General features: G+C 40.9%; 2 protein-coding genes, 1 non-coding gene and 1 pseudogene across 12 annotated transcripts in view; 2 read left to right on the plus strand and 2 right to left on the minus strand.

The window, feature by feature from the left end:
- The first annotated feature begins 428 nt into the window (after positions 1–428).
- TAMM41 (TAM41 mitochondrial translocator assembly and maintenance homolog) lies at positions 429–82,714 on the plus strand. 7 transcript variants are annotated; one of them, XR_016021298.1, is made up of 12 exons: positions 432–782; positions 3,372–3,554; positions 5,942–6,034; positions 13,053–13,203; positions 22,984–23,129; positions 32,824–32,989; positions 34,315–34,377; positions 48,704–48,728; positions 69,702–69,977; positions 70,665–70,732; positions 78,090–78,195; positions 80,797–82,714. XR_016021298.1 is itself a non-coding variant. In XM_019732683.3 (8 exons), exons 1-8 carry the CDS (start codon positions 657–659, stop codon positions 44,834–44,836), a joined length of 1,005 nt encoding a protein of 334 aa, XP_019588242.2. In that variant the 5' UTR covers positions 432–656; the 3' UTR covers positions 44,837–44,895. The 7 variants fall into 7 exon arrangements, 3 of the variants coding, with proteins under 3 accessions (XP_088654527.1, XP_019588242.2, XP_074169082.1); XR_016021300.1 differs by having other exon boundaries at positions 433–782; positions 48,704–48,732; XR_016021299.1 differs by lacking the exon at positions 78,090–78,195.
- LOC141567191 (proteasome activator complex subunit 2 pseudogene) lies at positions 25,653–27,222 on the minus strand (annotated as a pseudogene).
- LOC141567396 (U6 spliceosomal RNA) lies at positions 78,531–78,637 on the minus strand. The gene has a single exon (XR_012489980.2). It is a non-coding gene; the product is annotated as a U6 spliceosomal RNA (small nuclear RNA).
- An 8,870-nt stretch (positions 82,715–91,584) lies between the features above and the next one.
- Positions 91,585–142,710, plus strand: part of VGLL4 (vestigial like family member 4) — a 144,064-nt gene continuing 92,938 nt past the window's right edge. Inside the window, exons 1-2 of one of the 4 annotated variants that reach the window (XM_019732657.3) lie at positions 91,585–91,874; positions 105,743–105,819. In XM_019732657.3, coding sequence (XP_019588216.2) covers positions 105,756–105,819 — 64 coding nt within the window. In that variant the 5' untranslated portion in view covers positions 91,585–91,874; positions 105,743–105,755. Of the gene's footprint in view, positions 91,875–92,712; positions 92,976–93,031; positions 93,050–105,742; positions 105,820–106,670; positions 106,762–142,710 lie in introns of those variants that run through there. The other 3 variants (XM_019732658.3, XM_074312984.2, XM_074312985.2) reach the window with 3 other exon arrangements.

Here is a 142,710-nt window from a genome sequence, read left to right on the forward strand (position 1 = left end):
AGATATAGATAATGGTTGCACAACATTGTGAATGTACTAAATGTCACTGAATTGTACGGAAAGTGTACAATTTTATGTTATGTGTATTTCAACTCATTAAAAAAATTCTGCAATACACACGCATGGTTTTATACTTTTATTAAAAAATTTTTATATTTTTAAATAATTTTTAATACTATATTTTTATAATAAATTAAATAAATTAAAAATTTTAATAATATATTTTATTAAAACGTGGTTTGAGGCGAGACCAAAAAAAGGATTCTTAAGGCTCAAAAGCCGTTCAATTAGCTGACACTCTTCCCTCCCCATATGCTGAAGTCACAGGCCTTGGCTGCAAGCCTGCAGCGCGCTCCTCCGACCACCAGAGGTCTCTGCGAACCGCTCGCGTCCTCACACGCGGGTGAGCGCCTTCTCTTGCGCTTTTGAAGAGGGTTGCGTGGAGAGGCGTGGCCGGGATTGGCGGCTCCTCGGCATGACTGTGTCCCTGGTCCTTGCCGGTCCCCACAGTTCCCACCCCCGGCCCCGGCCTTTTCCCGGTGGAGCCGGCCCCCGACTTTTTCATCTCCCCACCTTTAGCCGCTCGCCCTGGTATTCGTGCCCCGCTCCTCTGGCCTCGGCCCTGCCGAGGGTCCCTTTCTCTGAGCCTCGGCCCCATGGCGCTGCAGAGCTCGGGGGTGGCCTTCCGCAAGATCCTGTCTCACTTCCCCGAGGAGTTGAGCCTGGCTTTCGCCTACGGCTCCGGGGTGTACCGCCAGGCGGGGCCGAGTTCAGATCAGAAGGTGAGCCCGGCCCGCGGCCAGCCCCATGCCGAAAACCGGCCTGTTCTCCCCACTGCCCTTCTGCCTGGGATTCCTCCGGAGCCCTAGGTGCCTGTGTGCGCACTGCACGTGTCAGCTAGCAAAGTGCAAACCGTATGAGAGGGTTCCTCGTATAACGACAGCGTGAGCTGAGTTTCGAAGGATGAGTAGGAGTCCACTTCGGTCTAGCGTGGGAGATGCAATTAATTATGCGGAGACAAAAGCTGGTGCAGAGGCAAAAATGGAAGAAAGGAAAAGAAGCAATTGCCAGGGGCAGGTTCAGTGTTCCAAGCCTTGGCTAGACATGGGCGTTCTCTGGGAAGCTTTAAAAAAATACTGATGCCTGGGTTACACCTGTGGAGAGGCTGCTTTGTGAGGTTGGTGCAGAAGTAATTGCGGTTTAAAAGGTTAAAAATGTGCAAAAACCGCAGTTACTTTTGCACCAAACGAATACTGGGTCAGGGATGAGGCCTGGGCTTCAGGAATTTCAAAACCAGATGATTTTAGTGGTGAGCCTTACTTGAGAGTCACTGTCTGTTCTGTAGCTGTAGGAGAAAATACAAAATGTCTCTCCTGACTTCAGGAAGCTGACAGACTGGTTGTAGGGCCAGGGCAGGTGCAGTGAAGTTAGCTAAAAACAGTTAGTGGGTGACCAGTATATCTACCCATGCTCAGGTCATTTAACAAGAGTCTTTAGGATTAGGCATTGTTACTCTAAAGTTGGCTGAGCACAGCAGTAGCGAGGGTAGTTTTCCTTGTGATTGCAGACTTTTTGGGGGGAAGATAGTTTGCTTCCAAGGTAAAGACAAGATTGAAGACCGCAGAAGCGTGGCAGGCAAATACTTTCCATTTAAATGAAGCTGCTACTGACTTTTTTGCCAAGGTTTTAGAGTTTTTGCTGAAGTAATGTAAAAGCAAAAGTCTAAATAGAGGTGTTCTCTACGTGCGCAACGCAACTTGTGTTCTGAACTGGATTTCTACTTGCCGTAGTCCATGCGTAGCCGAACAGTTCATTGTCATCTTTAATACACTAAGGAAATGGAAGAGTGCGGGTGGCAATAGGGCCTCCTGGATTTGGATACCTGGCTCTAATCGGCGGCGATCTGTACTGTTGCTTGGATTTGCTGTTTCCCACTTATACTAGTATTTAAGTAATAATTCTCTTTACACTGACAGCATATGAGAAATTACAGATTACAGGTATATAAGAAATTATAGATTATAGTCTTGTTATTTTTCCTAAATGTGATAGTAACATAATTATAAATTTTTGAAAAACATTGTCCACCCCAAATCTTACGTGTCACCAGTGGTTTGTGGATCATATTGTGGGAAACCCAGAGCAGGCCTTTACTTCCTGATCCTATAGCCACCTCTTCATTTTTCCATGCAAGTTTTCCTTTGAGGAGATGCGGAATTCCCTCCAAGGAAAGGTCCTTCCTTCCCTCTCTCTCATCTTCATTCCCTTGAAGTTAACAAGTCTCGCAGATTCCTTCCAACACCTAAGTCTCTTTCAGCCCCACTTTTCGGTGCCTTTTCTTTTTTCATCTGGAATCTTGCAGTTAGCCTCCTTTGTGGTTTCCTGGCCTTTGTTCTCTCCTCCCTCCAGTGAGCTCTTCTGCAGGAAAATTTCTTAGCATGGCAGCCAGCATCCGTCTCTAATCTCGTCTCCCACCGCTCCCTTGCCTGCATTCTACTCCAGCCATACGAAACCAAATGTGGCACCCACAACATGCCAGCTGTCATCCACACCAGTGTTTTCCTCTAACAAGACTTTCTCCTTCCCAGTACTTCTCCTAATACTTCCACCACACCTGCTTAACTCGTTCACATTCTTCAAGTCTCAGATTTATGATGAGTCTTGGAGAATGTGATTTTATAGGAAAATTTCTCCTTCCTGTTCTGACCCAATTTTGAGTGAAATGAGTACGTTTTGCATTCCTCTATCAAGTCCATGCGGTGGTCATTTGTTCTCCCAGTAGACCACCCCAGGACCGATCAGAGCTCATTGTAGTTTCTCAGTGAGTGGTTGATGAGTAGGTGAGAGTTAAAGTAACATTTCCCTTTACATAATTCTTTGTAGAGCTTATCCATATGAGGCTATTTCATCTGGAAGACAAGTGGAAGAGTGTATTCGGCAACATTTAGGTGAAAGGCAGTGTAGTATAGTGGTCAGCACACAGAATTTGGAACCAGATTCTGTGTGCCACCCCCTAGCTATACATCCTTAGGCAAGGAACTTGCTCTTGGTTGCCTTTCCTATAAAATTGAGATAGTAACAGTACCTACCTTGTAGGATTGTTTTGAGGATAAAATGGGTTACTGTATGTATAATATATAAAGTGTTTAGTGCTAGCATCACAATACATGTTAAATAAGCGTTGCTGTTATTACGTGTATTGATGAAAACAAAGCTCAGGTTGATTCTAGAGACTTGCTTCCACTTCTATGACAACCCCAGGTCTTTTATTAATCATCATGGCATAGACTATTAGAGCTTTCCACTCTGTTTAGGTACCTTTCTAGGAATTAAAACTAAAACCATTCTCTCTCTCTCTCTCCACCTCCCAGAATGCCATGCTGGACTTTGTTTTCACAGTAGACGACCCTGTTGCATGGCATTCAAAGAACCTGAAGAAAAATTGGAACCATTACTCTTTCCTAAAAGTTTTGGGGTCCAAGTTTATCACCACTGTTCAGAATAACTATGGCGCTGGAGTTTACTACAATCCATTGATCCTGTGTGATGGTAGGGTAAGTGCCTTTGGTCCTTTGTCTTAACTCGGGTTGTCATTAACCTTCGTTATTAGAATACCAGCTAAATATGTATGTTCTTGCAGTCAGGAAATGTTCAAGCTCCTGCTGGATGCAGGTGGTCAAATGTGACTGTCTTTATTTTTTGCCTTTGGCCAAGTGATTCTCAAATTTTAGTGTGCATCAAAATCCCCTAGAGTGCCTGTTGGACTCACAGATTGCCGGGCCCCACCCTAGAGTTTCTGAATTCATAGGTCTCGGGTGGGGTGTGAGGATTTGCATTTTTTTAAACTGAGACATAATTGTCATGTAACATTGTATTAATTTTAGGTGTACAGTATAACTATATGTATATAGTATGAGATAAGTACCACAGTAAGTTTAGTTAATATCCATTGCCACACATAGTTAGAATTTTTTTTTTCTTGTGATAAGAACTTTTAAGGTTTATTCTCTCAGCAATGAGGATTTGCCTTTCTAACAAGCTTCTAAATGATATTGAGGCTGCAGATCTGAAAAACACACTTTGAGAACCAATGGTTTGGTCAGGGGAGAAATAGGCAAGCCTATTAAGGGTCAGGTTGGAAATTAGTCTTATCTATATGGAAGGTCCAACATTCCCAGGAAGAACTTGGAAGTGAAGAGGATATCCTAGTTGGGAGCACGTGGTGCCAGCAGGTGGGTGGAATTTGACAAGGGGGTGTTGAAGAGCAGGTAAGATGCACAGATTCCAGTAAAGGGTTGTCTGACAGCAGGAACCCTGCTGAACTGTCTTTCAGAGGAGGGGGCCCAATCTCTAAGAGGGCTGCCAGGACTAGGCAGGATTCCCGCCTAAGAGGACCAAAGGGGACTAAATCAGCTAGCTCCCACAGATAAGCTGGGCGAGGCGTGACATATCGGTTCCTCGAGCTGTGCCAACACTGCTGGATGCTGCTGATTGCTTAGAGCAGTCGTACTTTGATGGGCAGATGAATCCCCTGAGGATCTTGTTGAAATGCAGATTCTAATTCAGTTGGTCTGGAATGGAGCCTGAGATTCTGCATTTTTTACAAGCTCCCAGGTGATGCTGATGCTACTGGTCAGTGGACCACACTTTGAAGGGCAGGAGGTTGGAATACAGACTTGACAGAGATTTTGAAGACCTATCTGAACTTGGCAGGAATGAGTACTGTGATTGATTGGTAATGTCTGCATAGCCTTTGGGCCATATATTTACTTTTCTGGTTGAGGTCCAATCCTGCTCCACTTGCACTTTGCAGGTGAGAAAACCAAGGTTCAGAGAGAGGAAAAGACTTCAATAAGGTCATGCAGCTAGTTAGTGACAGACCCCTGACTTCCAGGCCAGCATGTTTCTTTTACCTCCCACCTGTTACATGCCTGCAGCAAGAAGAGCTTTCTGCAATGCTGTAGCCAGAGTGGAGGGAAGAAGGTATTCAGCACAGCCTTCTATGTCCACTTTAGTTATGCCTAGCACGTAGCTTTCTCCATAATTAATATTATGCTGAGCCTATCTCTAATTAGTAGTTTTCAACAATATTATAAGCCCCAGTAACTAAATATTTGGGCATAATTATATGCCAACGGGACTGTACTTTTTAATTAAAATTCTTTAGCTACTTTTTAGATATTTGCAGCCAGAGAAGTCTGTTGGGACACTGAAGCTCAGCAGAGTGAGTCCAAAGATATTTGCTGAAGCAAATGGGATTTTGTAACCTGGAACAACTGTATTCATTCAGTGTTTGTACAAATTACTATTGAATGAAGTTGACCATAATTCCATGTGTTTAGCACTGATAAAGAGATTTTATTTTTGGATGTTGCTTTTAATTATGAAAGTGAAATATACCACAGCAAAAGAGAAATTCACCATGTAAAGGATGTCAGTAAAAACTTTTAATTAAAATTTCTTGTACTTTGCGATGAAATGAACATTGGAAGCCCAAACTAAAATTCAGGGACCGGGTTTTCTCTCTGCTACTAATAGTGCCACTTCGGGCACATCATTTACTCTCTCTCAGCTTCAGGTTTCTGATTTCTCAGATGGGAAGCATGAATCACGCTATCACTTCTCAAACTGTCTGTGGTTATTTTTTTATTTCCAATCCGTTGAGGACCAATACTGGATAGCCTCTAAGAGCGATTAGGCCTTTCACATCACAAGAACGTGAGGTAAAATTGTGGTCACTTCAACTCATCTACCTGAGGGGACAAATCCTTCTTGGAAATTAATCCTTTGAGAAAAAATTTGGTGGAGATAATGTGTTTGTACAAAGTAGGTGTTTTGGATGGCTTTGGACTACTCTGGGCAGAAGTTTATTTCCTTATATTTTGCATTTGTATAATCAACAATATGGCATTTTGCTTTTTCATGTCCATTTCTTTTCCAGCTTATCAAGTATGGGGTTATTAGCACTCGTGTTTTGATTGAAGATCTCCTCAACTGGAGTAACTTATACATTGCTGGAAGACTTCAAAAACCGGTGAGTGTTTTGTTGGCTGCCACCAGTAGGAATCTCTCTCCTCTCTGAACCTGACCTGACTTTGATCTTTGATTCCGATGAGATGGAACTCCAGGAAATAGAAGTGAGTTTCAGACTCCTTTTACTCCCTACAGAATTCATCGCCAAACAATGTCTAGGTATTACCCACGCTACTCCTGCCCTGTCTCTAATGATTCTTCAATTCTGTGGATGGATCAGGCTCAGAGTTAGTACATTTGGGCTGGGAGGATTGCAAAAGAAGTGCCCAGTGTCTCAGTGGAGCCTCTGTCAGCTCTACCCGGATCACCTTCTCTTCTAGAAGGAAGTGCTGTGAGGCATTGTTTGCCACTGATGTGGCCCAGCAGTGCCTGGGGCAATGCCTGGCACATAGTAAGCATTCAGCATATATTTGGTGAAGAAACGGATGAACCAGGTAGTCATTCTGAGAGGGCTGGATTCTGATTCCTTTTATTATCCTCCTCAGACCAACAGTGAGATCCTATCACGGTGTCCTCCCCTCATTCGGATACTGCTAGAGGAGGCTCTAGGGGGTAGGTGTCTCCTTGGGCTTTCATAGAAACAGAAAACAAAACAGAAGAAAGTAGAGAAGAAGACTTGAACTTTTGACGTGTGTTCGCAAATATCACGTTTCTTCTGTTTTTGCAGATCTATAGTCTATTTTCTGAGAAGGGGTCTTTTCATACGAGTGTAAGAATTATGCAAAATAGTCACAGTTGCTAATCTCACAGCCAGGAAAAATTTTCTTTGTGCTGTCAGAGGGACTCAGGCCCCAAAAGAGGGTACATGGATTTTTCTTCAATATCTCCCATAAGAGTGACTGTGCTGCTTAATCTTAGCTCATGTGGTTGTGTCATAAAAATCTCTATTGATATACATAGGTGGTCAAGATTCTCTTGGCTTGCATCTGGACTTAAAACTTAATGGTGTAGCTCATTAAAACCTCCAGAAACATTTGATCAGGGCAATAGTTACATGGATATACCCATATGTAAAAATCTGTCATGCTGTTCCTGTTAGATTTGTGTACTTTATGTAATTTTTACTTCATTAAAAACATTCTTTTTATATAATGTCAAACAATAGGCTCACCGAAATAATATCATAGTATCTATGTAGAGGAATTTCTCATTTCTAGGCTGGATAACTAGTAAAACTCATAACTGAGCAAATGTCACTGAAAATTTTTAAATACTCATTTTCTTTCCAAGTGTTTTTTTTTTTTTTTTTTTTTCAATTTATAAAATGTGTAGCATGATGAGACAGGTAATGAACATAGAATAAGGAGCTTTGGGTCTTATTTATTCCTGCAACTTATTAGCCATTTATGTGAACTTGGGCAACTTATTTTGTCTTTCGGAACCTCAGGTAATTTATCTGCAGAGCAAGGACAATAATATTTGCCCTGCCTACTTCATGAAGATGTTGAAAAGTGGAAGCAGAATGGTAATGCTGGAAAGAACACAGGTGTTTTAGAATCAGACACTCCCAGCTATGTGACCTGCACCAGTGATTTAATCTCCCTGAGCCTTGGAAATCCTCATCTGTGGATAAGGCTGATGGCACTGACCTCAAAAGGCATTTAAGAAATACCTAGATCTAAAAGGCCTGGCACTTAGTAGACACTCAGGAAATGATCTTTTTTTTCTCTTTGTCATTGCCTATCTCGAGTTATTTTGAGATAAAATGATAGACTGAATATGAAAATGGTGTATTACCTCTGTATCATGCTTTATGCTTGGGATATTTCAAACTTCTTTAAAAATAGGCTTTATTAAACAGAAACAACATGAAATCTCAGAATGTAAGCACTAGAAATAACCTCAGATTTCATCTAAATGCCATATATCCTGATAAAATGAAAACAGCAATTCAAGAAAAGTAATGGCTACACTCACATCATGAAAAATTGCATTTCTCACTAACTAGGAAAGGAGAATGGTACTGGTGACAATGACAATCCCTCAGCCTTATTAAACATCTAGCACAAGAAAATGAGGCTATTTTAAAAATCCTTTGAAAATGTTGACCATAACACATGCTAAAAAAAATCAAAAATCAAATGGGTGACTTAAATCTTCCGCCTACTCCTGCCCTCTCCAATGGAAATCACTGTAACCAGAGAACTCTCAGCCATAACTATCTTTAAATAAACTTTTTACCTCTAGGTGGCAGCAAATATTAATCAAACTTGAAAAAAATCTGATGAAAAAGGGTTGGCAGCATTTTGGACAAAAAGAATGGGTGAATGTCTTAACACCCCAATAAACTTTAATTTTAAAAAAAAATGGGTGACTGTCTTAAGAAAGAATTGTGAGAATATAAGTGTGAATTCTTTGTTTTTATGTGTTTTAAAAGAAGGAATTACATTAAATTATATTGTCTAAATCTCTAAAATTATCTTACACATTGCAAACAGAATAGAATTTCTCAATCACTAGCAATTTAAGTCTTTAAAATATACAGGAGGTATGGGAACTCTCTGTACTTTCCATTAAGTGTTTGCTGTGAATCTAAAACTGCGCTAAAAAATAGTTTATTAATAAAAAGAAATATAAGGGAGTAGTACTTTGCTTTAAAAGATGGGCATTTCTGGAAAAAGTCGAATGTAAATTAAATTTCTATCATATTTTGCCATTAACTTACCTCATAATCGAGGAGATAACCCATTTTTATTTTTAGTGTAGCCTTAAGTTTCTGAGTCATTTTCCAAGTAAAGAACCATGACATTTAAAGTATTTAATAGACATTGTGCTATACACCTGAAACTAATATAAAATAATATTGGATGTCAACTGTAACTGAAAAAAAATAATTTAAAAAACAGTATTTAACAGAATCTTGTGGCCAATCCTTTTTTAAGTCAAAAGAACTCTAATGTAATATTAATAGTCATTTCCCTAATTTATTGAACATAAGTTTGGATTTTTTGTATTTCTTATTGTTTTCAATTTATAGATAATTTGGCTTGAATTTTTAAAGCATTCACATTGACATGCAATGGTATTTTGTGACCTTGTTTAGAGGATTTTAGTGTATTTTAATGTATTCATTGCAACGTGTTTTATTTGCTAGAAATACAGCTTTTTTTAAATAACAGCTTCATTGAGATATAATTCACGTACCATACAATTCAACCATTTAAAGTGTACAATTCAGTGTTTAGTATATTCACAGTTTTGCAACCATCACCATATTATGACTTTATTGAATTATTTTTTATGGATAGAAAAATCCCAGCAGTGTAAAAGATCCCTGACCAGGAGTTGGAAAACCTGGCTTACTGGCCCTTGGCTCTGCCCAGCTGTGAGCAAATCTTTGGGCCTCTAGCCTTTGAAATGCAACGGTTGAGCCATTCATTTACATGTTGAAAAGGCCACTAAGTTTCTTCTCTGTCTGTGCCAAAGGAATAAAAATACAACACTGCAATGCGCGTCCTGGAAGAGCCCACAGTGCAACAGGTAGATAATAAGGTTTCATCCAGCTCGAATGGTCACTGTCTTCTTGGTCCTCAAGCAATGACCATTTACAAAAATTTAGCCTTTCTGGTCTTTTGGAATGAAAAACTACAGGAAGTGTCATTTGGTTAATGGTTGAGTATTTGAACACTAGGTAGGGCTGTGTTCTTTGTGACTATAACTTCACTCTTTGCAATTCAAGTACTGTCTCCATGTGACTATTATAGAGGAGACTACATGTGACTTTCCCTTTTTTTCTATCTTGAAAGGTACTCACAAATCTCTCAAGTTGGGCTTTTTGAAAGTTCCTTCAAGCCTTGCCCCTTCCTCTTTCCAGTAAAGATTTTCTCCTTGGCAATAGTGCCAGTGCTATCTATGCAGTTCAGGTCGGGGCATTCCCAGTAAGATACAAACAGCTATTCACGAATCTTGAGGGCTTTCTTTTTTTTCCCAGGCCTCTCTGGCAGTGACCCAAGAGTTCACTGGCTTTTCACTCTGAACAACAAATAACAGTGCTGCTGAGACAAGCTCCTAGTTCACCTTACCCTGGAGAACCAGATCAGCACAGTAGCAGTCTTCTGAATTGACGTTTTTCCTTTGAGTAAGGATGCTTTTTATTTATACTCCCTTAACCTTAAATAGCAAACAGACTGCTTTTTTACAACCTAAGTGGAACAACTTTCTTGGAGAACAAGTGGTATTTCGTTGAATAGGAACATTTCCCCAAACTTACTCTTTTCTTTGCATCTTTGGTTTGTTAGCTTCTCAAAATAGCTTCTGTTTTCACGGAGTTTCTGTAAAAGTTACCAGAAAAAGAGAGGGCGAAGAATTATTGTGCAGGACCTGGTGAATGAGGATGAAGAATGAGAATTTGGCAGTGAAGAGCCTTCACAGGGTTGTGGAAAGATTTCTGGATGAATCGGGGACCCACATCCTTGTCCCATGTGCCACTACTCAGGAAATATTTTACTCCTCTGGGCCTCTCTTTCCCCATTAGTAGGATGAGGTTATCCTTCTAGAGCCATGATCCTATATGGAATACAAAGTTTGGAAAAGTTACTCAAGGAATCAACGAGTTATTATAGGACCTTAGCATTTGTTTTGATCATCTTTCAAGAAAAGCAGTTAACCAGAGCAGATCCCGGACTGAATGTATGAGAATAATTCAAAATATTTATAGCTGAATTTGCCAAGCATAAGGGTGTTACCTGATTTTGCCATCGACTCATTATGCAACCCTGGGCAAGTCATGTTACTGGGCTGCTCCTTGGTTTTACTTTCTGCAGATGATTGCAATAATACTAAACTCACCTAATTACTGAGAGCCTTAATTAAGGTCTGTTAAGTCCTTGTAATTACAAGGGAGGAGGTGGTAGTATTGAATAAAGTGGCTTACCTACCATATGAGAGGTTTTTATAAGTATTCCATTAGAAAAAAAGTAGGAACAGAAGGTAAAAGATAGAAGTTAGGTTCTAAAGCCTGATTTATAAAACAGCGATGTTTTATAATATTGCTTTTTACAATTAAAAAAGGAAACTGTACTTTGAGATATACATCATTCTCTTTCCTTGCTAATACAATTTTAATTTGGAGTTTCTTATAGTGTATGTGTCTTTCATGTGCCAGCTTAATTTTGTCAGAAATTATCTCTATTTGACAAATGAAAGGCAACGTAAGCCCTGTTTTCTAGACTAGGAGGAAAATTTGGTGACAGCACTAAGTGGTTTAGAAATGCTGGACACATTTCAGATATATGGAGTTCTTATTTGGCACTTCCAAGCCCTTCCCTTGTTTAGAAAATCAGTCAAAAGCTGCATGATGGTTTAAAAAGTTAAAAAAGTGTAAATTGGCATGACTACTCCGGAGAGTAATTTGGCAATTCTACTTCTAAGTATATTCCTTAGAACAGTGGTTCTCAAAATGGGATCCCTGGACCAGCAGCATCAACATTACCGGGAACTTGTTAGAAATGTGCATTTTCAGGGCTCAGTCAGGCCTACTGAATCAGAAATTCTGGGGGATGGCCCTAATAATGTGTTTTAACAAGGCCTCCAGGTGATTCTGATGGTTGCAAAAGGTGAGAACCTCTGGCCCAGAGAAACTTTTGTCAGTGTACACCAAGAAACACACACAAGGAAGTTTGCTTCAGCAAAAGGTTCATATGTAATATCTCATTTAATCTTCCCAGCAACCTTATGAGCTTGATTCTGTTATTAATCCCATTTTACTGATAAGGGATTATGCCCAGGGTCTCGGAGGTAGTAAGAGATGGAAGTGAGATTTGAACACATTCCCTGAACTATAGTGCAGTCTTTAAAACTGAAAATCTCAGAACAGACTAGAGCAATTTGTATTTTCATGAATTTGGGGAATGTCAAAGACAGCAGCTTCTGCTGTGTATTCAGGAGAAAAATTCTTTTTATTGATCAAGGCATTCTCTAGTACATTAGGTGCTTTACATTTATTATCTCACTCAATCTTTGTAACAGTTCCTTGATGTATATTACCCCAATTTTACAAATTTGGGGCCGGCCCAGTGACTCAGGTGGTTGGAGCTCCATGCTCCTAACTCCGAAGGCTGCCGGTTCGATTTCCACATGGGCCAGTGGGCTCTCAACCACAAGGTTGTTGGTCCAACTCCTCGAGTCCCGCAAGGGATGGTGGGCTCCGCCCCTGCAACTAAGATTGAACACTGCACCTTGAGCTGAGCTGCCTCTGGATGGCTCAGTTGGTTGGAGCGCGGGCTCTCAACCACAAGGTTGCCGGTTCGACTCCTGCAAGGGATGGTGGGCTGCGCCCCTTTCAACTAGAAAAGAGCAACTGGACCTGGAGCTGAGCTGCGCCCTCCACAACTAAGATTGAAAGGACAACAACTTGACTTGGAAAAAAGTCCTGGAAGTACTCACTGTTCCCCAATAAAGTCCTGTTCCCCTTCCCCAATAAAATCTTAAAAAAAAAAAAAAAAAAAGGGGGAAGTTAAGTAATTTGCCCAAATTCACACAGCTAGTAATTACCTAGACTTGAGCCCATACCTGTACCCAAAACCCATGCTCTTTCTACTGTAGCTATTAATAATTTTCTTTCCTTTTTCCTTAGTCAAGTTCAAAATCAATTCACAGTAGAGTGTGAACTACTCAGGTTATATATAGATAACAGAAAAGATGAGTTCTAAATAAAGAAGTGAAATGCTTTTGTCCACCATAAAATTAAGTAAAGAACAAGAAGATTATAAAATAAATATTTCCCAAAGGACATTTGTTCCATTTGTACTGACTTCTTTTTCAAAACCCATGGAGAGTTTCCTCACTTAAGAGAAATATTTATTTTGTTTTATTTCCTGTGTCATGATTTCTCTGATTTTGGCGTAAAACAGGAGATTCTGGGGTTGCTTAGTAGAATAATAATTATTTTGTGTCAGCCAGCCTAATAGATTCTAAGACCTTCAGGGCAAAGTTTGGGACAGTTCCTTTGCATGTGTAAACCCATAGCTTGAGCAATATACTTCTGGAATTTTTCTTCTGAATGTTCTGCTTTTTTTCAGGTGAAAATCGTAGCAATGAATGAGAATGTCGCTCTTAGGTCAGCCCTCGATAAAAATCTGAAGAGTGCTGTGACCGCTGCTTTCCTCATGCTCCCCGAAAGCTTTTCTGAAGAAGACCTCTTTATAGAGATTGCTGGACTCTCCTATTCAGGTTAGTAGGTTTGCTACCCACATTTTCTGCAAGGTTTGTTGTTTGAAGACCATACAAACACCTCACTCATTATACACTGGAGCTGCAGCAACCTTAGTTCCGAATCCCACTACTTCCTGTGTAGGTTACTGCAAGAAAGCCGGGGTTTGTTTCCTTGCCTCCAAGGTCTCGTGCTCTCCACATCTGTACATAGATTACCCCAGGGTACTCTTTTTGTTGTTATTGTTAATTTTTATTTTGAAACAATTTCAAACTTACAGAAAGTTTCAATAACAATACAAAAAACCCACTTTCTCTCTCCCCAGATTTACTAATTTTAACATTTCACCATATTTCTTTTATCATTCTCTCTGTATCAGCGGTGTTCAAATTTTAGTGTGCATCAGCATTCCCCAGAGGGCTTGTTAAAATAGAATACTGGGCCCACTCCCAGACAGCTGATTTTAGTAGGTCTGGGGTGGGGCCCAAGAATTTGCATTTCTAGCAAGTTCCATTTCTAGCAATGCTCCTTCAGAGATCCACTTTGAGAACAACTGCTCTCTCTGTATGTGTAAAGACACTGTATTATGTTGTTGTTTTTTTAACTATTTGAGAGTAGGTTACATATACCATGTCCCCTTCAGGCCAAATACTTCGTTTCCAACAAACAGGGACATCCTCTTACATAACCATAGTACAGTTATCAAATTCAGGAAATGTAACATTGATGTAGTACTTTTATGGAATTGACGATCCGTATTCTAAGTGTTAGTTGTCCCGATACTGTCCTTTATAGTACTTTTTTCTCTCCAGTACATGATCCAGTCAAGGATCGTTCATACATTGTATTGAGATGTCGTGTCTGTTTTATCTTTTAATCTGGAATGCTTCCTCAGCCTGTCTTTGTCTTACATGACATTCACATTTTTGAAGTCTACACACCAGTGAGGTTTATGCCCTGAGAAGCAGTGTTTTCTCCCTTCAGACAATCTATGGGGAAACTTTTGAAGATCATGCAAGTATTCTGCTTCTTACCAAGCTTTTCCTTCTATGTCGAGCATCCATTGATGATTCTTGCTCAAACCCATCTTTACCATGACAGTTATAAAGTGGTGACTTTCGAACTCTACCACTTCCGTCACGTTAAGAAAAAGCTTTCTTATTTATGTGTGTGTGTATGTGTATGTATGCATGCCTGTATGTATTTATCTAAATATTAACTTGCTTTCCCCTTAAACCAGTTGTGTTCCTTAGAGATGTCAAGGGCGTCTTTAGAGGGCCAGGGGAAAGCTAAGAGGATAGAGCCCTAGCCCCTCCACACTAGCTGCAACCAGAGGAGTGCCACACTTAATCTGTTTAATGTATTAAGGATCTATGTAAAATTTCATTTATAAAACCATAATCTACTACTTAAAAAATAGTTTGAAAACCACTATCTTAAGTAAATATCCTCTTTTCCAACTTTTAAGTATGAGTCAAAGAACTCTATACTCAAAAGATTGCAAAAGCAGTTTGCTCATTTTCTAAATCCCTGTACAAATAAGATTTCATGGAAATATAATGCTGAAAGAGACCTTAATGGTCTTGTTCTTCAGCGTTTTTTTCCCAAAACGTGCCTAACATGACCACAGCTGTAATTGCAACACGGGAGGGAGGAAGTGAAATAACCTCTGTGTTTGGTTATTTCCAGCTTCATCTGGCAGCATCCCTGCCATTCAACAAAAGATTGTTGGGGGGTGGAGAGGCAGAGAGTGGTGTGGCTGTGTACCTAGATGAACGGGCCTACATGCAGATGTGGGGAAAGGGTCACTTTGTTTGGGTGACTCCCTCCCCATGCTCCCTGTGAGAAAGACTGACTTTGTGGGAGAAAATGCAGAATTGTTCTCTACTTTGCCCACACCACAACCACTCCCTTTTTTCCAGGTAATCAACATCAGCGTAGTGTGGGGCAGCTTCTAGGAGTTCTCTATAAATTCTGAACATTGACTGAAGAAGTTTATCAAATGACATAACTGCTTTCATCTAGTATTGGCAGACTTTAAGTTAGCATTTAAGCTGCGGTCAACCTGATTTTTGCTTTACCTCTTGGAAGGACTCTGTTATACTCCCTGATTTCTGCTGTGCTCTGAGACATATACAAGTTGTTTAATGAATACTTGCTGACTCATAGCAGTATCATCCTGTTTACTTCTTTTGTAATATTTATTAAGGGCTGCTGTATAGCTGCTCTATACCAGACACAGGTAGGTAGGTAATTTATTTCACCATTAAAGCCTCATACAACAGCCTTATTTGTTTAACAAATAGTTATTGTGTACCTTCTAGTGCCACACAGTATGCTAGGCCCTACGTGCACACTAGTGAGCATGACATCATGAAACGTCTCACTGGAGTTTATGTCTTTTTAGGGAGAGACAGATAATAAGGGAGCAGTAAGTTGATTTCAGATAGTAGTTAAATGCTATGAAGAGAAGAAAATAAATCAGGAAGAGGGTAGGGTTGTCTTTGCAATGGATCGTCAGGGAAGGCTCTCTGAGCTGGTGACATCCGAGCTGAGATCTGAATAGCGATAAAGAGCAGCCCTGAGCTGTTTGGGGAAGGGCAGTCAGAGAGAGGGAGTTGCTTCCCAAGAGCCAGGTTTCAAACCTTGGTGTGTCTGAGTCCAGCCTTCTCAACCTGCAGTCGCTCCCATTTCTCAGCTAGTCTCCTCTTGTTTTCTTGCCATTACATTATTTATTGCTTAACCCAGATTTGGATCTGAGGATTTGGCTTCGCATCCTACATTACTCATTTCAGTGAGGTTGGCTTCTTCTTGCTGCAAAACTTAGGACACAATACTTGGCAAATCCTCTCCAGAGGGAACTGGTTACAACGCTATGCAGTCCCTAGCTTATGTATGAGACATTTTCCAAAAAGTCGTCCATAAGCCAACTGTTTAGTAATGGGAACATATTTTCCCATTGAAACAACATTAATGTGATGGTAGTTCTAAGTCAGGACACGGTATAATTAATGGTTACCTGGTCTACAATATGGTGGAATTAGATGAGAATAGTGAGCTTAGGGAAGGATCCAGGCCCTGCAGGTAGTATCTCTCATAGGTATGAGAATTGCCCCAGGCGATGTGTTGAAAGGCAAGCTTTCCTCCTGTCTTTCCTAGGCTGCCGAGAACCCTTTATCCTTGAACTAATTGGTTTCTATCCCTTTGGCAAACCACTCAACCTCCCAAGCCCTCAGAATATTCCAAACTTGAAACTACCCACCAGTCTCTATTTACAATTTTGATTCTTGTTTTCCACCTGTTTCTAGTTAGAGATAATACGTTGGCCCTACCCTATGAAGTTCAATGTTTCTCCCTGGAGGGGTTAGACAGAAAACAGTGTTTCTCCATGTTACTGGTCAAGTTCCCGCCAGTAATTGCTGACAGAGACAAGATGTGTTAGTATTACTAGTAGTAAGAATAGCCCTTACATTTAATATAGTATTTAAGGATCACTTTGACTGCCTTGGGGTCAGTATTTATGGCGTTACTGTGGTAAATGATGGTGAGAAAGGAGTAGGTGGAAGGTGAGCCTGTGAAATTGTGGAGGACAAAGCTTTCTAATTCTTCAGTCATTCTTAGAAGTCAGCATTTAAGTGAATAGAAAAGGAAAACCAAATAAACTTTAAAGGTTTCCCTTGAACTTTCTTATGTAAGTACAAACTATTAAAATGACTAATATTAGGTAATGATCCTGCCTTAACATTTATCAAGTGAATCAGCATTTCATACCTTATAAAGAATTGAAGATAAATTTTTGCTCGAAGGAACTTCACACTAATAATCATATGCAGTCATAGTGAGTCAGTTCTGGACTTACAAAGCAACACGTGTGAAAAAGGCATGGAGGGTGTGAAGGAACATGGCTCGTTCAGGGGAGAAGGAGTCGATTGATGTGACGGAAGTGCCAGGCTGTGCCAGGCGAAGATGGCATTTAGTATTCTGTGCCAGGAATGACTCTCAATACTTATTAGAATTTCTTTTTTAATTGGGTACCTCTTATGTGCCAGGCACTATTCTTTTTTTCTTTTTCTTTTTTACCTTTTATTTATTTTAAGTATGTTTTTCCAGGGCCCATCAGCTCCAAGTCAAGTAGTTGTTTCAATCTAGTTGTGGAGGGCACAGCTCACAGTGGCCCATGTGGGGATCGAACCGGCAACCTTGTTGTTAAGAGTACCGCGCTCTAACCAACTGAGCCAACCAACCACCCCTAGAACCCTCTCTCTTAACCTTTCACTGTTGTACAAAGGTTCTGTCATGGCGAGTATCATTACTTGTTCACACCTGGGACACTCTTCCCCCAGGGATCTGTGTGACTCACCCTCCACTCCCTGTCATCGTTCTCTGCTTGTGTTTTCTTCGTAGCACTTTTCTACCAACTGAAATACTGTTTATTTTATTTGTTTATAGATTTGTTTGTCTTTGGTCTGTGTTTCACCACTAGAATGCAGAAGGCAGAGATGTTTGTCTTGTTTTGCTCACTCTACCCAAGTGCTTACAATAATACCTGACCCTTACTAGGTACTCAGTAAATAATGAATGAATAAATGAATGAATGAATGAATGGACGGTTGTGATATTGGTTCCTCCCTGAACTGGTATCATAAACCTGATTCCTCCTCATCTCTCCCCACACCCATTCATTTTGTGTTCTATAAAGTGTGTAAAAGAAAAAGTGATTCAAATTTATATCACTAAGTACATCAGCTATTTATTCTTCTCTCATTCTCTTCTACATGTGAGTTAGGACAATATGGGGTCTTCTGCAGCCATGGAGATATTTTTGAGGATGCATTTTGAATGGTGCATTAAACTGCCTCGTAGAAATACTGCCTTAGTCATCTTTGTTTAAATAAGTATTATTTTGTCCACACACATACAAAAGAATGAGGTTGAACCCCTAACTTACACCACACACAAAATTAACTCAGAATGGATTATGTATGTAAGAGCTAAATAAATGTAAGAGCTAAAACTATAAAACTCTTAGAACTAAGAGTGACTTTGGGTTAAGCAGTGGTTTTATAGATACACGCTAAAAGCATAAACAACAAAAGAAGATATAGATACATGGGACTATATAAAAGTGAAGTTTTGTGCAGCAAACAATACCATCAAGAAAGTGAAAAGGCAACCAACAAAATGGATTTATAAAAGGCTTACAAATCATATATCTGATCCTAAGGAACTAATATCCAGAATATATAAAGAATTCTTAGAATGCAGTAAAAAGACAAATAACCCAGTATAGCACTAGGCAAAGGATTTAATAGACATTTTTCAAAGAGTATACAAATTGCACATAGCACATGAAAAGGTGCCCAATATCATAAGTCATTAGGAAAATGCCAATCAAAACCACAGAGACACCACTTCACACCCACTACAATGGCTATAATAAAAAAGACAGACGAGAACAAGTGTTGACGAGGATGTGGAGAAATTGAAACCCTCATACACTGCTGGTGGGATTGTAAAATGGTGCAGCTGCTTTGGAAAAACAGTCTGTCAGTTTCTCAGAATATTAAACACTGAGTTACCATATGGCCCAGCAGTATCTACCCAGGAGAAATGAGGACATATCCACACAAAAACTCGTGCACAAATGTTCATAGCAGCACTATTCATAATAGCCTAAAAGTAGAAACAACCCAAATGTCCATCAACTGAGGAATGGATAAATAAAATGTGGTACACCCATCCAGCGGAATATTATTTAGCCATAAACAGAAATAAGTACCAAGACATGCTACAGCATGATGATGTTTGAAAACATTTGCTGTCATAAAGACCATATGTTATACAATTTCAGTTATATAAAAAGTCCAGAGTAGGCAAATCTATAGACAGAAAGTAGGTTAGTCTTTGCCTTGGTGCTGGGAGTGAAAGGCTGGAGGGGATGGAGAGTGACTGCTCGTGGATACAGCGTTTCTTTTAGGGGGACCAAAGTTTTCTAAAGTTAGATGGGCGCATAACTCTAAACATACTAAAAAAAAAACATTGAATTGTATACTTTACGTGAGTGAATTGTATGGTATAGGAATTATATCTCAAATAAAGTTGTTAAGAATCAGTATTATTTTGCCGTTATCAACCTCCAGTTTGGGCTACTGTTCTTAACTATACATAAGAAATACTCCCTCTGTACTCTGCGCTGAAGGTCTGTTTTCATGTCACTTGCTGTCTGAGGTAGGGCATATCACATATCTTTATATCACCAATGTCTAGCACAGGTCCTGGTACTTAATAGCCACCCAAATATTCATTGAACTGAAATGACAGCAGCATTGCAATTAGTTTAAGAGGGGAAAGTTAGCCAGTCTTTATCTTCAAAGACTCGGGGCGAAGCATTGGTGGTTCAGTGGTAGAATTTTTGCCTGCCAAGAGTCGGGGCTTCCCCTACCCTCTGCCCTTTGGTATATATATCTCACAACAGCAATATCTGCTTTACTATTTAGGAAGCATTCTCAGATACATTCATCCATTTAAATGTAAAAGCAACCTGTAAGGGTAATAGGATTGTTACAGCCATTTTACAGAGAAGGAAACCGACTCAGAAAGGTTCACCTCCAGTCACCCTGGGACACTGCTGGCCTTGAAACTCACAGCCTTTCTTTCCACTGCGCTTCGCAGCCCCTCAGCTCCCGACATGCATAGTGAAGTCCCTGACCACTGGTGGCATGCCAGGATCACAGAGCAGGCCAGTACAGGTGGTTTATAAGCCTCTGAGTTTGTCTCATTTCAGAGTCAAAGAGAAATTAATCCTTTTGATTACCCATTATATTAGATTGGCAGTTTTCGGCTTGCGCAGTCGAGTTAAACCCATCATTCGAGGCATAAAATAAAAGTCAGCAGTTTTTCTCAATCCTTGTGTTTTGTTGCAAACATCTCTGGAGTAAGAAAAATTAATCCTTATGATCAGATGCTGATTCATTCATGCTGGGCCCACGATTTTATTTATTCTGTTCTGAAGGAATGGGTAATAAGCCCATTTGCTTGCTGTTTCCTGTGGCTAAGCTAGTTCTGCTACACAGCAGTTGGAGAAATTCAATTCAGCATATATTTACTTACACGTCTGGATGTGCCTTCTGTGTACCAGGCAGTACAGAGGAGCTAGGGAGACAGAGATGAGTAAGGCCCAGGCCTTGCTCTCAGAGGGTCCATGGTATTCTAGGTCCTACAATCATGGCGTGCAGTTATTCTTTGGGGAAGATTGGATTAGTTTGCTTTTACATTTTGGTAACATACAGTCCCTCTCTCAGAATGTTGCTATCTAAAGTATAAGAACTTTTTGTTTGTTGAATGCACAGAAAGAAGAAATGACGCAAATGTTTAGAACTCAACAGTGATACAAACTGATCTTTCATTCCAGGGCTGGCCATGTTAGAGTCAGAGTTTGATGACAGTTCATCCTTTTAAAGATTAATAAAATCCATTCATAGGCTCTAAATAAAAGCATAAGGATTTGCACAGTTTTAATCCAGCTGTCTCGCCACTTACGTTTGCCAAGTCATCACATCTCTGCGTCCTGTGAATGTATTTTAAAATGCTAGAAGTGATATGCCCACGTGACAGAAGTGAGGGAAATGGAGGAAAATCATAGAGTAAAACTAGTCACCACAAATGTCACTACCCTGACACTGAGAGGCTGCTGGACCTTGGGCAAGTTACCTTTGCACCTCAGTCTCCTTATATGTAAAATCGGGAATAATTAGTACCTTCTTCATGAGGCTTTGCCAGGAATAAATGAGATAGCAAATGTAAAGTACACACACACACACACACACACACACACACAGAAGATTGTTTTATTAGAGCAAAAACAACCATTTTCGTATAGTCCCTTTGTCTTGTTTTTCCTGTTGTTTTTTTAATAAAGTTGTTTTCTTGTACTTTTGTATCCCAGTTTCTTACTGCCCATTGTTATGTGATCATTTTCCATCCTGCTGTGTGTGATTACTGCACACTGTTCTGTGGTAGGGTGTGGGTGTACCATTAGAGCCTATCCATGCCCCTGGTGAACACTTGGATTGCTTCCAGTTCAGTGTTATAAATAGTACTTACGTGAAGAGTTGTTGTATGCAGGTTACTTCATCTCTGTGTCTTTGTTCCCCTGATGCTAAATGGGGTTAAAATAGTATCTATCTGAGAGGATGGCTGTGTGGGTTAAGTGAGGTAACCCAGCAAAGCACTTGGAACAGTGCCTTGCGGTACCAGATGCTCAGTAAACATGTCCGCTTAACCTCTGTTTGGATTTATTTCTTTAGGCTCACTCTCCAGAGATGGGGTTTCTTCATTCACTGTTTTCCAGAAGGATTTTAGCCGTTCATGATGTCAATAGCATTATGTGAAAAGACCGATTTCTGTATACCCTCACTAGCAGACATCCCAGAGTGTAACTCTCTTTCCCTTTAAATCAATAGTGAAAAATAAATTCATTCATATTTGGACAGCTTGGTATGACCTGAACTCATTTCTGCTCATTGCCCTAAACAGTCAGATCTCATGTCACAAAGGTTGAGTTCTAGAAGCTATTTGTAAGTGTCTTTCCCTGGAGCTTTCAGTCCCCAGCTGCTGTCCACCAAAGTGTAGCAAAAGGTGATCCTTGGAAGCTAAAAACCCAGCGTATTTTATTCCTTATTGAAGTACATACTCTTGGGTATCTTTTTATTTTTTTCTGAGACAAACTAACAGTTTGCGCCCCCACCCCCCATGAGAAAAGAAATCAAGGGTAACCACGTGTCCTGGTTTCCCTAGTTTGTACTTGTCCTGGTGTAATTATTCATAGTGCCCCCTCCACTCTCAAAAGTGACCTTGTTTGGCTGATAAATTATATTGTCACCTCGTCCCATCGGATTCCTCAGCAGCCAGGTTATCTTGCCTGCATGTGCCACCACACTGCTCCCCTAGACGATTTTCTGTCCAACAAAGGATTCAGCCACATTGCTTGCCCCAAGCTTGTCCTGGGAGGTGCTCACATGTGCCCAGCCCATTTTGAATTAACATTAACCCAATAGGCATTCACTCAAGTTTTCCCATTTTATCACTTTTTCCCCCATATCTTGCAGGTAGATAATTGTCAATGGCATAGGCAGGGCAGGGCATGTTAAATTTGTTTCAAAAGTTGCTCTTTGTCCTTCAGAATTATTTATTTTGCATCTCAACTCATCCCCATTTCTCACCACTTACAATTTTGAAAATTAGATCTGCTTTCAAGTTCATCTTAAATGTAAACAAGATATTAGGACTTTTAACACTCACTGCTCTTGCCCTTATCAGATATAATAAGGTTGTTTATATTCATAATGCACCTCAAACGCCCTCATGCAAACATGGCAGATAGGTCTAAGCTGAGTAGTAGCAGGAAGGACACAGCTAAGGTGACACACACAACTCCCATCTCCTTGCTTGGTCACAGGCAGAGTTTCATTCACAAGATGAAAGTTTGTAAGTACAGAAGATTCTGCATTGGGAAAGTGAAAACAAATTAGCTTCTCAATGATGATTACCTTTTGCACTTAGGTAGCTGTATTTTAACTGTCATAAAGGGCTTTATGATCTGAAAGGCTCTCTTTTTCCCCAAACAAGTGTCTGCCTTCCTTGGGTAATGTGTTCACAGTTTTGAGGAAGGAAAGAAAATGTTTTGAACGCGGGATGCTGCCATCTTGAACTAGTGCAGGATCCACGTGGGGCTGCAGCTCGCAGGACTTCAGATTGTGGATTATCAATGGAAAATTTGTGTTTCCGTTTGTTTTAACCAGGCGACTTTCGGATGGTGGTTGGAGAGGATAAGACAAAAGTGTTGAATATTGTAAAGCCCAACATAGTCCACTTTCGTGAGCTCTATGGCAACATACTACAGGAGAATCCCCAAGTGGTGTATAAAATCCAGCAAGGCAGACTGGAGGTAACTCTATGTGGAAAATAACTTCTGTTGTTTCTAAGGCAGGTGCTATTTTAAGGGTAAAAGTAAGGGTTAAATCAGTATGACTAGTGTGGTAACATTTATAATTTTAAAAGTAAGTTTTATATGTAACCATGTTCTTCTTTATAATTGGAATAATGCTAAAAGGTAACACAAGAGACTAGTAGTAAGAGGCCACCTTTGGAGGGGAACCAGGGGCTGACTGACGGGAGCCCGGCTGTCTTCACCATGTATATCTCTTTTGCCATTTGAAGTTCTTACTATGCATATTAATTACCAATCAAAAACAAGTGAAAATAAACTCTCAGATTACCTTCTCTCCACCCCCAATCCCATTTGCCTCCCCAGAGGGAACCTTTCTGACAGTTTGGCATTTATTCTTCCAGGTCCTTTTGCATGCACATGGATGAAGCACTTTGGTCTTTTTTTGTTTGCTTTTATTTTACATAAATGGACTCATATTATTCTGAAGCTTTCTCCCCCCACTTGTTATGTTTATTATGTCTTGGAACTCTCCTTTTGATGCGTCAAATAAAACCTTTCAAGGAACTTTTTAAAATAATATTAAGAATTTGAAAAGTAAGTATTAAAGAACTTTTCCTTGGAATAAAATAATTTGGATGTAATATTTTTTTAAGCTATAGAAACCACAGTTTTTTATCTTTAGTGTAAAGAATACTGTGTGTTACTTTTTTTTTCCTTTTTTTTATTGGGGAATATTGGGGAACAGTGTGTTTCTCCAGGGCCCATCAGCTCCAAGTCGTCGTCCTTCAGTCTAGTTGTGGAGGGTGCAGCTCAGCTCCAAGTCCAGTCGCCGTTTCCAATCTTTAGTTGCAGGGGGCACAGCCCACCATCCCATGTGGGAATTGAACTGGCAACCTTGTTGTTAAGAGCTCAGTCCTCTAACCAACTGAGCCATCTGGGCACCCCCATATGTTACTTTTTTTACGCTCTTCTTCTTCCAAATGATAGGGGAAAGTAATATATTGAATAAACATTAATGGAATTTGTAGAACTGAAAGGGAATTTTAAAAAATAGGAATTATTTTAAACATAGGAAAGAATGAAAAGTAATATGAAGTGCCCAGGATACCCACCACTCCATTGAGCAGATTTTGCCGGGTTTGCTTCAGATTGAGGTTTTTGTTTTTAATTTTCACTTTTCTGAAAGTAAGTCTGCACATGGTTTAAAAACCAAATGGTATCTCAAGGTTTGTAACAAAATGTAGCAGTTCCCTGCTATACACCTTCCTATAGCTCAGTGCGACTTCCTAGAGGCAACTGCTCTCATCTCATTAGCTGATTCTTCGGATGTTTGCCTCCATAATTCTAAATAATGTGACTTGACTGTCATTTCTTGATTTCTTTCAATTTCATACTTTATTTTTGTCATCTGCCTGTGAAAGATGATGAAGATATTTTACTTATGCCACCCTCATCAACACACACACACACACACACACACACACTCACTCACCCCTTCCACCTAACTCCTTCTTGCTCCACATACAGTATAGTTATTTCCTAATTTTTGGTTAAGTTAATATTCAGTATTTACTTTATTATGACAACTTACTTTTTCTTCATTGCTGAGATATACTACTATGAAATTTCTTTTCCTATACAATTTTGGTTTTCTTGGAGTTAATAATTGTCTCATTTTTTTTCACTTGCTGGGTTTTCTTCATACCTGTGTCACTAGTTCATCCTCATATTCTCTTAATAATTCTGTGAAACTTTTCCCATTATCGACAAACACATCAGGTATTTTCTGTTTCTTGTTTTTTTTGGAGACATTCTTCATGGAGCCCTGTGTCTCCCAGTCCTTTCTGGACTGGTTGTTTTGTAGGCTTGCTACACAGTCATTCTCCTTCTTTTCATTATCAGCCTGAGAATTTTTTTACCTCTCTCTTTCACTAGGTTTTATTTTCTGGATCTTTCACCTTCTTCTTTCATGGTTACACTTTAATTTCAATGAAGTATACCTTCCTAACGTAAGTTGTGAGGGAGGTAGATATTTTAAGACCATGTACACCTGAAAATTCTACCCTTGCACTAATTGATATTTTGGGCTAGATATCAAGTTCTAGGCTGGAAATAATTTTCTCTTAGAATTTTAAAGTCATAGCTTCATTTCTTCTAGTTTCTAGTGTTGCATTAAAAAGTCCAATGACATTCAGGTTCTTATCCTTTGGATGTGAACTTTTTATCTCTCTGACAGAGTTTAAGATCTTCTCCTTTTCCCAGAATCCTTACGTGATGATTTGCCTTTGTCATTGTATATGTTTATTTTTCGTTCATTATTCTGGCACTTCATGAGCCTTTTTGGTCTGGAAATTAATGACCTTCAATTCTAAGAAATTTTCTTTTATTATTTCTGCAATAATTTCTTCATATCCACTTTCTTAGTTTGTTCTTTCTGAAATCCCTGCTAGTTGGTTGTTGACCTCCTGGTTTGATCTTTTTTTTTTTTTTTTTTCTTGTTTTTTGGGGGTTTCTTTTTTTCTGCTTTCAAGAATAATTTTTAAAATTGACCTTCTGACACTTCCATTGATTAATTTTTTTCCATACATAGTATAGGTCATTTATTTCCCTTTTAGCCCTGGGCTCAGTACATAGATAGCTTCTCTTCACCCTTTGGGTTGACAGTTTTCTGCAGGTTGCTGCTGCTGATGATAGGATAAAGCTCAGCACAGAAGGCCCTCAGGTCCAACACCGTGGCCCTGAGCTGCCCAGGGGCCGCCTCATCTTGCTTGTGCACTCGGTAACCCATTACATGGGTCTCCTTAGAGGCTTGGCCACAGCCTCCCCGCGTTCTGACAAGTGCTTGGAAATGGTTGTCTGGACGGCTTCTCCTTTGGTTCTGACTGCCTTGAGTCTCTCCAGCACCGTCTCCTGGATTGCCACCCCAAAGTCACACCCACCCTCAATCGTGGGGATCAGGTGCTGGATCCCTGTCATCACCAGAATGCATTTTCCTTTGAGAATCCCGACTCTGGCTTACCTCGGGCAAGCAGGGCCAGGACCTTCTCATTCCGAGGAAGAAGGCTGTATTTAGGGACTTCTTCTCTTGCTTATCTGTTTCCATCTCATCATTCTTGGGTGGTGGTGGGTGGTGTCTGGAGTGGGGATGTCTGTCCAGTGGGGCCTGGGAGAGGTCAGGTCAGCCACGTTGAGGGAGTCCTCTCGTGAGAGCTGATTCAGGTGTATGACTCTCTGTGGCAAGACTCTGTGGAGGAATTCCTCAGCCTCCTGGAAGAGATTTTGCCAGGAGACGTCCACCTGTTTGCCGGCCTCCCTGTGACCCTGCAAGGCTTGGCCGTGCTGCACCAGTTGCTAGATATTCCGTCTCCTGGTTCGCCGCCTGGCTGGTATTTTAATTTTCTCTGAATTTTCTTTTTTATCACATTCTATTCTGTTTTATGAATACATTATCTTTTCTTATCTCTTCAAAGATTTTTACTATGATTTTTGAATTTTTTTCTTTCTCTTACATCGTCTGTTTCTCTTTGCTCCTTTTTCAGTTGATTCATTCTCATCTGTAATGTTAGAGGCTTTCCCCAAGTGCTTGGATGTTCTTCGTGGCCTGTTTTTAAAGAGCAGTACATTTTTTAAAACTGCAGACCAGAAGTTCTTTGTGAATGACAGGGCTTGTCAGCTGGTGAGGGTCACCATAGGATTAAGGGGCAAGGACTTAGCTATTTTATTGGAGGACCCCGACTGCCAGTATGTGTAGACTTTCTCCAGCGAGACATCGTCTACTCTCTGGTTAGAGGATAGAGAAGAAGAATGTGCCTAGCTGCCAACGTTCTAGAAACTGAGCAAGGGAAAAGGGCAAGACATTTCCTTTAACGATGAAGGTAAACTTATCCAAATTCCTCACTGTAGCCTGTGAAAGCCTGCATGGTGTGGGTTCTGAGTGGTTTCTCATCCTGGGGAAACTTACAAGGATAAGATTAGTAGGCCGAGCTGCAGTTCCAGCACACATCTGGTCTTGCGGCTGCAACTGATCCCCATCTAGTACTGATTCCTCCTCTAGTTCCCTTTCTAAAGTCCCCTCACCGTCACCCAGCATTGCTGCTGGTCTAGATGAGGTGGCTCAGACCCTCCTCCCAGAGGTCGGTGCCTCAGGTGTTCTTCAGTGTTCTGTCATAGGGTTTTTTAACAGTGACACTGTTGGCATCTTCAGCTGGATAATTCTTTGTTTTGGGGGCGCCCGTCTTGAGAACTGCTTCACCAGGCTGGCAGCTTTGGTGCAGTACGTGGTAGGAACAGTGGAGTCACGCTGTTGTGCCCATTTCTGCACGCCTGTGCCTCTTTTGCTCTAAAGTGGATTCCCTCAGTGAGGTTGCATGGTACAACCATATCACACAACAAAACATTCCATAAACCCTCAGCAGTGGTACTGGTGAGGTCCTGTGGGCAGGAAAGGCAGACTCATGCTCGGAACATGTGTCACTTCCAGTCAAGATGAATTGCTGCCCCTTCCCAGGTAGAAAGGGTCCAATGTAGTCAACTGCCCACCAAGTGGCTGGTGAGTCTCAAGAGATGATCCTGTGTCAGGATCGTAGCGCTGGCCTTGTTACTGTCAGGATAGACTCAGCAGCAGCAGTAGCGGAGTCAGCCGTGGTGAGTAGAGCCCATGATATTGGGCCTAAGCAGAGCCTCTGTCCACGCCACCAAGCCTGCCCCTTCTACGAGCCATTGTACCAACACTAAGATGACAGCGGCTGTTGAATCAACTGGCTAGATTGTTATTTTTGGTGGTTGTTGCTGCTTCTGTTGCTCTTATGGACTTACCATACAACACAAAGATCTTCATACTTCGTGCCTACTCCCATAGGTCCATCCAGAGGCCTCTTCCCCCAAATTCTTTGTCTTCAGTCTTCCAGCCTTTTTTCTTTCAGACTCCTAACTAACCAAAGAACCGTTCTTCACTCCCCTTGAGTCTTTGAATATTCTTACCTTGGGCCACTTTTCCTATGTAAAGTGGATGACCAGGTATATCGTCTGAAGCAGACTCATTGGGAGGATTTCCCCTCATTGATGTCTTTCAAGGCTATCCCCGAGTGAGGCTATAGTGCATCATTTTCAGGTTGTACGTACTGTACTAAGTCAAATCATCTATGAAGCAAGTCCGTCCTTTATCTTCTTCAAAAGCCAGTCACGAGGGAGCCTTCATGTGGCCATATGTGTGAGCCAATGGGGAAGCAGAACAGTATGCGATGCTGCAATAGCACAGTGGATGTTATGGGGTCTGGGTTTCCTGCTTGTGCAGCTTGCTTGTGCCCTCTGGCCTTGCCCCTTCTAATGCTAGTGTACCTCTTCCGTCTTACAGCGGATCACTGTTTAGCCTGCCTGCCTTTATGACTTGGGGAATCTGACAGATCCCAGCTCATGACGGGCAGTTGTTGATGCATGGTCGTTTGATGTCGCACTATTAGAAGCCCCATCTCTATCAGGGTCTGGTATCTGGGAGCTGATTTCACCTGGTGTGTGGTTCTTCCCTGTAGATGGCATGACCTTGCTCCAGAACCCTAGCAGTCAACCTTGTCAGTGTCCTACTCGGAGCCCACCATAAGCTTCCCATGGCTGCTTTTCACACTGAAGTTACCTTAGTACCGTGGAGTGTACAAGGCGTGTGGCCCACGTGGCAGAGCTGTTTACACTGCTGCTTGGGCTGTTGCAGAGCTCTTATCTGGTCTGGGCCCCTCGCAAACCTGGCATCTTTTTAAATCACGTGGTAAATGGGTCTGAGCATTATTCCCAAGTGGAATACGCTGCTTCCAGAACCTGAGGAGGCCTACCAGGCATTGTGCTTCTTTCTAAGTGGTGAGAGGTGCAAGATGCAATAAATTGACCTTTACTTTCGAGAGGACGTCCCAGCATGCTCCAGGCCACTTGACCCCTAAAAACGTCACTGCTGTAGTAGCCCTGAAACTTCATAGAGTTACTCTTCTACCCTCTGGAGTGCGCATAGCTACCAAGGCCTCCAATGTACTTGCCCCTATTGCTCAGCAGGTGACAGTAGCAACATATCACTGATGTAGTGGGCCAGCATGAGATTGTACAGAATGTCCAAGTAGTCTGGCTTCCTTTGCAAATCTTAAGACAGAGGATGAGAGAGTTAATATAGCCCTGAGGCAAACCATAGGTATACCTTTGTCTGTCCCATATGACTGTGAGCTGCTTCTGATTCTCTTTCTTAATGGGAATGGAAAATAATGCACTTGCCAGGTCTGTGGCCCTATCCAGATACCTGCAATTCTGTTGCTCTGCTCTAGCAGGTGTACCATCCCTGGCACAGCAGATGCAATAGGGGCTTCTACTTGGTTGAGTTTGTGGTGGTCTACTGCAGTCTGCAGTCTACTGTTGTCTACAGAATCCATTTGGGTGTTGTGAGGGCCCGGGAGCTATGATACAGACTCTCAACCTTTGTATTAGTCAGGGCTCTCCAGAGAAACAGACCCAATAGGAATGGGAGGGGGAGGGGGAGAGATTGATTGATTGATTGATTTTAAGGAATTAGCTCACAGGATTTTGGGGGTTGGCAAGTTTGAAATTTTCAGGGCAAACTGGTAAGCAGGAGACCCAGGGAGGAGTATGTTGTAGTCTTGAGTCTGAGGGCAATCTGGAGGCAGAATTCCTTCTTCCTCTGGAGACTTTAGTCTTTTTTCTTAAGACCTTCAACTGATTATATGAGGCCCACCCATACTATGGAGGGTAATCAGCTTTACTGACTTAAATGTTAATTACATCTAAAAAATACCTTCACAGTAATATCTAGGCTAATGTTTAATCAAGCAACAGGGCACTATAGCTTAGCCAGTTGATGCATTACTGGGCACGATAGCCTAGCCAAGTTGACACAGTAAATTAAACATCACACCCCTGCATCCCTTAGGTCTACAGGTGACACTAATCTCTGCCATTCCTCCCGAATGTATTTTTATTTTTTAATTAGTCTTTTAGCCAGGGGGTGAAAATGGCAACTTAAAAGGCTTCCACTTGGCCTACTACACTAAGATGGCTCCAAAATGACAACCCCATGTTAAAGTGTGCTTTGTAGGAACTTTCCTGGTACCAGTTGTGAAGGTCAGAATTGGGCAGATTTGAAACAAAGACCTCATCTCATCCCGTGGTGGTACCATGGAGCGAGATGGCCCTTCCTAGTTTTCCCATCGTGGAGCAGAGGCCAGGCAGGCCTTTGTATTCCTGCATTTTTCAGTCAGGGGTACAGGCAGCTCACTTCAGCTGAGGAGTTCTGGATGGGCCTCTGAGGCAGTCCCAGCAGCTAGGGAAATGAGCACCTTGGCCCCAAAGCCAGCACCTGGGAGGCACAGCACAGCACCCACTATCGTGTGACTGTACTTACTTCTTCAGAATCATCAGCTCTATTGACATATATTCACATACCATAAAATTCAGTGATTTTTAGTATAGTCGCAGAGTTGTGCAACCATCACCACAATCTAACTTTAGAAAATTCCTATCACTCCAAAAGGAAACCTCATCCCTATTAGCAGTCCCTACCTTCTCCTCCCCTCAGGCAACCACTAATTTACTTTCTGTCTCTACGGATTTGCCTATCCTGGACACTTCATATATTAGATTGGTGCAAAAGTAATTGTGGTTTTGGGCGGCTGGTTGGCTCAGTTGGTTAGAGTGCAGCGCTCGTAACACCCAGGTCACTGGTTCGATTCCCACATGGGCCAGTGAGCAGTGTCCTCTAAAACTAGATTGAAAACGACTTGACTTGGAGCTGAGCTACGCCCTCCACAATTAGACTGAAAACAACTTGACTTGGAGCTGATGGGTCCTGGAAAAACACACTGTGCCCCAATATTCCCCAATAAAAATTTTAAAAGAAAAGTAATTGTGGTTTAAAAGATTAAAAATAATTACAAAAACCGCAATTACTTGTGCACCAACCTAATAAATAGAATCATACAATATGTGGTCCTTTCCATATCTGCTTTTGAAATGCAGTGACTCTCACTATTTAACCGAATGCTTTCACTTTCATGTCATTAACACATGAGGATTTAAAGAGTAAGGAGGATTAGAATTAACAGTTTATTTGACCTGTCACCTAATATTTTGTCTTTAAACACATGCTTTCAAGCAAAAATTCCAGTGCATTCTTTTCCTCCAGAGAAAGCAGTGTCAAATACTATTTTTTAATTCCTCATAGTACTCAAGCCATTTTGACATCTCTAAAATTCCTGGAAATTTCATAGTTAAAGCCTTACAGTAATATGAGGTCCTTTTGACCAATCTCAATACTTGGCCCCAAAATATGAGTCCATAAATATCATTTCTAGCATATTTTGCAGAAATACCCACTTTTTCTTTGTCACTTATCTAGCCAAAGCTGAGTAGAGGTCGAAGCCTATGAATTTAGAACCATCTGAATAGCAAATATAAAATATTTAGGATAAAAAAACCCTTCACCATTACTGGAGCCACTGAATAATAGCATTTTCTTCTTCTTTGCATCGGTAATTCTTTGCATAGATTTTGTAGATAAAACTAGAAAATTCAGACATTGGCATATACTCCATAAATATTTGTTGAATGAAAAAAGGTAGTAGAATAAGTAAATTCTAATTATTAAGAAAGTTGGTCATATCTGGAAAATCTGAATCTAAAATTTAGTACATTTATTTGTGTGATATTTTTTTCAGTGTTCTGTTAAAGTTAAAACCTAAGCATTTGTTAAAAGAATGCAGAAAAGATTCTTACTTGGAAAATAATGTAATGAGCTGTTGAGAGCAGTGGTACTGGTTCTCAACTTGGCAGGCAGTCAGTGTTTACATGATTTTGTAAAAATTTAGATCCATGAAGTAAAGTATATTAGACTGGGAGTTAGGCAAGCTAGGTGTGGCCACAGCTCTGTGGCCAACTTTTGATTCAAAGGTTTCCAAGTAAAGTCTGATGCATAGTTTTATGTAATATTTCTATATTTATCTTTCAATTTCATGTATTTTAGAATACGTTGGAAACAAAAACCACTGGTGTAACTTCAACTCCTATTTAAGAAATAATGACAACTAAGTTTTATTGATGCTGTTATTCATTCCCTTATTTAACCCGTGTTTTTTGAGTACCTACTATGTGCCAGATTAAAAGTGAATAAGATTAGTTTTTGTCATCACTTTATTCCTACAGTTTATGAAATACAGCATGGTATGTAAAAAACCCTAAAGTCGGGAGACACAAATTTAGATCCCACTCTCTCTGGTTGGCTGCATGATCCTGGCTTTGTTACCCTGTGTCCCTGTGTTTAAAATGGAAGAGGTAATTTGAGAGCCTGAATTTGCTGGGGCTTCAATGGATGTTAGCTGCAGCCTCACTTCCTTTTAATTGCTGCATTTAAGACAAATAGACATTTTAAAACTGGGAGTCAGAAATTGATCCTTAAAAAAAAATTCTATGCTTTTCTCTTCTAGAAATGGAATATTATAGGCAAAGAATTGGCTGTTTTGAAGGAGCTTAAAATCTTGAACACTTATGCCTTCAGTTTCAGAAATGAGAATGTCTCCTTAACATGCTGCCTAGTCTAGGGTATGGGGTTCATATATGTTTGTGTGACTTTAAAAAGAAGCCATGTGTCTTTGAATATGTATAGAGGTCAAAGTACTTCCCATAAACATCATCTTTTTTTTTTCCTTAGATAGATAAAAGCCCAGAAGGACAATTTACTCAGCTGATGACATTGCCCAAAACCTTACAGCAACAAATAAATCATATTATGGACCCTCCTGGGAAAAACAGAGATGTGGAAGAAACTTTATTACAACTTGCTCATGACCCTGATTGTGCAGATGTGGTGCGACTAGGTATGTTTATGGATTTGATGACTAGGTATGTTTATGGATTTGACGTTGAGCAAGTGCTGGCCATGGGTAAAAACAAACTGTGTGACTGAGACACAGTCTTTATTCTTTCTTACCTAGAGAGATCAAGAGAGAGATTGCTTCTAGGAAGAAAAAAGCACTAACCATCTGGGGGTTTTCCAAATCTAAATTTTCATTTGTTTGAAGTAGAGAGGTTACAGTACTTCTATTTTCAGATTCCTGGGTCCTAAATCACTGTCAAGGGGGAGAAATAATGTTTCTTTTGGTCCCAAGTGCATGACTTCTAGAAGTTATTTCAAAGACATGTCTGTGTTCTTCATGGTGGTCTGAGAAGGAAGGAGACTGGTGACATTTTAATCCTTTTGTAACGCCAAGAACACAGCTTTCCTCAGCCAACTCCCATTCAGTGTGTCTCACTGTCTTCAGCAGGTTCCCTCTGACGTGGCCCATGTTCCCCACATTATCCCCAGGGCCTCCCTAGTGTTTACCAAAAACTCTGAACCTTATCTTCAGAGATAACATGTTAAAGGTAATTTATGAGGTCAGTCAGTAAAGAAAGAATTAGGAAATTGAAAATGACTCCCTCCCTCGGATGAGTGCATTCTCCTCTTTCACTGAGTAGGAACTTACTTCATGGTACAAACCACTGTGCTAGATGCGATTCACAGTGACAATATTGAACATTAGCTGCAGTCGGCGGGCTCCACGCACTCTCTCAGGGACCTGCGCCAGGTTGTCAGGGCATGTTTAAGATCACTGGGTACCTATTCGGAAGATAAATATGGAGGCATATCATTTGTTTGTTGTTTTTTCATTTTAACGTGATGCTGGTCATGCTGTGATCTCTGCTGAGCCCAAGGGACTGGACTGCTGCTTCTCACTGAGGAGGCATCTCTCTAGATGTGTTTTCATAATGAAAATTTTACCCCTGGGCAGAAACTTTTTTTTTTTTTAATCTTTTTACATCTTGGAATTGAGAGCTAGCAGCGTTCAGTAGATTTAAAGTACTAAAGTGACCTTTGAGGGTCACTTAACCCATCCCATTTTAAGGTGAGGAGACCCAGGCCCAGAGGGGTCAGTCATTTTGCCTGTGCTCACATAGCTGGTGGGTGACATGGCTGGCAGTTCCAGTCTCCTGGCCCTCAATCCTGATACCCTTTTCACTGTCACTCTATGACACCAGGACAGAAATAGATTTGCCGGTTTTATTGGATAACTAGAAAGAATATTTAGTTTCAGGTTTTAAAAAGTGTTGAGATGACTAACATCTGGCTTTTTTGGCATCCTTGTTGGTTTTTTTCTCACAGGGCTTTCAGCAATCGTGAGACCTTCTAGTATAAGACAGAGCACCAAAGGCATTTTCACTGCTGGTAAGAACTTTAGAAAATCCATACTTAATGAAGCTGCAGGATCGGGTGGCCTCAGTGCCCCTGGTTAAAATGTAAAGCTTTGTCTGTATCCTAAAAGTACTTGTGAAATGCTGAATTTTGATGGTCATAAACTAGGACACTGCAATAACATACAGACAGGCAGACAGCACTGAAATCTGGTCATCTAAAAAAGTCAGACTAGGTGAGGTACTGTTGGAAGGCTTTACTGTCCCTCTAAGGTTTCTGAGTAACTCCTTGTGTGCAGGTGTTTCCTTCATGTTTCTTATTAATGAAAGTTACACATGCATATCGTTGCAGAAACAGTAGTACCTTGCCTTTCTCCCAACTTTCCCTCTCCAGAGACAATTGCTTCCAACTTGCAGTGGGTTATTTTTGTTTTCACTGCCAGTTCTCTACATAACAAGCTTACATTGCTGCTGCTTTTTCAATTTTAGGCATTAGCTGTTGACTTCTCACTATGGTAGATTAGAATTGAACTCTTCCTCACACCCTCACCACGCACACTGAACCCTCTCTTCTCTCTGGCCTCATATAGTTGTACTGTAGCTTTGGTAAGGTCAGTCTCCAGAGTTTACATTCATTGTATGACCATGTTAATGAGATTCAGAGGTGAGCCACCTAATGTACTTTTCCTTCTCTGCACAACTTCCTTTCCCACGGTATTGTCTTCACCTGTCTGAGGAGTATGCGCGGGATCTGCTTTCCGGTATCTTGTGTCTTTTGTCTTCATGGTGCACGCTCTAGTTTTAGTGACGCACACCGTGCAGTAATTTTCTGAGAAAGAGTACATGGGAGGCAAATTTGGAGACTATGTATGTCTAAACATATCTTTAGTCTCCACTCACACATCATTGAGACTTAGGCTGGAGATACATTGGAAATGATTTTCCTTTAGAATTTTGATATCATGGCTCCAGCTATCGTCTCACTTCAAGGATTGCTATCAAAAATCCAAGGTCATTCTTAATTCTTAATCCTTTGTGTATGTTCTTTCTGGGAGCCTGTTAAATCTGAAATTTCTCAATGATGTGTTTTGATGTGAGTCTGTTTTTATCTGTTATACTGGGTACTCATTGCTCTTTCCATTTGGAAACTCAGAATATAAGAAATTTTTATTTTATTCTTTTTTTACTCTTCTGTTTTCTGTCTTCTCTTTCTGGAACACCTTTTATTCAAATATTGGACTTCCAAGGCTAGTCTTTTGGTTTTCTTTCTTCTCTCTCTTATTTTTGATCTCTCTGTCCTTTTGTTTTGCTTTCTGGGAGATTTTCGCAACTTTAGCTTCTAACCCTTCTATTGCGTTTTTTATTTCTTCTATTACATTTTTAACTTCCAGGAGCTCTTTTTGTTTTCTTTTTTTTGTTCTCTGAATATTCCTTTTTTTAAAATTTTAAAACATCCTGTTCTCGTTTCATGGGTTTAAGCATTTGAGCATATCTTTGGATATTGCCAGATATCCTAGCTGGTTATATCAATTTATAGTCCCCCTAGTAGTAAACGAGAGTTCTTGTTTCTCCCCATTCTTTCCAAAACTTGGTATTGTCAAATGATGGACTTTTCTAGTTCTGTCTTTCCTATGTAACCGTCCATGTAGTGAGTGTCTCTCATGTGCTAGCCACGCAGGATACAAAGTAAGCACAAGACACCATCCTGCCTTGAAAAAGTTAATCTAGAAAGGGAAACAGGTGTGTGAATAAAAATTGGAAGTACTAGGCATCAGTGGCTCAGAGGGAACACAACGAAGGGAGTGACCTTTTAGCCTGATTCTGATCCCTGGGTTGAGATTACCAGGGAGCTGGCCTGGTAACTAACTCCTCTTCACGTCTCAACCCAACTGCCTGGATACACAGCCAAGTATTTGGCCCCAAGGATGCTATGTGGCTCTCCTGGAAAGATTCAGCCAAAAATTCAAGAAAGAGTTAGTAACACATGTGCCAGATCGACTCAGCTAAAGATTTTCTTATCACTTGCGTACATAGCTTTGCATTTCCAATTAAGATATTTAATCGGTGTTCCTGCTGGTTTATCCCAGTAAAACTGAAGATGAGGTGCTTGTGTTTACTTGGGTGGTTCAGGCTATTAATCTGTGTTTTGCACAATTGCAGCTCCCTTGCTATAATCTTGGGTGAGGCTGAATGGAGTTTTGTTTGTTCTTTTTTGGGGGGGGGCTTCCTGTGCTGTAAGGAATGACTATATTTATTGGCGATTTTTTTTTTTTAGTTTTGAGAATGGTAATGTGATGGGGTTTTTTAAAGCTTCCTTTTCTTGTAGAAATACATACTAAAATACTTACAGATGAAACGACAGGATTCTGAGATTTGCTTCAAAACATGGTAGAGGGCAGTGAGTAAGGAGTAAATGACACAGGATTAGCCATGAGATGATACATTGTGGAAGCTAGATGAATATACATGGAGACATATTATACTATTCTTTCATAAGTTTGAATTTTTCTCTAATAAAAGGTTTTTCAAATGCCATCATCTCTTAACCTTTCAACCTGAATGAACCTTTGGTCCTTTTTCCACTCGTTCTTTCCAGTGGCCAGCAGAGGGCAGCGGGTAACACCTCAGAACTCAGCCCAGATTTCCTGTGGCCATGGAGTGCCCACAGCAGGCTCCCCTGAGTGTTTACTGCTTGCTTCCCTTTCCTCCTAAAGATGCCTCATTGGATTGAGGAAGTCAGAGTAACAGAATGTCTGTAACCTGCACCGAGGTTGCAGAAATTGTGGGAAGCGATGAGATCCCTTCAGATTCTATAGGTTTACTTGCCTTATGCTCTGGCTTCTCTGGTTTATGGTAGTTGTGGGCTATGGTAAAGGCAGCCCAGGCTAAGGGCAAGGATTTGTGAGCCACAGAGACTAGAGTTCAAATTTCAACTGATCTACTGTGACTTGGGCAAGTTACCTATTTTTTCTGAGTTTTAATTGCATAGGGCTAATTATACCTGCCTCACCAGGTTGTGAAAATTACATCTTAAATAGATACAAGCATCTAGCACTTGCCTAGTCTTTCTTCTTTTGGTATCATTACCTAAAAGTTTCCTCACCTCTCTTTAGAATGTGGCTCTTTGCACTGTCATATTCAAATAGTATTTGTCCCTTAGCCAGGTCTCTGCTGGCGTAAACTAGCGATGAAAGGAACTGAGTGGCCGGTTTGCCTGTGTCTCGCTCCTCTAACTGCACAGCAGCTGCAGAACCTCCATCCTCCTCCCATGCGTTGTTCTTTAGAAGTCTTCTTGTTGCAGTCATAGCTGTTGTTGTTCTGCCTTGGCTTTTGCTCAGTCCGTCTCCTCAAATCTCCAACGTTGTATCTGTTTAGTTTTTCAGCCAGGTTACGTATCATCTGCTGGGTGAAAAATCTCCAGTGTATTTGGTTGAGTTTTTATTCCTTTGTAGCCATTTCCTTCTGGTTCTCTGCAACCTCCTACTCAGAATGGGGATAAAAGAGAATGTTCAGTCTTCCCCTTAGCCAATGAATACCTTTTATATTCAAATACAATTCAATTCAGACAGGTAGCTAAGGAGAAGCTAAGCTTGGGGTCAGAAGACATTGGCTTGAACTTGTGGTTATTCATTTCCTGGCCCTGTAACCTTGGTATGTTAATTAGCCCTTTTTTGAAATGATGGGGCTACTAATAATACTCAATTCGCAAGGTGTTCTGAGAGTGTCCATTGTGATTCCCAAACTTGGGTGAGTCTAGGCTAAATCTCACTCTATTCCTAGACAAGATGGAAGCCGGGCATCTATAACCAGCTCAGAGGATTGCCCTTTCTCATCAACTGTGTTGGATAACACAGCAGTGTGTTCTCATGCAGTCTTTTCACTCTGTTTTTGTGAGTTCCCTTGAAATACCCTGACCATCAGATATACCCAGAGAAGTGAGTACAGAAATGCTTCCAAAACCAAACACTGTTTTTTTCACTTTAGCCTGAGACGTGATCATTTAAAAAATAATGTTGACTTCTCTTAGACTGTGCTGTTGATAGACAGAATATCAGAGTTCTCGTCAGGGAAGGGGATCAGCAGCTGGAGCCAGCCAGCTCAGGTGTAGCGAAGACTGTTCGGCTTCCTAACACCTGCCTGCTCCTCCTTTCATAGTAGCAGCAGATGGCATCACATCTCAAACTGGTAACAGAAGACCAGCTAAGCAAACTGTCATATTCTGAGCAGCAACAGTCTTTTATGTTTCTAATCTGATTGGAGAGAAGTGGACCTGTTTGAGTATTCTGGTGTGGGAACTAGGAGAGAAATGGGGGAAATGTAATGATTAGACTGAGAAGTAAGCAGCAGCCAGACAAGGGAAGGCCTTAAAAGCCATGAAAAGGAATTCAGAGTTTATCCTGAGGGCAGGGGGAAGCCACAGCAGGACTGTAGAAAGACTGCTATAGCTAGAGAATAGAGAACAGATTAAAAGGATATAAAGCTATTGCTTGGGAAACTGGTTAGATACGGTTGCAGCCAGCCGGGTGAGGAATTATGGCAGCCTGAACTCAGGCCATTGCAGTAGAGGCAGAGAGAAGAGATGAGAAACATATTTAGAAGGTAGGTTGCCAAGTCCTGGTGATTGGAGGGATATGGGAAGTAAAGGAAAAAGAAAAGTCATAGATAATTCCCAGGTTTCTGGCTTGGGAAGCAGTAGATGGCGGTGCCATTCCAGGAGGAAATGAAATTTGGGTGAGCATAATGACTTTAGTTTTTGAAATCTTGCTTTATTTTCCCCCACCTGACTTTCTGGTCAATCAGAATTAACTCTGGGGACAGATACATATTTACTTATCTAACTTCAAAAGATTCAACTGAATTAACAAGACAGGTTTAGTCTTGTTCCTAAAAAGATTTTGGCATGCCTCAGATGATTCTTACCAGCCCTTCTTGAAACACAATAGAATGGATCATTCATTGTCCTCTGCTTCTGATTTCTTTTTTTTTTTTTAAGATTTTTTTTGGGGAAGGGGAACAGGACTTTATTGGGGAACAGTGTGTACTTCCAGGACTTTTTTCCAAGTCAACTTGTTGTCCTTTCAGTCTTAGTTGTGGAGGGCGCAACTCAGCTCCAGGTCCAGTTGCTGTTGCTAGTTGCAGGGGGTGCAGCCCACCATCCCTTGCGGGAGTTGAACCGGCAACCTTGTGGTTGAGAGGACGCACTCCAACCAACTGAGCCATCTGGGAGCTCAGCGGCAGCTCAGCTCAAGGTGCCGTTTTCAATCTTAGTTGCATGGGGCGCTGCCCACCATCCCTTGCGGGACTCGAGGAATTGAACTGGCAACATTGTGGTTGAGAGCCCACTGGCCCATGTTGGAATCAAACCGGCAGCCCTGGGAGTTAGGAGCACGAGCTCTAACTGCCTGAGCCACTGGGCCAGCCCATGATTTCTTATATAACGAAAACATTTCTTCCATTTTTTGGTACCTACATACTGTGTTTCCCCGAAAATAAGACCGAGTCTTATATTAAGGTTTGTTCCAAAAGACGCATTAGGGCTTATGTTCAGGGGATGTCATCCTGAAAAATCACGCTAGGGCTTATTTTCCGGTTAGGTCTTATTTTCAGGGAAACACGGTATTTAAATAAGAACACATAATAACAGCTAAGACAAGACTTTTTTTTTCTCGTGACATGCTTATCATTTAAACCTGAAAAATTTTAAAGTAAGTTGTACTTCTGCCTCAGAAGAGATTTTCTTTGTAAATATATCTAACTGTGGTCAGAAATTAATTAGAAGAATATTGAGTACTTACTGATTTTCTCTCCTAAAGATCTGAAATACAGAATTATGGGAAGGTAGGAGACCTCTCACAACTAGTCATAGCTCTGCCTCACATTGTTTCCTGGAGACTTTTCCTGTCATTGGACCCATCAATTTAAGGTCACACAGGGAATTCATAGTCTTACACATGTAGTAGCTTTGCTGTAGGTCATGTGAAGCAAGCTGGAAATCAACAAGAAAAACCTTAGAAGCCATATATCGAAGTAGATTTCTGTATGCTTCCAAAACAAAATTCTGACTAGATACTAATCAGAATTCATGACTGCTTTCGGTAAGTAAAGATCTGTCTGAAGATGTATCTAAAGAGCTGTTGCATCTTTATTCATTAAGGAAGGAGCAAAAACAATGATGGCTCTTAAAGTTTCTCTCCCAGCAGTCTGTCTTCTCTCAAGTCACATTATAAATGCATGCTTCCTAAATCACCATCCTTTTTTTAGAAAGGAAAAAGAAACCAAAAGTAAACTTTTAATGTATGCCAAGTAGAATTCTGTGGATTATAAACTGTGGGAGGGCATAGACCCTAACTGTTGTTCATACCAGTATTCCCAACAACTCACTCAGTGTCTTATATACAGAGCGTGCCAAAAACATGTACAGTATATACATTTTAAGAAAGGAAAACACTATTAAAATTGTGATACTCAATATATACTGATAACAAAAGATGAATACAAGTCACGTTTGACTTCTGTAATTATAAGCGGTGCTCAAACTGGTTACCATCAGCATCCAGACACTTCGGATTATGGCAGACTACAGCTTGAGCAACGTTGACCAAAGTGTCCACTTGTGTGCATTTTTTTGGCACCCCTCGTACATACCGTGTTTCCCCGAAAATAAGACCTAGCCGGACAATCAGCTGTAATGCATCTTTTGGAGAAAAACTTAATATAAGACCTGGTATTCTATTCTATTCTATTCTATTCTATTCTATTCTATTCTATTCTATTCTATTCTATTCTATTCTATCCTATCCTATCCACGACGCAGTCTTATATTATAGTAAAATATGACCAGGTGTTATATTAATTTTTGCTCCAAAAGACGCGTTAGAGTTGATTGTCCGGCAAGGTCTTATTTTCGGAGAAACACGGTAGGTGCTCAATAAATACTCATTCAGTGTATGTCAGTGACTAAATAAATGTAAGATTCCAGATCTACTGGTAGTATGGAAAATCTCCATGTATACAGAAAACTGCACAAATCATACATTTGGTGAATTTTCACAAAATAAACACATTCATGAACCTAGTGGCCAGATGAGGAAATAGAATAGTACCCATCCTCCAGAACCCCCCCTCACTGTGCCTGGTCACAGCCACTACCCCTCCAAGAGTAACTACTATCCTAACTTCTAATGCTATGTTTCTATTTTGCCCATAATTTGAACTTTATATAAATATGTACTCTCTTGTGTCTTTCTTCATATCATCAGTAAGATTCGTCATGGTGTTGGGAGTAGTAGTAGCTCATTTATTCTCAGTCCAATGGATGAATATACACAGTTTATCCACTCTACTTTTGATGGTTTCTTGAGTTGTTTCCATGGGACTATTACAAGTAGGGCTCCCACGCATGTTTTTGTACCTGTCTTTTGGTGAGCATATGAATGCATTTCTGTTAGATACAAACTTAGGGGTAGAATTACTGGATCTAAAGTGTGTGAATGTTTGAGGTGGATACTGCCAAACAGTTGTCCAAATCACACTCCCACTTAGCAGAGTTCCTGTTCCAGCACTTCCTTGGCCAAAACTTGGTATGATGTGTCTTTCTCGTTTTAGGCACTTCGATAGCTGAGTAGGGGTATCACATTGGAGTTTTCATTTACGTTTTCCTGGTGACTAATAAAGTTGGGCATTTGTTCACGTGCTTGTTTGGATCTCCTCTTTGGTGAGGTGCCTATTCCAGTCTTTGCTTATTTTTCTGTTGAGCTGTTTGCCTTTTCTTACTGAATTCCCTGTAGAGTCTGGAATTAGGTTTTTTTGTGGGATGTATGTAATGCAAAAATCTGCCACCCTGGGGCTTGTTGTTTCACTCTCTTAATGATGTCTTGTGGTTAAAAGCAGTGCTTAATTTTACTGAGCCCAATTTATCCATTTTATCCTTTACGGTTAGTAGCTTGTTGTGTCCTGTTTGGGAAATTTGGCCTACTCCATGAAGTTGAAGGTTCATGAAGTTTAAGTCCGCCATCTTTGTTACAAGTAGAATATTAAGGCAGAAAGGACCCTTCATTCTGATCTTTTGGTTCTTAACCTTTTGCAAATCCTGGCTCCTGTGAAAATCTGGCTAAAACTCTGCACCCTCTGTACAGAAATGCACATGTGCACCTACCCAGCAAACTGCTACAGGTCCAGGGAACTCACAGACTGACACTGAAGCCTGTCTGTAGGCCCTTTGTTAGAAAACCCCTAACTTAGTCCAACCCAGTCATTGTGCAGATGAAGAAACTGAGGCACAGAGAGGGGGAGTCACACTGTAAGTTTGTGGCTCAGCTGGGACTGGGACCCAGGTCTCGTGACTCTTCTCCCAGTGCCCTTCGTGATGCTGTTTCCTGCAGCAGTCTTTCTGAGAGTATCTCGCTGGCAGAGCCATGGAGGGGAGAGACTGTTTTTAATTATGGGAGGTTTCTATCCACTACGGTAATAGCAGAAAATGGCTACATGGTGCCGCTCGTATACTTTATGTATTTACCTTAAATGTGAAGCTCCAAGGAGTCTGTGAGTAAGTTTTTGAAGTTGAGCTGGGACTTGCAATGGTTGATGCCTCTTCTTCCAGCTGTGACTCAGTGGCCTGGGGTTGCTGTGATGAACCTCATCGTATGCAACTACCTGTATTCTGCTTAGTGTCTTGATTGGTTCTGGCTGGAATTTTAAACAGCACCTTATGTAGTAAGTTTCCAGTCTCAATGCTCAAGTGGGTGAGCTGTACCGTACTGGTTGCTTCAGGGAGAAAATTCAAAGGGGTGGAGGCAGGGAAAGGAGCTCTGAGTTTCTTAACTAGGCTATGTCAATTTGCAAGTAGTCAGTCAGTCAGGAGACAAGTTAGGCCAGAGTTTCTAGACATATTCACTAATGATTTTACTTGTACCTTGCCTTTTAACCTGCCACTGCCTGCAGTAGCCTCTTAAAAGGTCCTAAGTGGACTAGGCAGCTTACAGGTAACATGGCCAGGTATTTTCAAGAGATCACGCAAACCCCAGTGCTAGGAGTCTCCAGAACTAATCCTATTACCCCGTCAGCAATGCTTACAAAGCTGGGATGTGCATTTCAGATTCAGCTCAGACCACGGTTTGTATCTCACGGTGGGTGAAAAAAACTATTCGGATCTTAGGGCCACACCCTGAAACACAGACTAAATGATCTCATCTTTAACACAAAGGAAGTCGAGCCCATAATACTGTCTGCAAATATGATCCTATTAGATCTAACAGACAAACAACATCTTACTTATTCTATCCCATTTTACTTCTTTCCTATAAGCCCCCCAGAGATCTGCTTCTCTGATGTCATCAAGTACTTGTGATTAAGTAGATAGAGGGTGCTGGAAGGTCAGATATCTGAATGAGGTGCGTCTTTTCTATAATTTCAAAAGTATTTACCTGAGCACCTACCATGTGCGGTGTACTGTACTGGGTGATAGGGATACAGGGATGAATAGGACAAAGTCTCTGTCCTCAAGGAACTCCCAGTCTAGCAGAGGGACAGGTAATACTACCTGTAAATTGACGAGCACTGTACAGTGGGGGGAGTGCTGTGCTGTGTCAGCACAGGGCTGTGGGAGTAGGAGGAGCCGTGTCTGAATCAGCCTGGGGAGTCAGGGCAGGCACTTGTAGAGAAGAAATCTGAAACGGGACTTGCTGTCTACCTGGCAGAAACTGATGGAAATAATATTCACTCAGGGGCAGCCCTGATGGCTCAGTTGGTTAGAGTGCGAGCTCTTAACAAGGTTGCCAGTTCAATTCCTGCATGGGATGGTGGGCTGTGCCCCGGCAACTAAGATTGAAAAGGGCGACTGGACTTGGAGCTGAGCTGAGCCCTCCACAGCTAGATTGAAGGACAACAACTTGATTTGGAGCTGATGGGCCCTGGAAAAACACACTGTTCCCCAACATTCCCCAATAAAAAATTAGAATAATAATAATAATATTCACTCTGGGAAAATCAGCTGCATACGCAGTGACAGAGGCAGTGAGCTGGGAGTGGCTGGGATGCAGGCTTTGGGAGTTAGAATGGGGCCAAGGATGCCCGCTTACATACAGACCTTGTCTGTGTTCTTCCTTTCTCCTCCGTTTAAAAAGAGCTACTAAATTCAAAGGCTGCCAGTATACACGTTACTCAAAAGATTCACTTACTCCAGAAATTCAGGTACTATGGATCACTGTTACAATAGATGCCTGAATCAGAATCTTTCTCCCCCGCACTTTGATCACAGTGACCTTTAATAACCTTCAGCTCCCAGGGTCTCCTAAACCCCTCAGTCAGCCCATCACTGCTCCACCTCAAAGACAAGTCTCTGTCCAAATATCACAGAACCTCTATCTGAGTATTCGCCCAATAAGCTTCAACTTTCTCACTGTCTCTTTTCTCTTTTAGGCATGAAGAAATCATTGATTTATAGTTCACTAAAACTGCATAAAATGTGGAAAGGATGGCTGAGGAAAACATCCTGATTTTTCTTGCTTTTATATATGTTATCTATAGATGAATAAAGTGTTCCTTTTTGACAAAATAGTGTTTGTTATTTTGACCCATTGCTTGACGATACCTTGATTTGCATAATACAGCAAGTCCTTGAACAACGTTTCTTTCAATGTCATTTCCCTATAACATTGATAACTGGAACCACTGTCTGTGTGGGGTTTGCATGGTCTCCCCATGTCTGCGTGGGTTTTCTCTGGGTCCCCTGGTTTCCTCCCACCTCCCAAAGCTGTGCACATGAGGTAAATCGTTAGGTCTAAGTTATCCCAACCCGGGTGTGGGTGGGTGTGTGTGAGTGCACCCAGATACGGAAGGGTGTCCTCTCCACGGTGGGGTCCCACCTCACGAGCACCCAGAGCTGCCAGGATAGGACCAGCCACTCAAGACCCCGAACTGGAATGTGTGGGTTGGAAAATAATGATCTTATTTGCTTTTATTAATCTTTCTTACATGTATGTATAGCTCACATTTATTTCAGTGTTTAATATTAGAAGTGTTTTCCATCTTTATTTAGAAGATTGATGATGTTTTTATGACCAGAAATAAAGCCATAGGAACTTAACTGTTGTTTATATCAACTAGCCTAGGGTAAAATTGGTTTTATTATATGTTGTTTTGCTTAAAGTCACAATTTCCAAGAACCTTCTGATGATGTTAAATGAGGACTTACTGTACTTGATGTTTTTAAATGTATGTTAGACACTTATGCAGGGGGGACCCAAATACCTTTGAGGACTTAGCATGAGAGGAGAAGAATCCGCTTTACATACAAAACCACCTGGGTCCTGCTTCCAATAAGACCTGTAGCTGTGTTCTGCATTTTTTGGTACATCAGAGTCAGAGATCTGAGAAACTCTGCATATGCTTGTTGACATGCGGTTCTGGGGGCTAGAGACAGGGAAAGTTTGGCTCTCTCTGCCTCGTCTCCATCCTTGTTCACTTGGTTTTTTTCCAGTGCGAGATCAGAAGTGTCACATCAACATTTTCCTGGGTCGAGGGGTTTTTTACGTTTCTCTTTGTTCTTCATGAAGATGTGTGGCAGTGACTTTTAGGTGAGGGGCCTGCAGCAATCCCCTTGCAGAGCCTACCCTATTGTAGCCGTTAGGAATGTTGGATAACAGGAAACCCGCTGCAGAGTGCCTTGAACAGCAGAAGGCTCATCATTCAGTTCCAAGAACGGAAAAGTTAGAGGTGTGGTGGGCTTCAACAGGTTCACAGAGTCATCCCGGATCCAGGTTTTCCATCTCTTCTGTCCCTGCCCTTTGCCATGTTGGAATTCTAACCACCTCCAAATGTGCCTTACTTAGGCTGGCTCCCTTCTGAACTGAGACTGCTGGCCACAACTTCAAGGGCTATATACTTTCCCATCTGCATTTGGGAAAACAGAGAGGGCTCCTTTCAGAAGCCCTCTTAGAAAAGCAAGAACATTTTCCAGCAGCTCCCAGCAAGCCTCTGCCTGGTTTCATGGGCCCTAGCTGGGTACTTGTCCATCCTCAAGCCAGTAAAAGGCCTGGCCGCTGGAGGAATGTTTGCTCCATTTCTGGAGGGAAATCTGGGTGGTGCTGATGTCAACAGGGCCTTCCAGACCGTTCTTAGCTGTAAAACCTCAGAGCCCCTATAATATAGGACAAATGTTCAAATATTAAACATTTCTATGTTAATACTTTTCTTTATCAATTCTCTCCGAAGGCCTCATTGATCTGTACTGCCCAATATGCTAGCCACTAGACACGTGGCCATAGAGCTCTTGAAATGTGACTGGTTCAAACTGAGGTATGATATAAGTGGAGACTGACAGATTGCAAAGACTTAGTATGAAAAAAAGAATGTAGAATCTCAATAATTTGTCATATGGATTGCATATTGAAATAATATGTGGATACATTGAATAAATGTATGATTGATGCTAATATTAATACCAATGTCAGCTATTCCTTTCTTCTTTTTTAATGTACTACTAAACAGTTTAGATTCCACAGGGCAGTGCTGTCATGGAGCTTTATTGACAGTCTATACACTGGTTTCTTCCTGACGTGGGAAGAAGGCTGTTTTCTCTCTTCGTTTGGTGACTGGTGAAAACTGTTTCTTTGAGTCAACTATGCCTGACCCAGAGTAAGCTCTCACAAAAGTTTTTGAGGGAAATAATGAAGCAAAAACATCCCAAATTGGTTTTACTTCCCTCTTTTAGATGCTGCTAAGCTATATTGTTGATCAGATTCTTAACTTTATCACAGATGGGAAGGAAGAAAGATTGTGGGTGTTTCACAGGTGTGTGAAAGAAAGGGTAGCTTATTAGGACGTTGTGATGTCATTCAAAAACAGCAGTTGGTGAATAACAATGGTTACTCTTTGTGGAGAGTCTTAACAGCTGTAAACATGTCTCTAAATGCTTTTTCCCAGGCATTGTCTAATCCTCATAACAGTATTGTGAGATAGATAGATAGATAGATAGATAGATATAGATAGATAGATATATAGATATAGATATAGATATAGATATATAGTTTGTTTGTTTGTTTTAATTTTTTATTGGGGAACAGTGTGTTTCTCCAGGGCCCATCAGCTCCAAGTCGTTGAACTTCAATCTAGTTGTGGAGGGCGTAGCTCAGCTCCAAGTCCAGTCATAGTTTTCAATCTTAGTTGCAGGGGGTGCAGCCCACCATCTCATGCGGGAATTGAACCAGCAACCTTGTTGTTGAGAGCTCGTGCTCTAACCAGCTGAGCCATCTGGCTGCCCCTGAGATGTATATTTTTATTATCCTCATTTTACAAGGAGGAAACTTTCTCATTTCTCCAAACTCTGGTTTACATTACCTGCCTGACCCTGTGGGATTTGAGGTTTGGACCCCTGTTCCTTGGCCAATTACATATTATTATATTGAAAAACTGATTGAAACCAAATGAGTAGGGTTCCAATCTATAACGTAGCTCAGAGACCTTGATTGAACATTTTAATCAGATGCATTAACATTGTGATTTAAATACTGATTTAGACCCCATTTGATCCCTAGCACAGGAGATCCCATTTAAGTTTTCTTTTGTAAGTACACTCTAGTTGTTTAACATTATTATATCTTTCTTAACTCAAAAATACTTTTAAGATTTCTTTTTGGGGAGGACCACATACTGCAAATAATTTGTTTTTCAAATTCTGGGGTTATTCCAGAATATGAAGCAAATTGAAACAGATAACTGTGAATTCCCTGGGAGGTGACCCATTTCCAATTCAGCAAGTCAGGAAAGAGATTGGGGTAATATTTTCACTATTTTAATTAGGAGTACAGCCACTTAGCACAAATGTAGAGACGTCAATGATATTTTTTAAATTGATGTATAATTGACATACAACATTATATTAGTTTCAGGTGTATAATATGATTCAATATTTGTATAAATTGCAAAATGATCACCACAGTAAGTCCAGTTAACATTTGTCACCATACATAGTTACAGAAATTTTTTTTCTTGTGATGAGAACTTTTAAGATTTACTCTTAACAACTTTCAAATATGCAGTACATATTATTACCTATAGTTGCCATGCTGTACATTACATCCCCATGACATTTCTTTTATAACTGGAACTTCATATCCTTTCACTCCCTTTACCCATTTTGCCCACCGCCAACCCCCTGCCACTGGCAACCGCCAATCTGTTCTCTGTGTCTATGAGCTCAGCATTTTTTAGGGGGGCGGGGGGTGGAGTGTTTGTTTTAGATTTCACATATAAGTGAGATCATATGGTATTTGTCTTTCTGTATCTGATTTATTTCACGTAACATAATGCCCTCAAGGTCCATCCATGTTTGCACAAATAACAAGATTTCATTCTTTTTTTAGGACTGAACGCTGTCCCATGGTATATGTGAGTATGTACCACATCTTTATCCATTAATCTGGTGACAGGCACTTAGATTGTTTCCATATCTTGGCTATTGTAAATAATGCTGCAATGAACATGGGGGTGTGTATATCTTTTTCAGTTAGTGTTTTCATTTTATTTGGATAAATACCCGAAGTAGAATTGCTAGATCATACGCTAGTTCTATTTTTAATTTTGTGAGGAACCTCCATACTGTTTTCCAAAGTGGCTACACCAAATTACATTCTCACCAACAGGGCACAAGTGTTCCCTTTTCTCCACGTCCTCACCAACACTTGTTATTTCTTGTCTTTTGATAACAGCCATTCTAACAGATGCGAGGTGATATCTCATTGTGTGGTTTTGATTTGCATTCCCCTGATGATTAGTGATATTGAGCATCTTTTGATATACCTGTTAGCCATCTGTATCTATTCTTTGGAAAAATGTCTATTCCAATCCCCTGCTCATTCTTTTTTTTTTTCCTCATGTCAACACTTAGAGGTTTGTTTGTTTTTTATTAGTTTCAGGTGTACAGAATAATGTAATAGTTAAACATTTATACCCCTCACAAAGTGATAACCCCTCTTCCCCAATCTACTACTCCTCTGACATCGTATATAGCTGTGACAATTCCATCGACTCTATTCCCTATGCTGTATTCCACATCCCGTGACTGTACACCAGGGATGCCAAAAAATGTATACACATGACTTGTATTCATTTTTTGTTATAGGTGTATATCGAGTATTACAATTTTAATATAGTTTTTTCCTTTATTAAAATGCGTATAGATTTTTTTTGTACCCTCTGTGTGTGTGTGTATATACATATATATTTAATTATAGTTGACATTCATTAATATTCAGCCTCAGCTTCAGGTATACAGCGCAGTGGTCAGACATCTACACAGTCCATGAAATGGTCTCCCTAATAAGACAAGTGCCCATCTAACCCCCTACAAAATCTTTACAACATTATTGATTATAGTCCCCAAACTGTATTTCATATCCCCGTGGCTATATTGTGATCACTAATTTGTACTTTCGAATCCCTTTATCTTCTTCCCCATTCCCACCCCCTCCCATCTAGCAATCCTCAGGTTTTTTTTCCTCCCTATATCTCTGAGTCTACTTATGTTTTATTTGTTTGTTTATTCTGTTCTTTAGATTCCACATATAAATGAGATCATATGGTATTTGTCTTGCTCCACCTGACGTATTTCACTTAACATAATATTCTCAAGGTCCATCCATGTTGGTGCAAATGGTAATATTTCATTCTTTATGGCTGAGTAATGCTCCATTGTATAAACATACCACAGTTTCTTTATTCAATCTGTTGATGGGCATTTCGGTTGTTTCTATATCTTGGCTATTGTGAATAGCATTGCAATAAACATAAGGGTGCATATATTTTTTCAAATTACTGTTTTGGATTTCTTTGGATAGATAGAAGTGGAATTGCTGGGTCATAGGTAGTCCATTTTCAATTTTTTGAGGTACCTCCATATAGTTTTCCATAGTGGCTGCACCAATCTACAGTCCCACCAACAGTGCACAAGGGTTCCCTTTTCTCCACATCCTTACCAGCACTTGTTGTTTGTTGACTTATTGACGATGGCCATTCAGACCAGAGTAAGGTGGTATCTCATTGTGGTTTTTATTTGCATTTCTCTGATGATTAGTGATGTTGAGCATCTTTTCATGTGTCTGTTGACCATCTGTATGTCCTCTTTAGAGAAATGTCTCATCATGTCCTCTGCCCATTTTTTAATTGGGTTGTTTGTTTTTTTGGTGTTGAGTTGTATGAGTTTTTTTTAATAAATATTGGATATTAACCCCTTCTCAAATGTATCTTTGGCAAATATCTTCTCCCATTCAGTAGGATGCCTTTTTGTTTTATTGATGGTTTCCTTTGCTGTGAAAAAACTTTTTAGTTTGATGTAATCCTACATGTTTATTTTTTCTTTTGCTTCCCTTGCCCTAGGGGATATATCAGTAAAAATATTACTAAGGGTAATGTCTGTACATGTATTTCCTATATTTTCTTCTAGGAGTTTTATGGCTTCGGGGCTTACATTTAAGTCTTTGACCCATTTTGGATTTATTCTTATGTATGGCCTAAGAAGGTGGTCCAGCTTCATTTTTTTTGCATGTGTCTGTCCAGTTTTCCCAGCACCATTTATTAAATAGGCTGTCTTTACCTCAATGTAAATTCCCTTTGCTCATTCTTTAATCAGACTGTTTTGTGTGTTTTGTTTGTCTGCTTTGTTATTGATTTGTATGAGTTCCCTATATATTTTGGATGTTAACCCCTATCAGACATGATTTGCAAGTATTTTCTCCCATTCAGTAGATTGCCCTTTTTTTTTGTTATGGTTTCCTTTGCTGTGCAGAAACTTTTTTGTTTGATATAGTCCTACTTGTTTAATTTTGATTTTGTTACTTTTGGTGTCAAATCCCCCCAAAAAAAGCATTGCCAAGACTGATGTTAGAAGCTTATTGCCTATGTTTTCTTCTAGGAGTTTTATGGTTTCAGGTCTTACATTGAAGCTTTTAATCCATTTTGAGTTCATTTTTGTGTATGGTGTCAAATAATGGTCCAGTTTCATTCTTGTGTGTTGTTCTCCAGTTTTCCAGCACCATTTATTGAAGAGACTGTCCTTTCTCCATTGTATGTTCTTGGTTCCTTCGTCGTAAATTAATTGACCATATATGCTAGGTTTATTTATGAGCTCTCTATTCTGTTCCATTAACCCATGTGTCTTTTTTTTTTTTAATGCCAATACCATTGTTGGTGGTTTTATTTGACTAGAACAACAACATACGTTTTCCAGATATTTTTATTCAAGACAAAAATGCAATTTTTTTCCAATAAAAAGGAGAATTTTAGAAATGTTTGTTACTTATACATTTAAAATACATTTATTTTAAAAACGTACTAAGCAGGTTGTTTCCATCAGGTTGGCATGTGAACTTAAATCTCTATGATTATTTTGCACTTGATGATGTAGCCAACACTCTTCTCAATTTCTCCTTCCTTTTTATGCACAAGACAAAATGGAAAGCATTCCCACTTTCCAGTTGCCAAATAATATTTCCACATACAAGGTATGATCAAACAATATGGTGAATGTTTAAATTAAAAAAAATTTATTACAGTAAAAGACACATTGTCATTGATCCCCTTCAAAATACCCCCCCTCGCTTCAAATATACTTATCCCATCGTTCTTGCCATTTTCTGAAGCAGTTCTGGACGTCGTCTTTCATGAGGGTCTTTAGTTGTGTTGTGGCGGCTGCCTTGATGTCCTGAATTAGTTTTACTTTGGAGAAGAGCCGGAAGTCACATGGTGCCAGATCCGGTGAATAAGGCGGATGAGGACACTGCAATGTTTTTGTTTGACGGAAATTGGCATACCAGAAGCGATGTGTGACACGGAGCGTTGTCATGATGGAGCGTGATTTATGGCACACTTTACAGCACACCTTTTCTCAACCATAGCTCACACCTGACTGACTGCACCGAATTAGTTGAAACTTGTCACACACTGTTACTAAGGTTCAATGCGCCACTTCCTGTATTGAAGATTCCTGCCTTTTCGTTGGATGACACTCGGCGGCAGCATTTACCGTATTTTGTGATCACAATGGAAAGGCTCCATATCACACATCGCTTCTAATAAGGCAATTTCTGCAAATAAAAACATTACAGTGTGTCCTCATCCACCTTATTCACCGGATCTAGCACCGTGCAACTTCTAGCTCTTCCCCTAAGTCAAAATGACCGTGAAAGGAAAGCATTTTGAATCGATTCAGGACATCAAAACAGCTGTGACAGTGCAACTCGTGACAGACACTCATGAAAGAGGACTCCAGAACTGCTTCAGAAAGTGGCGAGAACCATGCGGTAAATGTGTTCGAAGGAAGAGGGAGTATTTTTTTTTTTAAGATTTTTTTATTGGGGAAGGGGAACAGGACTTTATTGGGGAACAGTGTATACTTCCAGGACTTTTTTCCAAGTCAAGTTGTTGTCCTTTCAATCTTAGTTGTGGAGGGTGCCGTTCAGCTTCAAGTCGTTGTCCTTTCAGTCTTAGTTGTGGAGGGCGCAGCTCAGCTCCAGGTCCAGTTGCCATTGCTAGTTGCAGGGGGCACAACCCACCATCCCTTGCGAGAGTCGAACCGGCAACCTTGTGATTGAGAGGACTCGCTCCAACCAACTGAGCCATCCAGGAGCTCAGCGGCAGCTCAGCTCAAGGTGCCGTGTTCAATCTTAGTTGCAGGGGGCCGAGCCCACCATCCCTTGTGGGACTCGAGGAATTGAACTGGCAACCTTGTGGTTGAGAGCCCACTGGCCCATGTGGGAATCGAACCGGCAGCCTTCGGAGTTAGGAACATGGCGCTCTAACTGCCTGAGCCACCGGGCCGGCCAAGAGGGAGTATTTTAAGGGGGACTAATGGCAATGTGTCTTTTTACTGTAATAATTTTTTTATTTAAACATTCACCATATATGTTGATTACACCTCATATCCTCTTTATAGAAGCTTATTTAGCAAGTCAGAAAGTGAGTACATGGTTTAACAGGAAAGGCGTGGCCTCTGGGATAGTGACACCTGGATTCAAATGCCAGCCTTACTGCTTATCAACCAAGTGATCCTGGGAAATCATTTATCCTCTGAGAATTTGGGTTTCCTCTTCTGGAAAATGAAGATAATACCTACCTTGCAAAGGTTGGCATGAGGTTCAAATTAAATGACTGTGGTCGTATTTTATCCATCATAAAACTTACATATGTAATATCCTTTCTGATGAGTTCCAGTGATGAAGAGACAGTGTGGTGTAATGGAAAGAGCTCTGAATTTGAAGACTAGAGGGGATAGAAGGTGACACTGCTGAAGTATCTTCTGCTTCCCCCCTGCACATTACACAAGTTGTATCATTTTCTTTACAGTAACCCTGCCAGGTGGGTGTTAATTTTCCCATTTTGGACTCTGCTCGTCTCTCAATACCTCTTAGATTTAAGTTCAAGTGTTCATTATGCAAATTACTGTTATCTTGAGGACAACATTTATTCTAACACTGTTTTCTTATTTGTAAAATGGCAGTGATGTTAATCCTGACATCACAGAGTAGCCCCTCAGCTCCTTTTTTCAAGTTCCCAAAGCGTTTTTAGAGCTAGATTAGCTCTAAATAAAAAAGTAAAAGCTCAGATGGTTCCCTTTAGGATCCAGTGGAACAACACGCATAGTAACACTTAGCTCACAGTAGTTCAGTAAATAATCATGACATCCAGATCTAAATTAAATTACTTGTACCAGCACTCTGGCGTGACTTTATTTTAAAACTTCTCAGCACACACATTTTAAAAAAATTATCGCCGTTTATAAAGATGTGAGACTACAGAATAGCCAGGTCCCAGCCACTTTGATGAAATTGTAACGCTGTCCGGAAAAACATAGTTGAAGTGTGAGTTGTTCACATGGATATCGGCAATCTTCAGGATAGAGGCAGGGAATGTGACAGAAAGGAAGACGCTGAGCGGGGCTCCAAAGCGCACAGGGAATGTCGGGAGGGAGGTCATTGGGAGATAGTGATAAGAGAAGTATTCCAGCTCGTGGCTGGAACTCAAAGGGAGAGAAGTTAGGTCAGGGGCGGTCTCAGGAGCCAGGAAAGTGCAGGCTCCACCCCTGGGCCGGTAGCCTGTGGTTGCTTCACGGAAAGCGCTCCCTTTTCTGCCTGTGGCACAACTTGTTGATCTTATGCTAGCCTGACCATCTAGCTGATAGCCACACTGAACTCAAATGCTGCTTTTGTTGGCAGGGCGGAAGGCCTGCCTCTGCCTGCCAGTGTAGTTTGATGGAGAACTTTCCAGGTGCACTTATGAAGGGAAGAACATTCTTTTCCAGGGAAGAGAAGAAAACAACCCCCAGGGTTAGGGCTTCTGAGGTGGCGAGAGAACTCTCCCTTGCTCTGTTTTGTCCAGGAAGTTTGTCCTGTGCATAAAGTGTGCTTTCATAGAGTGGGAGAACGAGGCTGCTCAAACCTGTTTCAGGTGGCAGAGCACATGCAAGTCAGCGTCCTTTGCAGAAGATGATGAAACACTGGCATTTCTATTTCTCATTATATGAACCATGATAGCTCAGAATGTATTGGAGGATTTGGCATCTGGGTTGGGCTAGAAACGCCTGCGTAATTACTTGCGCATACTGTTATAAATAACAGAATCAGAGCCATAAGCATACTGGCTCATGGAGAAAACAAGCTGTTGAGCTACTCAGGTTCCAGCTCCCAAGTCTCCATGACATGCGTTTCAATGCCGTTTGCCACTATGTTTGGATGTTCTGCTATGACCTGATAGTAGTCATCAGAAAGCAATGTTGGGAGAAAAACGTAAAATTGACAAAGGACTGGTCATTAGCGTTTTGTTTTCTTAAAGCAAATCAAAAAGGGAAAAAATAAATCATATTTGGGGAACTTTGGAATCAGAAAGACCTGGGTTTAAATCAAGAATAGCTGTGTGATAGTGGGCCAGTTACTAAATGGCTTGGAACCTGCTTCCTCTTCTTTAAGATGGAGAGATGACCTACTAGGCAGGATTATTCTCAAGATGAGCATTAGTGTATGTAAAGCCCCTGCACAGTGCCAGGCCCATAGTAGGAGGCTTACTAAAGGACATGTATTGGCATCAGAACACTTCGTCCAGCTCCTGAAACACCACTCCTTCATTAGGAGGGAAAAACTGAGCTGGAAAGGGCCTAGATTCGATTGGGTTGTATTTCCCTATTCAACTGATGAGGCAACAGACACTCAAAGAGGAAACCCCACGCAGCAAGTTTGCTGAGAGGCACAGAATCCCGATCCCCCACGGCTTCCCTGCTGTGTTGTGCAGGGCTGTTCTCTTCTGCAAACCCAGAGCCTTTCGAAAATGGCCCACGTTGTCCCTTGAGGCCACAGGCTATTGCATGTGTTCTCTTTTCTTTTGGTAGCTGGCCAAGAGGAGAGAATGTGCCGTGACTCACCAGGTGAGCTGGTCCCCAACCCCTAGTTACTATTCCTGTTAAAGAAAACACACCCCTCCCGACTGTGCCCAGGTGGCGGTGTTTTCTGTTATGTTTATTCCTCCCGCTGTGGCTTTGCTGTTTGGAGAATTTGTCAAAGTGGGTGCTGGAGGCTGTACAAGGCCACAGCTTGAGACGCTGTTATTGTGGCCACTCAGAGCAGGCAAGGCCCCGGGTGCTCAGCCTGGCCTGAACGGCACAGGGAGAAGCTGGCTGCCCGCCTCAAGGCTCCAGAGAGCAGGTTTGGGCAGAGAGAAGGGGACTGGAAGTGGAGGCAGACGTGTTGGCACCTGTCTGCGAGTCTCCAGGGAGAGAGAGAGACACCTGGGAGGCAGAAGCAACACAAAGGAACCCAGGTGCACCTCGGGAGGGTACCTAGATTTCACAATCTTGAAGACGTCTTTATTATTCAAAACACAGCCCAGTGCTTTAAAAGATGCACTGGGTCGTTTCCCTATATGGCAGTTCCCATTCTGGGCTTGCGCTGTTCACGTCCTCCACCTTCCTGCTTCGCAGCTCGGCTCTGGCGGCTGGGGCACCAATCACATTCGTAAACTTCTATTATGTCACCAGCAGCCAATCAGAGTGGCTGATGAGTCTGGGATAACCAGTGTTACTACGCTGAGTTGACATAATCCTAGCCAAGAGCAAAGAAGCTTGGCAGTTTTCATCAGCAGAGCCTTTTAAACGGCTTTTTGAAAGCCTGCAAATTTGTGTTGGGGCCACTCGTAAACCGACATGTCCCCACCCCACGCTGACTGATGAACCGGCCGCACTTGGAGGTAAAAGCCAGTGTGCGAAGCCCACAGCAGACAGTGAGAGAGGAGTCCATGTAGCCTGAGAGAGGCCAAGAGAAGCCCCTGCTCCTAAGGTTCCAGTTCTGGCTCTAGTCCAGGAACCCCTGTGCATCTCACCTCTGCGTTCTAGGTGGTGCCCTGAGCAAATTCTTCTTTACTTTAACTAGAATCAAGCCTTCCTGTCTCAGACCAAATGATCTTTGCCAAGAGTGTCTGCCTGTTGTCTCGGCATCTCCTTGCCTTGGCTGTGGGTTCCTTGGCAGGACTGTCACCGGTTTAGGTTCCACACCTTCCACGTTGCTGACACAAGAGCCTGCAGGTGTGTTTGATGACTGATGTGCTTTGGCGTTGAGATAGAATTCTGCCTTGCCTTGTAGGAAAACAGGCCTGGGGGTGGGGAGCAGAGTTCCCCTTTCCAGCCCAGCCCTTGTTGAAGACCAGACTCTTCTTGAAGTCTAGAGATACTCTCTGCCTCAGTTAAAAGTTGAACTTCCAATCGCTCCATTTTGATTTTCACCACTAAAGAGAGAACTTCTAGATAGTCGGGTCTATTTGCTTTCATTCGTCCCTTGGTCTAATCTAAGAGTCAGTAAACCATGGCCTTCGAGACAGATCCACTCCACCTGGTTTTGTAAATAAAGCTGTATTAGGACACAGCAAGGCTTATACACTTAAGTATTGTCTATGGCTGCTTTCACACCATAACAGCGGAGTTGAGAAGTTGTGACAAAGATCATACTTTGGCAGGGCCAAAAATATTTACTGTTTGGCATTTTACAAAGTTTGCCAACCCATGAATCCATCTACCTGGCTGTCCCCAGAGAGTAATCTCTTAAACCTCAGGTCCTATGACACCATTCTAATGATTAAAAAAAAAACACCAAAATCCACACTGTAGACAGAAGTTCTTCGCATGGCTCTACACAACCTGGCTCACACTCCTTCCATCTCTACTTTGCACCCTCCACCTCGGCTCAGACTCTGCCTGATGCCTAGAATGCACTTCTGCTTTCTCCATCTGTCAAACCTCTAAACATTCTCTAGCACCAAATTCAAATGTCACCCCTATGTACCCTTCCTAGATGCCCAACAGGATTCATTGCTCCCTCCTCTCTGCTCCCATAGCTCTTTGGACAGACAACCACCATTGCATTGACCATACGGGAGTGCAATGATGTGTTTATGTGTTTTTCTTCACCACTAGACAGTAAGCTACTAGAGATCAGGGATCTTGTCTCATTGCCTTTCTGCCTCTTCCAGGAATGTTAATGAATCATCTAGATGATAAGTCAGAAACAGATATTTATAAAAGTGCCAGGAACCTGACTGTAACATCTTATCTATGCCACCTCTCATGATTGACTGTCTGGTTTCTTCTTTTCCCTGTACCTCCTGATAGCTGGAATATCATAGGTGCTCAAAAAATTTCTAATGCGTGAGTAGGTAAATGGATAAAATATGTATTGTTTTCTTCTAACATCAAAATGCAATAATACACTGTCACATTCACTTTATCACCAAGCACATTCAAGACTTTTAAAAGCAATCTACCTCCATCCAAAAAAGATATGCAAATGGCCAACAAGCACATGAAAAGATACTCAACATCATTAGCCATTTGGGAAATGCAAATCAAAACCACAGTAAGCTAGCACTTCACACCCACGGGGATGGCTATAATAAAAAAGACAGAGAACGTGTAGGTAGGATGTGGACTAATTGGAACTTTCTTATGTTGCTGGTGGGGATGTAACATGGTGCAGATGCTGTAGAAACCAGTTTGACAGTCCCATAGAGTTACTCTATGACTCAGCAATTCTACTCCTAAGTATCTACCCAAGTGAAATTAAAACATATATCCACACAAAACTATGTACAGCAATATTCATAGCATTATTTGTGATAGTGAAAAAGCAGAAACAGCACAAAAGTCCACTGACTGGTAAATGGGTAAAAAAAAAAAAGTGGTATATCCCACACAATGAAATATTATTCAGCCTTAAAAAGGAATGAAATTCTGATTCATGCTACAAGATGGATAAACTGAAAACATGATGCTGAGTGAAAGAACCTAGTCACAAAAGGTTGTATAATATGTATGATTGTGTTTGTATGAAATGTCCAGAATAGGCAAATCCATAGAGACAGAAACTAGATTAATGGAGGTCTGTTTTTAGCAGGGATAGAGGTGGGCCAGAGATGAACAGTAACTGCTAATCGGTAAGGAATTTCTTTTGGTGGCGATGAAAATGTTCAGGAATTAGTGGCAATGGTTGTACAACTCTGTGAATATACTAAAATTATTGAACTGTACATTCTAAGTTGGTTAATTTTATGATGGGTGGATTATAAGTGTGTTTAAAAAAAAAAAATACACTACATCGAATAAGAGCTAAAGTCCGTGAATTCTATCAATTCAATATCCTGGTTAGGAAATTGTACTATAGTTTTGCAAGAAGTTACCCCTGGGAGAAATTGGGTAAAAGGTACATGGGATCTCTATTATTTATTACAACTGTATGTGTGTTTATTATGATCTAAAAATTTTAAAGTTTAATTTACAAACATACTCTACCTCTGTCCTTCTTCTTGTCCCCCAAAATAAGAATTTCACAGAGCAGCAGGTCCATGTTCTTTAAATGCTGTTGTTATTTGATGGTATCTTTCACTTGTTAGATACCAGAGGCCTAGCTCATAGACCTGATGAATGTTTTGAAAGCTGACCAATGTTGGATGCACCAAAAATATTTATTGACTCCAAAAAATGAAAACTGTAAAATCATTAACAAGTGTTGAAATAAATCTACAAAATGTGATCTATATCAAATAGTCAGCTGCAGCTCAACTCCTATATTTCTGTGTGTGTGTATTATATATACTTAATATTTAATGTGGGATGTCATGAGGATTTGAAACCTGAGGTGACCTGGTTTTGAATCCTGTCTTTACCTCTTGTAGCTCTGTGGCATTGGATACGTTTCTTAACTTCTCTGAGTCTAGATTTTAAAAGAAAATTGTAGAATCTAGTCCATAGAGTTGTTGTGAAGGATAAAATTACATGAATAGCTAATTCATGTAAAAGGCTCAGTAGAGCACCTGTCCCATCGTAAGGACTCAATAAATGGTAGGTGTTATGATGACAGTAATACCAAGGGTGGTGATTTATACCCTGTTGTCCCTGAGGTATATTTGTAGGTGACTGAGGTTGGTGGTAAAAGCCTTGAGCCCAGTAGGTCCTTGGGTCCACTTGATAATGGGTTTGTATTTAACCAGAGCCAGAGAAAAGGCTTCTCTCCGCCAGTTCTGCTAGAGGAACAATGGGAAGAGAACAAAGGCTTAGTTACACTGGAGGCTCAAGCTAATATTATTTTAAATGAAAGCTACAAAAACAGTGTGGAAAAACCACAGGAGGGGTGAGGCCAGCTAAGGTTTTCGTCCTGAAGTCAGCTAGTGGTTGGCTGAGTCATGGAGCATTTCATACAAATCGTGATCCCACAATGACTGTATTTTCCTTGCTAAAACTCCGGATACCTGCTCTAAAAAAGCTATTAAAAAAAAATGTGTGTGATTTGTGGTGTCTTATATATGAAAAGGCTTGTATACAGCTTAAGTCAAGTTTGGTTATGCATTTACTCAGTTGCCTTTGTAAAAAAGAATATGATTACATGACTTTGGAAACTCACCATGAACCTGAGTTTTAGGGTTGTGTGACCTTGAGTATAACTGTTTGGGACAGCTCTGCAAACATGTGTGAGAGCTTGGTACCTCACTGAGGACTAAGGATGCAAAAGTCCCTATACTTGGACACACACAATACTGTACCTATAGGACGTAAAAAAAAAAAAAAAAAAAAAAAACCACACACAATAAGATAACAACAAAAAAACCCAGAGATCTGTAATAAATAAAAATTAGTGATTCTGTGAATGGTTTTATCGTGTTGGTCGAGATAATAGTGTGAAACAAAAATAATTATGACAGTCGTCTTCATGTTTCTGGCACTTGAAAAGTATTGTTTTAGGGGTGGCCGGTTGTCTCAGTTGGTTAGAGCGCATGCTGTTAACAACAAGGTTGCCGGTTCGATCCCCACATGGGCCACTGTGAGCTGCGCCCTCCTTAAAAATAAATAAATAAATAAATAAATAAATAAATAAATAAATAAATAAATAAATAAAATGTTGTTTTAGAAAAACAATGGGACAAAAGAAATAGTGCTGATATACTAAGACTAGAAATGAAAAGGTCTGGGTTTAGGTACAGGTTCTGCCTTTTACGTATTGTGTGACTTTAGCCAAGTCACTTAACCTCTCTGTCCTTCAGGCTCCTCATCTGTAAGAAATGAATAATAAAACCCACCTCACTGTTTGGTGTGAAATTAAGTAAGAGAAAAAGTGAATTTTATTCAAATGGAAGATACTATCATAGGAAATTATAGGTAATGTTCTCAGTGTGGTATATTTACAGACAACCTAGGATCACAGAATTGTATAATTTCTAGATGTGTTTGTTTTTCACATTTTAGGCCAAAATTAGAGTGGGAAGTAAAAATTCTGGAACAATAGAAGAGGACCACCAATCTATGATGCTTCTGTGTTTTGTCTTTCAAGAGCTTTAGGGCCTTCAGTTGGTAAAAGAGAAATGTGTGTCTACGCTGGGAGGATAAATGCTCATCAATTAATAGTGCTAGGTTAGGAGGCTTATGCAACAAGGTCTAGGCAATAAGGGTTCTCTGACCGATTGTGATGTTTGCCTTAGGCACAGGAAAGGCAGAATAGGTAAAAATTAGGTGTTCATTGACCTTGCATTTCTAAAGAGAGAGATACTGGGATACCATATTGGTTTAGGGGGGAAAAAGGAAGATTATCCTAAATCTAAAAGACAGGAATGGGAATCTAAGGCTGTCACTCAAAAAATATTACGTGAGCACCTATTTTTTGTGCCAGACCCTGTGCAAGGCACTGGTGATGGGGCGATGAATGGGTTGTATTCCTCAGTGTTCTAGATAAGAGTCAGTAGACTGATGTTCAAATCCTGGCTCTGCAACTTGACCTATGACTTTGGGCAAGCAGTGGAGTCAGTGGTAAAAACGCTTATGACACCACGTAACAAGTGGGCCAACAGACATGTGCAGAGGATCTGGGAGGTTTCTGATCAAGATGGTGTCACAAGGTTATGCTTTGAGGCTTTCCCTGCTCCAAATATATAACATGATAGATAAGTATTAAATGAGAAAGAGAAAAACATAACCACAGTAAAAAAACATAATCCATATCTCTGTGTAGAAAACGTGAAACACGAGTGATCAATGGGCCTGCAGGGCTCTGGGTGAAGAAGCAGCAGAGGTGACCAGGAATCAGGCTTTTGTGTAGTAAAAGGAATGACAGAGGCACCAAGCATGGTGACAGGCCAGACTCAGGCACTCTGCTCGACATGGGGCTGGGAAAGAGTGTTCTCTTTGTTTACACACATGCACATGCGCCCACACACATACCTTCCCCCTGTGAAAGAAGGCTAAGAAATCTGCAACTGTCAGATATTTGGACCTATGGTTTATAAAGGTATGTTCCCTGGGAGATGGAAAAGCAAAACCTGGGCCAGCCTTTCCAGTGACGTGGTGCCTGGATTTGCATTTCCCGGATATACGTGGAGAACCCAATATTGAATGGTGCCCAAGGCACCAACGTAATACTTAATTCTGATCGAGGAGCCTGAGGAGCCTGATGGAGGCACATAGAAACTGCTGGACAGGGAAGAAGGAATGCAGCAGAGAGACTGGGGTGGTCAAGAGGGGAAATGTGCCTTCACAATGAATGTGCAAACCGGAACCCCAAAGTCTATAAGGAAAATCAGTGCCAACACACAGAGCCAAACCAAGTCAACAATGAAGAGCTGCATTCATTCCTGATCAAATGAAAATAATAAAGCAGCATGAAGCTGACTTTAAGAGGATTATGTTTACAGTCCTCTAAGGGATAGACGGAGAAATAGCATCTATTTTTTATAAAAGGAGAAGATGTTTTAAAATAAAAATGGTACGTCAGTTATTTCTCAATAAAACTGGAAAAATAAAATGGGGAGATTAAAAAAAATGAATATGAAAAAGAAGCAAATGCTGAAAACAAAAAAAAATCATTGACAGTAAAGTGTTAAGGAAGGAAAGAAAAGAAAGCTCCTAATTCAGTTGGAGGTTGGACTCAGGAGGAAACGTTAGGTTGCTTTTAGGAATGCCACGGGGAACTCTTCAGCACGTCTTGGAATGTTATACTCATGAGCTTTTGGGTTGTCAGAAATGGCAGTAGGCTGGTTTCCGAGCTTTGCGGGGAGGAGTAGGCAAGTGCTTGCAATATAGGGAGGAAAACAAGCTTTGCTTGGCAATGAAGGTAAGATATTTCCTTAAATTGAAAAGCTTCCAGAAAGGGCAGCAACTTGCCCATCCAGAATGACTACAATTGTGTGTTCTGAAAATATTATTATTAGGTTACTCATCTCTGTGTGGGTTTTCTACTGAGGAATGTTCTCTTCAACCTGATTTATAGAATTTGGTTTTCATCTAGATGCTTAAACCTGGAAGGTGGAAGAGCTGGCCTGGGATAGGAGGGATGAATATTTATGGAGCCACGCACTGCACCTGTTTTCCATACATGTTTTCATTAATCCACACACCAATTCTGGAAGTTAGGTATTTTTATCCCCAAGTTACGATGAGGAAATTGAGGCTCTGAAACTTTAAAGTAGTTTAATCAGATTTTCCCAGGAAGTAGTGATACAGGAATTTGAACCCATGTCTTCCTGTTCCTATATGCTTTCCACTATACCACTTCAAAATAGAGCTTGTGCCCCACTTACGTTTGTATTCTCGGTGCCTACTACAGTGTTTGGCACAGGAAGATGCCCATAAGTGTTTGCCAAAAGAGTGGAAGCACCATTAACCAACCTATATGGCCCTAAACACGTGATCACCCCTTCCACTTAGCTACCAGAGAAGGGAGCAGGGTAAAACTGAGCTTATGCTGGTGAATACCTGATGAATAAGTTTTATGAGAAAGATGAAAAATAATTTTTTTTTTAAGATTTTATTGGGGAAGGGGAACAGGACTTTATTGGGGAACAGTGTGTACTTCCAGGCCTTTCTTCCAAGTCAAGTTGTCAGCTTCAAGTTGTCCTTTCAGTCTTAGTTGTGGAGGGCACAGCTCAGCTCTACGTTCAGTTGCTGTTTCTAGTTGCAGGGGGCGCTGCCCACCATCCCTTGCAAGAGTTGAGGAATCGAACTGGCAACCTTGTGGTTGAGAGCCCTCTGGCCCATGTGGGAATCGAACCGGCAGCCTTTGGAGTTAGGAGCATGGAGTTCTAACCCCCTGAGCTACCGGGCCGGCCCCCAATAATTTCTTTTCTATCATTGCACTCTTTAATCTCACCAGAGCCTGCTAATTTTCAATCTTAGATATCTCTCCCACCTATTCTGTTCTCTTCTTCCCCACGACATCAATCCTAGCCCAAGACACCCTTATTTCTCACTGCCATGGCTGCGGTAGCCTCTCACCTGGTGCGCCCATCTCCCCTTTTGCCTCTCCATACTCTCCACACTGCTGATATAATCACCTCCCTCCCTCTGTAAAATCTTTGGCTATTTCTATTGCCTTTAAAAGACAAAAAGCCCCGAAACCTTCAGCATTCTCACCGGGCCTGCAAAGTCCTGTGGGATCTGCCCAGCGCAGCTGTCCTGCCTCTCCTTGTGGTGTTCTCCCTCTTGCTCTCTATCCTTGAGGTACCTGGAATGGTCTTCACTTCTTGGGTTTTGCTGTCTCCTGCCTTCACAATGCTGTTCTTTCCTTCTTTTTTTTTACCTGCCTCACTCCTACTCAACATCCGGATCTCAGTTAGACATCCATTCTGCAGGGAAGCATCCTCTGCCCTCCGGAGACTGAGTTGGGACCCCCGTTGTATGCTCCCAGGGCTGTCTGTACACCTCTTTGAAATACTCCTAATAGAACCCTGATTGTTTCTTAAGTGTCCCCCTTGCCAATTAGACTCAGTTCCTAACCCACTGGGACCGTATCATTCTTACCAACATGTCCTGAGCACCCACTTAGTGAATGGACATATAAGAGACTTCAACGAATACATGTTGTCTACATGAATGATTTTCACACTGCGTTTAAGTGGTGACACACCCTGTGATTGAAGGGAAGTGACACAGAATTGCTTCTAAATCGCAGAATCAGAGCAAAGATTAAACAACCCTGTGATTTACTTTGGAGTGACTTTTAGATGCGGAGCTCCTGATGGTGTGTAGAATAAGTTAAAAAGCATTGTCATTTTGCTGTCTGTGGCTGGCAGTTAATCAAGCCCCAGTGGGGCCTGATTCCTATGTGGGGGATAATAAACAAGGTGACATCATGGTGACACACTCCCGAGGGGTTGCGCAAGTTACCGGCTCTGTTTGCTGGTTGGAAGAGTCTGTCCTTGCTCTCTCGGGCTGCTAATCATCTTTGTAAGGCTATGATTCTGTAGGTCTCCAGGGATAGGTGACAAACTTCAGTCTCCCAGTTCTTTCACCCGCCGTGTGACCCTCAGTATCTAGCCTGCTCTTCTGGAGTGATTGATGGCCTCCACTGCACAGGCGAGGTCCATGAGAACAGTGCCTTGACTTGCTGGCTTTCAAACCTTGAGTACACTCAGAGCCTCCCCTCACTTTAATTTCAACATAACAGCCAGCATCCCTCTAGCACATCAAGGTTGGTAAAACTTTCCCACTTTTTCTCTTTGGATCGTGGATCTTATGCTCATTGAAGAACGAAGATAGATTGAAGACTGCAGTGTTTCATAACATATTATATATACAAACAGATTCAGCTTAGTGATTTGGGCAAGTTATTTAACTTCTTTATGCTTTAGTAAAATGGGATGATAATAGTACCGGTAATAGTAGCTACTTTCATAGGATGTTTACAGAGTTTAATTAAATTAATACATGTACAGAGTTATAATTGTTCCCAGCAAATTAGGTATCATGAAGTGTTAACTATTTCTATTATTATTATTGTTGTTGTTGTTGTTACTGTTATTATTCTATTGTATTTTTCATGAGAGGAAATGTGGTCTGTTTGAAAAGACATGGGCTTTGGAATCTGGAAGACTGGATTTCTATCTTGACGCTATCAATTACTGGCTGTGTGACTTCAGGAAAATTATTTAACATCTCAGAACCTTGATTTGGACACATATAGGATATGTGATTACTCCTACTGACCCCCAAGAATCATGGTGAATATTAACCAAGAGACTCCCTGGAAAGCACCTAGTGAAGGCCAGGCACAGAGTAGACACCCCGTAAATGATGGCTCCTGCTGATTCCTCTGCGTGGAAAATGCATCACTTCCAACACATAATAAAAGAGAATCACACTCAAGTTAACCAGTGAAGAGAGAGGTCCAGGAAGAAAGCAAAGGCAGTGCTAGCAGATCCTGTTGGTAGCGTCCCCCCAACAGCAGCTGTTCATGACTCTAGAACTTGAACAACACTGAGTATCTCAAGGGCAAGAAAGAGCTAACATTTATTGAGTACCTACTACGTGCTGAGCACTTGAAGTCCATTTGAGCCTCAATAAACCTGCCAGGAAGTGGTCCTCACACTGTCTTACTGATACTAAGACAGACAACATGGTTGCTAAGGGGCTCACTGCGAGTAAACAGTGAAGCCGGGATTTTAATCCAGGACTGTGTGATGCCCCAACATGGCTTTTCTCCTTATTATGTAATACTCAAACATCTAATGTCCGTAGTAAGGATAAATACAGACTGCAGCCAGGAGATGGGCAGGAGAGTGTTATTGTATGGGTTGAAAGCATGGCAGGGACTGAGAACCGCATGGCATACTGGAGAAACGTGAGCAAGGAGACGCATACAGGAGGGCAGCCGTCGTTCTGCGGAAGGTGAAAGATGAGACAGGAGAGGTGTGTGGGTGGAGGGTCTTTTGCAGCATGGTGACCCCTCAATAGTGAAAGGAGGGGTACATCATCAAGCAATCCCAGTGTGGTCATTGAGTACATGTCCGTCGGTCATAAGGACACATTAAATGATACTTCTATTCAGGTTGAAGTGGACATTCCCACCTGACAGCATCAGAGTACTCTGAGGCGGTTCTCATCTGATTTCCTTCCCCGCCCCCTTCCTGAGCAGGTGAGAGTGTGTCCTCTGACCACTGCGAAATCCTCTCAGAGCCTCTGGGAAACAAAACCTCTCGCCTTCCCTTCCCCCTTCCCTTCCCTCCCTTTCCAACCCCTCCCCTTCCCTCCCCTGTCTTCCCCATGGCTCCTGCATCCCCTTAGTTTTTTCACGTTCCTCCCCAATATCCCACTCTTTGTACTTTCTACCTGGATCCTTAGAGAGAAATGGCTTGAAGCTGTTAAATTGGAGAGGCAGCTACAAGTTCCAGACTTCTCATCAAAATGGAGATAATGACCCTCTCTGCATGTCTCTTATATTGATTGTTATGCTGACTCTCATCTCCTTCTGCACCTTGACTCCCATTCCCAAGGCTTCCTTTTGTTATGCTAGTTTAGACGTCTGCCAAGGCCAGGAATACCCGGTAAGCAGTGAAAAGAAAGGAGAAAAAGTGCATTCCACCACCCCAGGAGCAAGAGTTTGGACTTCCCCAGGTTCATGCTGAGCGGACTTAACATTTTAACAAGTACGCTGGTGGGCAGTGAGGATAGCACATTTGAGGGGAACAAGACTGGAGAGGGGACGGATTAGGGGGCTGTTGCAGCTACCCAGGGAGGAGCTGTGGTCATCTGGTTTGGGACTGCCATCTGGATTAGGCAGGATAGTAGGAAAAGAGAGGTTTGAGGAAGATTTTAAAAAATTAGTTATTGGGCCGGCCCAGTGGCTCAGGCGGTTGGAGCTCCATGCTCCTAACTCCGAAGGCTGCCGGTTCGATTCCCACATGGGTCAGTGGGCTCTCAACCACAAGGATGCCGGTTCGACTCCTGCAAGGGATGGTGGGCTGCGCCCCCTGCAACTAGCAACGGCAACTGGACCTAGAGCTGAGCTGCACCCTCCACAACTAAGACTGAAAAGACAACAACTTGAAGCTGAACGGCACCCTCCACAACTAAGATGGAAAGGACAACAACTTGACTTGGAAAAAAGGCCTGGAAGTACACACTGTTCCCCAATAAAGTCCAATAAAATCTTTTAAAATAAATAAAAAATAAAATAATTAGTTGTTGATTGGCTGTCGGAGGTGAGTGAGAGGGAGGGACCCACAATGACACTCGGCTTCCTGGGTTGGATGTCTGGGTAGCTGGTAGTGCTATTAGCCGAGCTAGAGAGATAGGGAGTGGAGAGCTTTGTACAAATTTGAAGAACCTATGGGATGGACAGGTGGAGGGTGCGGCCTGTGTTTGATTGTCAAGTGACAGCAATCAAGATTCCCCCAGGTAGAAAGAGAACAAGAGGCCAGGGAAAGAGGCTGGGAGAACAGCAACACTTACAGGGCAGGTAGAGAAAAAGCAGCTCATGAAACAATAGAGACGAACAAGCATCGGAGCATGTGAGGCTTCCCGTAGCACTGAGAAAAAATCTGAACTCCCTCGGGCTGCCCACAGGGCTCAGAGTGATCTGGCCCTGCCTGTTTTATCTCCTCACCTCACGAGCTTCCTTACTCAGGTCCAACGCATGACCCGTCCTCTTTCCTCAGGGGCACGAAGAACATTCCTGTTTTAGGTCTGCTCCTGAAGTTCTCCACCTTCCAGGACAGCCATTTTTTTAAAGCCACTTTATTGAGGTATGACTGACATGTAAAAAGCTGTACGGATGTAATGTATACAACTTGATGAGTTTGGGGGAAAGTGTACACTTGTGAAACCATCAGCAGCATCAAGGCGGTAAATGTATCCATCACCTCCCAAAGCTTCCTCTGCCCCCTTGTTATTGTGGCTGCTCACTCGATGGCCATGAAGGCATTCACGAGGCAGGTAGAATAGACAAGGACGATTTACTAAAGTAAGAGGAGGGCTGGCTGGGCAGAGTCTGCTGCAAACTACTGCATGGAGTCTTTGTTTGGTCTCAAGTTTTATATTTTCTAACCAGGGTGTAAATCGCTTCGGCCTGTAGTGGAATTGTCTATTAAGTTTGGCTTTGTCCGTTGGGGTGGGGGAAGGTGCAGTTAAGCTGGTTATCAAAACTTTTGCATATGTTATATAGATTTAAGTGGGAGCCAGGAGTGAATGCAAAACCACTCAGATGCAAAACCTCTCCCGTCACAAGGCCAGCATTGGGCCCGAAGTAACCAGAAACATTGAAACTGGTCTGCAGAGTAAACATACAGCAAGCAGAATCATTAAGTCCTGGTGGAAAGGAAGTGAAGAAAGAAAAGCTTTCAAAAAGTCTCAAGCTAAATTACACTTGTTAAATAATATTATACCAGAGATCCAAATTTCAAAATAGAAGATATATAGTACCACCATTACAATCTCCTGTCTTAACAGTTATTTTTGTGTGTGGGGTAAGAACATTATTTTTGTGTGGGGGGTAAGAACACTTAACATAAGAGCTATTCTGTTAGCAAATTTTGAGTATAAAATACAATATTGTTAGCTATGGCACTATGCTGTACAATACTGATAGATCCCCAGAAATTATTTGTCTTGCATAACCGAAACTTTGGGCTCTTTGACCATCACTCACCTAATTCCTCCTCTCCCCACTCCCCGTCAACCACCATTCTACTCCCTCCTTCTGTAAGTTTGACTGTTTTAGATTCCTCATTTAAGTGGATTCACATATTACTTGTCTTTCGATGTTTGGCTAGTTTCATATAGCATAATCCTCCAGGTTCACCCATGTTGTTGAAAATGGCAGAATTTCCTTCTTTTTAAGGGCTGACTAATATTCCATTTTGTCCCTATACTGCATCTTTAGTCATTCATCTATTAATGAACATTTAGGTTGTTTCCATATCTTGGCTACTGTGCATAATGCAGGGTGGCCATTTTTGACCATCCTCTCAAGGATAGTTCTCTATTCCTCTTATCACTTCATCCCGATTTATTTCCTTTATGGTTCATAGCACTAAAATCTTTGGACCATTTTCTTGTTTATTTGCTTCTCTCCACAGCTCTCACTAAAATAAAAGCTCCATAAGGACAATGAGCTTGCCTGCCTTGTTCATCTGTGTATGTGCAACACCTACCTGAGTTTCAAGCGCCTAGTACACACTCAGTAAATACTTGCGGAATGAAGGAGTGGGCCCAGAGGGGGTGATGTCACAGCAGCCTAGTGCAGTGCTTCTCAGTTGAGGCTGCTTGCATCAAAGTCAACTCAAGATGTTTTGTAAATGTACAGATGCCTGCCCCTGCTCCAACCTCATACCCAACAAATCGGAATCCTCTGGGTAAGTGTAAGATTCTCCACTTTGATGTACTCAGATGATAGCCAGCGTCGAGAACATTTAAAGTAAGGAATTTCAAGTAGGATCAACAGTGGCAAATACAGAAGGCAGTTTCAGTAATCAACGTCCCGAATGGACACTCCAGGGTCGAGCTGGTCAGTTCAAAGTGTGGAGGAAGCTCAGAAGGAAATGTGCTGGTTGCCTTCCAGGGTCTACCCCCATCTTCTACCAACACTGCTCTGATTGTTCTGTGGGGGGTTCATTCTCCCCCATTCTCAGCCACGTGGTTTTGGGAGACTGACCCCACTAGAGCAGTGATTACTGGTCACAGTGAGGTACTTGCCTCCTACAGCATTTGGCTCAGGGCTGGACACAACCAATGACACCCAAGGAGATGCTTGCTCAGGCTCCTGAGTTAAGTCTCCTTTGGAAACTTCTGGAAAAGACCCTTTCTCTCCCTGTGGATGTTGTGGTGAGAGTATGTGACCTGGATCTGTGATTGCTGTTTTGCTACCATAAAAGCAGAGCATGGGTTCCTGCAGATAAATCAGGTCCCGTGGGAAGGAGAGCTGTGTGTGGGGGGCGGGGAGGGCGAGAGAGAGAGAGTAACTAGGGCCTCCATGTGACAGGTAGGTCATTGGGAGCAAGCCCTGTCTGAGATAATTCTCTCTGGATGCTTTCATTCCACAGGAAAATCAATTCTTATGGATGAAAAAGAGTCTTGACCTACACAACTAGTATCTGAACCTGTACATCTGGTGAGTTGGGAGTGAACTGGACTTTAGTTTGTTGACATCAAAAATTTTCAACAGATTTTACTGAGTTAGGATACGAGTCTAAGTCACAATCAGAATGTCTGTCACAATCAGTTGGTATTTTCAGATGGTTCGAACATGGGTCTAAGAGGGTCCGAAACCAAATGTGGGCTTGATTCTGGAAAGTACAGTTGATGCCTGAACAATACAGGGGTTAGGGATGCTGACCCCCATACATTTGAAAGTCTTTTGACTCCCTCAAAACAGAACTACAGCAGTTGTCCCTCAGTATCCACAGGGAATTGGTTTCAGGACCCTCTGCAGATACCACAATCCATAGATGCTCAAGTCCTTTATATAAAATGGGGCAGATCAATATATACAGTCGGCCTTCACTTCTGGAGACTCCCAACTGCAGCTCAGAAATACTGCAGGTGTTTATTGAAAAAAATCCACGTGGAAGTAGACACGTTCAGTTCAAACCCATGTTGCTCAAGGATCAACTGCAGATGTTTTCCAACTGCCTCAATATAGAAAAACCTTTTTAGAAATAGACACTCCATTTCACATCTCCATTTTAGGAGATAGGAACTACACCAATGCTAAGGACACACACCTATGCTAAGATGTTCCAGTATCCAATATGGCCACAGTAGTCTTAACAACCAAAGTCAGTTCTTGCCATCTTTAGAAAGCAACATGGGAACAAGCAGATCCGACAGAATTCAAGGAACGATGGGTATGAATGACTACTTCCTGTGCTTCATATCCAGTCTGTGTACATCTGTTGGGGCTTGTACATTGTGTTTGTGTATTTATGCTTTGATTCATAGTAACTTCTCATATTATGGACTTGATGTGCACTGAACACAACTGTGAGTAAAAAGGAATAAATTGCTTAAAGAGGAAAAAATATCTGCCAGCAGATCCTGACCAACTGTAGCAACAATGGACTGGCTTCCCTATGTAGGTTGGAGTTGTACAGAATTCAGGGGCTCTACTGGGGATCCTGCTCATTCTAAAACAAAGGAAACAGGCCTTAGTGGCAGGAACCCAAGGTATATGGATATAGGATTCCCCTAGTCCCTGGCAACCACCATCCTATGTGCTGTCTCTATGAATTTTAATACTCTAGCTACCTCATATAAGTGAAATCAGAATTTTTCTTTTTTTTTTTTTCTTTTTTTTTTTAATTAAATTTATTGGGGTGACAATTGTTAGTAAAATTACATAGATTTCAGGTGTACAATTCTGTATTACATCATCTATAAATCCCATTGTGTGTTCATCACACAGAGTCAGTTCTTCCATCACCATATATTCAATCCCCCTTACCCTCACCTCCCCCCCCCCCTTACCTTCTGGCAACCACTAAACTATTGTCCGTGTCTATGAGTTTCTGTTTCTCATTTGTTTGTCTTGTTCTTTTGTTGTTTTTGGTTTATATACCACATATCAGTGAAATCACATGGTTCTCTGCTTTTTCTGTCTGACTTGTTTCACTCAGCATTATTCTCTCAAGATCCATCCATGTTGTCACAAATGTTCCTATATCATCTTTTCTCACTGCCGAATAGTATTCCATTGTGTATATGTACCACAACTTCTTTATCCATTCATCTATCGAAGGACATTTTGGTTGTTTCCATGTCTTGGCCACCGTAAACAAAGCTGCAATGAACATTGGCGCACACGTGTCTTTATCTCTAAATGTTTTCAGATTTTTTGGGTAGATACCCAGGAGAGGGATTGCTGGGTCATACGGCAATTCTATTCGTAATTCTTTGAGGAACCTCCACACTGCCTTCCATAACGGCTGCACCAGTCTGCATTCCCACCAACAGTGTATGAGGGTTCCTTTTTCTCCACAGCCTCTCCAACATTTGTTACTATTTGTCTTGTTGATGATAGCCATTCTGACTGGGGTGAGGTGATATCTCATTGTGGTTTTGATTTGCATTTCTCTGATGATTAGTGATGTTGAGCATTTTTTCATATGTTTATTTGCCATTTGTATGTCCTCTTTGGAGAAATGTCTCTTCAAGTCCTCTGCCCATTTTTCAATTGGGTTGTTTGTTTTTTTGTTGTTGAGTTGCATGAGTTCCTTGTATATTCTGGATACTAGCCCCTTATCGGAGGCACTGTTTGCAAAAATCTTCTCCCATTCAGTTGGTGGCCTCTTTATTTTGTCAATGGTTTCTTTTGCTGTGCAGAAGCTTTTAAGTTTCATATAGTCCCATTCGTTTATTTTAGCTTTTACTTCCATTGCCTTTGGAGTCAAGTTCATAAAATGCTCTTTGAACCCAAGGTCCATAAGTTTAGTACCTATGTTTTCTTCTATGCAGTTTATTGTGTCAGGTCTTATGCTTAAGTCTTTGATCCATTTTGAATTAACTTTGGTACATGGTGACAAATAGCAATCCAGTTTCATTCTTTTGCACGTGGCTATCCAATTCTCCCAGCACCATTTATTGAAGAGGCTGTCTTTGCTCCATTGTATGTTTTTAGCTTCTTTGTCAAAAATTATCTGTCCATATTTATGTGGTTTTATTTCTGGGTTCTCAATTCTATTCCATTGGTCTATGTGTCTGTTTTTCTGCCAATACCATGCTGTTTTGATTATTGTGGCCCTGTAGTACAAGCTAAAGTCAGGGAGTGTGATACCTCCATTATAGTTCTTTTTTCTTAAGATTGCTTTGGCTATTCGGGGTCTTTTGTGGTTCCAAACAAATCTGATGATTTTTTGTTCTATTTCTTTAAAATATACCATTGGGATTTTGATGGGGATTGCATTGAATCTGTATATTGCTTTGGGTAATATGGCCATTTTAACTATGTTGATTCTTCCAATCCATGAGCACGGAATGTCTTTCCATTTCTTTGTGTCTTCTTCAATTTCTTTCAAAAATGTCTTATAGTTTTCAGCATATAGGTCTTTCACATCCTTGGTTAAGTTTATTCCTAGGTATTTTATTCTTTTTGCTGCAATTGCAAAAGGAATTGTTTTTTGTATTTCTTTTTCTGATATTTCATTGTTAGTAGAATTTGTCTTTTGTGTCTGACTTATTTCACTTAGCATAATGTCCTCAAGGTTCCTCCATGGTATAGCATCTGTCAGAATTGCCTTCCTTTTGAAGGTTGAATAATATTCCATTATATTTACATACTGAATTTGCTTATCCATTCATCCATCAATGGATACTTGGGTTGCTTCCACCTTTGACTTGCAAATAATGCTGCTATGAACATGGGCATATCTTGAATCCCTACTTTCAGTTCTTTTGGGTCTATACCCAGAAGTGAGGTTGCTGGATCAGATGGTAGTTCTATTTTTAACTTTTTGAGGAATTACCATGTGTTTTCCATAACTATACCATTTTTGCTATACCATTTTACATTCCCACTGACTGCACAAGGGCTCCAATTTCTCCACATCTTTGCCAATACTTACTGTTTTCTGGGTTTTTTTGATAGCAACTATCCTAATAGGTGTGAGGTGGTCGCTCACTGCATGTTTTATTTGCATTACCTTAGTGTTTAGTGATGGTGAGCATTTCATGTTTTCCTGTGGTTATTTGCAATTTGTATGTCTTCTTTGGAGAAATATCAAAGACCTTTGCCCGTTTTTTAATCGGGTTGTTTGTTTGCTTGTTTGTTGATGCCACTAATTTTAAAACTGCCCTTCTCTGAGCCGTGTTTTTCCATTTGATAGCTAAGGAAGCTTTAGTTCAGAGGGTTAAGTGGTCATAATAGTACTGGTCACAAGCAGGTTCTTATCTCATCAGAGATAAAGATAAGCAAGTATTTGAATATGCACTTAGCATATACTAAGGGCGGTAGAAGCGTGATAGAGGCTGGGGATATGAGGCTTACAGTTCCTAGAGGGAGACGGATAAGTAAATAGGTGAATAATACAATGTGACAAGCACCATAACAAGGGAAGCACGCAATGCCAGTCAGTTATATTTGGGAAACTGAGTAGTTTAGGATAGCTGCAGCACTGAGTATAAGGAATGACTAGACATGAGGCTGGAAAGGGAGAATGCTTAGAGTTCTTAGTTGCAAACAATGGAATCCACTCAAGTTTATGTAAGCAGAAAATAAATTTGGAAAAGAATATTAGGTAGTTCCTATCTCCAAGAGGGCCAGAGAGTGGGGTTTGGAACCCACGGGACCATAAACAATGCCCAAACCACCCCACAGGATCTTTAGCAAAGACCCCATTGCTACCACCCTGCTGGTATGGTCACGGGAGCTCACTGGCTACAGTGACACAGACACCCAAACCTCCGTCATGGCTGCCCCCACCAAAGCTGGGTTCCTCTGTTCTCATCCTTGTTTTAAAAATGGATTCTCTGGAGAGCTTGCTTCTTCACATAGCCCACTTCTAACAGAATCTCACATGGCTATCTGATGCACAGAGCCTGAGCTCCCCAGATGCACGTTGGAAAAATGCGTTTTTCTGGCTTCTATCTTCAGTAGGCAGGACTCATAAAGGAGGGAACTCCCCAATCATAGAAAAGGAATCAAAGGCTGTGGGCATGTTCACACAAAAACTTGTACAAGAATGTTCATAGCAGCTTTATTTGTAGTAGCCCCAAGCTGGAAAGAGTGCAGATGTCCTTTAACAGGTGAATGGTTAAACTGTGGTCCATCTATACCGTGGAGTATTACTCAGCAATAAAAGGAATGGACTATTGACACGTACAACAACTTGGTTGGATCTCCTGGGAATCATGCTGAGTGAAAGAAGCCAATCCCAAAAGATCGCAAACTGTGTTACTCCGTGTATATAACATTTTGAAATGACAAAATTTTAGAAATGGAGAACAAAGTGTTGGTTGCCAGGGGTCAGAGATGGAGAGAGAGGGCATAGCAGGAGGGAGGCGAGCGTGATCATAGCAATGGATAACACGTTCTACATCTTGACTGGAGGTGGATTCAGGGCCCTACACACATGATAAAATGTTATAGAACTAAACACTCACACATGCACATAAATGAGTACAAATAAAACTAGGAACTCTGAATAAGAGTGGTGGGTTGTATCAATGACTACGTCCTGGTTATAATATTATACTATAGTTTTACAAGATGTTAGCATTGGAGGAAAGTGGGCAGAGGGTATATGGGGTCTCTCTGTATTATTTATTATAATGACATGTGAATGTACAATTATTATAAAAAATCAAGAAAAAGAGGCAGCGGGAAGCCAGAAAACACTAGGGATTTAGGACTTTATTTTAAGAGCTGTGGGGAACTATTGAGGGATTTTAAGCAGGAGTGACACATGTCTTCGTTTAGCACCTATTTTCTGTCCAATGGTAGGATAATGTTATCCTGGTTTAAGTTACAACTGTGACATTTTAATTTAAAATAAAATTTAAAAGATCTGTCTTTTTATTTTTAAACCTGATGTGGTTTCCCAGACTTTCCAGGAAGGCAATTTTTGGCCCAATATATGAGCTCTGGTTCTTCTTGCAGCAGAAATAATAAGGATTTGTTCTTTCATTCCTACCACATGCATTTATTAAGCATGTGCTATGGGTCAGGCACCGTGCCAGGCAGTAGATTCAGCCATGAATAAGACGGCCCTGCCTTTGAGAAACTGCATTGTCAAACCCTGGGGAAAAAGAACAATGGTTCCAATAAGAAAAGGATCTATTTGGGTATCATGTAACCTGAAGACTGGGGACAAAGTTCCAGAGTTGGTGCAGTGGCCTTGCAATGTGACCAATGTCCCAGGCTCCTGCTATCTTTTTCCTCCACCATTCTTAGCACATCCTCAAGTTTACCCCATAGTTGCAAGGTGGACATTGCAGCTCACGTCACATCACGTAAGGAGGAAGAAGGAAGAGCAGCAGGGGACCTGCACTGAATTGCTGAATTGGCAAGCTCCCGGAGTCCCTTTAGGGAACTCTCCTGGGAGCTGCACCCATCAGCTTCCGTTTGCATGTCATGGACCACTCCTAGCTGCAAGGGAGCTGGGAAATCGGGATTCTCTTGTTGGGACTAGGAGACAATGGATACTGATTGGTACCCAGACGTCTCAAACACAAGGCTCTTGTAATCTAGGTGTGGAGGCAAGCATGTAACTAGTTAGTGACCATATCGCATGGTAGCTGCCTGTGTGTGTAATGAAGTATGACATAAAGGCAGCAGAGCCACACATCCAGCCTGATGCACCAGGGAAGGCTTCAGAGAGGAACAGACCTTTGGAAGAAATTACTCAATTCAGGGAACTGCACTGCATGTACCAAGCTGTAAAAGGGCCTGTCACGTTTAAAACAGAGTAAAGTCTAATGGTGTTGGAGCATAAGGTATTTGCAGGAGTGTTAGAAGAGGCTAGAAAAGTAGGCTGAGACCAGAACAGGAGGAGACTTGAATGCCGTTCTATGTTTGGACGTGGTCCTATAAAGCAGTGGTTCTCAGACTTTCTCGCGTCAGGATGATCTGTGGCTCTTCTTAAAAGACAGCTTGTGTCCCCCACCCCCTCAGAGTCTCTGATTAAGGATGTCCGATATGGGGCCCGAGAATTTGCATGTGCCTTTCTAACAAGTCCCTGAGGATCAGGGGACCCCATTTAGAGAACCACAGGTATAAGGAGTAGGACATAGGAGTTTTCAGGTAGGGGAATAATGTGATCAGTTTTTATTTCTTATTTTTTAAAGAAGAATCATCAATGGAATCAACCTGGGGACTGAGAGATTTTCTGCAGAGTGTAAATCCCTCAGAAACAGCAGCTGCCTCTGAGCACAGCCCTGCCCGGTCTGCAGCTGCCCCCGGAGGCAGCACACACCGCTCAGCGCAGATCACGTAAAGAGCAAAGGGCTAAGTGTTGAGAGGATCTGGGTTCCAGCTTTGTCTCTGTGACCAACTGGTTGTATGAACTGGGACAAAAATATATTAAACAATCTGAATGTCAATTAGGACATCAGAAACAATAATTAATACCATTTATTGAATAGCTACACAATCATTTTGTTTTATACAACTATCCTAAAAGATGGGTATTTTTTAAAAATATTTTTTATTTTTCAATTACAGGTGACATTCAATATTATATTACTTTCAGGTGTACAGCATAGTGGCTAGACATTTATATAATTTATGAAGTAATCCCCCCAATAGGTCTAGTATCCACCTGGCACCGTACATAGTTATTACAATATTATTAACTATATTCCCTAGGCTGTATTTTACAACCCCGTAACTATTTTGTAACTGCCAATTTGTACTTCTTAATCTCTTCACCTTTTTCACCCAGGCCCCTACCCTCTCACCCCCATCTGGCAACCATCAGTTCTCTGTATTTATGAGTCTGTTTTTGTTTTGTTTGTTCATATATTTTGTTTTTTAGATTCCACATGTAAGTGAGATCATATGGTATTTGTCTTTCTCTGTGTGACTGTGACTTATTTCACTTAGCACAAGACCCTCAGGGTTCATCCATGTTGTTGCAAATGGTAAGATTTCATTCTTTTTTATGACCAAGTAACATTCCATTGTATATACTCATATGTACCACCAATTGTCTATTGATGAACCCTTAGGTTGCTTCTATATTTTGACTATTGCTGCAATGAACATAGGGGTGCATATACTTTTGTGAATTAGTGTTTTGGATTTCTTAGGATAAATGCCCAGAAGGGGAATTGCTGCATCATAATGTAGTTTTATTTTTAATTTTTTGAGGGACCTCCATACTGTTTTCCATAGTGGCTGTACCAATTTGCAAGCCCACCAGCAGTGCACGAAGGCCCCTTTTCTCCACATCCTTGCCAATACACTTCTTGTTTGAAAAAATATGGAACACTTCACAAATTTGTGTGTCATCCTTGCGCCGGGGCCATGTTAATCTTCTCTGTATCATTCCAATTTTAGTATATGTACTGCTGAAGTGAGCACAAAGAAGGGTATTATTGTTCCCATTTACAGAACAATAATTGTTAAGTTGCAGAGAGATCAAATAACTTGCTCAAGATTCCAAGATTATTCAAGGGTGAGGTTAGGATTCAAAACCAGGATTATTTTTAACTGTAAAGCTTACACCCCTAAGTACTTTGTCATGATTTCTGAAACTGGAGTTTCACAAATGTATTTTTAGGAATTTATGAGTTTTCCGTGAGAATTTTCAAAATTCAGTATTATTGATGTTAATCTTTTAAAAAAATCATTGAGGGAGGCCGGATGGCTCAGTTGGTTAGAGTGCAAGCTCTGAACAACAGGGATGCTGGTTCGATTCCCACATGGGCCAGTGAGCTGCGCCCTCCACAACTAGATTGAAGGACAACAACTTGGAGCTGATGGGCCCTGGAGAAACACACTGTTCCCCAATATTCCCCAGTTAAAAATAAAATCATTGAAACAAATATTTGGTATTCTGGATGACGCTTCTAGCTTCTTTCAGGCCCTGTATTTGCATTTGTACCTATTTACAATGACATTGGAGCTAAGTAAAAAATTTTAATTGTCCCAGCCCAATAACAAAAGAACATCAGTAGTTTTCATTTGTGAATGATGTGCCCATGCAAAGTAAAGAGAAAATGACCTCAAGACAAGCTGTATGAATGGAATGTCCACTATGGTTTGAATGGAAAAAAGAGGTAGAAAAGTTCTGTCATTAAGTGGCCCATTGTAGTTAAAAAACAAACATATGAACCCATATTAGTCAGTCAGTTCCATCTTCACATTACTAATAGCTATGTCGTTTCACGAAACCACACATCATCTGCCATAGTAAATTAATGCTGTTAATTTCAACATTACTGATTTTGTGGCATTACTTGCAAATGTGTTTGTGTTTTATAGTTGCTTAAAAGCTACAAGCCTCTAAGGAGTTTATAGTTAGTTTTATGGTATACTTATTTGTGTCATATGAGAACAAAAATAATCTAAGTCAACTCTGGGAGTCTAGGGGAATTTTTGTTCATGAATGGGAGTCTGCAAATTACTTAAGATTAACATAAGGTTCTGAGTTATAGTCAGCAGACGTGTTCCCTGGTTAATATAAGCATAAGCATAAATGGCGTTTATTGGATGGATATTGGGTAGCTGAAGAACAGAGGGGAAGGGTAGAGAACCCGACTTAGGAAGTGGTCAGGAGCTAGAGAGGGTGGCCAAGGGCTGCCTCCAGAGCTGCCTGGGGGGGGGGGGGGGGGAGAAGCTCTGACTCTCACAGCACTGGATTCAGCACTTCGGTCCAGGTACTGCCATTCCAGGATTCTTGCTGCTGCCACCACCAAGCCTTCAAATCATTCTCTGAAGAAGATTGAGGATAGGAACATCCAGTGGTTGAGCCTCAGTGGTTTGCCTACCTCCCGGCTGCTCGGGAGGGGCCACGTGGCTTCTCTTGGTTCCTGTAGATTTAGTCCATGGAGAATTTCCCCCAAATAGGAAGGATCTCTAGATGCTGGGGAGCCAACCCCCCGGCAATGTCCACTATGCACATTCCCCTATAAAACAGAGAAAACGGGACCAATTCCAGAGATGTCAGCATTGGATAAGACAACCTCATGAGCATCAACCATAAAGCCCTGTTGACATGTTTATGGTTATTGATGAGCAGCGTTTAATGAGGTCCCACTGTGATCAAGATCAGGGATAAAAGCCCCAGCTTCCGCTGCTATTATTTTTGTTTCATGGTCTTCACTACAGTGGGCACATCAGGAGAAAACCATGCAAGGCAATTTAATAGAGAAACCGTGTCTTCTTGAAAAAAAAAATATTTTTTTCATTTAAACCAGATTCTTCTGATGTTTATGAAAACAAGCTAATAAAAGGCCTCTGGCTCTGTTTTTGGAGTTGAAATTCAGAAAACAGTTTTTATCGTAGCAGTATTTTTATGTTCCCGTCCTCCTGGGCTAATCACACAACTGGTTTTGCTCCAAGCATGAAAGATGGGAAGCGTTTGTCCAGGTCTCTGATGGCGCTTGCTAAAAATGCTTCCTTGTCGTGCTTCACATGTGGCTGTAATTAACTGTGAAGAAAACCTACTGCAGGAGGAAAAATTGTGCATTCTGTGCTCCATATTATGACACTGTTACCCTTTCTTATTTTGGTTGCAGGTCCTCCACTTTGAAGGTGTTTCACTTTGGGAACTGCGTGGGAAGTTCTTGATTGTCCATTGCTTTCTCTGCAAAGATTTCTGTACCGAGAAATAGGTTTGTTTTTCTTCCTCCTTCTCCAGTTACATGAAGGAGCTGGGGGTAAAAAACCTGTTTGGGCTACTGCATGATCTGCCCACCTCCCACCTCTCTGACCATCCCCTACCACTCTTCCCTGTTCCCACTCCATTCCAGCCACACTGGTCTCCTGGCTGGTTTTGGAACGTGCCAGGTTCTCTTCTGCCTGTGAGCCTTTGTACTTGCCAGGCACAGTCTTCCCCCACATAGACACACGATTTACTCCCTCCACTTCCTTCCAGTTTCTGCTCTAATAGTCCTTATAGACGTCTTTCTGCTTCTAGTAATTCCAGCCCCCAACTTCATTCACTCTGCCCTGTTGTTCTCCAGGGAACCTGACACACTGCATATACTTCTTTGTTTGTTTATTATCTATCTTCTCCTACTAGAATGCAATCTTCGTGAGGCAGAGACTGTGTCTTCTTCCCTGCTAGTCATACTTACCCAGCACATAGTAGACACTCAATAAACTAGGTGTCGAATGAGTGAATGCATGTAGTAGTAATAGCTATCATTTCATGAATAATAGAATTACATACATTATCTCTAATAAAAGAGTGAAGTTATGCTTGATTCAGTTAATGCACTGAAGTTCAAGGCAATGAGGGGCTCACTATATAAGGAGGTGTTAGGATCAGAATCCACTGGGTAAAGGGAAAACGCCACATTTAAGTCTTCAGTCCTGACCCCTCCTCTGTAGTCCTAGCTCATATACCCAACTGCCTTTTCAATATTTCCTGTTGGATGTCTCATAGGCAACTTGTACTATATATATCCAAAAATGGAACTCTTGACTACCCCTGCTCCCAGTATAAATCTACTCCTCCCCCAACTTCCCATTTCAGTTAATGACAACCGTCTGCTTTTGCTCAGGCCAAAAGTCAAGGAGTCATCCTAAGTGTCTCACTTTCCTTCAGCCCATACGTGTAATCCACCAGAAAATCTGCCAATTCTATCAGCTGACCTCAAAGATCTGTCTCCCTTTCTATGGAAACTGTGTAGAACTGTTGATGGGAAGTGGCTGCCCACTCAGGGGCTACATTTCCTAGCTCCCCATCACCCAGGTGAAGCCATGTGACTAGTTCTCATCAACGGGCTATAAGTGGACGTGCCACACTCAGGACCAAGTGCCTAAGAAGCATGTATGCCTTCTCCATGCTCTCCTCCATCTATTTGCTAGAAAAAGAGGATCCTGCAAAGGATTCTGGGGCCCCAGGGGTTGGCAGAGTCACAAAATGAAGGATTCTGGGTCCCTGAGTTACCACTTGAAGGAGAGACACTTGCTCTTCTAGTATCCCTCTTTGGACTTTATATGAAAACCACCAAGTTTTGGAGGTTATCTGTTATAGTATCTGGCATTACCTTAACAAGTACATCTATCTCCAAACTATATTTCAAATTGTCCACTTGTTTTCATTAAACTCTTATTCTATTTTGAACCACTATCCTCTCTTATCTGAAAGATTGTAGAAGTCTCAATTTATCTCTTCGCTTTGATTTCCCTTCCTACTATTGACGGAATGTCTGTGTCCTCCCTCCACAAATTCATATGTTGAAACCCAGTGTGATTGTATTTGGAGGTGGAGCCGTTGGGAAGTGGTTAGGTCATGAGAGTAGAACCCTTATTAATGGATCAGTGCTCTTATAAGAGGCCCCAGAGAGGTACCGTACCACTTCTACCATGTGAGAATCTAAGAACCAAAAAGCCAGTCTGCACCAGACACCAAGTATGCTGAGTGCCTTGGTCTTGGACTTCCCAGCCTGTAGAACCATGAGAAATAAATGTTTGTTGTTTAAACCACCCAGTCTATGGTATTTTTGTTATAGCAACCCCAAAAGGATTCAAACACCTTCCATAGTCTATTCTCTACATGAGCAGCAGAAAAATCTCTTAGGAATGTAAATCATGTCACTCCTTTCCCTAAATTCCCTCAAATGGCGTCATGTTGCGTGTAGATTAAAGTCTGAATTCCTTACAATAGCCTGTCTACTTCCCCATCTTTATCTCAAACCTCTTTCCCCCTCACATACCAACCTGCCTGACTTTCACTCAGTTCTTCAAACATGGCAGATGTGCTCCTGTCTCTGTCATAGGGCTTCTTCACAGCCTGTTTGATCTGGTGCTATTGGCCTTGACATTCACAATGAGCACAGTGTATTGTTGTCTTCCATCTTTTTCATGGCTGACTCCATAGTTAGGGGTATGTGATGATGGTGTAGTGGTCAAGCTTGTTTCTCCTGGGCGCGCTCTTCCGAGAATACTTGGGCTGCCTTCGGAGCCTCAGTCTCTTAGGCCTTTGGAAGGTGGGTGATATGCGGATCTTCTGTTTTGTGTGTGGCTGTGGATGCCTTTCTTTGTCTTCAAAGCCTTTGCTTTGGCTTCGGCTCTGGCAGGGGCAGGGGCTTTCTTCTTTGCTTTCCGGTGCCACCTTTGTGAAAAACCACACACCCCCTTTTTTAAATATGCGAATATGACAAGCGAATATGAATTCATCAGTCTAAGCAAGTTTGACTTGGATTTTAAAGCTGTCTTAAGTAATCAGCTGTAAACTCAATTGGATGAATGATGAAGTGGAAAAAACAGTGATTAATGTTAATATTTTTTTAAAGTACTTAAAAAATTTTAAGACCCTGAAATTTTAAAAATTTCAGTTAGAGCTTTTTCTTTGTTTTTCTTTCAGTTTTATTGAGCTATAATTGACAGGCAGCGCTGTATAAACTTAAGGTATACAGCACAATGATTGGACTTACATATATTGTGAAATGATTACCACAATAAGTTTCATTAACATCCATCATCTCATATAGATACAAAAAGAAAAAGAAAAAAAATTTTTTTCCTTGTGATGAGAACTCTTAGCATTTCGTCTCATAACAACTTACAACTATACTACAACAGTGTTAACTATAATCATTACGTGATATATTACATCTCTAGTACTCATTTATTTTATAACTGGAAGTTTGTACCTTTTGGCCATCTTCACCCAATTCCCCCTCCTCTCACCATTCCCTTCTCTGGTAACCACAAATCTGATCTCTTTTTCTAAGAGTTTGGCTTCTTTTTTCTTTTTTAGATTCTGCATATAAGTGAGATCATACACTATTTTTCTTTCTGTGTCTACATATGTCTTATAAACACATTTCTAAGAAGGAATCATCCTCATTGTATAGGTGACAAAATTGAAGTTTGATCCGTGTACAATGTTGTACCCAGTGTAATAAAGCCAGAAAATGGTAGAACCAAGGTTTGAACTCTGGTCTGTCTGATGCCGAAGTCTTAGCAATTCTCATCTGCCACAGGCTTCTCCATCCTTTGACAATGTCCAAAATGATGTTGGAACCCCAGTAAATTCCAATTCCACATGCCAGTCCATAGGGGATAGGAAACCAGGAGGAGCTATTTCCCTTCAGAATTGAAGTGTAGGCCTATGAGAGTAGATTCAGTGATTTATTTAGAGATTGTCAAAGGGGTCGTTCCCGGGTAAACTTAGTGGTATTTTTAAGATTGTTGAATTAGTAGTTAGGCCAGCAGATTTAAATCCTGGTCTTGCACTACTCAAGTAGTTGCACTAGGGCAAATGTACTACCCCCTCTAAGTCTCCGCTTTCTCATCTGTAGAATGGAGTCTTCCTCACAGGATAGCACTGCTTTAAATGAGAATGCTCAGCACAGTGTTTGCCTGTAGTTGGCATCCAGTAATGTTGATCTCCTTCCTTCCTTGTTTACTTTCTTCCTGCCTATATATAGCACATGCTCGTAAGAGCTGAATGCAAAAGAAGAAATTGGAGCCAAGAGAGGCATGGCAACTTCGGTTTGAAGAATTTCTCTCTGAGGTAGTGGTGTCCTTTGAGTTGAATCCACATTCAGAAGCGAAACACGCACTCATTTTGCTAAGTTCCCCAACTCAAACCATTCAGTCTGAGAGGTAGCAAGTTAACTGTGGCTGAACACTAGCTAGCCTTGAATCCAGCATCTGCAACATTCTTTTCTGTGGAAAATTGCTCTTATTATCTCCAGCCCCCAGCACACTGAAATTTGTCTCTAAGAAAGACAGCAAAAATATATTGCCAAGCTGAATTGTTCTTATAGTATTTGAAGGAAAATTCCTTGTGTGAGGACAAATCCAATCTTTGGATCAGTGTTAGATATCACTCAGAGCTCCGAGGTCTGAGTCATTGTTCTGGCCATAAATCTGGTCTTGCTTGAGGGGTTTCATTCAGAACCATGCTGTGAAAAGAGCTGATGTTCAGAAAAATGCTCACCACTGACTTTTTGACAGGTTTCTAATGGTACCTCTTTGAACCTTGGAACATCGCCCTCAAGCACAGTTCATCGAATTCCACAAGCAGCTGGAGGCTTAGGTTACTACCACTCACAATGGCCCCGTCACTGGACTCTATCCAGTTGGGTGAAGGGGAAAATCCCTGTTGGGTCACAGTGGAGGTGAGGCTCATTTCTGGGCTCTGAGATGGTTGCAAGGAAAGGAAGGGAATTGACTGAGTGCCTTGCACTGTTAGATGCTTTCGTACACATCTGCCTAGAAATTTTGCTAATGTTTTAACCATTCATAGTTCTATTATTTACCACGTTCCGATCCGGTGACCATATCTCTGAAATCTGAGCAGCAGAGGACTTGGCAAGCCAGTTCTGGATTTGAATTCTGACCACCTGCACAAGAATGATAGTTCAATAAGGGCAGTGTTTGTTCACTGCTATATCCCCAGTGCCTAGGAGTAGAATAGGGCCTTGCACAGAGTAGGGCCTCAATACTTATTTGTTAAGTTGAATTACTAACGGAGCTTCTTACTTAGCCTCTTTAAATCTTCTATTTCCTCAATGGTAGAAGTAGGAAAAATAAAACCTACATCACAGGATTTTTAAATTATACCTTATATTTTGAGAGACTTGTAGATTCACGTGCAATTTTAAGAACTAATACAGAGAGATCCCTTGTATCCTTTTCCCCAGTGGTAACATCTTGCAAAACTAAGTACAATAGCACAACCAGGATATTGACATTTATCAATTCATTAATCTTATAGGATTTCCCTTCTATGATTTTTATGTGGATCAAATGCAATTATATAGGCATAATGCTTAGCACAATACGTGCATATTTGTAAACATGTAGTAATGGTAGCTAATGTCCTTTCAGGAAGCAACATGGTACAGACTATGCTTTTCAAAGTGTAATGTGAGTATGAATCATCTGGGGAGTTTGCTGAAATGCAGATTCTGATGTGGTAGGTCTGGGTGGGGTAGGGAGTCCCGAGAGTCTGTATTACTAGCAAGCTCCCAGGGGACGGCTGATGTGACGTGACAGGCTACGCATATGGCTCCAGAATCAGACGGCCAGGGTTTAATTCTAATTGCACCCTTATTGCCTTTAAAACTTTGGACAAGTTATTTAATGTCGCTATGCTTCAGTTTCTTCATTTGCTTAATGGGAAATTTACGGCCCCTACCTCATAGGGCTCTTGTAATGCTTAAATTCAATTATTGTCTTAAAGCACTTAGAACAGTGCTGGGACCGTAGTAAGTATTAAATGTTAGGTATCATTATGATTTTAGAGCATTTCTTTTTTTCTTTATTTTTTAATTTTTCAATTGTAGTTGACATTTATATTATTTTATATTAGTTTCAGGTGTACAGAGTAGTGTTTAGACATTTATATAATTCATGAAGTGATCCCCCCCGATAAGTCTAGTACCCATCTGGATTTTAGATCATTTCTTTTTCTGTGTTCTCTCGTTGAAATAAGACCATTTGAGTTTTTCCACTGGTTACGTTGGGCCCCAGAAAAGTAGAAATTCACCTATTCTCACTCTATGAGAAAAGATAGAAGTTATTGCTAGAAGGGAGTTGTAGAGCTCTTCTAGATTAAAAAAAAAAAGAGGCAAATAACTGGTTTATCAGTTCCTATTCCTCTCCCATAGCAGACATTACTAATCGATCTTGACACTTTTTTTTTTTAACTGAACCTCACCTATGGCTTTAGAGTCCTTCCCCTCCCTGCTTCTTCTGCCTCCCACCAACTCTGGTTCAAGCCATTGTTTCTCAGTCTAGTTGTGTAGGACACAGCTCCCTGGCCCATGTTGGTATTATGAGCCTTGTGCTCCACCTGGCTGAGGCAGTCGGTCGCCAGTCGGTAGTCGGTTTACTGCTCACAGCAGCTCCTGGAAGCTCTCCCTGGCTGCCAGCCGCTCATGGAAGCACACCGTAGCCCATGGCAGCACACAGCAGCAGCCCACGCCGACCTTTGACTGCTCACGACAGCCCAGCTCCAGGGAGAGCCGTTGTTCACGATCTTAGCTGTAGAGGGCGCAGCCCACTGGCCCACGTGGGAATAGAACCAGCGACCTCTGCATTAGGAGCACGGTGCTCCAACCACCTGAGCCATCGGGCCAGCCCTAGAGTCCTTCTTAAGAGAGGCTCCAGGCGGAGTTGGTGCTCAAGATGAAACCTGTTTGCTAAACCTGATCTGGTCTAAGCTCCTCACAGACGTGGAGACTTAGACCCAGAAGTGTAAAATGACTTCCCTGGGTTCATGCTGTCTCCTGGAGACTTAGTCTGAACTACATCTTCTGCCTTCTTTGTGGAACAAGTGGAGGGAAGAAAAGAAAGGAAGACCAAGAGATTCCTGTGAGCACATCATAAGCAAAGGGGGACATGGAGTAGAAAAAGACGTTCTTCGTAGACAGGTTAGTGCATTGAGAACAGTAAGAGTCTATGCACACTACCAGCATTTCAGATTGGCAGCCATTGGTGTGTCCCTTATTCACCCCTTGGAAGTAGGACATGGAAAGACAAATTGAAAAATAAACTACTTATTGGAAATTTGGTGTGGAATTTTTTTTTTAACAATACTAATTGGGGATCCTTAAAAAATCATAAGGAGCAATTGGAAAGGCAAACATCTTATTCTTACCTAATTGAATTCCTTAGAGCCTTGCAATGTGTTGCACTAGTCACGTCAGTCTTGGTTCCGTCCTACCTCCCCCACCCCCAACTAGCAGCTATGTTATATACCCTGTAATTCTACCTCTCGCCATTTCTTTCCATTTCTCATCACTGGACCATGCCTGACTTCACGGAGCGTCATGGACACACGACTTCAAGGTAGATCAGATTGCAGCATTTCTATGGATTAGTCAAAAGAGAAGAATCAGATTCTCTCTTCGAGCAATTTGAACTATGAAGGCATGAAAGGAGTCAGTTACCAGTGGGAGCAAAAGCAAAGGGGAGTAATAAGCGAGCCAAAGTGAGGAAGAAGCTCCTTGGCGGAGAGATGAGAAAGAATTAAATGGGGAGGACGCACAGAGAAACAGAGAAGGAGACGTGCCAATGACGGTGTGGCCCACGCAGGAGGCAGAATCATGGTCCATAGAGCATCCTCCTGTGCTTTGCACTTTCTTTTCCTTTTAACTTTTTAATGTTTTGATATGAAAAATTTGAAACAATGTGCAAGTGTAGACAGAACAGTATAACAATCCTCCTTGCTCCCGTCACTTGACTTCAACCATGATCAACTCAGGGCCGACTTTGTTTCTCCTTCTGGATTACTTTTTTTTTTTTTTTTAAAGACTTTATTGGGGAAGGGGAACAGGACTTTATTGGGGAACAGTGTGTACTTCCAGGACTTTTTTCCAAGTCAAGTTGTTGTCCTTTCAATCTTAGTTGTGGAGGGTGCTGTTCAGCTTCAAGTTGTTGTTCTTTCAGTCTTAGTTGTGGAGGGCGCAGCTCAGCTCCAGGTCCAGTTGCCATTGCTAGTTGCAGGGGGCGCAGCCCACCATCCCTTGAGGGAGTCAAGGAATTGAACTGACAACCTTGTGGTTGAGAGCCCACTGGCCCATGTGGGAATCGAACCGCAGCCTTCGGAGTTAGGAGCGTGGAGCTCTAACCGCCTGAGCCACCAGGCTGGCCTACTTTTATTTAAAAAAAAAAATAAACTTTGGGGGTGGCCGGATGGCTCAGTTGGTTAGAGTGTGAGCTCTGAGCAACAGGGTTGCCGGTTCGATTCCCACATGGGCCACTGAGCTGCATCCTCCGCAACTAAGATTGAAAGGACAACAACTTGACTTGCAGCTGATGGGTCCTGGGAAAAACACACTGTTCCCCAGTAAAGTCCTGTTCCCCTTCCCCAATTAAAAAAACAAAACAAAAACAAAAATACTTTTGGTATATCTACAAAATCTTGGTTTGAAATGCATACTCATCACTGGTCCATGTACAGCTTGCTTTTTTAATTAACTACTTAAGAAATTTTTTCTTGTTGTTTTTGCTTTTAGAAATTTGCCCATTTTCCCCTTTAGCTTCTTATATTTTTTTACTGTGGTAAAATATAATAGCAAAATTTACTATTTTAACCATTTTTAAATGTGTAGTTCAGTGGCACTCACATTGTTGTGCAAATATCACTTAAGTAGGTATTTTTAATAGTGAATCCTGGAACCCATCACTCAAAAACTAAGACCTTGACAATAACCTACATCTAACCAAGTGGTTCTGTCCCATCCATCCCATGTAGTCCCCTTATCTAGGTACCCCTTATTCTGAATCCTTGCATCATCATTCCCTTCCTTTTTATATAGCTTTATTGCAGGTATATGTACTCCTACAATCATTTCTCAGTTTATTTTTAACATTACCAATAGGACATTATGCTGTATGTAACCTTTTGGAACTTACTTTTTTCACTTACTATTGTCAAGATTCATCCCTATTGTTGCAGGTCACCACTGTACGTCGTTTGTTTAGGCTGCTAATATTTCATTGTGTGAATATTCTATGTGTCAGACACATTCCTGCTCCAGTCCACATCTTGACGGCATACCCCCTTTTTCTTATGTTAATTTGAGTCTCTCTCTTCTGCATAACTAAAACAGCCAGACAAAACAATCATGCTTACATGTTGCCAGAGCGAAGTCACACTAATGCTGAGGTAAGGGAAGCAGTGAGCTGAATCCTTGGAAAGGTCGAAGACTGGTCACATCCATGAGAAAAGGGCTTCTGTCCCCAAGATTTATCTGTAGAGTAAGGTTCACGCTAAGCTGTGATGGAAATTAAAGAGGAAGCTTTAGGACCTCCACACTGACCCCCAAATGTAAATCATTTAGCAGCATACAGATGGCAGAGTTGTCATAAAGATCAAATGAGATAATGATATGTGGGAACACTTTGTAACCCCTAGAGCCTCTTTATAAAAGTGCAGTAGTATTGTTGTTGCTATCATTATTCATTTGCATTACTCGGGCGAATCATGTTCCTATTCCTCCATGATTAAGGTGAGTGCCTACTTATAAATTGCCCCAGAAGGACTGGATTTAACGCAGGAAGAGAGAAGGCAGGAGATGTGAATATTCATTGAACATTCAGCCCAGTCACTTAGTCCCTGCAACGGCTCTTCAAGGTAAGAATTATTATCTCTGCTTTACAGATGAGAAAACTGGGCTTGATAACATGCCCAAAGTCCTATAACGAATTGGAGGTGGAGTTTGGATTCAAATCCAGGTCTGTCTGAATCCAAAACCCTTTTTCTACCTTGCCTCACTTCCTGAAATCTGCCCAAGCAGTCTGCGCTCTTTCCTCATTCCCTGTACTAACATGGCCGGGTGAAAACCTCCTGTTTATGAGCTATCCCAGTATTTTTACCCAAGTCTGAGACTATTGATGAACTAACATGGAGTCTAAGTAAAAATATCTTTGTATTATAGAAGTGTACATTTGAAACCTATGTAATTTAACTAACCAATGTCACCCCAATAAATTTAATAAAAAAAATATCTTCGAGAAGACGGGGAGCCTTCCCAACTTTAATCTGTGAATTTTAATCTAGGAACCAAGAAACCAGGGGCAGTTATGCTTGGGTTGACTTGTCACCTGGGTTGCCCCATCTACAGGGGCCCTGTGTGGATTGGAGGAGAGTGAATTTCACGAGGGGCCACCAGACAGACCCAGGTTCTGGTTCAGACCATGTCTCTACCTGTTTTAGGTAAACCATCAAATCTCGCTGTAAAACGGAGCTAAGAATACCTGTCCTGCTACCCAAGAGGGGCTAAGATCAAATGAGTTAATATGCTGTGACTTGATAAGATTGGATGAGGTAATAGATGGGAAAACAGTTTGAAGACTGCAAAGAATTTCCCCCCAGAATTAATGTAAGCTGATATTTATTTTTATGGTTATCATTCCCTCTCAGCAGAGACCTCTCCCAGGGAAAGCCCTACAGTAGTAGCTCCTCATAATGACCCAGGTTTGAGAACAGCCAGGAGGCGAGCAACATGAAGCCATTTAAAGCAAACCAGAGGAAGTCCAGTCTCTGACTATTTATTTTATGAAGTTAGTGGCTGGATATGTTAAGCAAATGTTTTCTTAATTGTGGCAGTATGAGAAAACAATGGGGCAAGGGCTGCCGGGGAGGGGGGAGTATCAGGCCTCCACCCCACCCCACCCCCCACCACTAAATCTCCAGAGAATGACAGGAAAAAATTAAAGACAGGCCTTTTCTTTTCGTGGTCACATGTCTACGCTGCAGTTGTAATAAGAACCTGCACCAATTAGAAATGTTTCACCTCCTCCCCTCGGCCCCTCCCCGGCACATTTCAGAGCAGACTGGGTTGTGCACTCCAGGAGTTTGCCAAACACAGCAAACACTGGTGTGTGAGCGGTTGGAGGGGACGCTTTCTACTCCGCTCTCAGTCTCTTCCTCCTCTGCTCCCTCCCTTCCACACTGTTTTGATTTCCTAGGACTTCCTCCTCTGGACGAGGGAGGGGGAGGAAAGACGCTTCCGAGCCTGGTGTGTTTGTGTGTGTGTGTGTATGTCTCGTGGTGGAGTATAAAATCCTGTAATGGGAATAAACCGAGCCGCGCCTGAGTGTCCTGGACTGCAGCGGCCGTTCTGATCTCAGTGGTACCTTTGCACACACCTGCTCAAGCCAGTGCGACCTGTACCCTCAGGTACGTGTGGCTGCCGGCCTGTCTGGCCAACGAGGCTGGGGGTGTGTGTGGGTAACGAGAGGGTGCGGTGGGGTCCCAGGTAGGCGACCCGTGGAGCACGGAGCCCCGGGAGGCGAGAGGCGCCGCGTGCGCCGCTGTCCCGCGGGTGACCAGCTGTGAACGCCGAGCCCTAGGTGACCGAAGGCTTGTACGCTCTTCCAGGGGCTGCTTGCCCGGCAGATCTGTGCGGGAGGTCGGGACGGTGCGGGCCTGAAGCCGAGGGTAGCTGAAGTGTCGCAGGTCTGGCTCGAAGGCGCTGGCACTGGCGGGCTGTGGAGGTTAAGGGGCAGCTAGTCCAGGGGTACAGAGTGTGGCCCGACCGTGGACGTCGGTGTCACGTGTGCTGTGTCCACTGGGTGCGAGAGCCAATTGTGTGCGTATGGGGAACGTGCCTGGTCCCCGAAAGCAGGGACCTGGGAGCGCACGAAAGGTTCGTTTGGGTTTGTGCATGTGCACCCAAGGTGTGGTCCCACTGGCCGGGCCTTGAGGGTGTGATGTGTGGGATACGATGGCTCCACGCGCCCTCTGGGACTGGCGCCTCCTCCCGGGGGCCCAGCGCGCCACCAGGCCCTTTGCGGCTGTTCGCAGCCCGAGCGCGTCCGCACCGGTTGGGTAGGTGCAAGCCGCCGCCGGGCGTGCGGCGGGCGGGGAAGGGGAAACGAGCCTATCGCCGCGCGCTTGGCCCCGCCCCCACCTCCCGCCGGCTCACCTGGGCTCGGCCCCACCTGCTCTGTGGGAGGGGCCTGTTTGGGGGCGTGTTCTGGCGGGCCTGGCGGAGGCCGGCGGAGCCCGGCAGAGCACTGGAGGGAGCAGGCGGCCCCTCATTCCAGGGATTCCTTGGGCTCCCGCGCTCGTGTCCGCGGCGGAGCCGGCCCGGCGCGCGCCGCCCGCGTGTGCGTGTGGGTGTGAGGAGGGGGGAGTCGGTGCAGGAGCGCGGGCGCGAACACGCCTGTGCATCGGCGCGCCCCCGCAGTGCGCTCCGCGCGCTCTGCGGTCCCGCCTCTGCCGCTGCCCCCAGGGGCTCGGCTGGTCCCAGGCCGGCGCGTCCAGAGCCGCCCCGCGGTGAGTGCAAGAGAACCCGGCCGGCGGGCGGCGGGACCCGGGCCAGGCAAGGGCTGGCGTGCCGGGGAACTCAGGTGTGGGCTGATTCGGAGCGGGACCGAGGGCGTCCTCCTGCAGGGAGGAGGCGGCTGGTTCTTGCGGGGCAACTTGAGGCTCTCGGTGGGAACCGAAACGCCTGGGCTCCCGAGGGAGAGGTCCAGCTCCTGTAGGGGTCCCAAGTGAAAGGCGTCCTGGGAGACGGAGGCGGGGGCCCGGAAGGGGCCCGGTGCCCAGCATCCCCTTTGGTCCTGGCTATTGGCAAAGAAGGGCTATGGTGCGGGACTGCGGGAAGGGCTGCGGAGGGGCAGCTGGGACGGGTCTCTTCCCCCTCGGTATACTTCCTGCCCACTCCCCAAAACAAAACGGCACACGCTTCCTGCACCGAGTGCAGGCCTCGCCGAAAAGCAAAGGTCTCTCCTTTTTTGTTTTGCTTCAAGTCTCCTTTGATTCATTACACTGAGACGTTTAAATGTCTTTGGTTAGGATGACAGTACTTGCTAGGGCTATTAACTTAGTTTTATGCGCTTTACTGGCATGTGTTCGTCTGTTTAAGCTAGATGATTAAAAAAATCGGTTTCACTTTGATCATTGGTGCTGTAGGTTTGCTCGTTGTGTTTCCTTCTCTGTGGTTAATAAGAACCAGCAGCCTGGGGGGTGGGGGTGAATGCTGCTCTTCTAGTTTTTATCAGCAGCTGGTTGCCCCCTTAATTTGAAAGGTACTATGGCCGGGTTTGTAGAGTTTGAGTATCTTTTTCCAAACCCAAACCTACCTTGACGAAAAATGAATATTCTCATTTGTTTCCTCTGAACAATCAAAGACACGTTAGGTGTTAATTTTCCTATTCGTAAAGGCCAGTTTTGCATACCATTTTAGCATACCGAACTTTAACTCTTTGCTCTAGTCTCTGAGTCTACAGACTTGTAACGTTCATTGTTTCCTGCTTGCAGCTAATGAAGTCTGCGCATGACTGTGAGGGGAGTAGCGTGGGTAGTTTAAAGGAGAGATTTGGGGTCAACGCCTGAAGGCTGTATTTATCATCTCCAAATCTCAGTGCTCTAATTTTAAATAATGGGTTTGGAAATACTTTCCTAGGAAGTTTGTTGTCTCGTAATCAAGACACAGTTTTATGTGTGTTTTTTTCTGTTCGTTTCCTGTTGCGTCTGGCTGAAAAGTCTTCGCCCCCATGGTAAAATGGTGTAAACCCCTCAATTTGTTGTCTAACTTTGGCAAAATTTTAATCCCACACTGGTTTCCCCTGCCACTATTTTTTCACACTTCTGGGCAGCCTGCCTTTGCTTTCCATTTGGAAGGGAATGCAAACTAATTTTTCTGCTGACCAAAACACAATACAATTAAGAAAATAATTTGCTATAAATAACCACGGACTACATTCCAAACTCTGTGTGTGTTGTAATAAAAACAGCTCTGGCTTATTTCTGGAGACTTGAGTTCAGGTCCTGTCTCTGTCACCTATTAAGTTGGTGACCAGAAAAATTATTTCTACTTAACCTTTGTGCTTTATTTTCCTGTGTAAGGGGATGACAATATCTGTTTCAATATATCACAGAGTTTCAGAAATTACAGGGAATAATGTGTACTTTAAAAAGTATTCTATGTTACGTTATTTATAAGTCTTTGAAGATTTGAGAGAGCTTCATAAACAGTCGATACCACTTTCCCCAACTGATTTAGAACTATACCTTAAGACTCTAACACTTCTTATAGACTTGATTATTACGAAACTAAAACTTTCACTTTCAAAAGTTCTGTAATGGGAAATTCCTTTTAACTCCTTATGGAATCAGCCTAGTTACCAACCTCTGGTGGTTGCCAAAAATCCAAAAGATTTTTACTTTGTGTCTCTTCCAGGTATCTCTAGGATAGTTTTGCCGTAATAAAATAATAAGTAAAATAACCATAATAAAAGTTATTTTGCAACTTTCAATATATTTAATAAAATAAACTTGTAAGCTCAGGAGGCAAAAGTCAAATACATTGGAAAATTCTAATGTAACTAAAATTTTGACACTGTGGTGTCTGTTTTTGGCCTGTGTTAGATAAGCTGTTGCTATGAGAACCTGGCAACAGAGAATTATTTTTTTGTAATAAGTTTTTGCAAGATATGTGAACTGAGGCTCATTTGTGATTTTTAAAAAAATTTATTTTTATTTTTTATTTTTTTAGAGAGCCTATCTAAAGTTGATGAATCTGTATGTGGGAGCTTAATCGAAGAGAGGAGTGAGTGCTGCTAATCAATCTGTAGCCATGTAGGATCTGTTCCACGTTAAAATATCATCAACAACAACTTAGAAATTGAACTGCCAAATCTTGATAGTATAAACTGCCCAGGTAGTAAGGGAAGGAGTGTATGTGGGAGGTGCTGACACCAGAAAAATGCTTTCTACCTGGGATACAGTATAATAGCTATTTTGCAAAGAAGGAAAACTTTGTACTTTGTATCTACTGCCTCACGTGTAATAAATAGACACAGTTGATCTCATTATTCTCATTATTCATGTATTTCGTATTTTGTAAACTTGTGTACAATTTCTTTGTGATCCCCAAATCAGTATTTGTGCCACTTTTGCAGTCATTCATGCCCATGCAGAGTGGCGAAAAATTTGAGTCTGAAGTGCATGTTCCCAGCTGAGGTCAAACAAGGCAGTCAGTGCTTTGCTTTCTTGTTTAAGGTCTCCTACTGTAAACAAGTGTGCTTTTTCGGTCCATTTAGTGCCATGTTTTTCTCATCTGAGGGCTTTTTGTTGGTGGTTTTGCTATGTAAAATAGCCCCCCAAGCATAATACTGAAGTGTTGTCAAGTGTTCCTAAGAGCAAGGATGCTGTGATGTGCCTTACGGAAAAACTATGTGCGTTAGATAAACTTTGTTTAGGCAGGAGTTACAGTGCTGTTGGCAGGAGTTTAATGTTAGTGAATCAACAGCAGATATTAAAGAAGGCGTCTTTAAACAGAAACACTCTTGAAACAAGGTTATGTATTGATCAGTTGACAAAAACCTTGCAAACAAAGGCTCGCAGGAACCTAACCCTATCTTTCCTCTAGGAGTAATGGTTCAGTATTCGCTGTTTGCTAAGACTTTACAGAACATCACTACTGTGAGTAATGAGAATTGATTGATGTTGATAACTAGAGTACTTCCTAATGATACAAGGTGTCATGGGTTCGAAGACTATCTAGGTTGTTAATAGGCTGAGAGTTGAGATTTTGGAAACTGGAGAGTTAGACCTGGGATATTATGGGAAGTTTCCCAAGTTGGAGCATGATGCAAATTTATGTCTCTCATTCTTGGGGATAATAAGTCCCTGAGAGGATGTGGCATCTCAGTACTTGTGAATGGTTAATTCCAATAGCCAAATAAAATAAATGGCAAGCATAAGCATATTTGGAGTAAACTAAAAACGCCAAAGCTTCTTCTATTTCATATGTGGGTGCTGTTCACGCCTAGGTCTTGAAAAGGAAGAGACAGATGCATAATAGCCTAAATATGAGAACGAAAAGGATAGTTTATTTTTATGTGACAGTGTTGAAAAATGTTGGGAATTGGTAGGCTGCTCAAAAAGTCCAGATGTGAATTTCATTTTTCCCACTTGGATGCAGTGGTGTCAGTTTGGGCCCACCATGCAGTTACTTTCCAGGGGACACTTTGGGGAGATGGATGAACTTTCATCAGCCGTAAGAACTTGTACCCCAGCACCAGGCAGCCTCAAATAAAGGTCCTGAAATATGCTGTAACCTGAGTTTGGTTTTTTATAGCTTCAGCCTGCATAGATGGCCCTCAACTTGACCCATGGTCAGCTTTCATACAGTCTGTGCATATGCAGTTTACACTGACACCAATCTGTGTTTTATAATAACTAAGGATTTTAGTTATTTCATGGTTGCACTGTTTGGCAGCTCCTATTGCCAGGACCATCAGACTAAATATCACATCCTTACCCCCTTCTGTCATTTCCCCTGCACCCAACCCTGGGACTGAGGAGGTCAACAGAATCAAGTCTTGGGCTATTTCAGTGTCGGAAAACCTAAAGTGGTTGATTGAGCATTCATTCCAGGATTTCCATCCAGAGTGGTACCCTCTTTCAGCCCAAGCTAACTGGGACCTCAGTCTCTGTTGATGTGATGGGAGGTGGAGATGAGCAGCAGGCACCGCTGGGTGGATGGCAGGCATCTGAGACTACCTGGTTCCTGATACGGAATGTGTGCCACTTCCGAAAAGAAGAGATTGATGGCTGCCCAACCTGTAAACCTGCTTCCCACGGAGGTTTTGGGGGGTGGGGTGGAGCATTTAACCCTTATGGGAAGGGTACATACCTATATCAATTTACCAAGTTGTTTAGGTTTCTAAGACAATGGAAGGGCTGCCCACAGAGCTGGCTCTCATGGGGCTTATGCTTGAAGCTGGCAAGCACCTGAAAGAAGCCTAACTAGGGATTTTACACACGTATTTTTGATTCGCTGGAAATAAGCATAGAACATGTTAGATCTATTGTTCAAATTTTAGACATTTGACCTTCAAGTGAATTTTCAGGAAGGATTATGTGTGCAAGTAAGAAATTGGATGTAAGCAGAAGCTGGCTGGGTCCTCCTGACATTGTACCTGGTGTGGTGCTTCAAATGATGGCAATGTGGGTCAATTATTCATTCCTGGGGCATGCCTAGAGAAGGAAAGCTTTACTAGCAAAGGGTCCATCTGTTTATGGTATATCCTTGGTAGTATGACTGTTGCAAGAGTATTTTGAATATGGGCTGGCTTCTATTTAGGAATGTGGCTGCGATATTGTGATTTATAAGAAATATATATTTGGTCATTCAGATGACTAAAATAAATTTTCCATATATATTTGGTCTTCATCCACAATTCCTGACTCACAGCTCCCCAAACCTTTGGAATTTCCTGAGTGGAGAGAGTGATAAAGGTGTCTTTTGTTATGGGAATGAAGTGACTTTTGGAAGCACCTGGGGATGGGGCTGGTTATCAGGAGAACAACTAGTGATTAGCAGGTTGGAACTTTCATTCCCGCCCACACCTCTAGGGAGGGGGAAGGGGCTAGAGGTTGATTCATTCCCAAGGGCCATCAATTTAACCAATCATGCCTGGGTAATGAAGCCTCCATAAAATCCAACAAGAGGATGAGGTTCAGAGAACTTCTGGGTTGGTGAGCACGTGGGGATTCGGGGAGCGTGGCCTTCCTGGAGAGGGCATGGAAGCTCTTCCATCTGGCTGTTCCTGAGTTATTACCATTTACAATAAACCAGTGATCTAGTAAGTAACATGTTTCTCTTGAGTTCTGTGAGCTGCTCTAGCAAATTAATTGAACCCAAGGAAGGGGTCTAATAGCCAGTGGGAACTTACAGCCAGTCAGTCAGAAGCACAGGTGACAACCTTAGCTTGTGACCGGTGTCTGAAGTGGAGGGCAGTCTTGTGGAGCTGAATCCTTTACCTTTGGGATCTGATTCTGTCTCCAGGTAGATAGTATCCGAGTTAAGTTGAATTCTTCAACACTGCTGGATAACCTTAACAGTTATCCATTGCAGGTTAACAGGTTTTCTGAGTGTGACTAAGTAGAAGCCATCCTTCCTCTTATTGAGCCTGTTCTTGGAGCCTGAAGTCCTTAGGGCTTATGTTTAATTCTTGTGTGGCTGTGGCCCCAGGAATCTGATGGCCCTGAAGTCTCTGTTGTTTGTCCCACTCTTGCCATCAACTGACTAGGTGTGAGCACCTTACCTGCCTTGGTTTCTATTTATGTGATTCCATACTTGTCTCTGTTCAAGGAAAGTAAAATATGGCATGGTTTTCTTATGCTGGAAGGAGAGGGCTTGCTTCCTTCAGAAGCTATCCTGTTATTGGCCTGAGATAGTCTCCAGGTGCAGCTCGCCTTGCCTCGGTTGCTGAGGGCAGGTTTTTTTTTTTTTAACTTTTTTGTTCTTATAACTTACGCTAAATAACTGTGCTTTTCTCCAGAAGGACTTTATGAAAATCAGCTTCAGAAGAGTAAAAATAGCATTGGCTGGTGAGTCAGGAGCCTTGGATTCCAGTATTGGCTTCTTCAAGAAGTCACTTATATCCTTCGCATGTTGGTTTTGCATCTGTGGGAGAATACTAATAATATTTGGTCAACTCGCCGTGAGAATACGATGAGGTGATTTATGTGAATGCGTTTTGGAAAAGTATGTTCTGTAGCTATAAGACGGTCGTAGTGGTAAATGAGAACATGTACTTCTTACTTGAGTTAGCAAGGCACTTTTAGTTACATTATACCATTTAGTCCGCATGCCAAGCGTAGGACCTATGAAGTAGGCAATGTTATTTACTATGATTTTCTTTAAGCGAGGAAACTTGGTCCTGGAGAGGTTAGCTGGCCCCGTACATTTAGTGTTAGGCATTTAGAGTAGAGCCTAGAACAAAACAGGCTTTCAGTGATTCATTGTTGATTAGAGGGAAAGTGTCTCACCTTCGGTTTCTGAAGCTAAACTCCTGGCTCTCCTGATTTAACAGATGGTAAAGTGTGACAAGAAAAAAGCATTGCACAAATGAGAGATATTTTTAGCGGGAAGAACAGAGAGGATGGTCTGAGAATTGGATGTTAACAGGGAGAACGTGCCTTGCAAGAAGTTAGTGGGGCAGCAATTAGGAAACACTGTGGGGAAGACACCTAGGAGTTAACTCACATCTACCTGATGTGCCTGAAACTATGCTTGTGTGTGGCCACCAGCATCTGGGGACACCGGGTCTCAAATTTCATCTCATTTATTCCTCTCATTGATATGGACAGCTAGCCAAATTGCCCAGTGTCATCACCTTCGGTGAAGTTTCTCCAGGGCAGTGAGTTTCCTTTTCCTTTTCTGTACCGTCTCTATGTGGTGTTTAATAGAGAGAAGATACCCAGTGAAAGCTCTAAATTCTCGATGGTTAAAAGGGCCGTACACCCTGTACTGGGGTGTGGTAGTTCATGCTTGTACTCTATTAGTGAGGCCACGTTGGGTTAGCCCAGGAGGTGGTCCTGATGGGAGACTAGAGTGATGGAACAGGGCCAACAGGAATTAGGGATACTGAAGAGTGTTCATCTGGAAAATTGGAGATGCTACAGTCTCCCAGGATAGTGGTATTTTCCTGTTTCTGGCTTTTGGCCAAGTGACAGTGTGGCAGGAACATCAGGAGGTTTGAATGTGTTTCTCCCCAGCCCCGCTGGTTTCCACCTCCTGCTCATACTCTTTCATAACTATACTAGTTAATCACCATTACTAGAAGAGCCAAGGAGTGGAGCAGCCCAGGAGCCGTAGCTTTCACCTTGGAACACTTCCATAACAGAGCTTACAACTCCATTCCCTTGCCTGAAAAACAAAAATCTGATCGACCCCGTAACTCTGTTCCCAAGAGAGGTGCTCTAGTCCTCTCATTGATCAAAATGGGACCTTGCTTTGTAGAAGGCTTGTCATTGGCACCGAATGCCCCTAAATTTTAGTAGTTTGAGAATTGATACCTATTCTCTAATTCTCAACTGGAAGCTATTTGGAAGAGCATGTTATTAACGATAAGGGATCCTGAGGAACAGAATGTGGGCTGGCAGAGAAAATACATGACCATTGCGTGAAAAAGAAATAAAACAAAATGTATGTTCTATTCATCATGAGTAATGTTCCTGCAGCCATGAAAGAAGGTGAATGGATAGAGCAGAAATGGGTTGCAATACGGTAGAATGTACTTTTGTCTGTTTCCAGAAGCACATTTCCTCTCACTTTAATGTTGCTATTAAGTCCCAGGTGTTAGCATTTTAAGTGATTAGATTTTTGGTTCCCATGATCTCATATTGTAAAATCTATCTCGGAGATGAGACGACTATTGGGATGTACTTAGATTTATTTTCTAGATGCTGCGTAATGTTTTGCCAAAGGGTAGTAGAGGATTTATGGTTCATAAAGGCTATAAAATGAACCAGACATGGAACTCCCCGGCTTAAAACCATTCAGACCATTCAAGGGCTTTTCAGTGGCTGTGAATAAAATCTCAGCTTTATCATACCCTGCAGGGTATTCATGATCTGGCCCTGGCCCACCTCCCCAGCCGCACCTCCCTCTCTCCCTCTCTCCCTCTCTCCCTCTCTCCCTCTCTCCCTCTCCCTCTCCCTCTCCCTCCTCCTCCCCGTGCTCCCTGCACTGCTATCAGGTAGCAGCACTCCTCCGCATTCACATGTCCAGCTTTGGTCTGTCTTGGGTTTTTTCCAAATGCTATTTGTCCCCCCTCCCCTCCCTTCACAAGGCTAATTTCTCACATTCTTTAGGTCTCATCTTTCCTTCATCTCAGAAATCTTCCCCGATTACTCTTATCTAAAGTAGTGTCCAGTGCCCTGTCTTTTTAAAATACATTTACCGTCAGTTGCAATTTATTTAGTATGTTTTCACAAAAAATTATTTTAATATAAAGCCCAGTCACGTCTCATAACACCCCGAGGGAGATGATGTTAATATCTCCATTTTACAGATGAGGAAACAGACAGAGGTAAAGTCACGTCCCAGAGTCACTCAGACAGGAAGTGGCTGAGTTGATTCAAACTCAGATTGGCATTCAAAGATCATCCTTTTAAGTAGCCATTATGCTAATCTGCCTCTCAGTGTAGTGTGACCTTCAGTCAAATACTGTAACCTTAGTTTTTTTCCCCCCATGTTACTAATATGTTTTACTGGGTGTATTGGGCTGTGATATTGTATAAGATATAAAATTCAGCAGACTTTTTAAAAAAAGTTACTGTTATCGCTCACCTTTATTTGCTTAGGTCTTTTGTGGCTAGATAATGCCTAGTCCCTTGTTTGCATCTCCCACCTGTTTTATTGTGTTATTACCAGACACTGTTGTCCTTACCTCATACCTGCTTCCTACAGAAGTCTCCTAACTGATCTGCCTCCAGTGGCCCCGCACATCACCCCCTCAAGTCAAACAATCCTCCCAGGAACTGCTCAACTAGAATATCATTACTGTCCTATCCCCAGCATGCTCAGGGATTGAAGATGACTGCCTGTAGTCTGCTACGGCTCTTTTCTAAATCCACCCACATCATGCTCGCAAAAGTTAGCTGCTTCTGCTTCTTAACAGGGATTTGCAATTCTAACACGGCTGGTCTCAGCCTTCCCGTCCCAGCTTCTCCTTCCTGCCTCTGTGCCTTTCCTCAGTCTGTGGATCCAACAGGACTGTTGGATAAAACAGGGTCCTTCCAACCAGGAAGTATTTAAACTGTGATCCACAGGTGAGTAAGAGAGGTCAGAGAGGAGAGTGACTGACTGCCCAGGGGAGAGAAACTGGGGAAGGAAACCTTTGGTGTGGCGTTTTGTAACACACACACACACACACACACACACACACACCCCAACACCCCCCCCCCCAAGACCACTTAGCTGACACTGATCTCTTTTACCACGCAATACACATTTTAGTTTTAAATTATATTTAGTCTTATGTTCTCTTTAAAAATTTTTTTATTATCCTATTCCACATACTTGAGGTTCACAAACAAGACTGTGACTCTTTAAAAGCAGGGATCTTCTGTTCTCTTCAACTTCTCCCGAATACTTTGCTGAACTCAGAATAACTGCAATAAAAATTGGTTTGTTTCAATAATAAGGTTGCAGCAGATGGCAGGTGCCTGTAGTTGAACCATAAACACCCAATCTCTTTTATCTGTCTACTTTGAACATAAGTTACTTGGGGGTTTCGATTTCATACTGTCTGAATAAACTTAAATATCTAATCTACGCTGGAATTCTGGGCCTGCATACTTTATATAATTTAAGGCATATGTTAATATTGATCTGTTTGGGTTTAGAATTTTGAAAGCATTGTCCTTGAACTTAACGGGGGAAATTAAGGAATTGTGAGTCTAAATACTGCATTAAGGATGCTTATCCGTATTAATCAAAATAAAAGACTTAAAACCCAAATCTTGCCTGAATAGGAAACTGGCTTGGGTGAAGAGAATGTAAATAGAGTTCTTGGGAGTTCAACAAACCTTTTCCTCTCAGTCTGTTTCACACCTTGCTTTGTTTTCACCACCTTTGAAAAAGTTCACAAATCCTTACTCACAGGACAAGATCTTTTCAAAGTTATGCAGAAGATTTGGGACTGTGAGTGTCATTTGTTTTTCTCTTATGCCGCTCTGATTTTACTCATCCTCCCTTGTCTCTGAAAAAGAAGAAATTTACTGTTGGGTTTATGACACCACTACCCTTCCAGTCATTCAGTCTTCTTTGACTCTCCTCTCGCCTCTTGAGATTTTTTTCCAAGCTCTGGCAGTTCTCTCTTATCCCCAGTGTTCTCATAACGCCCCTGTTATGTTCTTCATGCTGCATAGCTGTAGCTTTTAAATCCTCCACCCTGCCTTGGGTTTTCCATTCCGGAGAATGGCTCTGCTCCATTCTACATGGCGCCACCGAATAATTTGTGTAGAACACATAGATGACCAAGTTATATTTTTGCTCAGAGATTTCAGCGACTCCCTAATGCATACAAAACCAAGCTCAAATCCTGTCAAAGCCCTCAGTCCTTCCACCGGGGCCCCAGATAATTTCCATCCTTGTCTCTTATTTACTATCCCCATTTTACTCTTCTAGCCCATGGAGACAGCTTGTTCTTGAATGGATTCTGCTGTGTTTTCCTCCTTGCTTGAGTGCTTCTATATTTGTTCTTCAGAGGCTCAGCTCAAGTTCTGTTTTCTCCACAAAGCCCTTCAGGATTCCTCTGTATTTCTATAGGACTTTACTTCTACTGCTGTTTTGACACTGAGCACATTTTACCTGAATCCATTATTTCCCTAAGTGTTCTCTAAGAGGTGTTTCAAGTTAAAAGAATGGCCAGTGAAGTTTGAGAGATTTCAAGCACAGAGCTACCATCCCCACTGCGTTTGTCCCCTGTGTCAAGTCCAGCAGCATATCAAACGCACAGGAAGGAAAGTAAGATGGTTAATTTGGTTTATTCCAGTGTTTCCCAAACATATTTGCCACAGAAAAATTTTTTTCTTTTTTTTCTTTTTTGTTTTTAACATGCAGAGCTCCCACTGTTCGGGGAACATGCTCTTTGTACCCTTTCAGAGACTGCTTTTTTTTTTTAAGACTTTATTGGGGAAGGTGAACAGGACTTTATTGGGGAACAGTGTGTACTTCCAGGACTTTTTTCAAGTCAAGTTATTGTCCTTTCAGTCTTAGTTGTGGACGGCGTAGCTCAGCTCCAGGTCCAGTTGCCATTGCTAGTTGCAGGGGCGCTGCCCACCATCCCTTGCGGGAGTCGAGGAATGGAACCAGCAACCTTGTGGTTGAGAGCCCACTGGCCCATGTGATAATCGAACTGGCAGCCTTCAGAGTTAGGAGCATGGAGCTCCAACTGCCTGAGTCACCGGGCCGGCCCGAAAAATTTCTTTCTTGTAGGAACATCCAATGCAATACACTTTGGAAAAGTGCTCCCTTATGTTATAATTTTTTTATAGAGATGTCTGCTGTACAGATTGAAAGCCCTTTGAAGGCAACCACTGGGCAGTGTTCACTTTTCTCGCCTTAGCACCTAGTGGGTATTTAATGTGTACTGAATGAAATCACATTGCAACATTAAGAACTGATGTTTCTTTGGAGGCTTGAAGTATGAATATTACAAAGAAAAGCTGGTCTGCTGCATGTTGTAACTGGCACATACAAAGGTGCTCAGCAAATTGAATGCCAGATAAATGCTGAGTGTCTCTAATGGGTGCAGTTATTTTTTTTCTCAGTTGTTGAACTAATAGAGTGTGTCTATTTTCCCAATAATTACGTGTGTGTGTATGTATGTAAATACAGAAAAGGAAAACTGGGCAAAAGTAGCCTGGTTTTCTAGGTTTTCCACCATCTTTAAATCTTTTGCAGTTTTTGCTTTTACAGGTATGCTGTAATTTAAAACAATTAAAAATAAAAATGCAAGCTTATTTAAAAATATGGTTCTACATAAATTGGTGAGAGGTGGAGGTGATATGAAGTACACTATAAAACGACATTTTAAAAAAGATTCCTATTGGACTTAAAATACCATTTAACTCACTGATGGAATCCATATACAACTTTTTGTGCGTACCGTGCATGCATTAAGCTACACAGTCTGCAGACTCCCTCAGCTAAGGTGGCGAAAGAACAGAATAGTTCAGTCTTAGTAATTTTTGTTAAAACCAATAAACCCACCACCACCACAACAAAAATCTCCGACTGGTAGTAATGCTATATTCATAGAGCAGCCTTTGTTCCGAAAACTGTTTTTTTACTGGTGTCTGTACAGGCGTGTTATTACGCACACACACATAAACATTTATAAGCACAAATAACATGGGCATGAATATTCACAATATCCTGTCTTTTCGTTCTGACATGAGTTGCTTCCTGGAATCTGCAAGGGTTAGCTTAGTAGACAGAATGGAATTTAACCCTTTTCTCTATCTGCTCCTGAGCCCAGTCCATTCAGCTTCTTCACAGGATGGGAAGAATTTCATCTTCAGAAGAGTGCTTTGCATTTCTTGGGGGACTCATTCTGATTGTTACCAACCAAAATTCTAAAAGTGTCTTTCAAAAGATATAAATAAGGGTAAAATATATTAGATCAAGATATTAAAGATGATTATCAATGAATAATCAGAAAAGAAAAATAAAAGTGTCTTTCAAATGCTGTTTAAATTCTTTTATTTCTCCCTTTTTGTTTTTTTCCTTTTAGGCTCCAACTAAGAATGGAGACGCCACTGGATGTTTTGTCAAGGGCAGCATCTTTGGTGCACGCTGACGATGAAAAACGTAAGTCAGGCATGGGTTTTAATTGCTTTTTACTATGCCCTCTAGTCTCCTGCATTATACTAAAATTAGGTGATGCACGACGTGGTCTTGTGGCTATCGGCTGTGAGTGTTGGTTGGTTTCCTCAGAGACAACAGCCTGGCATCCTCATTTTTATTTGTGAGCGCCCAAACCTGTAAGTCTTTGATTGCTAGGACTTGAACAGTTAACTGCAGTAAGTCCTTTCCTTCCCAGCTTCCTCTCGTGGGGTCTGGAATGAGGATACTTCTTACCTGTCTAGAAGTTTAGAGAAATATGTGTTGGTTGATAGACTAATTGACCACCAGGGAACTAGAGATGGAAAAAAATCATCCACGATCATTCCTGTCATTGGAAGTGTGCAGTACATCTCATAATGGAAAACAGTCGTGAAAATTCCATTTGTATAGCTCAGAGAGAGCAAATATTGGGGGGAAGAACAGTCACTAATGTGGGGGAGGGGCAGAAGGAGAATGAACATCGACACTGGAAGATTATTCCCCAAGTGTTAAAGTGACTTTCCTGCTCACCCTAAGGTATATTTGTTTTTAAATGTTCTGTTCAAAATTAAAATTGCTTGCTGAACAATATTTGCAAGAATGACTTTTATGAATAGCTAGTTACAAACTTTGTTAAACGTTAATATAATTAATTTAGAAATTTTTCTGTAAGACAATATTTTGAATTTCTCTGTTTTATAATGCCCACGTTTAGTTAAGATTAGTAAAAGGAAATACTGTTTATACAAATGAAAACCAGAAGGTTTGACCTCAGGGCGGTTCCAGGTGCCCTGAGTGTAGAGAGTTGGTTTCTTTCTTTCTGCTGCCTTCTTAGGTTCTCTCCTGGAACCAGCTTCAGGATCACTCTGTTCAGGTTGGAGGCCTGTGTAGTTTCCACATCAGTGAGCAACGATTGAATGCTTACGTGTAAGTGACGTATATAGATGGGCAAGGGCTGTCCCTGCCTTCATGGAGTTTATGAACTTACTGTATATAGACTCTTGCAGCTATAAAATGTACAGAGGGGGAGACTGGGTATGCTTGGTGACATCGATGCGGGGCCTCCTTGGAGCCTACAGTTTGGGAGAGCTGTTTTCATAGAAACAGAATGATACCGTCAAGGGAGAGAGGAATTCTTACTTTTCTCCTGTATTGAACACAGCCATTGCAGAGTAAGGATATACGGTTGGCTCTCTGTATCTGCCGGTTTCGCATCCCTGATACAACCAACCATGGATTGAAAATAATTTGGAAAGAAAAGTTACATTGTTGCTGACATGTAATGTGTAGTTAGGCCAATGATGGTTGGGTCTCTACTGAACATGTACAGACTTTTTTCCTTGTCATTCTCTAAACAATGCAGTATAACTATTTACATAGCATTTACATTTTATTAGATATTGTAAGTAATCTAGAGATAATTTAAAGTATATGGGAGGGTGTGCATATGTGATATGTAAATACTATTCCATTTTACACAAGGGACTTGAGCATCCCCAAATTTTGGTGTCCGCAGGGGTCCTGGAAACAATCCCCTGTGAGTACCAAGGGACAACTGTATACATATAATAGGCTACAATGATCACAGAGTAGACTTTATTCTGGAATGTTCTTTGGACTCTGCTATTCCAACTGGTTTAGGAATAAACTGGCGTAATCCTGGAATCCCTCTGTAATGGTTTCAGCTTCTTGGGATCATTTTTTACCTCTAAAGACGAGGAAAAAAGTCCAAAGATATCTAAAATCTTTATTAACATGTAGACAACATTTTCGAGAAACTTTTAAAACTTTTTACTGTGGCTCTCTGTGCACCACTCCTAAGAGCGCAGAGCTCAAAAACCAGCTGTTCAATGTATTTTCTTTTACCGAGTAATGTAAGTATGAAAATTCATGTAATTTGTAGGCAAAGTTGAGCATTAAGTTCAGTCTTTCAAGTAGATTTCTGAAGACCTATTTGGGCTTGTTCAGCCTGACTTCAGCTGTCTCTGCCCTAGATTAAATTCTATTTTTGCTTTTGTTATAAATTGCTCTTAAACTTAACATTCTCCTCAACACTTTAAAACAGTCTTGTGTATGTAATCTGATTTGGGTGTCTTATTCCAAACAGAAAAATGTTCTACTACTTGAGATCAGTTTCCCAACTCATGTAGGTGACCTAAATGATTCTCTTTTCTTTTGCTCATGGAGAACCCAAAACTTAGGCATGTTTGAAGATGTTATTGTTTTAGCATTTTGAAGAGAACAGTACCTATTAGGACTTGAGTATATAATACCCTGATAGCCTTAAGGCTTCATTATGTCTACTAGTGGAAAATAAAAGAAATATCTCAATAGTACACTGTAGAGCCCAAGTCAATAGTGAAATGGTGGTTTTGTAGTAACACAATAGTCTCTTATCTGGATGGCCTAGAAGGAATAAATTTACTTAAAATAATCATTCCACTGCTCATGAGACATTGATTTAATCAGCATCCAGGGTAATCCTGGAAGGTACCTAATGAAAATACAATGTGAGACTGCCAATTTTCCTTGTGCTTGAGGAATCTCTCCTTTCAGTGATCACTTATGCTGGTGCTGGGAAGACCCCAACCTTTTTTCTAACTTTTATTTTTTAGTAGTCAAAATTGAACAAAATTTATACAAAAAGGACAGGACATTTGTATACTAATATTTAAAACAATACCTTTAACATGATACTTCATTTTCTTGTGATGTTTACAAAATGTTTTATTTTTGGTAGAGATTTTGTTCTTGTATCTTCTGATGAGATCCTGTTGTAGCTGCTGACTTCCTCACTTACATTAAAATAATTTTAAGAGAGCACCACAGGAAGAAAATTCTCTTAAAAATGTTGCCTGCGTGTTAATGGTAACGATTACAGACATCTCTGGACTCTTTTCCTCTTCTTGTTTTTGAGGATTTGGGTGGAAGGGATAGTACTTTTGATCTGGTCTAATGAGTATGCATGTGATCAGAAAAAGCTGGATGAGGCTGGCGTGAGTGACGCAGAGGGAACAGGAAGAGAAAGCAGCTTTTGCAGGTGCTGCATCTGCTCCTAGAAATTTGCTAGCTCCTTGTCTGATGAAGACGTTTGAAAACTAATTGATGAAGCATACATTATCATAATCCTTCCAAGTAAAGCATTCCTAGAGTGCAAGCTTTTGTGATTATGGCAACTATGCCCAGATGTATGGAATATTTTTGTGTCCTATCCAGTTAATCATAACATAATGATCAGTTGCACTCATACTGTTTTCTCAGATTGATTTCTTTCCTCCAAGATCATGGTGACTTTCAATCAGCCTCTGCATCAATATAGTAAACCAGTTGCTGTGTGCATAGGTTAGGACGATTTTAGCCAGCACTTTCCTTTGAGCAGGTCAGCTGGGCCTGATTTTTTTTCCTTTTTCCTCTCGTTTCCTCTTTACTCCCTGGTCTTTCCTCTTGGCACCTGATACCATGGCTTTCAAACATTTTTGACCATGGCACAGAGTTGAAAAGCATTTATATTGTGACCTTTGTACTCGTATATTGGCATACCTGATACAAAAGCTTCGGGAAACAAAACTTCCCTTGACTTTGCACAGTGTAGTTTGATTTGCCTGTTTTATTCTTTGCATTCTACTTAATTTAGATAAAAGTTGGATCATGACTCTTAAATTGGTTTTAGGATCCTCTAATGAATTGGGACCTGCATTTGAAAAACATGATTTGGTTTATAGCTCCGTCATTGTTGGATAAAGTTATTTCTGGCTCCTCCGTTTACATACTGGGAAAGTTTGACTAACATTTGGGGCACGACAATACAATGAGCTAGGGTATTCAGACATGCTGGAATTGGGTGACTGGACAGGCATGATGTCATCATATTGTTCTCTTTCAAGAGCACTAGAGGACTTGGCACACCAATTGTAAGCAAACATGACTACGCCATTCAAGACAGTTCCTCTCTATTCTGAGCCTGTGTTGTTCCTCATTGTTAGAGTCCGTGCTCAAGAAAACGGTCAGTCCCTTCTGGTGAAACTTACTTAGCTCCCTCTTGTTCCCTAACTGCCCCTGGCTGCCCCACGGCTCCATTGAGACTATGTAGTAGACACTGATTGAGAGGACACTGATCTGATACTTTGTAGCCTTATTTGATGGCTACATTCCATTTGTGGTTTTTAGCCTCTAATCCTAAACACCCGAGAAGGATACCATGTTTTTCCATCAGGACAGTGGCCCACTGTGGCAGCGATTCCCAAAGGGATATTTGTGAGCATTCTGAAAATGCCTTCTCGTGTGATTCTGATATTGGGTCCCTTTTCCTAGATGAGAATCACTGGTCTAATAATATTCCTAGAGGAGTTCTGGATCTGGATCTTTAAGAAATAGGAGCTAGATCCTTCCAGTTAGGGGATGACGTAATTCTTTGGCTATCATATGTCCTTTAACCAGATTCACCAGTTGTTTATATTTTGTCTCATTTCCTTTGTCATTCTCTCTCCCTTTGTGTATACATACATATTTGTGTATATATATATATATATATATATATATATATATATACACACATACACATACACATACACATACACACACAAGCAGGCCATCATTCAGCATCATTTGTTATAATGTTGATGAGATGCTCTAGGAACTTTTAGTTATATCAATTAGACTATGGTAAAATTGGTTTCATTATGCAATGTTTTGCAGAAAGTCACAGAACCTATTGATGATAAGTGAGGACTTACTAGTACTACCTCCACTAGTAAGTCAGCAAAGAGGTTTTCATTTGGAAAAGGTTTTCCAACCAGTGAAATAGCGTTTCCAAAGCATCAAGTAGTCATAATCAGCCAAACATTTCGCATAGTCAGTAATGCATATTCAAAAACTGCCATGACGCTGCCTCCCACGTATGTGGATGATTCAGGCTCACACTGCCACAAAACAGCTCTTTATATTGCACTTTTGTTTCCAGTTAAGTACCTTGGTTAACTCAAGGAGAGGGTCTGAGCTCCAATGACAGGCTGCTTTGCAAAGTAATGGATCCCTTGTTGCCAAAGTGTTCAAGCAGAGACGAGATGACCACTGTCCAGAGGCATTGTAGAAGGGAATTGGTTGGGTGGGGTCAGATGTGACCTAAGAGTCTGTGAGTCTGTATTAGACCCTAGACCTGTTCAAGGCGAAGATGCTGTTCCATACTGCTTTGGATTCCAAGCATGTACCATTTGGTGTATATGGTCAGCAATTAATAAACACCTTTTGGTAGTAACTAACAGCTGGAGTGAAAAGCTCCTTAGAGAAGGAATTCATTTTTTTAGCACTAGCAAAAATGACTCAGTATAATTAATTATTACTGTTACTACCAGTGTGCAAATTCAAAGGAGTACTGTATTCCACTTGATAATTCATAGTTTGCAAAACATTTTATTTGGTGGTTATGACAAGAATCTTTGGGGGCGGCCGGTTAGCTCAGTTGGTTAGAGCATGGTGCTGGTAACACCAAGGTTGCCAGTTCTATCCCCTCATGGGCCACTGTGAGCTGCGCCCTCCTTTAAAAAAAAAAAAAAAAAAAAAAAATCTTTGCAGTAGGCTGAGTGGGAGGTGTCAAAAAAAATTAAGCTTGAAAACGTTTGATGCCTTATTCAAGATTAAAGCTGTGATCATCAGAACAGCAATTAATACATGTGTGTCACCTGTTGCTGGGTAGTGCAGAGTCCTCCTGGGTAGGAAATCACAAGGTCTTGGGGTGTTAGCTTCTCTAACTCCATGTTCCCAAGCCTCCTTTTGATTTTCAAAACAAGGACTGGATTTACTGCCCTTTCTGAAGGTTGGAGTCACAAATAATACGTTCTGTGTTTTCAGTTATTTCCCTTTTGTGAACAGTGGCATTGAAAATATCATCTCCCAGGAATCTATTTTGCTTTAAAAAGCTTAATAAAACATAAAACATAAGGTGGGATAGTATTATGTGCTTATTTAAGGCACTCTATAGGTGTGGTCAGCTGCTTTATTCAAAGTTTGCCTCCCAGGGTAGGCGCCTGACATTTAATGAGAAGGCTGCCCTCCAGAGACAGCTACTACAAATGTCTGTGCTATTTTTGTAGTTTTATATCAGATCAAATTAGCATAATAAATGTTAGAAATGGATCTCCACTGGTGAAAATAATGGCTTGTTAATTAGCATAATGGATGTTGAAAATAGATTCTTCCACCAAGTAGCTCGCTCTTTAGACACTTGAGAATGGTTTATTATGTTTCCCTTAAATGAATATTGCTTGATCTTTAGAAATCCATGCTTTCCTTTAATACACATAAAAAATGCTATGAGGTGTTCTAATGTCATTTGCAGTTCAGTTTAAACTATCAGAGTCAGGAATCCTTGGATGAAGGCAGTTCCTTTTCTTTCATTTGATTCAGATCTTCCTAGATGTCCCCTTTGCCTCCCAGCGTGTTCCTCCCTCATTTCTTGTCCTCTCTCTGCATCTCAAGAATCACTGCCCTAATCAGTATCTTGTCCATATATACCCGTACAAGCAAACATTCTTTGTTGGATATGTCTTCTAAACTCCTCCTGTGACATTGCTGTCTTCTGCTCCCTCATGGCTGTCAGTGTCCCTTCTGGAAGGTGGTACGTTCATACCTAAACAATGATATCTGTATGGGATCAGATTTCGTGTGGTGTACCTAGGACTACCACCAACTGTAATCTTGTCCAAGAGTTTTTGGGAGTGAAGGGACAGACGGGGGTAGACTGGTGACAAGTGCGTGAAGCAACCAAGTCTAAGACTGTAGGGAACAGTGGGAGCCCTAGAGAACAGAAAACCCCTCTACTTCTTTTCAAGAGGTAGCTACCACCCAGCTCTGGCTACTTGTGGCACAGTTGGCTCCTGAGAGCCGATTCTGGGTCTCTTCCCAACTTTGGACATCACGTTGGGAGCTTGAGATCAGTCGTTGTGGGAGTATTTATAACAGGGCAAAAGCTACAGATAGATCAGGGCTTTTGGGTTTTTCCTCCCAACAGAGCCAGTCGGTACCATTTACAGGCATGCCTTGCCTTTATTATGCTTCACAGATGTTGCTTTTTTTACGAATTGAAGGCAAGGCTCTCCCCCCAGCAAAAAGATTATGACTTGCTTCGTTGCGGTGGTCTGGAACCGGATCTGCAATATCTCTGAGGTCTGCCTGTCCCGTGTCACAGGCTCCAGCTGACTGCTTTTACGTGGTAACGTGGGTTTGGATTTGTCAGATATTCTGATTGGTCAAACAAACTGAAACCTGGGTTTTCACATAAAATTTCTAGATTTTAAAAATTTCATGTGAGCCAAATAATAGTTCCCTTGCCAAATGGGACCTGTAAGTATTATCTATATGTGCTTTTTGGTCTAGTCTTAATACTTCTATTAATACAACATAAAATAACAGCAGATTTTTAAAAAAGCGACCCTACATCAGCTTCTCTTCCTTCCCCCACTGTAGCTGTGAATTACTATAGCAATTCTTTAAGAGCTGAAAAAGGTGATATTTATCATTAAACTATCCCCTAGGTTAGGTTATTATCTTAATGTGGCAATTAATTTGGATATGTGTATTTTTCCTTCCCAGTCTTCAGATTGTCTGTTGAAAGACAAAGGTTACATCTTTTCTTTACCTTTTTTCTTTCTTAAAGATTAAAGATTTATGTTACACACTTAGGAAGTACTTATTGACTTGGCATTTGATGTGGATATAATTTGTACAAGCAAACATTTGGGGTTTACATTTTTAGAGAAATTGAATTTAGTTTGAAAAAAATCAAATCCTTAGTGGCTTCAGATTTATTGTAACTGCCTTTTTATTGGATCACACTCTTGATTTCTTGTAAATGAAATGAGTAAATCTTTCCATTGGAAATCTGGGGAAATTACCGTTTCTTTTTCTATAACTGCCTTTCTCGTCAAACTTGACATATATGTGCTTTTTCTCCCTCAGAAAAATAATGCTTATATATCACTTTTTCCCATGGAACTTACCTTGTTTATCTGGACTGTAGTTACTTTTTTAATGAACTTGACAAGGGAGGAATCTGTTTTGTTCACCAGTAAGCAAGGGTTGAGAAGAGTGAATTTTCATGTTCTAACAAAAAGGCTAGTTTAGGGTGCTTTGAATAAAACAATTGAAAAGGATATATTTCATTTAGGAATTCAGGACAAACTGGAGTTTTGGAGTAAAATGGCAGCCCGAACACATGCATTTAGCTCGCCTTTTACCAGAAGTCCTTTAAAATAAAAAAATACAGACTATTAGAAAAATCTGAAACACTACTGGAAAACTAGAAAAGGTGCCTACTCAGTAGACCAAAAGTTAGAAAGAATTCCTGGAAAATGGAAAACAGATGGGATTAGAGTGACAGAAGGAAAACAAAAACAAAAATAAAAAAGCATAACCCAAAACACAGGTGCAAAAGAAAACAATTAAAAGCAGAGCTAAGAGTGACAACTATCAACAGGAAGGGGCCCTAGAGCAAAATTCAGGAAATTGAAGTATTCAATTTATAACAGTCACCCCCTGGCTAAGAACTAAGAACTGTACTATCAAGAAAGTGAACATCCTGTCTTGGGAGCATTCCTCATGGTTTAGGGGTCTGAGGGGCCAGCAAAGTAGAGCTTAATATCACCATGGGTAACCCCAGCAAAAAGGATTCTGGGGGAAGCAATGTAAGCTTTCCAGTTGGCAGTATCTACTAAAGTCCTTCATCGCTAGAGGAAAGACTTTCTGAATTTGGCAGGTTTGTATAGTTTTCTCCCAACCTGCCTTCTTGCTTGCTCCCCACTCATATACCCGAAAGCAAAGCCCATCGCTGGACACCTCGTATACTCTTACATGGAACCTGTGTTTGACCCTCCCCAAACAGGGTCCCCTGATATTAGAGAGGGAGCATGCATTGCTTGCCCTTGTTGATTGACTCAGTTTTTTATTCTTAAATATGGATGAATATCCAAGGATCGTTGAGGAAAACAAAGAAGATGAAAGAAAAGACCCAGAGTAAGCAGACTTTGGGGAATATAGAAGCTAAAAGCATAGTAGCTTATAGCTTCAAAGAGATTTGAGATAGTGAATAAAATACTTCAATAATAGTAGCCTGCTATGCAAAAAGATCATTTAAATAATACGATTTACAATATGATTATCAAATTTAAAAGATTAAATAGGTCAGCTTGAGAATCGAATGGATGTGATTAAAGACAAAATGAATGATCTGGAAGATAGGTAACAAAACTTTGTAGATAGTACCAGGAAATTAAGAGGTAATCAACCCCAGGACCTTAATATTCATCTCAGGGAGAAGTTCATGTGGGATTACGGCAAAGAAGTATTAAGAAGATTCATTTATTGGAAGAGCAGGAAATAAGAGAACCAAGTGAACAACTAAAATAATAATAATAAAAACAAACCCAAAGTAGAAAGAAAAAATTGATCTCTGTTTTATCTTTATATAGTAAATCTACCCCCCCACCCTGCCGCCCCAATTCAACAGGGGATCTGTTTCGAGACCCCCAGTGGGCACTTGAAACCACAGATAGTACCAATCCCTATATATATTGTTTTTCCTATACATGCATACCGGTGATAAAGTTTAATTTATAAATTAGACAGTATGAGATTAACAGCAACAACTAATAAAATAGGACAATTATAACAATATACTGTAATAAAAGTTATATGAATGGCTTAGGGCGATTATTAAGTAAAATAAGGGTTACTGGAATACAAGCACTGAGATACAGAGACAGTAGCTCTGATAACCAAGATGGCTACCAAGTGACTAACGGGCAGGTAGCATATCTAGTGCGCATTTACTGGACAAAGGGATGATTTATGTCCTGGGTGGAATGGAGTGAGATTTCATCATGCTACTTAGAATGGTGTGCAATTTAAAACTTAGGAATTGTTTATTTCTGAGTTTTCCATGTAATATTTACTGCTGGTAACTGAAACCATGGAAAGCAAAACCACATATAAGGGGGGATTACTGTAAATGAAAATTAATAACCAATAAACCTAAACAGTAAAACTAAAAACTATTTTAAAAAAACCGACCAATAAATTGGTGAATTAAGGAAAAAAAATAAAATATGCAATTTGCAGGACATTAGAAATGAGGAAAGGGACATTACTATGAGTATAGATGAGAGTAATATACAAATATATACACATATAGTAGAAAATTTAAAAAATAGATGAAATGGATGATTTTATTTAACCATGAAGAGGTAGAAAATCTGAATTGATCGCTAATTATAGGAAAAATTGAAAAGATAGTCAAAGATAAGCATCCCAAATGCATTTATAGGTGAGTTTTACCAAATTTTCAAGAAACAAATTTCCTTATAAGACTATCCTAGCATGTAGCACTTTCTATTTCCTTCTGTAAAGGTAATGTAACCAAGATACCAAAATTGGACAAGGAAAGCACAAATTATAGGTATATGTTGTAAATCAGTTTCACTTATAACATAGATATGAAAACCCTAAGTTAAAATATTTAAAACCTCAGTCTGGCAGTGTATTAAAGGAGTAACATATCACATGTTTAAGTAAGCTTTTTGCATCACAAGAATGCAAAGATGGTTCAATAATTGGAACTCTTATAATAAATTCTTTATGTTATTTTAATAGATTAAAAGAAGAATCCATACAATATTAATGGATGAAGCTCAAAAGTATTTTATGAAATTCAGTATCTATTCATGAGAAAAACTCTTAGCATGATCGGAATTAAAAGAAACTTTCTAAAATTGATAAAAATTATCTGCTAGAAACTTATGAATGTATTTAATGGTGAAATAGTTTAAGTCAGGAGCAAGACAACTCGAATAGCATTGAACCTGAGGTTCTAGCTAGTGAATTTTAAAAAAGATATAAAAACTGAAGAGATAGGTAAAACTAATTTTTCAGATGTTTATAACAGTCTATCCGAAAATCATAACAATAAATGGGGGAAAGAACTACTAGCACTAATCAGAGACTTAAATGAGGTGGCTGATAAGAAGAGCGTTAAGAAACATCATTGTCTTTTTCACTTGCAGTGACCAGTGAGAGGTTATCTCTAAAAAAAAATCTCATTCACTTATCAACCATAGATACAAAAATGTTAAATACCTAACAAACATGTAAGAGGTATATGAATAAGTTATACAATTATTTAAGGACATAAAGATCTGAATAAAAGGAAATACAAACCATATTTCCAAGTAGGAAGATTCAGTAAAATAAAAATGTTAGTTACATTTAAATTAATATGTAGAGATTCAATGTAATCCTAATCAGAATATCAAGAGTAATTTTTAGTTGATAAGCTGATTCTGAAGTTCAAAGTTGTTGAAAAATAAAGGGTAGGGAAGGGAGGGTCTTACTATATCAGACATTAAAGCACTGTAAATTTTATTACTATAATTAAAATGGGGTAATATTGGTATAGGGATGACCTATAGCAGTATTTCTTAAACATGTTTCAAAACCACAATTCATAGTAACAAAAGCATTTTACAATTTAACCAAGTTTATATAAGCATACATCCGAAACAAATTTCATGAGATAATACTTTATCAGAACTACTCTGCTATTTTCTCTTTTATTCTACTTCATTAAAAGACAATGCCAGCAATGGTGGATATGACCCATTAAACTGATTTTAGAAACCACTAACGAGTGGAAACTTGCAATTTGAAAAAACCCCAAGCTGGAGTAATTGAGACAAAATAAAGTTCAGAAATAAATACACACACACACACACACACACACACGAATTTAATATAAAGGCAAGAATTTAAATCCATGGCGGAATAACGAATTGTTTAAAAAAAGCTACGATAGTTGGCTAATCATTTGGAACAAAGTTAAGTTAGGAAAGTTTCTCACCTCATACTGCACTCCAAAATAAATTTCAGATTAAAGACTTTATATTCTATATAGGCCTTCAGAATCGACTGACGGACCTATAATGTTTACAACCCAACATCCTGTCGCCCAAGGAGACCTCAAATACTGCCAAATGCAGTTCAGATCAACCAATGCGTACCGTCCACCCATTTTGAACAATGTGTTAGGTTCTACAAGCTCACAGTCTTCAAGTGTAAGGAGACAGTTATATAAACAGCCATGACACACAGGAGAGTGTTGATCACCCTGAGACATTTCCAAAGGATTAGGACACTTTTAAGGAGAAAGAGACCGTCTGAGAGAACAAGGAGAGGTTCATGGAGAAGGTAGAATTGGAGAGCAGTGAGGAGTAGGAATGGAGAGTGATGCCATATTCCCAGCAGTGGACGCAGCATCAGCACAGACGTCGAGATAGACGGTGCGTGGTGTTTCTGGGGAATGATTGTCCTGTTGGTGGGAGGAAAATGGACATAAACGTGGGGAGTAGTAGGAGGCTAGTATAGGCAGAGCTGTGAGTGCTGGTATGAGGGAGCTCTGGTTGAGTCAGTAGGTAACGAAGAGCCACTAATGGATTTTGAGTAGGGGAATGAGGTGAAACCCCTGCCCCCCTCGCCCCTCCAAAAAACAAACCAAACAAAAGCACACAACACAAAAAAACACACTGATTTTGTGGCAATTAAGAGATTAAAAGTATGTATTTAACTTACGAGATCTGACACTATAAAAAATATTAAGCTAGTAGGCGTTGAATACTTTGATTAAGGATACTTGAATATATTTGTTGTTATTAGAAAACCAATCATTCTTTCTTTATTTAAACTTTTACTTATTTAAGTGTGGTTTCCCAGGACTCAGCTCCAAGTCAAGTGGTTGTTTCAATCTAGTTGAGGGCACAGCTCACAGTGGCCCATGAGGGAATTGAACCGGCAACCTTGGTGTTAAGAGCACCTCGCTCTAACCAACTGAGCTAACCGGCTACCAGAAAAACCAGTCATCCTTTGAAAGAAACTACCTTTATAGAGGTTCTTGTATTTCAGGAACATTTAGAGAAGCCAAATTAAGATGAATGAACAGTAAAATAAAAAAATAAAAAACACCCAAAAATCGTGAGGGTCTATAGCTCCTGGGCTTTGTGACAAAGAGCCCAACTAAAGAAATTTGATCTAGACCAGTTCTAGTATAATTCTAACCTCCAGTGGAAGCAGTGAGGGGATTTTTACAAGACTTCATCTATTCAAAAAGCATTATGGAGGGCCAGATTTCTACAGAGAACCATGTTAAGCTTTGAACAGAACACATTAAAATGTCTAAAACACAACTCATACTTAATATCTTGCAAGAGATAGACTAATAAGCAATTGTATTAGTTTTCAATTGCTGCTGTAACAATGACCACAAACATAGTGGCTCAAAGCAGCACCCAGTTATTTTATTGTGCATTGGTCTTAATGTGGCTTCTCTAAATGTTTCTGACCTTAGCAATTTTGTTTTGACTATGGCACTTTAGGTTCACTTTTCCCCTTTATGTCCTTCTGTCTGAGCTTTAGAAGAATTTCAAAGATAAATTGCAGAGGGCTCCTTTAGCTTTGCGTGAGTACACCATCTTTTCTTAGTCTTTCTGTATTAAATTTTAAGCTATTATTTTTTTTTTTTCTAAAAACAGAGCATTCTGGTCCCTGAAGAGGTAGGTAATGCAGTTTGAGGGCAGGCCCTGCTTGTCTATGTCCACAACACCTTACTTTTTTCTCTGTAAATATAAACCTTATAAGCAAAAGAAAAGCCTTATGAATATTTGTATTATAACTGAGTATGTTCCATCAGGAGGATTTTAAGTAAAGGCAGTAAATTATTTTTGAGACTGGTTACAAATCTAGCTGTTCGGATTGTAGAAGAGTAGATGTTGTTTACCGATTTTTCAAGAGTACAGAGTGAAAATGTAAAGGAATTGATACCTGTCCTTGCAGTGTGTGCGTAAGAACATATTTAGAGAATGTGTCAGACTTTTTCTTCTATGGATTTGATTATTTTTCATAGTATTGAACTTGAATTTCAGTTGAGATTTATGGAAGTCTAATGATTTGATTTTTACATGTCATATGTGTGACACAGATAATTTTATAAATAAGTTAATGTCCTAATGTTAATGGCATGAGGGAGTAGCTTGGTTAAAGCTTATCAACTAGAAGATAATCAGTTGAGGTTGAATGTGTGTACAGTTTAACATGTGTGTTCTATGGGTGAGTAAATTGTTTATATTGTGGAGGGGAGGGAAGGGTTTAAAAAATACTTGGATTTCCATCGAATTTTGATATTATTGGTTAACCTTGGCTATTGTTGAACTTTAAAATGTACACAACCATAGTGTCATGAGTGAGGATTCTCAATCCCCTAAACTTTGTTCGTAAATGTCATAATATTTATGCGCTGTGCTGTTTTCTAGTGAGGTCGGTGAGCTGTTTTACCACAGTGTTGGGAAGTGCCAAAGGCTGGTTTTGGCATTTGATGGGTGTTATCCTACTGGAAGAGTTGACACGTAAAAATTTGATGTAAGGTTTTATAATGGATGCTGCACCACCCAGCTCCTGCTTGCTGCTTGTTGCTTGTCACGTGCAAGCCCGTGGTTCTCAACTGTTAGCCTTCAGCTGAAGGGAGTCTGGCCTTCCAGGCTCACCCCGCTTCCTGGGTGCAGCCTGCTTGCCATGTCTGGTAGATGAAGGAGTACAAAGGTCCAGCTAACGCTCTTTCCCTCTGAAGGGTCATCCCTCCTCAGAGCTCACTGTGGGGTAGGCTGAGGCCCTGTTATGGCTGCTGCGTCATAGCCTAATTTGTCTGTGAGCTCCTGTCTCCTTCCCTTCTCCCACAGGGCGATCCTGAGAGCACTGTCCTACAAACTTCCTGCACACTATCTCCCTCTCAGTCCTCTTTCTAGGGAATCCAACTTGCAGAACATCTCTACTTCCCTTTGAGGCCTTGGGTGCAAACAGATGCCAATTTAGGGTTACAGGATGGATAGGGTCTTGATTATCCTCTTGTTCAATCTTCCCTCTAATGCAGAGGTGCCTTCTGTAGTCTTGATATTTGACTATCTTCTTCTTGAATGTAAGAGATGGAGCGTTGACTTCATCACATTGTCAGTTAGATACTTTGAGGAGTTAGAACAGGTTTACTATTGAGTGGAATGTTCATCAATGTAACTTTCATTCCTTGGATACACTTCTACTCCCCGCTGCTCAGAATGTCTCTTCAAGTCCTTGGAATCGTCCCAATTTCCACCCTTGGGATATTTGAAGAAAGTTTTATTTCCCCTAAATATTCTCAGATCCTATTGAAATGCCTCCTTTTCTTTACCTATTTATTATATGATGCTTTCTTTTTTTCTCCTCCCAGCTTTATTCAGGTATAATTGACAAATAAAAATTGTATACACTTGAGGTATACAGTGTGGTGGTTTGATACACGTGTACATTGTGAAATGATACCCACAATCACGTTAAGTTAACACATCCATCACCTCACATAATTTTTTTTTTTGGTCGAGAGAACACTTAAGATCTATTCAGTTAGCAAATTTCATGTATACCATACCATATTATCAACTATAATCACCATTCTGTACATTAGATCTCCAGAACTTATTCACCTGTGTTTGTGCCCTTTGACCAACATCTCCCCATTTCTCCCAGTTCCTGGCAACCATGTTTCTACTTTGTTTCTTATGTTTGCCTTTTTTAGATTCCACATATAGGTAAAATCGTACAGTATTCGTCTTTGTCTGACATATTTCACGTAGCATGCCTTCCAGATTCATCCATGTTATCACAAATACCAGGATTTCTTTTTTGTGGTGAATAATATTTCATTGTATGCATTTACACATCACATTTTCTTTACTCATTCATTTGTTTATGAAGACTTAGGTTGTTTCCTCATCTCGATTATTGTGGATAATGCTGCGATGAACGTGGGATTGCAAATATCTCTTTGAGATACTATTTTTTCATTTCCTTTGTATATATACTCAGAAGTGGGATTGCTGGGTCGTATGGCAACTCTGTTTTTAATTTTTTGAGGAAACTCCATACTGTTTTCTATGGTTTCTGCACCAATTTACCTTCCCAGCGACAGTTGATAGCTTGTCTTTTTGATAATAACCATCCCAACAAATTCTGAAGTGACATCCCATTGTGGTTTTGATTTGCTTTCCCCTGATGGTTAGTGATATTGAGCATTGTTTCATATACTTGTTGGCCATTTGTATGTCTTTGGAAAAACGTCTATTAAGGTCCTTTGCCCGTTTTTTAATTGGGTTATTTGTTTTTTTGCTATTGAATTATATGAATTCCTTATATATTTTGTATATTAACCCCTTATCGGATATATGGTTTGCAATTTTTTTTCCTATTTCATGGGTAGCCCTTTCATTTCGTTAAAATTTTTTTTTTTTTTAAGATTTTATTGGGGAAGGGGAACAGGACTTTATTGGGGAACAGTGTGTACTTCCAGGCCTTTTTTCCAAGTCAAGTTGTTGTCCTTTCAATCTTAGTTGTGGAGGGTGCCGTTCAGCTTCAAGTTGTTCTTTCAGTCTTAGTTGTGGAGGGCGCAGCTCAGCTCCAGGTCCAGTTGCTGTTGCTAGTTGCAGGGGGCACTGCCCACCATCCCTTGTGGGACTTGAGGAGTTGAACCGGCAACCTTGTGGTTGAGAGCCCACTGGCCCATGTGGGAATCGAATCGGCAGCCTTCGGAGCTAGGAGCATGGAGCTCTAACAGCCTGAGCCACCGGGCCAGCCCTCGTTAATTTTTCTTTTGCTGTGCAGAAGCTTTTTTGTTTGATGTAGTCCTACTTGTTTATTTTTGCTTTTGTTTTCTGTACTTTTGGTGTCGAATCCAAAAAAACTTTGCCAAGACCAATATCAAAGAGCTTATTCCATATGTTTTCTTTTAGGAGTTTCATGGTTTCAGATCTTAGTTTAAGTCTTTAACTCAGTTGATTTTTGTATATGGTATAAGGATTAAATTTCATTCTTTGGCATGTAGCTGTCCTCCCAGCACGGTTTATTAAAGAGTCTATCCTTTCCCCATTTTGTATTCTTGGCACACTTGTCATATATTAGTTGACCATTTATGTGTAGGTTTATTTCTGGGGTCTTGATTCTGTTCGTTGGTCTTTGTATCTTTTAATGCCAGTACCATACTGTTTTGATTCTGTGGCTTTGTAATATAGTTTGAAATCAGGGAGTGTGGTGCCTCCAGCTTTCTTCTTTCTCAAATACTGGTTTGGCTATTCAAGGTCTTTTGTGATTCCATATGAATTTTGGGATTTTTAAAATTTTGTATGAAAAATGCAGTCAGAATTTTGATAAAGATTGCGTTGAATCGGTAAATGGCTTTGGATAGTGTGGACATTTTAATTATATTAATTCTTCCAATCCATGAACACAAGAAATCTTTCCATTTATTTGTGTCTTCAGTTTCTTTTGTCAATGTCTTAATAGGTTTTAGCGTACAGGCCTTTCACTTCCTTGGTTAAATTTCTGAATCCCTTATCATTCTTAATTGTGTTCCAAGTTTTCTTTATTTTTTCTTTTTAATGTGGTTCAGACCAGTCCTTTGTCATATTACTACATTTTCCATACATATTATTAGCTGTTACTCCAATTTAGGACCTTTGCACTAGCTGCTTTCTGTATCTGAAATACTCTACTCCCACATCTGAGTTGCTGCCTCTTTCTTCATTTGCGGCCCTCAGCTTGAGTGTCCCCCAGGGCCACAGTTTGACGTTCATGAGTCTGTGCCACTCTTACCTTTGTTTGCACCTTTCTTCATTAAAAAGTATTAAAAATTGTATTATATTTTATGGTTGTGTTGGTATAAAGATGAATATATTGATATCATCTATTAGAACATCCTCTTTAGCATAACAGTTCACACTTTTCTTATGATTTTGAAAACAAACCATTTTCATGACTCCAAAATACGGAGGTCTGTGGGTACTGTGCCTAAGGGAAAGTCAACACGATTGTCTACCCCTCAGAGCTGTGTCATGCTCTGTCACGTGGTTCTGTGGGACATAATGCTTTCTATGGGAATTAATTGCTTTCTCTTTTCTATTGTTTCTCATGTTAGTTTATTATTTTCAAGTAGGTGCAAGTTCTTGAGGGTAAGGTTCTATATTTCAATTTTTCATAGTGTCTAGTACATGTAGAACTCTTACTAGGGACTTGGTTTTGGTTAATTGGTTGAGGAAAAAGAATTTTAGAAGGGGAGCTAATTCTAGGGAAAAGATGACAAAACTTAATATCAGATTAGATTATTATTTCTAGACATATGAATTTGGAATCTATTCCCTAAAGAATAATTATCAACTCCGTGGGAATGGGTTGTGTCTGAGGGAGAGCATACCACAGCATATGAGAACAAGGCAGTATGATGAACCTTGGGAAGGGGCAAGACGGGAGGTGTAAGCTGGGGAGGGATGCTACCATTTACTGAGTACTTGTACAGTGGTGTGGCTGTTTTATCCCCACAGTCATCCCACCCATCCATCCATTCATTCTACCGACTTACTGAATGTTTATGCAATGTCAGATGCCACGCTAAGTAATGAGGTAGAGAGCATCCTCTCCATTTGGCAGAGATAGGGACTTTGCTTGACATCTCACAGCAATTTGGTGGCAGAGATGGAATGGGAAACCAAATTTGCCTGACCTCGTTGTATATATTCTTTCCTCTGTGCTGCTTTAGTGTAGGTGAGCATTACATTGACTATCGGGAATTAATCACGCAAATTTTTAGAATTTTGTTTAGGAGCTTGGCATAAGTTCTGTAGATGAGATAAAAATGGCTAAATGGTGTCCATCAAGACAGCCCGTGGTGTTTTCCCACAATGCTCCGTGCTCCCCTTCTGGAATCAATCTTGGTGTATTACAGGACCTTATGTTTTAGTATAGTGCCTTGGAGCACCGGTTATCGCTGTGTCTGTCTGTCCTGTCCCCCATACATTTTGATCTCTCAGAGTATCCTTGTGTAGTACCATAAGCAAAATAATTTTTTTAAAATTTTAAACTGAATATTGTTATTTCTCTTAGTAGGTAGGAATTTGGTAGTGTTTTTGGGATATTTGATTATCAGATTGCTGTGGAAAATAGCACATAGTAGTAATAATAAGGAATACTTAAAAATGAGATGGCTTTTCTTGGGAACATCCTTTTTTTAATTTATTTTTTATTATTATTTTTTTTTTGGGGGGGGAACATCCTTTTGCAATATTTAAAAAAAAATGAGTATACTTAAAAATTTGTTTAATGAAAAATTGCCAGCATAAATAAGTAGGGAGAACATTATAATGGATGCCCTTGTACCTTTCAACTTGATTAAGATGATGTGTTTAGGGTCTCAGCTAAACAAAAGCCAGTTTAAAAGGAAAGAAACAGGGGCAGCTAGTTAGCTCAGTTGGTTAGAGCGGGGTGCTTTTAACAAGGTTGCCAGTTCGATCCCCACATGGGCCACTGTGAGCCGTGCCCTCCACAACTAGATTGAAACAACTACTTGTCTTGGAGCTGATGGGTCCTGGAAAAACACACTGAAAATAAATAAAAGTTAAAAAAAAAAAAAAAAAAGAAAGAAACGTTGTGACCGGGAGCAGTGTTCCTGCTGAAAGTTGATTAGTAAGTTCAGAATTAATACTGTGTTATCTCTGGACTGAAAAATACCATGATAGTTAAGTATTTAGTTATGGGTCAGAGGCATTTTATTTGGTGTGAATCTTTAGGGATTCTATTCTTGAGAACTGAGATCTGAAAACAATGGTTTCCACTGAAGCTTAGCCCATGGAATTAGTGATTTAAATTATAAAACAATGTGACTACAACATTAAATGAAAATGTAAAAAATGATTACCTGGGTGTTCTTTTTGTTCACATATCTATTTATTACAGCACTTTTAAAACTTTACAGTCTGTTTTTTTAAAAAATCTAACAATTCATATTCATACTCACTCATGGGAATATAAATGAACAGACTGTTCATACTTATTAACTCAGTAGTTCTAGGAATTTATCCTGAGAAAAATAGTCTGAGATTTGCACAGTGATGCTTATTGTAGCATCGTAAAATATTGAAAACATCTTAAATAGTTAACAATAAAACTGCACATATGGTATGACACTAATTCTGCCAAAAATGTGTACGTGTCGTATAGGAGAAAACAAGTATCAGTTTTAGCTGTTGTTATCTCCTAGGGTAGGATTATGAGTGATTTTTATTTGATTTCATATTTTTTCTATATTTCCAAAAAATTTAATGGATTAAATATAAAATTATCAGACATGTTAACTTATTTCACAGTGTTCTTATGGAGTCAATGTAACATAATTTACTTATTACTTATTAACCCTTTTATTAAATGGGTTGCTTATAAGCAGTTACTGTAGATAGTGACTGTTATCTTGCCTTACAGCATTTTTCTTCTTTTTCATTATTTCCTAATTCCAAGAAGAAGTTTACTGGGTAAAAGTATATAAATTCTTCAGTGTTTTTTTTATATAGCTTTCTAAAATGTTTGTACAAATTTACTATAACACAAAATAGTTACATTTGTATCATTTTCACCTGTATTGGATATTGGCCTCTCTTTTTTTTTTCTTCAACGTTTGATTCAATAGCGGAAATATTGTATGTCAGTGCTGCATTCCTTTATACTTCTTTGATTATTAACTGAGATGACTAGCCCATAGGTGTTTTTAAATTATTTTTCAGTTGCACGAATCCATGGGGATTTCGAATTATTCATGCTCCCTGGTCTGTGTAGATAGTTGTCGTCTGGGTCTAGGACACACAGGAGAGTCATCCTGGGACCACTTTTCACTTTGACCTGCAGATTCCTTCATCTTTCTCCTGCAGATTCCTTTATCGTTCTCCTGTGTCCTGTGTCTCATGTGTTTCTCTTTCCGATTTACTCCCTATTTTAAAAGAGCTTGTCCTGAGAAAGCTTGTGTAAGATAAGTGTTTTGAGATATTGCAGAAAACACCTTTATTCTACAACCCCATTTGATTGATAATTTATCTGGGTATAGAATTCTTATTTGGAAATATTCCTTCACAATTCTGGAGGCAGGCTCCATTGCCTTCTAGCATTATATTAGTGTTAGGAAATCTGAAGCTATTCTGATTTCTTATATGTTAATATGTGACCAGTTTTTTTCTCTTTGGAAACTTTTTGAATTTTCTTTTTGTCCCCAGTGGTTTTGAAATTTTGCAGTGCTGTGACTTGTGGGATTTTTTTGATCCATTCTATTGGAGACTCAGTAAGCTCCCTTTATTTGGAAACTCATCCCTGGGAAAATTTCTTAAATAATTTCATTGGTTAATCTTTCTTTCTTTCTTTTTTTTTTTTAAGATTTTATTGGGGAAGGGGAACAGGACTTTACTGGGGAACAGTGTGTACTTCCGGGACTTTTCCAAGTCAAGTTGTCCTGTGTTTTCAGTCTTAGTTGTGGAGGACGCAGCTCAGCTTCATGTCCAGTTGCCGTTGTTAGTTGCAGAGGGCGCTGCCCACCATCCCTAGCAGGAGTCGAACTGGCAACCTTGTGGTTGAGAGGATGCGCTCCAACCAACTGAGCCATCTGGCCACCCAAGAGCTGAGCGGCAGGTCATTGACTTCATTCTAGTTGCAGAGGGCGCAGCTCTCTGGCCCATGTGGGAATCGAACCGGCAACCCTGTTGCCCAGAGCTCACGCTCCAACCAACTGAGCCACCCGTCCACCCGTCATTGGTTATTTTTCTTATCTTTATTTTCTTTCTTTTCTCCTTCTGGCAATTTCATTTTTCAACTGTTGGAACTTCTGGACTTTTAATTTTTTTCACCTTTCTCTCCCTTTTTGCTTCTTGACTTTTTGTTCTTTCTGGAAGATTTTTCTCAACTTTATTTTCCAATCCTTCTGTTAATTATTTTTAAAACTTCTATCATATTTTTAATTTTCTAGAGCTCTTTCACAGATGCTATCTCTCTGAGGCAACTGATATCTTTTTAAAAGTTTTCTTCTTGCATAGTCTTTGTGTCCTTGGATTGCTTTTTGTTTGTTTGGTCTCCATCTTCCATGTTAACAGCTTTACTCAAATATCTGGTTGTCTGTTCATGATTAGGTCAGGACAGAAATTACTGCTTTTGATAGAAGGGGAGGGGCACTTGAACCCTGAGCTCCACTGTAGGGTGATGTTTGAGGACCATCTGTTGGGGAGGAACTTGCAGTGTCAATATCATGTGTCTTTCATCTTGGGCTGGTGAAGTTTCTCAGAGCTTCCCGGAGTTCACAGTCTGACTGCCAGCATTCTGGGAGCCAAGTGGAAGATGTGTAATCAGTCTGCATGTTAACGTGGTTAAGGCTTAAAGTAGCATGAAATTGTGAATACTCAAGTCCATTGTTCACTATTCCCTTACCCCGTATTTTAAAAAATAGCTTTATTGAGCTATTGAGATTGATATACCATAAAGCCAATTTAAAGTGTACAATTCAATGGTTAGTATAATACCAAAGTAGTATATTTGCAATGTCGTGTAACCTTTATTTCTTTTTTTTTTTTGTCGTGTAACCTTTATTTCTTTTTTACATTTTGTTGAAATATATTTGATGTATAACATTGTGTAAATTTAAGGTATATAACATGTTGATTTGATACATTTATGCATTGTAATATGATTGCCATTGTAGCAATAGTAAGCACCTCTCTCATGGCACATTTTTTTTGTGTGGTGGGAATAATTTAGATCTAGTCTTTTAGCAAGTTTGATAATTATACAGTATTATTATCTATATTTAGTATGCTGTACACTAGATCTCCACGATCTGTTTGTCTAGTAGTTGCAAATTTGTATTCTTAAACGTTTCTCCTATTCTAGTACCCCCCCCCCGCTCCTGATAACCACCATTTCACTTTCAGTTTTTATGAGTTTAGCTTTTCTTAGATTCCACATGTAAGTGAAACTTACATTTCTTAGATTCCACATATAAGTGAAACATACATTTCTTTTTATAGCATTCGTTATGTCCTGATATTATATAGTTGTGCGTCGTCTCTCTCCATCATTGGAATGTAAGTTCTATGAGGGCTGGGAATTTGTCTTGTTCACTGCTGAGGCCACAGCATCTAGAACAGTGTCTGGTCTGTGATAGGTTTCCAACCATTATCTGTTTAATGCCTGGAGTTTCGCTTGGAATGTGTATTTGAGATTCCTTCCCTTTCCAAACTCTTCTTTTACTCTCACCTTTTGTACACGATTGTGAGGCTGCTTGTTGAAGTAGAAAAACACTGAGCTAATGATGGAATTTGGACTAAATCTACAATGTTTCAGAGACCTGTTTTTTAGTCCTTGCTCTGCCAATAAATGTTATTTATTTAACCTTTCCATATTCCATTTTTCTTAGTGGGACTAATACCTGCTCTGCCGGCTTCAGCAGAGGTTCCTGTGAGATGATCTTGTGAAAGTACTTTAAAAAGTACACAATGCCGTGGTAATACAGTGTGTGTAAAATTTAGGAACAAACTTGTTAGCTTATTTTCAAGCCCGTAGCTTTTGAAAGTTGGCATTGTTAAGGGTAAGAGAACTAGCCTTGCAGGCAAGTAGAATAAGTAATGTATGCACTGAGTTAATGAGTAATAAGAGAGTCTTGTCTGTGGTGCTATCTTCGGGGATTAGCGCTGGTGATAGATTATTGTGGTGTAGGAAGGTGATCATACAGTATTTGAAGAAAATACGTTTACCTTCCGGGTGTTTAAAAAAACTATCCAGTGGCCAAATGTATGTAGTTAACTAGTGACAACTAGCTAAGGAAACGGTACCATGTTTTTGGTAACCAGCTACTATATTATTCCTTGTTTTCATCCTTAGGTTAGTTGAGGTGAATTTGAAAAAGGGGATACAGGTAAAGAGGATTCCAGGGTTCCTTCTTTCCAAACTAATAATTATTTGGCATTGAACTTCCTGTTCAGTTACATTTATTGATAAATATTTGTCAGGATGTGGAGAACCAAGAACCTAACCGCAGGAGTTGGCCCTCAGCTTGGTTTTATCAGGCCTCTGAAGATACAGGAGTCAGTTGCTATGCCTAAAATGTACTCATTCTTGTCTATCCCAACCTTTTCCCCATAGTTTTTTTGTCTTTTTCCCTCGGTTGAACCTCAAGTCATGGCATATTATGTCAGTGATCCATACAAAGCCCTCCTCTGATTGACTGACTTATCCCTATTTTCCATCCCACCCCCATGAGCAGTCATCCCAATGTGTTTAGTGTATATATCTGGGTGCTGCAACTTTCTTTTTTCCCCAACCCTTTCTCTCTTGAGTCATTCATTCAACAAAGTAGGTGTTGAGCACCTGTTCTGTGTTTGGCACTGTGGGCTCGGAGACATCCCAGTGAGCGGTCCAGAAGTCCTGCCCTTATGAAGTTACATGGTGCTTTCAACTCTCTTCAGTCTGAGATGCCAGTTTTAATGGCCTCCAATATAAAATCAAAGTATATAATGAAATAATCCATGACTATCTTGACTAAAGTTCAGTGATTTTTGTTCATATTTTAAAAAGGTAGTTGCACTCTAAATTTTTTTCTGAGAAATTAAACTTTAATTCTTTTACCTCTGAATGACCCACCCCTTCATCGATTTTCTTTTGCCCTGATTGGGTCAGTGGGACTCCATAAGGAACGGTTTCTTCCCTTTGCTGAATGGCAGAGATGTGCTATGAAACCTGACCTGGGAGAATAGATGAGGGAGAATTTGCTGTTTTAAGTTCAGTTCTATGAGTAACTGGCTTAAGAATTCAGTGTGATGTCTGCCCTTTCTTTTTCAATTAAGATGAAGAGTTCATTCTCTTTTTTCCTTTTATAGATGTTTTTATTGGTAACTTCTTCAGTAAATGTTTATAAATGGAAGGCTTTTATTTCTCATAATTGGCTGCCTCTGCTTGTCTGTAGATCATTAAAAAATGCATAAACAGAGCCAGGAGACTCGGTATCAATAGCAGTGTAGCTTTGAGTCAGTCACTTAACCTGATTGGTTCCGAGTCCTCCTCACCTGTAAAATGAAGGGGCTGGAGAAATCTCTTTGAAAGTCTCTTGCTGTGCTAAAAATTGTAGCAAAGTCTCAGCGATAGAATGATGCTAGGAGCTCGGGATGCATATGTTGTTACCTTGCAGACGTTTGACAGGTGATGTTTGCACAGGTTTTGACTTGGAAATCTGCATCTGTGCTGGGAGACTGGGGGAATTGTGAAGAATTTGCCTGGGACATTGCTCCAGGGATAGTGAATGAGAACGAAGATGTTTTTAAACATAAGAAAATAATAGGTTTGTAGAATTTACAACAGGAAGGGGTGGGGGGAAAACACTAAATAGAAGCATATGCTTTCTTCTCCAGCTATTTTAATACTGAGAGTAGTCTTAGAAAATCAGGTTACTGCCTGAGCGTCTGCAAGATCTTTGCATCCTGAATTCATTTGTACTTCAATTCTAGTTTTGTAGTTAAATAGCCTGTGTAACTAGGTAAATAGGTTTTGCTTTACAAAGAGGATCCGTAATTGCCCTCTCTATGGGATGATGATTGGAAGTAACCACAAACTTTCAGAAAGTCCAACAGTTCTCACTGGTTTCCTAATTCTATACCTCTGCTGCATGATGCTGTGTGCTTTTGGGAATCAAGGAATTTAGAGAAATAGGGAGAGAAGAGTAAAGGGTACAAACTTTCAGCTATCAGATGAATAAAGTCTGGGGATTTACTGTACAATATGGTGACTATAGTTAATAATACTGTATTATTGATATTTGCTAAGAAAGTAGAACCTAAGTGTTCTCACCAAAAAAAAAAAAAAAAAAAAAAAAGAAAGAAAGAAAGAAAAATATAAATATGTGAGGTGGTAGATGTGGTTAAATTAATTAAATAATCAGATGAGGTGAATCCTTTTACAGTGTATACATGCATCAAATCCATGGTGTACATTTTAAATATCTTACAATTTCATGTCAATATACCTCAATAATACCGAATGTTGGAGAACAGTGTGTTTTTCCAGGGCCCATCAGCTCCAAGTCAAGTCGTTGTCCTTCAATCTAGTCGTTTTCAATCTTTAGTTGCAGGGACCGACCGTCCCATGTAGGAATTGAACCCGCAACCTTGTTGTTGAGAGATCAAACTCTTAACCACTTGAGCCATCTGGCCGCCCCTCAGGCAGCTCATTGTCTTCAATCTAGTTGTGGAGGGCGCAGCTCACTGGCCCATGTGGGAATCAAACCGGCAATCCTGTTGTTCAGAGCTCGAGCTCTAACCTGCTGAGCCATCCAGCTGCCCCTGAAATTTTTTAAAAATTAAGAAAATAAAAGAATTTAGACAACTTGCCAGGAAATAAGTCTTCCTCTGCTTTGTAGAAGATCAGCAAATGTCCAAAGGGATTTCATCTGCCTGGCAAACAAATAGAGATTTGGCAATTTTGTGATACAATTTAATGACAGGGTAGAGCAGGGAGTGAAGAATGGAACAAAGGTTAGGTTAGTAAATGTAATAATGATCAGATTGGTGAATATCAAAAACTTGGCTAGAATTGTAGGCAAGTATCCTATTCCTTTTTTTAAAATGCTAGGCATTTGGAAAACTTATTTTTAAAAAGAGGCGTGGGCCTGGGATCCTGGGCTTTGAGCCAGGGTCTGGCTTCATGGAATTTTCTTAGTGGAGGTTAAAAAAAAAAAAAGTGAATTTTTAGATGATACATTCTCAGAATGAGACCCTTGAGGAAGCATATGGCTGCATAGAATATATTCTCTACCTCTGCTCTTCCATTGTGGTCTGTGGCATCAGCTGGGAGCGTGTTAGAAATGTAGTCATGGTTGTCACAGGACTTCTGATTGAGAAGATGCTGGTGACCAAATCCCCGAGTGAGTCCCATGCACTCTAAAATTTGAGAAGCTCAGGTGTCTACACCATGGTAAAAATGTTCTCTTTATTTTCATTGTCTTTCTTTTTGGTGGGGGGACGGAGAGGAGAAAAGCAACCTCCCCCCCAGCTTGAGGTATAATTGACAAAAAAAATTATATATAGTATTTAAAGTGTACAATGTGATGATTTGATATACATACGAGTATACATTGTGTAATGATTTACCCCAGGTAATTAACACATCCATCACCTCACATAGGTACATTACCACTTTTTAAAACATTGTCACATTTTAAAAACTGACTTGGCCAAAATGGTATTGCAATGCTTTTCTTGCAAAGAAAAGTTTGGTGTATTTATCTAAATGCCTCGTTATTTGGTAAAAACCATTTGTGCTTGAGACTAGACCAGTCTTCTTAAGGACAGGACCTCCTACTGCTGCCCCTTTACCCCTCTCAGCTTTTCACATGGCAGGCGCTCATTCATATTGGTGGATGGTACTGCCCTCCTCGCCATCAGGGGGCGCCAAAGGCAATGAGGGTGTCAACATAGACATTTTGTTTATATTTATTGTTATCTAAAATAGAAAGTGAGCTTTACTAATATTTAATACAGATATTAATGATATTGCTTATATACTTTAAAAATGAATACACGTATACATATTTGGGATATGACTATTGAAAATTTTTAATGATAGATTACTTGATGAAATCAAATCAACAGGAAGGAACCTGAATTTTCCTTATTTTTATGTATAAAGAAACTGAGGCCCAGACAGTATTGAAGTATGTACTTGCCTATGGCTCTGATACTTGGGACAAAGGTTTTCCAACTTATGCTTCAATTTTCTTTCCATTGTTCCTTTGACTTCTGAATGTCTTCTACAGAACCTGGGGTTTCCAGGGAGTGCCTCAGATGCCGAGGGCGTCGGTGGGAGGAGGAAGGATGATGGGAAGGGGTTCTCACAGCCTGTCTTCAATCTGAATATTTTTGCTCTTAACCTGGTTTAGAAACAGAGAGGCTTCCATATTTGTACATAATTCATTCCTGAAACCATCTGGTTGTCTTAAGAGAAGACTTACCTGCTGGAAGATGGATTCTATTTTGTTTTAAAGACACATTCCAGAATTGATACATTCACCAGAATGTTATTCGTAACCATTACTCTAGAATAACCATATTATAGTGATACTGTCTGTGGGGGCAGAGCCCCAGAAAGTAGTTTACAGGCTCTCGGCCTCACGTGGAGGAGTGCTGGCTCGGGTAGTAGATGGCCGTCAGCTGTGGCTGATTGGCCGTCAGCTGTAGCCAGTTAGCCAATTAGCCGCTAATATAACTGCTGCGGCTACGGAGGAGAGTAGAGGAGAGTGAAAGAGAGTCGTCGGTGGGTTGCAGACAAAAGGGACAGCAGGTCGCACGTCCAGTGAACCCAGCCTCCAGTGAGACCGTAGTGGTATGACTCCCCTACCTATGGCTCCGTGGGTGTTCCTTTTTGGCCTCACCATATCCTGCGTTATGTGGGGAGCGGGACCAGAGACCCTGCAGGCCTCCCCGCACGACAAATGGCGCAGCGAGCAGGGTCTCCCACATGACACTGTCATTGTTCAAGACATTTTTGGAATTGCCTTTGGGAAGAGTTTATAAAATGCCCCCAAAATAATCAGTTTTATTAATATTTAAGTTTTGTTTTGGAATAGCAATTGTATTACCTATCTTATTCAGAGCACTTAATATGTAAATGATTAGACATTTCTTAAAATTCTAATTATACTTTCAAAGGATATTTTCATCATTTAAAAGAATGCCATTAAAAAATGTCATAGACTTTAGATGAAAATGTAAATATTTCCGAAGACGTGTTTAGAACAAAAAGTATTCTGTCTCTGAGTTGCATTTTGAAAAACATTTAATTAAGTGCCTATTCCAAGCCATGTGCTCGGTTTGAAGGCTACAAGGGTGAATGATATATACTCCTGCCCTGGGGGTACATACCACCCAGTGAAGGAGAAACAGACATTTAAATACAGAGCACAATTTAGGGACACTGCCCTTGCTAGGTTGAGGATAGGCGGAAGCCCAGAGAAAGGACAGACTAGTTCAGCCTGGGTGGCATTGAGTCAGGACAGAGCCCAGGATAGGTGGAAGTGGCTTTATTGATGATGGTTGAGTTTGAAAGGGTTTTTACAGGTGTGGAAGAAATTCTTAGGTGAAGGAAACAGGGTGAACCCTGGCATATGAAATCAGTAGAATGCATGGAGAAGGGTGAACAAAGTAGTGTGATCAGAACACAGGTGATGGAATAGCTGGAGGGAGTTGAGTTCTGAGGGCAGCATCTCCCTTGGGAGGGAGGCGCCATAAGAATAGGGACTTCAGCTGCATCCTCCCTGTCTGCAAAAGTACCTGGCGTATAGCAGGTGGCCAGTACATGTTTACTGATTTAATGGGGAAAACTGTTGCAATTAAATTACGAAGATCCTTCACCTTTTGCTAAGTTTGGACTTTATCCTGTGGCCATTGAAGGTTTTTCATGAGAGATACGACACGTCAAGGCGTGTTTTCAAAATGTCACTCTGACAATGGAGAAGAGCTGTCTCTCCAGTGTTTACCTGAAGAGCTTGTCTAATTCCCTAGGTCTGGGGGGAGGGCCCATTAATTTTCATTTCTGACAAGCTCTCCCAGGTGTTGCCGATGCTGCTCGTAGCCTCATTTTAAGTAGCAAAAGGAGGATGGATGGGATCCATCCTTCAGTAAGGATGTTTCCAGAAACAATAGTAAGTAGGGTGCATTTAGAAATGGTATTTACCTTAAGAGCCTGTATTTGGAATTTAGAAGATGAGAGTAAAGCTGTTTTGATGTTTAAAATTCTGTCTCCTTTCAAAATACTAAAAAAGAAAGCGAGCTTTACTAATAAGTTTTCTTTGTTTCTTTTTTTCCTTTCATTCTTTCTTTTTGGTTTATATCTTGAGGAAATGGGTTGCTTCCTGTGGCATAAAGATAGGAATTTGAGACCCTCATGAAATACGTCAGAAAGGTTCCCTATTTGTAAGGAACCTTTGTTAATTGCAGAATAAAGAAAATACAACCCAAGTGGTAATGATATTTAGAGAGTTTAAAAGGAAGCACCTTTTGAAAAATTTTTAATGAGCTGGCTTTGATGTTTGGTCACTTTCCATTGTCTTTGACATTTGTTTGTGATATAACAAATATTGTGGCCTTTCTGTGTGCAATGTCTATACACTGGTACTACACAGGAGTTAAATAAAATGAATCAAATAGGTTCTAAGTGATTGTATATGTAATAGTGAAAATAAAGCAATCAGATTAATGGTAGATAGTAAATATATCATAGTATGTGTATGTATATACTACATACAGATAAATACATAGCATATAGAGTGAGTAGATACAGATATATAAATAGGACATGTCCCTTTTTACCTTTATAGAGCATAGATAGTGACATATACCATAAAAACAAGACAGATGACGTGTAAATTCAGAGGGAAAGATAAAAGATTATCAGAAAATTCGCCAATCTTATTTTGCTCCTTATTAGCTACCAAGTGAAGCCCAAGCTATGTAGCCTGTGATTCAAGGTCATGCTCCCCTGGTTTGAGGCAAAGAGAACAGTGAATATTAGAAGCTCAGTTTAGGACTTAGTGAATTTGAGAGGCTCTAGGGTGTTAAATAGAGTGTCAAGGATGCCATTTAAAATACAGCAAACTATGGTCCAAAGAGAGTCAGGCTAGAGATGTAAATTTGTGTGCTCTTTACTTTGAAGAGACTGTTCAGTGAAGTGATAAAATTGCCTTGTAAAAGACTACAGAGACAGAAGAAAAGAGATGGGATCTTTGGAAAAGATTGGCATCAAGGTGTGTTGCATGAGAGAGTGGAATCAGGGAAAGATCCAGGGAGGTGGGAATACCAGGAGAGCACTGCAGAAGCTGAGAGAGGAACGGCCCCAGGGAGGGCCAGGTAGCTCTTTGCTCTACAGAGACGTTAAGAAGAGTGAGAAGACTGTGTTATTAGTGATTTGAGAAAATAAATAAATTGCTCATAAATATATAAGAATCTCTACAAAGAATAGAGTGTGAATAAGTAAAGCTAGAGTAGCATTGATATTTTGTAACTGAGAAGCTATTGTAGTGCTTTTCTTTCTAAGTGGTGTTTTATGGAGCCTTAGCCGCCTATAGGTTTATGGGTCCTTATAGAGAGATGCCTTGTATAGCTTACAAGGTCTGTTTGGTTCTGGATTCGAAGCCTGTTTTCAGAGTGGACAGTAGTCATGTCCAAATAGCTATCTAAAAAATCTTACGTGGAGGCCAAAAAGCTTAGAGTCACCCTGACTGCTTCTCTCCTATCTCACAAACTGTCCAGCAAATTCTGTTGGATTTTAGGATATACCTTTTTGAAGGACATACCTTCAGATGTATCCTAAATCTGACCACTTTTCACCATCACCATTGCTACCACCCTAGTCTACAGGCTGTCACCTCTTGCCTCAGTTATCTCAGAAGCTTCCCAGCTCCTGTCGCTCCTTGTAATTCTCCCCTTTCAGTCTATTCTCAACACTGGGCCTAGAGGGATCCTTTAAAAAGTAAATCAGATTCTGTCTCTTCTGTTCAAAAACCTTACAGTGGCTTTCCATTTCTTGCAAAGCGATAAGAGCTGATATATTATCTCTAAGGCAAGGTGGCCTCCTTACTCTTCTTGGGAAGCATGTCCCTCACCCCCACCCCAGCCGCAGGGACTTTGCACTTGCTGCTCCTTCAGCGTAGAATGACCTTCCTTCAGATATTGTCATGGAGGGCTTCCTCGCTTCCTTCATGTCTTCACTCAAGTGCACCTTCTCAGAGCAGCCTTCCTTGTCCCCTGCCTCGCCCCATCTGTGACTGGACTGCACTTTTCTGCTTTATTTTTATCTCCTTCAAACACTAGAATGTATGATCCACGAGAGCAGGGTTTTTGTCTTGTTCACCATAGACTCTCCAGTGCCTAGAACAGTGCCTGGTACCTGGTCGGTGATGAATACATATGTGCTGAATGAAGGACTGCCATCTCCTCCTCCCCTGGCTGATGGGATTGTGGTGTAGACTTTATTAGGCAGCTGCGTGCATGGACAGGCCTTGGCTTTCTCACGGGGAGGCATCCTCAGTTCCCCCTCCTACATGGCTGCTCAGCCAGCTCTTTCTGCCCACTCACAAGTTACTCATCCTCCAGGTTGTGGGCTGGCAGCTCAGTGTAAATTGGCTTTGGCAAAGTTATGGGTGCTTGAAGGCATGTTGGGATTTGAATATGGTAGACTTTTTCAAGTAAATGAAGCCATTCAGATCTCTTTCATTTTAGTCAGCGATGTTTGGAACTTTTTAATTTTGGAATTAGTCAAATTGACTAAAAAATTAACTACAGACATTAAAGAAAATCGCCAATAGTCACTATAAAATCTGTCAAAGTCGCTACATAGGTCCTGAAAAAAGTGTAGGAAGAGGCTGCCCTGCTTTGATGAAAAAAGAATGGAACACACTTTGGCTAGCTGAGTGGTGTAACTATTTTGTTATATTTGAGCCCCTCAGTTTTATTTTCCAAGAGAGAGACAGAGTTCTGTGGGTTGTAGGGATATGGGGTTAGTAGAGTTTCAACAGACAAAAAGTGCATTTTGGACCAATCTCAGGGATTAATGTCTCTCCTTTTCCATTTATTTCTGGTAAAATGTTTAGTTCCAGAACTGTGTTCTCACCAAGGAAATTATTTCCGGTAACAATCTTTGATAAGTTTGTCTCTATCTCCAAAGTCTAGACTAGTGTTTCTTTTATATGGAAAGCATTTTATTTCTGGGGCCTATCAGAAATCCGTGGAGGGTTTTTACAAATGACATTTTGTATGTGTGTGGGGGCAGAGCCCCAGAAAGCAGTTTCCAGGCTCTCGGCCTCACATAGACAGGTGCTGGCTCAGGTAGTAAATAAATGGCCAACTGTGATTGCATGGCCATCAGCTGTGGCTAGTTGGCCGTCAGCTGTAACCAGTGAGCCATTGGCAACTAATATAACTGCTGTGGCTACGCTAGCAGAAAGAGAGAAGGATGGGGCTAGCACGAAGATGGCGGCTGGGCTGGCAAGTGTGGATGGCGGTTTGCGGACAGTGTGGATCCAGCCTCCAGTGAGAGTATAGTGCCGCCAGAGAGAATATAGTGGTATGACTCCCCTGCCTATGGCTCCGTGGGTGTTCCTTTTCGGCCTCACCATATCCTGCGTTATGTGGGGAGCAGGAGCAGAGACCCCGCAGGGTCTCCCGCACGACAATGTGTGTGTGTGTTACACAAAGATTTTAATATTAATACAATAAAATCTGAGTGAGAGATGTCAAAAGAAGCTGGGTTTGTCTTGCATAAGTATGGTTCTATATGTGCTTTGCTCTGAGTGTTTATTAAAACATTTGTTCTGTGATTGTCTTCCAAGTAATTGAAAATAAATTGTTTATATATGGTAACTTTCAGTTAACTAGAGGATTTAATTGATACTCTGTTTCTCCCAAACTTCATATAAATAGGAGTTTACTGCAATTGCTTCTAAAATTAAAACCACCTGGAAAGTTAAGCTTGTGTCATTGAGTTTAGATATTTAGGTAATTTAAATTGACAAGAAGTTAAAATGTTTATCTTGATGAGATAATACTAATTTTTAAGGAGTCTACTTCTAAGCATGAGTCTGCCATCCATTTACTTGGCAAAATTCCACAAGTAAACAGAATTGCAATTATCAGGTAATTTAATCGAGAGATTCTGATGGATGTGATTTCTTTGTTCAGACAGGTCCTCCCAGTTCTAATTGTTTTCAAATACATTTAGAAACTTACCTAGTAAATAATGTTCGGTGCTATGTGTTTTTTTAAAAAAATTGTTGTTTGTTGTTTTTTTTTTACTTTGTTTTGGTTTATTTCACTTGCTCCTGGGAGCAAGGAACAAGGAATCTAAAGGAGAGAATTAGTGAGACATAAACTAAAAAGGAAGAGGTAGACAAGAGGGAAGAATCAATAGTATAAACTATAAAGGTATCAGGTAGCAAGCAGTCATCCCGTTCTGTTTGCCAGTTCTGTTCTGAATTGCAAAGGACGATAGCACAGTTTTGAGTGCTGAGCTTCAGAAAGAGGGGGTGCCTGCCCAGGACCTCACAGTGAGCCGCAGGTAGACTTGAACTAGAGCCCATGTCTCCAGGTTCCTAACTGCGTGCTCCTTTTAGTATCTCACTATGCAGAAGTAGTATTGGCAATTGGACTCTGATTGCCTTCCTTGTAGGGATTGGTCTGTGCCTAGCTACTGTCCTCTTTGGAGCTGTTTGGATGGAATTTATACCTAGAATGAAATTGAAAATGAAATGGCAAATGTGTTTTCCTACATTGGTGTTCAGCATTGAAATCCATCAGGTTGCTAATCTCAAAAATAATGATATGTAAAGAAATAGTGTGGGGCCGGCCCGGTGGCTCAGGCGGTTGGAGCTCCCTGCTCCTAACTCCAAAGGCTGCCGGTTCGATTCCCACATGGGCCAGTGGGCTCTCAACCACAAGGTTGCCAGTTCAACTCCCGCAAGGGATGGTGGGCTGTGCCCCCTGCAACTAGCAACGGCAACTGGACCTGGAGCTGAGCTGCACCCTCCACAACCTAAGACTGAAAAGACAACAACTTGACTTGGAAAAAAATTCTGGAAGTACACACTGTTCCCCAATAAAGTCCTGTTCCCCTCCCCCCCCCAAAAAAAAAAAAAAAAAAAAGAAATAGTGTGTATTAACAGCTGTCCAAATTGTTCAACAAACACAACAATAAAAATAAATTTTTTATTGAGTACTAATGTAATTTTGAAATCTGAGAATTGAGTTGGATGAATTAGTTGTGATTCTCTAATTTTTTTTTTTTTTTTTTTTTTTTTTTTTTTTTTTTTTTGCTTTCCCAACTTATCCAACTTAGTCTGTATCCATGACTGATCTTCAAACATTGTTTTTATTGTATCACTCTCCCTTTCCCCAGAAGGAAACTGTGGGGACTCTTCACTACTGTATGTTACTATTCACAGTCAGGTCTAATTTCTGTCTGGCTTATTCCCGGTCCTCATATTCTGGCCCCCTTTATCTTTCCAGTTATACTTGCTACTATTTTCCACCTCCCAAAGCCCCTTTGATTCAATAAACTCATGGCTCATGTCATTTTGATCGCCTGAACACCTTTTCCCCTGCTGTTTTGTTTATCCAACTTGTACTTATCCCCTTGTTAAAACCTCCTAACTAATCGGAGTGATCCCTAAAAATCTTTTCTTTTATGTTTTCAAGATAATTATCTTGCTTTACCAATTTTCATTCTACAGTGTGTTAAAAAAGAGAAAATTCAGTTAGCGAAGAAAATCCCTCCCGTCTCAAATTCTTAGTCTTTCTGAGGTAACCACTGTTCAATTTCTTTTGTAGCCTTCTCATGCTTTTTACGTCATGGTTACAAAATGGCTGCCTTATCTCCAGGTATCACATGTGCATTCAAGATGGTGAGTCAGGGAAGGGAGGAAAAAAAGGTATCATGAGCCATATCTGATCATTTTATTAAGAAAAGCAAAAGCTTTTCCAGAGGCCAAAAGCAGACTTCTGTGTTCAAGGCCAAGTCTGTGTTACCAGGAACTGTGGTAACACAGTTTTCTCTGTCCCGCTAATGGAGGTACTAAGGGAGAAGGGAGTTGGCAGTGTATTGTGAGTTAGCTGTCAGATTGTGTCTGCCACACATAATATCTTATTTTCATATTGGATTTTGATAAGTTAATTTTATGACAAGCCACTTTAGTACATTCTCCTATTGTCTTGAATACTTTATCAGTTGTTTCTCTCTCGTCTTCCTGCTGTGTTATTTTGAAATTATGAACATTTTGCTTTTTCTATTTTAGTAGTTTTTAAAACCTCTTATATCAAGAAGCTTTCAGTTTCAAGTAATACTGATGGGCAAGAGAGGTTTTATCATACCCCTTGTGCAGATAAGAAAATCGAGGCTGGGAAAGGTAGAATCAAAATCACATGGCTAGTGTGGGTTGGAGCTGTACAGGAACCTGTATTTCTGACTCTGTATCGAGTGTCCTTTTTTTTTTTTTTTTTTTTTAACTGAAAAGCCAATCTGAGATTGCAGAGAACTCAAAACGTATCTTTGGGCTGACCTTTGTAGCAGTAGAATGGCTAAACCATATTAGCCAGAGAAGAATGTATCTTCTGATAGCTAGCTTGGGCTTCTTTCTAGAAAGTCTACAGCAAACATCTGCAAGGTGAATGCTCATCTTTGGATCAAACACTGTGATTTCATTTCCTGAAGCCAGTCCTTTATTTTATATCACATCACGTCACGTCACGGTCACAGTCACAGTCACAGTCACAGTCACAGTCACAGTCACAGTCACAGTCACAGTCACATCACATCACATCACCAGGTCTTATATTATAGTAAAATAAGACGGGGTCTTATATTAATTTTTGCTCCAAAAGATGCGTTAGAGCTGATTGTCTGGCTAGGTCTTATTTTCGGGGAAACACGGTACCTAATTGGGTTTCCATCAATGTCTATTTCTTTAAATGCTTTTAATGTCACATCTATTTCTATCATGGCCGACGTTTTCTTTTCTAGTTCTTCCCTGAATTTTGCTAGCTTTTCATCTTCCATTGTTGTCTTGCTGTTTCTTCTTTGAGCTCTTATTTCAAAGAGGTGCCTTTTTAAAAAAATGTCATAGAGAAATGTTGGTTCATAAATTTCAAATTCTTCGTAGTGTATTTTCTCTGGTGTTTGTGTTTTTTAATTTTTATTAAATTTATTGGGGTGACATTGGTTAGTATAATTATACAGGTTTCAAGTGTACAATTTTGTAATACTTCATTTATATATCACATGGTGTGTTCACCACGCAGAGTCAGTTCTCCTTCCATCACCATATATTTGCATCCCTTTAACCTCTTCTATCACCCTAGCTCCCCCCTTACCCTCTGCTAACCACTAAATTGTTGTCTGTGTCTATGAGTTTTTGTTTGTCTGTATTGTTCATTT

This window comes from Rhinolophus sinicus, chromosome 5, assembly GCF_057876585.1.
Source record: "Rhinolophus sinicus isolate RSI-liver-muscle chromosome 5, RSI-T2T, whole genome shotgun sequence".
NCBI classification, from domain to species: Eukaryota; Metazoa; Chordata; class Mammalia; order Chiroptera; family Rhinolophidae; genus Rhinolophus; species Rhinolophus sinicus.

Coding starts and splice junctions, on each gene's coding strand:
- TAMM41 (XM_019732683.3), top strand. CDS start 657: ATGGCGCTGCAGAGCTCGGGGGTGGCCTTCCGCAAGATCCTGTCTCAC. Junction 3,555..5,941: donor TGATCCTGTGTGATGGTAGG/GTAAGTGCCTTT, acceptor TTTCTTTTCCAG/CTTATCAAGTATGGGGTTAT. Junction 23,130..32,823: donor TCCAGCAAGGCAGACTGGAG/GTAACTCTATGT, acceptor TTTTTTCCTTAG/ATAGATAAAAGCCCAGAAGG.